This window comes from Miscanthus floridulus, chromosome 2, assembly GCF_019320115.1.
Source record: "Miscanthus floridulus cultivar M001 chromosome 2, ASM1932011v1, whole genome shotgun sequence".
Taxonomy (NCBI): Eukaryota; Viridiplantae; Streptophyta; class Magnoliopsida; order Poales; family Poaceae; genus Miscanthus; species Miscanthus floridulus.
The window spans coordinates 146,113,132-146,240,169 of record NC_089581.1 but is presented as its reverse complement, the minus strand read 5'-3'; the positions used below and the strand labels follow the sequence as shown (position 1 = coordinate 146,240,169).

The window sequence follows — 127,038 nt, the reverse complement described above, 5'->3', positions numbered from 1 at the left end:
TTTAGCGGCGGGTAACAATCAGGGTGGTGGCATTGGGGTGAACCAATATAGCAGCTTCAAAGATTTTATGGACATCAGGCCACCAATATTCAAGGAAGCAATAGAGCCACTCGATGCTGAGGAATGGATCAATAATATGGAAGATAAATTCCGTGTGTTGAGGATGACTGAGGTATTGAAAACAGAGTATGCTGCACATTAGTTGCAAGGACCAGTAGGAATGTGGTGGAAGCACCATCGCACCACCTTCCCTCCAAATGCTCAGATTTCATGGAGAGAGTTTGCTAAGGCCTTCCGTGGAGTGATATTTCACCCGGGCTGACCGAGATGAAGTTGGGAGAGTTCTTGGCGTTGAATCAGGGCACCAAGACCGTGACGCAATATTTGCATGCCTTCAACAACTTGTGTCATTATGCTCCCGACATGGTTGACACCGATGCTAAGAGAATCACCAGTTTCAAGAGGGGACTCAATCCAAAGATGATGAAGCATGTGGGTACCAAGAACCGTGCCAGATTCAATGACTTTATCAGCGATTGTCTGAAGCAGGAAAAGGACAACAACGCCAGCACTGCAGCTAAGACTTGCAAGAGAGCCCTAGAAGGTGGTCCATCCCAAGCAAGAGCACCTGCGGGAGGTCGTCCCTCCCTATCGTCCATCTGCACCGAGCGCTAGGTTCAGGCCACCTCAGTAGAGAAGTCAGAATTTTCGTGGACCCCAGAAGCCTTACAAGATGGCAGTACAGCCCAACAAGGCAGCCGCAACTGCGGTACAAGGCAGTTCCAAGGGAGCTGTGGGATCTGCTGGGACAGTGAGGGGACCCTGCTACAATTGTGACCAACCCGGCCACTTCTCAAGGTTTGTCCTTATCCGCCCAAGAAGAAGCAGGAGACTTATAATGCTAGGGTGCATAGTACGACTGTGGATGAAATTCCTGAGGGAGAGCCCGTAACCGCTGGTAAGTTTCCTGTCAACGAAAACCCTGCAGTTGTTCTATTTGATTCTGGATCATCGCATTCTTTTATGAGTCAAGCATTTGCACAGAAACATGAACAACTATGCACTAGAATTGGGTTATGGTTACCGTATAAGTTCAGCAGGGGCTGATGTTTTGACCAACCGGATGGTTCGAGGGGCAACCCTTGAATTAGGTAGCAGGAAGTTTCGAGTGAACTTGATAGTTATGCCTAGACTAGTTTTGGATGTCATTATAGGGATGAATTGGATGAAGGATTGGGGAGCAGTCATAGATACTGGAAGTCGGGTACTTACCCTTAAGGATCCCCTGGGTGAGGGTACTTTCCAAGTACCATTGCCTTGGAGAACAGACCTTATAAGTGTTACATGTGCTACTGAAGTTATTCCTATTCATCAGATTCCGGTAGTGTGTGAGTTTCCAGATGTATTCCCGGATGAGCTACCTGGTCTTCCGCCAGATAGGGATATTGAGTTTGGAATTGAGTTAATCCCCAGAACAGCACCGATTTCAAGGAGACCCTATCGGATGCCTCCTGATGAATTAGTTGAGCTGAAGAAGCAACTAGAAGAGTTATCAAAAAGGTTTATCCGGCCAAGCAAGTCTGAATGGGGATGTCCCGCCTTGTTTGTGAAGAAGAAGAAAGAGGGCACGTTGAGAATGTGCGTAGATTACAGGCCACTTAACGCTGTAACCATCAAGAATAAGTATCCCTTGCCTCATATTGATGTTCTGTTTGACCAATTATCCAAGGCTAAGGTGTTCTCAAAAATAGATTTGAGATCCGGTTATCATCATATCAAGATTAGGCCACAAGATATACCGAAAACTGCATTTTCCACCAGATACGGGTTGTATGAGTATCTTGTCATGTCCTTTGGCTTGACAAATGCTCCTGCATACTTTATGTTTTTGATGAATATAGTTTTCATGCCAGAATTGGATAAGTTCGTGGTCATGTTCATCGATGACATTCTGGTGTACTCCGAGAATGAGAAGGATCATGAAGAGCATCTGAGAATTGTCTTGACCAGACTTAGAGATCATAAGCTGTATGCTAAGTTTAGCAAATGCGAATTCTGGTTGAAGAAAGTTCCTTTCCTTGGTCACATTCTGTCAGAAAATGGAGTTTCAGTCGATCCAAGTAAGGTGCAAGAGGTTATGGATTGGAAGGCACCGACCACCGTTCCTGAGATTAGAAGTTTCTTAGGACTAGCCGGTTACTACCATCGCTTTATACCAGACTTCTCGAAGATTGCCAAACCGATGACAAGTCTGCTACAGAAGGATCACAAGTTTGTGTGGACAGAGGAGTGTGAAGCAGCTTTCCACACTTTGCGGAAACTGTTGACCACTGCTCCTGTTCTCGCACAACCAGACATTGAGAAACCATTTGATGTGTTTTGCGACGCATCAAAAACTAGATTGGGCTGTGTTCTTATGCAAGAAAGGAGAGTCATTGCTTATGCCTCACGTCAATTGAGAAAGCACGAGGTCAACTATAAAACACATGATCTTGAACTTGCTGTAGTTGTGCATGCCCTAAAAATTTGGAGACATTATCTACTTGGTAATGTGTGCAATATTGTCATAGATCACAAGAGTCTTAAGTACATCTTTACCCAACCAGAGCTGAACATGAGACAACGCAGATGGTTGGAATTGATCAAAGATTACAACTTGAATGTGCAATATCATCCTAGAAAAGCCAATGTAGTGGCAGATGCTTTGAGCAGAAAGTCACATTACTTAAATGTGCAGCCATTACTTGAAGATGGGTTCGATCTGATGCATCCTGTTGTGTTACATAGTATTCAGATTAGTTGCTCGTTGGAGAGTAAGATAATAGAAGGCTAGAAAACTGACAAGGGAATAATCCACATCAAAGAGAAGATAAAAGAAAAGCCGTCTCAGCACTTTAGAGTGGATGAACAGGGCGTATTGTGGTTTGACGACCGTCTTGTGGTTCCCAAGGATCGAGAGCTTAGGAATAAACTCATGGATGAAGCTCACCTTTCTAAGCTATCTATCCATTCGGGAAGTAGTAAGATGTATCAAGAACTAAGACCTCATTATTGGTGGACCAAAATGAAGAAAGAAGTTACAGCATATGTTGCCAGATGTGACACGTGTTGTAGAATGAAAGCTATTCATATGAAACCTGCCGGTTTGTTGCAACCTTTGTCCATACCTAGTTGGAAGTGGGATGATATAAGTATGGATTTTATCTCGGGTTTGCCCACTACTCAAAAGGGACATGATTCGATTTGGGTGATTGTGGACCGTCTTACTAAGACCGCTCATTTCTTGCCCGTCAAAACAGAATATCGACCACCTCAATATGCTAAGAAGTATATCGCAGAAATTGTGAGGTTGCATGGTATACCAAAGACTATAGTATCTGATAGAGGGCCACAGTTCATAGCTCACTTTTGGGAACATTTACACAAAGGCTTAGGAACTAGTTTGATTCGTAGTACCGCTTATCATCCTCAGACAGATGGTCAGACTAAACGAGTAAATGCTATTTTGGAGGATATGTTAAGAGCCTATGTATTGTCTTCTAAGGGATCATGGGAGTCATGTTTACCATTAGCTGAGTTTTCTTACAATAATAGTTATCAAGAAAGCATCAAGATGGCTCCATTCGAAGCTCTGTATGGCAGAAAATGTAGAACACCACTAAATTGGGTCGAGCCTGGAGATAGAAGGTATTATGGCATTGACTTTGTAGAAGAAGCCGAGAAGAAAGTTCATATTATTCAACCAAATATGAAGGCGGCCCAATCACGTTAGAAAAGTTATGCAGACAGAAGAAGGAGACCTCTTGTGTTTGAAGTTGGTGACTATGTTTATCTGAAGGTCACGCCAATGAAGAAGAAAAGGTTTGGAGTTCGGAGAAAACTTGTCGCAAGATTCATAGGACCATACAAGATCTTGGAAAGACGAGGTCCAGTAGCTTACAAGTTAGGGTTACCTGAGACAATGAGTACCGTCTTCCCAGTTTTCCATGTATCTCATCTCAAGAAGTATTTGCGTGTTCTGGAGGAAATAATAGAACCTCGAGGCATCCAACTCAAATCAGATTTGGTGTATCGTGAGCAACCGGTCCGTGTGTTAGACACTAAAGAACGTGCTACTCAGAATAGTGTGGTGAAAACATACAAGATACAGTGGAATCATCATGATGAGGGATATGCAACTTGGAAAACGGGAGAATATCTACAAAAAGCTTATGAAGATTTTTATAACAAATGGTTCGTAACCCAAATCTCAGGACGAGATTTTTATAAGGGGGAGGGCTGTAACACCCCGGTGTTATGCTAGCATTTAGGCACTGCAAATCATGCAAATTATGCATCATCAAGCATCCTAATCATACATGCCTAATCATGTAAATAATAACTGAAACCCTGCTTCAAAACATATGAAACATGCTCGCGAAACATGAATGTTGCATACACTTGTTTAGAGTTGTGTTTGCCCAAATTATGCTTGCTAGGTTAGTAAAACATGTTTGGCTATGATTGTAAAGCATCTAGAATTATTTAGCACAATTTTTGGAGCAAAGTTTGTATTTAAATTATTGCCAAATTTTGCTTTAAAAATAATTCTCCAAAATTAGGGTTTTGAGTTAAAATTGACTTTAATTTTATAATTCAAAATCTAGCAAGAATTGGACTTTGGTCATAAAAGCAAAGTTGTAGAGGATTAAATTCTAAGCAACTTTAATTTTTGGGCCATTTTCAAAAGAAGTCATTTTCTTGCTCAAAATGATATTTGAAAACTAGTATTTGAAAATTTCTTAAAATAGAAATTGAGAAAAATGCTTTTCTCCTTTCACGGGCCGCCGCCTCGCTTCTCGGCCCACGGCCGAAGTCGGCCTGGCCTGCCACCGCGACGGCCGCTCGCCCGCCCCGCGTTCGGCCTAGCCCATCTCGCGCGCACGGCCTGCCCCAGCGCTGCGCCACGCCGTTCCCGCGCGTCGTATCCCGACCGCGCCAGAGCGCGACCGCCGCGTGGCGACCATGCACCGGCGACGCCCGCCGTGCGGCAACCACAGCCTGCCTCACCCTCCACGCGCGCGCCTTCTTCTGCCCGACAGCGCTGCGCTCTCCACTCCACTCCCTCACTCACTCAGCAGCAGCGACCACAGCGGCAGCAGCGACCGCGCGCGCCACAAGCTCCGCCACCGCACGCCGCGCCTCTCTAGCGACATACCCCCTCCCACGCCTCCATTCCTTGATTCCCGCCACCAGCAGCTCCGCCTAGCCTCCCTGACTCGCTTGCGGCCACCGTCGTCGAGGTAAGGACCGAGCTCGGCCGCCTCCTTCCTCTCCGGCGAGCGCGCTGCCGTGGCCATGTGGTTCGTCACGCCGCTGGGCCACCTCCACCATCCCAGCCGGTGCGGCTCGGCGTGGCGTGCATGCTGGCACCACTCGCGCCACCGGAAGGGCTCGCCGCCGGTGAGCACCGGCCGGCAGAGCTCCTCCCCTGCTCTCGGGTCGCTGACCCGCAGGGCCCAGCCGCAGTGGCTGGTGAGGGCTCCGGGTGATTGGCCAGTGGGGCCGGTTGACCTGCTGGGTCCTGCCTGGCAGCTCCTCTAGGTGCACAGCACCGGGTGCACCCAACAATTTCGTCAGCTGAAGTTTAAAAGGATTTCAAAAATGATTTTTCAGATTTCTACTTAAATGCTTTGGAAAATGTTTGTGTACTCATTTTGGCTCCAATTTGTTGAAACAAATTTTTCTAGGTTCCTTGTCACCAGATCTACATGATAAAAATATTGCATGTCATTTTTGAGATACTTTTCTGTAGAGCTTTAATTAATTCTTGATATTGCTGATATCTTGTAAAATGGTTAGTAAATCCTATATGTATCAGAAAAATATGATTCCAAGTTTGTTACTCTTCTTGTGTAATGTACTTCCTAGGAAAAATATGTGTCATGCATGTACTGTAGAAAAATTATGAGGTGTAGTTCAAGTGCCTTTAATGGCTGATTTTTGTTATTTTTGCTAGAGAGCAAAATTTGTATAAAACATGCATGTGAAATTTTTTGTACAGTGATTATTTGTTGTGTAGAACATAGGAAAAATATTTCATATGGTGTTTGACACTTTTCACAGTACAAAGTATTTTCATGTTCATGATCATGCCATATCTTGTTATTTTTGTGTAGGCTAATCCACTTATTCAAATGCCATAAAAATCTGATGGTAGACTACTTAGGGTAGTACTGTGCTATGGTAGTTTTCTAAGATTTTTCTAAGCAATAAAAATAGGTGTTGCTATTCAAACCTATTATTAATTAGGGTTAAATCAAGTGTTGCTTTATGTGTGATTAAGAAATTAGTGAAGCTTTGGTGTATCTTTGAAGCATTTAATAAGATGTGTTGACTTAGCATATTAGTAGTAGAAGAGAATGCAGTAGATGACATGTGCTTGTAGTATATGTTCTTGGATGAGGTTGACTACCTTGCATTCAAGCATATCCCTTGTATTCATCTCATCCGATGCACCGATTGCATAAGCACTTACGCACATTGCATCATACAGGATCGCAAACCGAGAACCCAGTCGTCATACCCGAGGAGCCTGAGGAGCAGCTCGAGGTGCAGCCGCAGGAAGTGCCCGAAGCCGACGAGGAGCATGTTGAGGAACTTCCAGAGTGCCCCGATCACCGCCCAAGCTCCTTCGAGAGAGGCAAGCCCTGGAGCATTTTCTCCCCGGTTTGCAAATTGTTAATTAACTGCTTTACTTTAATTGATGCATTACGTTCAGGAGTTGTTTGCAACCGTTGCTGCATTATACATTGTCTACCTTTGTTATACTATATCCTTGTTACCCTGGTATCTGCAGTCGAGTCAATGCTTAGCTGGCTTAGACCGGTAGAAGTCGGGTGATTTCCTGTCACCTGCGAGCTATAGGTGGTTACCTAGATCTGCTTGGATGACTATGAAGTCATGGTATAACTAAGTGTTAAATGGAGTTGAGACCGGACGGAGACTTACAGAGTTTTGAACTGTAGTGCTTTCCGTCTGTGTCGATTAAGGACCGACCGTTGTTGGGCCTCGAGTCATGTTGAACGCGTGCCTTACATTTAGCTGGCCGAATAAAGTACCTTTTGACCGTGAAGCTGGGAGATTATTCGGGCCGAGTAGATTGCCCGCAGCGCACTGTACCGGAGAAGGTGTGGTAGGACACGGGGGCGAGATGATAAGACCAAAGTGCAGTCGGTCGGCCCCCGGGTACATGTGGTTCCTGGCAAACTCAAGATTCCTGGATAGTTGACTCGGTGACCGATACCTCACTTTAGCGGGTGAGTGAGGTTTGTGTAAGGAATAAATCACCAGCTGATTAGGAATCGATTCGAATCGCCATCGCTCCTGGATAGTGAGCACTTGACTTGAGTTACTTCATCGTAGTAATGTTAATGGAACACTTGGACAGTTATAAGGAATATGACATTATGGAAGTCGATTAATGATCATGGGTTATCATTATTGCTTAATCACATGTTTGCTCTAGTATAGGTGCAAATCTAGTCGACAGGTTAATAATAATTAACTTGACAATAATGCTTTTGGAAAGGTTCTTGAAATGCTAAAAATGCTTCTTTTGCAAATGAGTCAGCTACCCTACTATAAAGCCCTTTATAATCCTTGGTGTCACTTATTTTCGGTTATGTCGGGTAAGTCTAGCTAAGTACCTTCTCGTACTCAGGGTTTTATTCACACTTGTTGCAGATGGGCAGATGTATTATGGCTACTGTATCAACTGCCTTTATCCTGCGATGGGTGATGCTTAGGACCATGGGCATGGTCATTCTGTACGTCTCGTCTAATGCTTTTGTTGGAGATGATCATCAGCTGGCACTGTATTTGAACTCCGTGTGAGTGTGTGTGGTTTTGAACAAATGGCTTCCACTACTTTTATTCGAACTCGTTTGTAATAACTATGTTTAAACTCTGATGTATCTGTGATGCGAACTTTTATGTAATATGTGATGGTGACCGCTAAACTTATTACGATCTTGGCTGGGATGTGAGTTGGTTTGAAATCCTTCGTGATTTCACGGACTACCGGGTTATACGGGCTTAAGTTTGCTAAATCGTCTGCTCTGGCGGATGATTTTCTTACTTAATTTCGTATAATTGGTCGGTTACGTTACAGCTAGCATCAGAGCATGGTTTAGCATGTTACTATTCACAAGTGTATTTAAAACAAAAAGGCATTTGAAAAACGTGATTTTCAAACTAAAAAGTGTGCCAGTGGTCATATCCTTTATGCCCAGTTAAGGACTTTAGGTGGCTTAATTAAGTACTGACTGGGGTTCCTGCATCATATTTCTCTTTCGTCGCTCATACGGCGTGCTATTGTATGAGTGCCACTTGTTTGAGTGGTAGTGTATGGATCAATTGCCTCTACGCCTCGGTAAGTGTGAGTTATGAGAGCATGATCGGATACATCGCCGATCTAGGGTGAATGCTTATATGATGCTAGAGTAATTACATGTTCTATGCATGTTTTACAAAGGTATCTCATGTATGGGTCTTCCGTCTGTTGAGGCGATGCCGTCAATAGGACGATGGTTCGGGTAGTTACTACCGTTGTATACGTATCTGGGGATTCGTGTAGAGCGTGTAGATAAAAATTTTACTGCTTTTATGCATTCAATGGGAAGTGGGCTGAAATGAATCTTCTGCAGGTACATAACAACGCTATCATATAGAACGTATTAGCTACGTATTTGAGAGATCATTTGTATGCCACCGAATTCATCGCTAGAAATTATTTATTTCATAAGTTTGTGAGAACGTACGACACGTACATACATCATATTACTTGTGCATTTCATTCATGCCATGCATTCCTCCCCTTATAAATTGATTATCTCATTTTGATAAAAGTTGTATCACCTAAAATATATTTCCATGGAGTAATAAAAGAACTTTTGCTACAGATGGCCCGCACGAAGCAGACCGCCTGTAAGTCCACCGGAGGAAGAGCACCTCGACGTCCGTTGGCCCTGAGGGAGCACCACACCACGGACACCTTCTTGAGCGAGTTTGGCATGCCGACCTTGCTTTGGAGAGTGCTCCATGATGTGGGGTACCCAGAGGGTCAAGAGTCGGTGTACTCTTGGAATGAGAGCCAGTTAGCAGAGGATGGACTTGCAGTAGTGGAGATCTCGGTGATGCTCCAGATTGGGATGGTTGGCACTTGGAGTTTGAGGGTCGCACTCCTGCTGAGGGTGTAGAGGGAGCAGCTTTCTGTGTCATCAGGGATATCATGAGCAGATTTCCCAGTGAGCTTGCAGCAGCTCTAGCTGGCACTTTTCCTAGGGATGATCCTCGTGATGCTATTTGGGTTCAGCCTCAGGGAAGTGCCTTGGTCAGAGGTCTAGCTGAGGGACAGGCTAGCGACAACCATGCTATGAGTGCTATGTTCGCCGCCATCAGAGCGTATGAGGGTCTTGAGAGTACCTACTAGACTTTGACTGGCTTACGTAGTCATGATAAGCTTAAGGGGAGAAAGCAGAAGAAGAGACAGGCACGTGCTATAGCTAGTTTGCAGGAGCAGTTGGCTGATATGAATTTACAATGGAACCAGGTGGTTGAGAGAGGTGATAGAGCTATGCAGCGGGTGCATATGTTGACTCAAGCCAACAACAATGCAGACCGCATGATTGGACAGTTGGTTCAGGAGAGGAATGAAGCCTGGGACGAGAGGGACCTTCTGCTACAGAGGGTCGATGAGCTAGAGGAGTACAACATCAACCTACATGAGGAGTTTCACGCGCTCTACAATGGGGTTGGCCCATATGCTCCTCCAGACGCCGCTGGCATGGACATCGACGACGACAATAAGGACGAGCCTGTAGTTTCACCTGGGGGCGATGGTGATGTCTCCGATCCCAACGATGGCCCCGAAGAGTAGGCTAGTTGCCTTGTGCTAGTATCTAGGTCCTATCGCGATGACCTTTCTTTTGTTGGCATGTAACCTAATGTATTTTGCTTCGAACTTATGAGACTTTGTGATTGGAACTTGGCTATTAATGCGATATCTGAACGCATAAAAGTCCAGTGTATGTATGCTGGCAATTTGGTTGTATGGGCGCGATGTTTGTTGTTGAAGTAATTTGATTAGTGATGTTGTTTTAATTGGGATGTGATTGTTGTGCCTCTGTTTTATTGTATGAATGTATTCTCTCCAGTAAATTCAGTATGGCATAATTTTTCCTTCACTCACAATTATTACAGCTTCACTCAATCATTACTTGTTGCTGAAATATGCAAATGACAAACACTCGTCGTACCACGTATGAGGCCGCTGAGACCGGTGCTAACGGTGCGGGGACCGGTGGTGGTGGTGGAAACCACGGCAACAACAATGAGCCTTCCCATGAGCCGCATTTGCCACCTCCTCCCCCGTTTACCCCAGAGATGTTCCTCGCACAGTTGCTCGGGAGTCAGCGCAACATGGAACAATCCCAGAAGAACATGGAGGATTTTCTGCGTACCATCGCCAACAACATTCAGCGCGGTAACAATCAGGGTGGTGGCATTGGGGTGAACCAATATAGCAGCTTCAAAGATTTTATGGACACCAGGCCACCAATATTCAAGGAAGCAACAGAGCCACTCGATGCTGAGGAATGGATCAATACTATGGAAGATAAATTCCGTGTGTTGAGGATGACTGAGGTATTGAAAACAGAGTATGCTGCACATTAGTTGCAAGGACCAGCAGGAATGTGGTGGAAGCACCATCGCACCACCTTCCCTCCAAATGCTCAGATTTCATAGAGAGAGTTTGCTAAGGCCTTCCGTGGAGTGATATTCCACCCGGGCTGACCGAGATGAAGTTGGGAGAGTTCTTGGCGTTGAATCAGGGCACCAAGACCGTGACGCAATATTTGCATGCATTATACATTGTCTACCTTTGTTATACTATATCCTTGTTACCCTGGTATCTGCAGTCGAGTCAATGCTTAGCTGGCTTAGACCGGTAGAAGTCGGGTGATTTCCTGTCACCTGCGAGCTATAGGTGGTTACCTAGATCTGCTTGGATGACTATGAAGTCATGGTATAACTAAGTGTTAAATGGAGTTGAGACTGGACGGAGACTTACAGAGTTTTGAACTGTAGTGCTTTCCGTCTGTGTCGATTAAGGACCGACCGTTGTTGGGCCTCGAGTCATGTTGAACGCGTGCCTTACATTTAGCTGGCCGAATAAAGTACCTTTCGACCGCGAAGCTGGGAGATTATTCGGGCCGAGTAGATTGCCCGCAGCGCACTGTACCGGAGAAGGTGTGGTAGGACACGGGGGCGAGATGATAAGACCAAAGTGCAGTCGGTCGACCCCCGGGTACATGTGGTTCCTGGCAAACTCAAGATTCCTGGATAGTTGACTCGGTGACCGATACCTCACTTTAGCGGGTGAGTGAGGTTTGTGTAAGGAATAAATCACCAGCTGGTTAGGAATCGATTCGAATCGCCATCGCTCCTGGATAGTGAGCACTTGACTTGAGTTACTTCATCGTAGTAATGTTAATGGAACACTTGGACAGTTATAAGGAATATGACATTATGGAAGTCGATTACTGATCATGGGTTATCATTATTGCTTAATCACATGTTTGCTCTAGTATAGGTGCAAATCTAGTCGACAGGTTAATAATAATTAACTTGACAATAATGCTTTTGGAAAGGTTCTTGAAATGCTAAAAATGCTTCTTTTGCAAATGAGTCAGCTACCCTACTATAAAGCCCTTCATAATCCTTGGTGTCACTTATTTTCGGTTATGTCGGGTAAGTCTAGCTAAGTACCTTCTCGTACTCAGGGTTTTATTCCCACTTATTGCAGATGGGCAGATGTATTATGGCTACTGTATCAACTGCCTTTATCCTGCGATGGGTGATGCTTAGGACCATGGGCATGGTCATTCCGTACGTCTCGTCTAATGCTTTTGTTGGAGATGATCATCAGCTGGCACTGTATTTGAACTCTGTGTGAGTGTGTGTGGTTTTGAACAAATAGCTTCCGCTACTTTTATTCGAACTCGTTTGTAATAACTATGTTTAAACTCTGATGTATCTGTGATGCGAACTTTTATGTAATATGTGATGGTGACCGCTAAACTTATTACGATCTTGGCTGGAATGTGGGTTGGTTTGAAATCCTTCGTGATTTCATGGACTACCAGGTTATACGGGCTTAAGTTTGCTAAATCATCTGCTCTGGCGGATGATTTTCTTACTTAATTTCGTATAATTGGTCGGTTCTGTTACAGCCTTCATCAGCATATGCCAATGGATCATATCACGAAAGGCTTTAGCACCTGTTTCTTGTAGAGTTTTGGCAGCCTTCTCGTAAACTAAGGCCTTGTTTAGTTTCTTCCTCTAAAGTTTACTCTCTATCCCTTTAAATAGTTTGAACACATGTATGGAGTATTAAATATAAACTAAAAAAAAGTAATTGCACAGTTTGCGACTAATTTGCGAAACGAATCTTTTAAGTCTAATTAGTTCATGATTTGACAATGTGGTGCTAAGTAACACATGTGCTAATGACGGACTAATTATGATTAATAAATTCGTCTCGCGAATTACTGACGGATTCTGTAATTTATTTTTTTTATTAGTATCTAGACACCTCATGTGACACCCTATGTGATACCTTCGAAACTTTATACCCTGCATTTAAACAATGCCTAAGGATATTGATCGGCGACCACGAGCAAACCGACAGAATTGTATATGTGTGGGCATGACCCTTCAAGAATCCCCAACGGTTCACATCAATAAAAAAAATTAGTTCCATCGATGTTTGCGAAAAGGGCAAGGTGCTCCTTTAGGCGAATCAGTCAGGAAGCTACGTACCGAAGAGCCCAACCATGGCGTTGCTGGCAAGAGGGAGTAGGCTAGACTGACAAATACTCAAAAAAGGATTTTTTTTTTTTGGAAGAAACGATACTCAAAAAAGGATTGGAGATGGAACACCTTGCTGTTTTGAAAATGTGTGCGTGTGTGTGTGTGTATATATATAAAGAAGAGCGAACACGAGCAGAGTATACTCGTAAATAATAGTAATACGATGTCCCAATCATCACTGTCCTTAGTCAATACCGTTCGGCTGGCAAAGTTTCTAGTTGACTTCGTATATATAATTTTTATTTTGTAAGGCAATCAAGTACGGTCGTACGGAGTATGTAAGATGAGGAACACGTGTCTTCAACTATAATGTTCATGATTAAAATGAAAACTATAACGATCATAATGTAAGAAAAATTATGAAAAAGCAAGTTAAAGATTTTAGGGGAAAGATGCTAAAAAAATATACAAATATAGGATCTATATATACGGTGGCGTCTGTGAGGTTGATGTCAGTCTTCTACGAAAGCATGTACTCCCTTCGTCGGTTCGTCTTGTAAAAAAATCATTTTTACTTCTATAGAAGTCAAACATGTTTAACATTAATCAAATATTAGTGTTTTCCTAAACGCTAAACGATAAACAGTCGGTCACCTACCGTTTAGCCATTATTCGGGCAAAACGTCTCATTAAACGGGGGTAAACGACCAATTAAACGGGGGTAAACGGGTGATTAAACGGAAACGACGCACCACCGTGTAGCGTTTACACGATGTTTAAACGGGCTAAACGACCGTTTAAGCGAACAGCAAATATGTATTAGAAAAAGCACAAAAGGAGAATTTAAATAAATAATGAGTATGACCTGCAGATAGATCGTTGCTTGCGCCAGTGCTGCTAGCTACCATCGAGGAAGCCGACTGTCGAGGTAGCATTGGATCTGCTGAAGTCAAAATGCCACGAAGGAGAAGAGGGGAAGTGGCACATCACTAGCAAATGAGAAGAGAAGAGGGAGCAACGGTGGCCAAGGAAGAGACTGGAGGTGGCGGCATGATCCTAGTGGAGGAGGAGACCAGCAACATGGGGGAGATGAGGAGCTGTGCGAACCAAGAATATAGACTAACGAAGGGAATTGAGCTAATAACGAGCTAGCGAGGATGCCGGTGAAATTCGAAGGGAGAGGGGGCGGATGATGGGCGGGACGGCCGGCGACGAGGTCGCCGTGGTTTGGTGCGATGGAGGAGGTGGTGGCGGCGGTTAGGGTTTCGATTTTTTATAAGAAATCCATGGCCGGTGGGCTTAGAAGGAGAGTCTAGAGACAACAGCTAGCCAGCGTTGGTGGCGGGTTGTGGTCAGCGAGCAAGGCGGCGGAGCGCCACTGAGCGGATGGCAACGGGGGCAGAGTCGATGGTGGAGTGAGAAGCCATCGGCAAACTGTTGAATTGGGATAAGGGAAGGGCGGGATGGCCGGACGGGGGTGAGCTGCGGGTGAAGAGGTCGCCGGTGAGATCGCCAGCAGCCTGGACGGTGGTAGTGGTGCCAGAGGGAGGAGGAAGATGGGTACAGAAAGAGATAGAGGAGGAAGATGAGAGATTAGAATGAGAAACCGTAAAATGTTTTTGTTTGGCCTGGTAAGAAAATGTTTGGCATTTCTGGTTGTGGGAACTAGAAAATGGTACGGGAAAGTGACACGAAAAATGGACTACTACCACCGCCTGCCCAACACCGAGAAGAGAAAAGAGTTCTAGAACTCGACATCATGGGGTGGAAGGGGCCAGAAGAGACCACCAGAGACGAGCGGGAAAGCGACCAGGCTGGTCCACCACGCGAGTGCGTCGGGCTAGGGCTGCGGCGTGTCCTTCGGGCACCAAACCTTGGGGGGTGGGGGTGGGGGGGGACTGGTCCGTCCTGGAGCTTATATTAATTCGGAACAAGCTATTATTATTGTTGTTGATGTTGTTGTTACATCCCTCAAGTATTAGCGTGCGTTCCACGCTCAACCATTCGAACGTATGTCCAAAAAAAGGAAGTTGCATATTATGCGTGATGGTGTGGTTACGACTTGTTGACAACCAAAAATGTTCATTTTGTGAAGTTGTCAAAATGTGAAACGGACTTCACCATTGCGTTCCTCTCATCGATACGGTCAAGAAACATATATGGAATGTCTAATTCGGAGTCCGGATGAAGAACTTATGCCCTCGGAATGATGCCTCGTTGTCGGGAGTTCCGACCCAAGTCGGGACTTCCGACTGTCAGAAGTTCCAACGTGTGGGGACTTCCGGGAAGCCTGAAGAAATCTGCTCGTGTGTCTGGGGTTATCCCTACGTCGGGAGTTCTGACAAAAGTCAGAAGTTTTGACTGTCGGGAGTTCCGACCCAAGTCGGGACTTCCGTCCCAAGTCGGGACTTCCGACATACCTGACAGAAAATCCTATTCGGATCTGGCCTTTTGGATTCCAATCCGAACTGTTCCAAACTCATGGGAAACTTGAAAAATAAAGCTTGGAGAGGTTTCCTACTAGGATAAGACCACCCCCTATATATATAAGAGGATCATGGCCGATTGAGTTCCCATCTATCCAATCGTCATACAAACCAATCTATCAACTCCTTTTGCCCTAATTCCCCTCTCAACCCCTCTTGCTGTTCGTTGAGTTTCTCAGCGAGATTCAGCGGCATCCTAGGCGGCCTTGCTGGTCCTAGGAGATCCTCCACATGCTCCTCCCTGATGGGTCTTCCTGGGAGAAGTTCAGGAGCTTTTCCGGCCAAGAACAAGCTCTACATCGGTCTCACCGATTGTTAGATTGGTTTGATCGATTATGTCGCATTCTTGCTGCGTTGCAGGTTGTATGGATCCTCTTTGGGTGTCCAAGGCCCTGCTGGTGTGTTGGTTTGGGGTCATCCTCAATGTCAACATACTTTTTGGTGACTCCGCTGGGGACAGCGAAGCGAATCAAGAATCAATCTACTAGCAACATGGGAGGCAACGATGGTGCTGCCACCGACAAGGGTGACAAGACTAGCCCCTTCAATGTGGCTAACATGATCTTTCCTCAATCCATGGACGAGCTTCTGGATGAGTTGCGCCAGAAACTTCAGGCCAAGCTCGATGCTGATGTCAAGGCTTTCTTGGAGAGCTGCACCAAGAATCGGCACGACAAGGTCATTCAGTTCCGTGAACCCTCCTACGGCGATGCTACCGCTTCCGAATCTTCAGGCGCCAAGGAGAAGGGCAACGGAAAAGCTAAGTATGACGAGGAGGTAAATACTGATGCTTATCCTACTCATGCCAATTTTGCTTAGATGTTGATAGATGAAAGAAAATTGCATAGTAATAACCTTCAGCATCTTTCTAATCTACTTCAAGCACGTATGGATAAGTTAGAGGGCAAGACAACCGATTGTGATCAATCGGGTGCCATGCAGCAACCTTAGTTCGGTATGCCTTTGAATTTTTATGAAAATCAAACCTCTCATGCTTCCGCTAGCCAATTTCAATCGGCCCCTTCGGCATCTTAAACCAATAAGGCCAGTCAATCTGGTGCTAGCACATCTACATGTACAGGTGTTGGTGCACAAAGTTCGGGTCAAGCTCTTCGAACCGATTATGGAGCATAAACAAAGAGAGCTTCAGCGGGGCATAATGTTTTACTAAACCCACCGAAGTCACCTAGCCAAATTCCTATATTTAATGTTACTCCTAATGCTCCTACTACCGATTTTGATGATGCTTTGAATCGGTTTAAGGATGAATTGGCTAAATCTCTTGAGAGTAGTTTAGGAGTGCAACTTAAATCTAGTAGGAATACTTATCAAAAGTCGTACCCTTCTACTTATGATTTCATGAAAGCACCTGATGGGTGGAGGGTACCTGACTTTCAGAAATTTAGTGGTGATGATAGTAAATCAACCATGGAGCATATTAGCATGTTTCTTGCACAATTGGGTGAGGCTAGTGCTTATGATTTTATGAAAGTTCATAATTTTCCTTTATCTCTTACTGGCACAGCTTTTGCATGGTTTACTTCATTACCATCTTGTTCTATTGGTTCATGGGCTAAATTAGAAGAGAAATTTCATAATCACTTTTATAGCGGTGCTCATGAAACAAGATTGTCTCATCTTGCATCGGTTCGTCAAGGGCGTGATGAGTCCATCCATGATTTTTTCAAACGATTTAGAGAGATTAAGAACCGATGTTTCCATTTAAATATTTCTGAAAGAGATTTAACTGATTTATGCTTTGCTGGTTTACGTTCTAGTATTAGAGAAAAGCTTGACCATTATGAGTTTCACAATGTTAATCAACTTATGCAAAAGGCCGTTTCAATTGAATCGCGCTTTAAAGAGTCTCGTGATGCTTATAAATCTCATCGTCAGAATGTGCATTTTGTTGGTGATTGTTCCGATGATTCTGATGATGATAATAAAGAATGTTTAGCTGCTGAAATTAAATGGCCAGCAGAGAATAAATTGGTTACTTGTCCTTCTCTCAAGCCGATTCATAAAAATCGGAATGAGGAAATGAAATTTACTTTTGATTTCTCTAAATGTGACCGAATCTTTGATGAATTGTTGAAATTCGGTTATATTAGAATCAATTATACATTGCCTTCAGTTGATGAGTTAAAGAGAAGGGCTTATTGCAAATATCATAATTCTTTTTCTCATGCCACTAATGATTGCAATGTTTTTCGTCGGCAGGATCCAATCGGCCCTTAATGAGGGACGATTGAGTCTTACTGAAATGCAAGTTGATAAGACCCCTTTTCCTGATGCACATGGTTGAAGCAGGGGCGCCCGTTGTTTTGATTCGTCCAGAGCAAGCCGATAAAGCCCAAGGCAAGAACGTGATTATCGGCGAACCACATGTAGCATCGAATGTCGAAACAAATTCGGGGCGCAAAGTGGTGCTTGAGAAGGATGATGAAGGCAAGAACAAGTTAAAGATCACCACCGGATCAACGCAATATTTGAAAAGGCAGCGGTGGTATGAAACAACGACGGCACAACAGAGGCCAGCTAGGCCAACTCCACCAGTTGGCCAAGCCAGCTCCAGCACACAGCAGGGCCAATCGGCTCAACCGACTCAAGGAGTCGACGTAGCTGACTCTTCCACCACCTCAGCCAAGTCAGCTGAGCCGACTGTGCCAGTCGGCTTAGCCAACTCTCCTGGTTCCAATAGCTCTGGCACCTCTGGTGTTGGTGTTTTGCGTACATTTGTTCCACAGCGACTAGAGATTAGCACCTAGAAGATGAATGAGAAGAAGAACCAAGGAGAGTTTGTGAAGAAGCAATGCACCTTTGACAGGCTCATGGCCAAGTATAAGCAACAAAACAGCCGATTCCCAGAATCGGCCGTTTAAAAAAAGAGAGTCTACTCCGCCTAAGCGGGAAGGTGACAAGATCAAGCAATTAGGCGGTGGTGCAACCAACAGCTTCCGTCTCAGAGAGTTGTTCCTCGTGTTTCTCGCTGGGGTCCCCTGATTCCGCCTCCGGTTACACCGCAATGGGGTCCTTATGGAGTTTGGGTGCCGTATCCTCCGGCAGCACCCGTGCATAGCCAACAAAGGTGGAGAGATCCTGCTGGTTCAATTCCAAGACCCTCCGTCTTTAGCCGATTGAACAATTGTCAATCGAGCTCTAGCGGTACAAGTCAAGATCGTGTGATTACCTCTAGGACTTTGACTCCACAAGAGTCGGGAAAGGCACCAATGCAGCAAGTTTATGTGCCTAAGAAGGTTGAGATTCCCGTCGTTCCCCCACCAAGAGCTAGGCCTCAATCGGTTATCACAATCGGCTCCATGGAAGCTCCCGTCACTAATCATGATGGGCCGATTGTAATCGAAGAAATTCTGGTATCTAAGCAAGACGAAGATCCTAAAGATGTTTTTGGAATTAAAGAGAAGAAACACGTCGAAAGGAGATTCCAAGTACCGGCAACCCGTATGGTGTCCTTGTGGGTTGAATAAAACTCAACGGCGCAAATTGCAGCGTGCCCGACATAAGCAACAGAAGAGGGAGAAGCTTGCCAAGATGGAGAATGAAATCCTCAACCCCGTACAGGTCGAAATCCCTCCGGAAGTTCGAAACGCCACTACTGCTACCGGCCAGTAGGCTAAGTTGACTCTAGAGTCAGCTAAGCGAACTCCTATGTTGAGCCAATCAGCTAAGCCGACTCCTGAGTCAGCTGAGCCGACTTTGCCTGCCCTTACTGCTTCAGAAGGTCCAGAGTCAACTATGTTGGCTTCCGAGTCAGCTGAGCTGACTCCTGCTATCCTGGGTGCCTCTGAGGTATCCTTTGATGATTTCACTACTACTGTTGCTGCTCTGGTTGGCATGGAGGTTCCTGAGGTTCCTGATGAGGAGATGGTTGACTATGAGCCTACTCCAGAGAGAGTGGAGGTCAATGTAGTTGTTTTATCTGCTAATTACTACATCGTGGCAGATGACTCCACGGTAGCAGAATTTAATTTTGCAATGGAAAGCGTTGTATTTCAGAAACCAGATGACTCCATCAACCATCTCAAGCCTCTACATGTGAAGGGTTATATCAATGGCACACCGGTCCATAGCATGTTAGTGGACAGTGGGGCGATAGTGAACTTGATGCCGTATCCGCTTTACAAGAAGCTCGGTGGCACTGATGAGGAGCTGATCAAGACCAACATGACGATCAGCGATGTTGGAGGAGGTGCTCCCATTCCGGCCAGAGGAGTTGCTAACATGGAGCTCACCATTGGAAGCAAGACTTTGGCCACGACGTTCTTCATCGTCGACTGTGCAAGGTAGCTATAACTTGATACTTGGGCATGATTGGATCCATGCCAATCATTGCGTGCCATCTAGCTTGCACCAATTTCTCATCCAATGGATGGGAGATGCTTGTTGAGGTCAGTGCATTCAGATTCATCGGCTGATGTTGCTGCAGCTGATGCTCCTACACTCGGGGGGCATGATGCTATTGCTTGCTTATCTGGTAGAGATCTTTCTAGTTTTGAATTTATTAGTGTTACCAGGCAAGGTTTTGTTCCTGTGTCCTTGAAGCCGATTGATAATCGGCTCAATATCATCATGTAATCATTATTGTAATGGATGCTAACGTTGAATGGTTAAAACAATCGTGTTGAACAGTATCGGGCTAATAAGACCGATGCATGTGAGGCTATTGATGATTTTGATGAGCTCGATAAGTTGGGCCAAGGTTTTACGTCAGCCGACCCTTTGGAACAAGTTGATATTGGGGATGGCTCTGTGCCCCAGCCGATGTTTATTAATCAAAATTTGGAAGCCGATTACAAAGTTGAGTTAATCGCGCTTCTCAAGGAATATGTTGATTGTTTTGCATAGGGATTATACAGAGATGCCTGGATTGAGCCGAGAGCTTGTTGAGCATCGGCTCCCTATTAAGAAAGGATTCATGCCTTTCAAGCAAAAACCCCGTCGATTTAATTCTACAATTTATGATAGGATTAAAGAAGAGATTAATCGGCTGTTGCAAGCGGGGTTTATACAGCCATGTAGGTATGCGGAGTGAGGTCTCTAATATTGTGCCTGTTGAGAAGAAGGATTCTGGGAAGATCAGAGTATGTATTGATTTTAGAGATCTGAATAGAGCTACTCCGAAAGATGAGTATCCTATGCCTATAGCCGATATGCTTATCAATGATGCTTTAGGACACCGGGTTATTAGCTTTCTTGATGGTAATGCCGGTTATAATCAGATTTTCATGGCCGAGGAAGATATGTCTAAGACGGCCTTCATATGTCCTAGGGTTTGTTGGTCTTTTTGAGTGGGTTGTGATGACATTTGGGCTAAAGAATGCAGGTGCTACTTATCAAAGAGCTATGAATTTGATTTTCCATGATTTAATTGGGGTGATTATGGAGGTGTACATTGATGATATTGCGATCAAATCGGCCACCCATAAATCTCATTTAGGCCGATTTGTGTCTTGCTTTTGAGAGGATGCGCCGTTATGGATTGAAGATGAACCCACTCAAATGTGCTTTTGGGGTATCGGCTGGAAAGTTTTTAGGCTTCATAATTCATGATAAGGGCATAGAGGTTGATCCCAAGAGGATAGAGAAGATCAAGAAAGTTAAGGCACCTACGTGCAAGAAGGACTTGACAAAAGTTCTTGGGAAAAGTGAACTACTTGAGAAGATTTATTGCTAACTTGTCCAGGGAAAATTATTCCTTTCACCCCTATATTGAAGCTGAAGGATGAATCTGAATTCACTTGGGAGGCAAAACAACAAGAGGCATTTGAAAAGATAAAGGAATATTTGTCAACACCACCGATTCTTCGTGCACCTAGGAGAGGAGTTCCTTTCAAGTTATATATTGCTGCCGAAGAGAAGGTAATCGGGGCTGTTTTGACTCAAGAAGACGAAGGTAAAGAATATGTGATTGCTTATCTTGGTCGTCGTCTTTTTTATCCCGAGACAAGGTATGCCCATATAGAAAAATTATGCTTATCACTGTACTATGCTTGCGCTAAGATGAGACATTATCTTTTGTCTAGTACATGTGTTGTTGCTTGCCAGGCCGATGTGATAAAGCACATGTTGTATCGGCTAATTCTTCAGTGGAAGGATAGGCAAATGGGCATACGCACTAATAGAATATGACTTGACTTTTGAACCATTGAAAACATTAAGAGGTCAAGTTCTTGCTGATTTTATTGTTGAGCATGGTATTGATTTAGATGATGAAGTCAATTACCTTACTTTTACTCCATGGAAATTATACTTTGATGGATCGGTTTGTAAAGATGGCCAAGGTGTTGATATTATTCTTATTTCTCCTAATGGTGCTGAAATTGGGATGTCAAGCCGATTAGATTTCTCTTGTACCAACAATCAAACCGAATATGAAGCTCTATTATTCAGGTTGATCATGTTGCGGTCTATGGAAGTAAAACATGTTGAAGCTTATGGTGATTCTTTGCTGGTAGTACAGCAAGTTGCTGGTGAATTTCAATGTTTAGAAGGATCACTAAGAGCTTGTCTTGATGCTTGCCTTGATGTTATTGATTATTTTGCCGAATTTCAAATTCAGCATATTCCGAGGCATGAAAATCAAAAGGCCAACATGTTAGCTCAGCAAGTATCTGGCTATGATGTCAGTGGACATAATTTTCATATTCAAGAACAGTCGATGCATGAAGATTTCAATTTTTCCTATGTAGGTATAGACCAGTCGGCTCAGCCAACTGACCAAGTTGGCTCAGCCGACTACTCTTCTGCTGTGGCCAAGTCGGCTAAGCTGACTACCCTAGTTGGCCAAGCCGACACCTCTAAATCGGCTAAGCCTACCGGCCCAGTTGGTTCAGCCGACTCCCCTGTGATCAACCCGGATCAATTCGCTTGAGAAGCTATCAAATCGGCCCGATATAACTTCTAGTGATGTTGGGGCTGATTTAGAAGATTAGTAGGACTCCCTTGTTGAGATATCTACATGATCCAAGTGCCAAAATTGATAAAAGTATTCGGCGGAGCGCTTTCAAATATGTATTGCATAATGATGAGCTCTATCGAAGAACCGCTGAAGATTTGCTGCTTAAGTGCTTGGGATCAGATCAGGCAAGAGTGGCTATGGGAGAAGTCCATGAAGGCATCTGTGGTACGCATCAATCGGCCCTGAAGATGAAGTGGTTATTGCAGTAGAGCCGGTTTCTATTAGGCCTACTATGATGGCCGATTGTTTTCGCTACTATAAAGGTTGCGAAGAGTGCCAGAAGTTTGGAAATATTCAGCTTGTGCCTGCTACTGTGCTTCATCCTATCATCAAACCATGGCCCTTTCGTGGTTGGGGGTTAGACTTCATTGGCCAAATATATCCCTCATCTTCGAAGGGACACCGATTTGTGTTAATTGGTACAGATTACTTTACTAAGTGGACCGAGAGAGTTCCTTTGAAGAATATGACACACAAGGAAGTAATTAAGTTCATTACTAAGCATATTATTCATAGATTCGGCATCCCTCAAACATTAACTACAGATCAAGGGACGTCGTTTGTGTCTAAAGAGGTGAGGGAATTTGCCAAATTATATAAGATCAAGTTACTCAATTCATCTCCATACTATGCTCAAGCCAATGGCCAAGCTGAGTCTAGTAAAAAAAACTTGACCTACGAGGGGTAAGACGGCCCCCGGGCATTGCCTGGTAGAGAAGATCTCTCACGCAGATCAAGAAAACCCCCGAACCTCTGCCCCTGCACCGTTACACGGGACCGTTCACCATGTGAGTTGGTTCGGAACCATCGTGCTTTGAGTGAGTCGGACGAGGGGTTTTTTTACCTAGGCCACGTAAATCCACTCCCACTGGGAGTCGAACCCGGGTCACTAGGGTGCCATCCGGCCGCTCTAGCCATTCGGCCAAGAGTCCGTTGGCTAGCTGAGTCTAGTAATAAGACCTTGATCAAGCTCATCAGAAAGAAAATTGAGGAGAATCCAAGGAGATGGCATTAAGTTTTGTCTGGGGCTCTATGGGCACATCGCATTTCAAGGCATGGTGCTCCAAAGGTTACTCCTTTTGAGTTAGTATATGGCCAAAAGGCCGTGTTGCCTATCGAAGTGAATTTGGATGCATACAGGCTTGCTAAACAAAATGATTTATCAGCTGTTGTGTATCATGATTAGATGATGGATAATATCGATGAGGTGACTGATGTGAGATTAAAAGCTCTCAAGGAAATAGAGAAAGATAAAGCTTGAGTTGCTAAAGCATACAACAAGAAAGTCAGGAGCAAATCCTTCCAAGTGGGAGAATTGGTGTGGAAAATCATACTACCAATTAGATCGAAGAGCAATCAGTTTGACAAGTGGTCACCGAATTGGGAAGGTCCTTACAAAGTGGTCAAAGTTATATTCGGAAATTCATATGTGCTAGAGACATTGCAAGGTGAACGTCTCACAAGAGCAATCAACAGGAGGTACTTGAAAAGGTACTTTCCAAGTGTTTGGCAAGAAGCCTAAGTGCTCACTAAATAATGGCCGATACATGTATCGCCCTTAGAAAAAATGGCTGATGTATACATCGCCCTTAGCCGCTGAGCAGCCGATGAGATAAGAATCGTCGCTGTTTGGTTTTAATTTATTTGATTAAGTGTTTTCAGGTTTATGCATCATTCACCTGAAAACAGGGGGGCATATGTTGACAACCAAAAATGTTCATTTTGTGAATTTGTCAAAATGTGAAACAGACTTCACCATTGCGTTCCTCTCATCGAGACGGTCAAGAAACATATATGGAATGTCTAATTCGGAGTCCGGATGAAGAAGTTATGCCCTCGGAAAAATGCCTCGTTGTTGGGAGTTCCGACCCAAGTCGGGACTTCCGACTGTCGGAAGTTCCAACGTGTGTCGGAACTTCCGGGAAGCCTGAAGAAATCTGATCGGGTGTCTAGGGTTATCCCTACGTCGGGAGTTCCGACAAAAGTCAGAAGTTCTGACTGTCGGGAGTTCCGATCCAAGTCGGGACTTCCGACATACCTGACAGAAAATCATGTTCGGATCTGGCCTTTTGGATTCCGATCCGAACTGTTCCAAATTTGTGGGAAACTTGGAAAATAAAGTTTGGAGAGGTTTTCTACTGGGATAAGACCACCCCCCCTCTATATATATGAGAGGAACATGGCCGATTGAGTTCCCATCTATCAATCGTCATACAAACCAATCTATCAACTCCGTTTGCCCTAATTCCCCTCTCTCAACCCCTCTTGTTGTTCGTTGAGTTTCCCGACGAGATTCAGCGGCATCCTAGGAGATCCTCCACGTGCTCCTCCCTGACGGGTCTTCTCGGAAGAAGTTCAGGAGCTTTTCCGGCCAAAAACAAGCTCTACATCGGTCTCATCCGATCTTTAGATTGGTTTGATCGATTACGCTACGTTCTTACTGCATTGCAAGGTGTGTGTAACCTTTGTTAGACATCAAGACCCTGCTGGATGTGTTGGTTTGGGGTCATCCTCAACGTCAACACGACTTCAACTTCACCTCTGGGTTAAATCAGTTTTGCATCGGTGCGTGAGTGAGACCACAGTCAGTCAGTCCCGTAGCACTGCACTGGCAACATCGTCCACTCTGTAGACCAAGAATTGACAAGGGTATAAGTATTTCGCACGTGGTGTTAACTGCTAATGGTGCAACCATGACAATGACTGAAAGGTAGTAGTAAACACTAGGGAGCCCACGCGCACAAGCAACTGTCAATCGTCGGTGGCACCGTCTTACCTCGCGGATAAACCTTTTACTGACGACTCGGCCAATGCAATCGTGCTTTTGTGCGTCTGGCGTCATCTGTTGATGAGCCACTCAAAAATCTACTACTTCTAGTAGCAACAAAGCTGTGCGCATGAGATTTGACAGAGCTTCTTGTCGCGATCACCAGATAAAACTACATTATCCCTTCGTATGCAAAAGATGGAGTAGTATCTCACAAGGAGTCAGGTTGGCACGTCATAGTTTCTGGACCCTGGAGAAGTGCCCAAAACCATTTTGCCAGTCCATGTTACTCCCTACGTTTTAAAATAAATTAACTTTTGACGATCTAGACAAGCGTTTATACATAGCCAGAAATTAATTTATTTTAAGCCGAAGAGAGCAGTACACCATACACCGTTCGAGAAGGATTACAGTTGGTTGAAACCACCGAAGGAGAATCCCAGATTTTCTCGAGCACTGTACAGTAGAGACTCTATCATTTTGCAGCAAATGGTTCCGAGATCCGAGTTCATCGACCCTATAAAGCTTCTGCAGTTCTGCCTGAAATAGAAGCAAACGATTCGACACAACATCCCCTTGCTGTAGCCACTCGTTTACAAACTGCATATACCCAGACAAAAACGAGTGAGTTGGAATCAAAGGATCGAAATGGTCAGGAGGCTTTACCTAACTGACGCTGCTTAGATTTGCAGCCACTACATTTGGGTCAAGTGGCACGGTCAGTTGGGGACCGCGACCGAGTGAAGCTGCAGATTTGGGAGCACGCATGAGAAGGAACACCGAATGGGCCACACATGCGGATGCGCTGTATACATGAAACGGTTGCATGCTAGTTTTGTTATCGAAAAAAGGGTCCAAATAATTAATTCATCCAAAGTAAAATTAAGAAGAAGGAAAAAAAGAGGTGATAGCAAGCTGGAGGTGTGAAGGTAAGACTGACTTGTTCAACTTTGACATTTCTTCCATCGCGGAGAACTTTGGGAAAACTGAAATATCGACTATGCCTATCCACTTACTATTACTGGACATGCTATGTAAGTACTGTACCATGTACATACCAGTATATATGCTTATTATTATTACTGGACATACTGTGTAGTACTGTACTAGGCTCCTACTAGTAGCATTTGAAGAAGCTGTTTATCCACAAGCTAGGTTCAGATATTCCCAGTTGCGTTGCGGCGTTCTTGTCCATGACCAAGTGACCGTGCTAGTTGACAGGGACAGAAATCTCGGCAGATATTTTTAGGATATCCATCTTCATCTACTCCTTCTACAGTATATAGCAGAACCTTCCCTGCATAGCTCCAGAACATAGCAAGGTCTTCCAGCGTTGTCTTTCTGACAGTCTGATTCAAATTCAACTCAAGGGGATTACTACTTCTACACTTCCACTCTGTTAGAGTAAATAGGAATAGTACCAAATTGTCTACTCGTGTTGGGTGTTGGTCCTATGTACTCTACATAATCAACCCATGAGGGCCAATGTAATATATCATCCAGTTCTATTATCCTTCTTATATCATTAGGTTTAGATCCTAACTCTGGCCGCCGCCACTTCCGCACCGCGCCCCCGGGGAGAGGTCGATCTCCGCCGGGGGCGGCGCCCCCATTTAGGCGCCCGATCCTATTGATCCAGCTGCCATCGTCGTCGTCGCATAGCAGATCAGGATCTCCCCTATGTCATCGCCGGGCTTGTCGTTGGCTGTCGCCGTCAACACCTTCCTGATCTTTGTCTCATGGAGGCAGACGGATCTCGCCCCGTCCCGTGCCACCGTGGTGGAGGCCAGGCCTGGCCACATGCCTCGACCCTGGCCAGATGCTGTGCTAGTAGCATAATCAAGTTGCTAATGAACCGCAGCCAACACCTGTCAAAATCATATCCCCTCTCGCCCTCTCGCTCCCCGCTGATATTTTTCAGGGGGGGAAAACGGCACACCGGTGAGCGAGGCGTCGACGCATCGCGCACGGGTCTGCTTCAGCCCATTTCATTAAAAGCTGGACGCAAATAATGCGCGGAATTATATACGGCTTGTTCGTTTGGCTGGGCTGGTTCGTTGCTGATTCGTGAAAAAGTATCGCTGGCTGGTTTGTGTGAGAAAAAAATACTATTCTGGCCGGAAGTTTTACGATCGTTTACGATCCGGTCGAACAGGCTGATAGCCGAGAGGGCGCTACCTAGCTTAGCTAGCTGCACGTCTATGGGAAGTTTGCTGTTTGCCGTCGGTGTCCCGTCGTGCAAGTTGACTCTGATTTCCTTGCATTTGTTGCCTGGTTGCTGGTTGGCTAGCTGAGCACTAACTATTGCTAGTGATGGCACTGCTGCGGCCGCGCCTAGTTGACTGCGGCAGATGTTTATGTCCGAAATGTCAACGGGTTTATTAGTGCTAGTAGTACTCCTATATACCTAAATAAAAATACGAAGGGCGCGTTTGGTTTGTTTCTCCGCACGGCTTGGCTCGCTCATGAGATACAGGTCCGCAGGAGCCAGGCTATGGTGATGCAGTGGCCGTTCGTTTGGATGTCTGGATCAGCGGAGCCTGGCCACATGCAACATGAGTTTGGTTGCTAGAATCGCACGCAAGGACCGATGTTTTTTTCTGCTCTGCTAGCGCTCCCCACGACTCATGCGAGCCAAACCGCCGGGAAACGGATTTCGTTTTCGTTTCTCGGGAGCCAGGCCGGGGGACGATGATTGCATGCCATGGGACAGGCCCAAACCGAGAAACAACCAACCAAACATAGCTTACCCCCATCTCACGGGCCAGGCTGAGGGAAATACAAGCAACCAAACATACCATTAGCTGTCGAAGCTTCTCAGAGGAAGACATTTTTGTTCTGCGTTAATCTGAACCGAACATCTGTCGAGTCCGAACAACGCCCTTGTGTTCTTCAGGGTGGGTCCTCTCTGGGAATCATTTCTTACTGCGATGGCATCAACTATTCCTCCTAGCACTCGCTTTTCACCGCGGACCACAGTACCGCACTGGCGTGCCCCGTGGTGGTGGTTGCGGCTGGGACCGGTTGCGACGACCGAGACAGCCGCACAAGCTCAGTGGCAGGGGAGCACGATGAGCACGTGCGGCGGCTCCGCGGGAGTGGAGTGCTGAGTGGAGGCCACGGCAGGCGGCGGGTGGTCGCGGTAGTCCCGGCCCGCGGCTCGCGCCCCTTCGCGCCTTCGCTCCCCGATACGTGTTCGGCCGGGATCGGTGCCCGTCGCTGCACGGCCGGCACAGTCGCCAGTCGGTGTCCCCCGCATCAGCGATTCAGCGTGGGCAAGGCTGGCACGGTCGCACGGGTGGGCCGCGGATCTTTAGTATCTGAAATACTTAATTAAGCTTGGCATTAGCGGGCTAAGAAATCCATTTGAGTACATTGCTCGCATGCTGCATACTAGAGTACCATGCTTTTGTCAGAGCAACATATACTAGAACACCACGTGTCCAAAGAGAACTTGAAGATCACAGGTGCACGGAAGGCTAGTCACTTGGATCACAAAACCTGCGTGGACGACCTGCGATTATTAGTCTGCATTAATCAGTCAACAATAATCTGTCTCCAGCAATGCAGATGCAGGTCTGTAGTAACAAGAAGAAAAAACAGGCGACGCGGTGGCGTTGACCCTCACGGGTAATGACCGGAGTCACCCGAGCAGACACGGAACAAAAGGTGCAACCGTGCAAGGCGCAACTGCAAGGTCTGTTGTTCATTACTATTACTAGCACCGCCACTCCATCGCTTGCAATTCGGAATCCAATGAGCTTGCTGTTACTCAGTGGCACGTAGCATGACCTTTTTCGGGCATCCGGTCGTACCCTTACAAGAAGTTGTCCGATCGACACTGAAGCAGCACCAGAATTCTGATTGGCAGAAACAGGCTGTGTGAGAAGACTGTGCGACACTGCTGTCTAATCGCATTTAACGCACAGGTTATCCATCCAGAACAATTGGTTATTGTACGACCATTACTCTTTGTTCTATTAAAAGTGTCGTTTTTACGTTTAGACTTATTAGTTCACCCTTCGTCTTATTCAAAAATTTTGTATAAATATTTTTTTTATTTTGTTATGACTTATTTTATTATTAGTGATACTTTAATAATGATTTATTCATTTTGTTATCTGTATAAAAATTTTAAATAAGACGAACGGTCAAATAAAGAGTTAAAAAATAAAAAACCATACTTTCAATGAAACAGAAGAGTACGTACCAAGGCTTTGGAACAAGGCAGAGACATCACAAAATCAGCTCGAATATATGTATGTACTCCTACTACTACTAGTAGGATTTTAAGAAAAAACCTGAGTTTCGAAAGTGACCTAATTACGGCAATCAGTGAGAATAGTAGTAGTACAACCTACTACTTGAATTCAGCGACCATTGACCCGTTTATACTTGGTACTGTAAAAAGGAGAGGGGTGATTCGTGCTCTGCTTTCGGTTGTCACCTGCTGGTACGCGTTAACCGCGCCTTGGCTGCTTGGGGGTGGCCCGTGGCCGCAAAAGCTATGCCAGGAGCCCCTCAGAAAAAGAAAAAAAGCTAGGCCAGGAGTAGCGTCCAGCGCGTGTGATAGGTCATAGGTGGGCGTGCGTGTAAAGCCACACGGGGACAAGGTGCGTGGGGCCCGCGGGGCATCACACGTGGCCCCAGCCCATAAGGCACCACGTGGTCGTGCTGCAGGGGATCGCTGCGGCGGCGGTCGCGGCGGCGACGGATTTCATGGCCGTCAAACTTAACCCGATTTCGTGAAAAGGGACCTGCCTGTGCCTGGTTTTGATGACTCTTGCCAGACCGTTTTGCCCCCAGTCGCCCAGTGCTAAACGCTGGCTGCTGGACGCAAACGATCCTTCTACAGTTCTACTTCCAGGGACAGTGATGACGGGTCGATATTTTGCTTTACTTTTTTTTAAAGGTACACAAAATATAGCGTCACTTTGGAGTATGTGGGATGGCAATGGGAGCTTTCTTTTATGGTCTCTTACGGAAAATATCACTAGGAACAAATCTACAAGGATTGATCCTCGTTCACACCAATTTTGCATTTCCATTTGGGGGTGGGGGGCAACAATCATCCTTTTCTCTCATCTCCCCAACTCGCTTTCATGTCCAAGCTGAGGGCCCCTTCGGAATGGAGGTGAAACAAAGAAAAAATATAGAATTCAGATTCTTTTATTGTAGTAGCCTTTGGGGTGGGGGGGGGGGGGGGGGGGGCAACAATCATCCTTTTCTCTCATCTCCCCAACTTGCTTTCATGTCCAAGCTGAGGGCCCCTTCGGAATGGAGGTGAAACAAAGAAAAAATATAGAATTCAGATTCTTTTATTGTAGTAGCCTTTGATTTATAGGAATTTCAAAGGAAACTTTCCTTTCCCTTCATTTTCATAGGAAAACTATAGGAAAAAACAATCCACTTAGACCCCATGACAAAATCCCTATGCACAAGGAATAGATTCATGGGACTAGCTTGTGTCTAACCATGAGAGTGGAATAGAATAAATTAGGTTGATTAAGAAAGTAATTACTTTTTACTCCTACAAATCCTTTTAAGATTCCTGTGTTTCTCCTTTGCCTATCCAAACACCTAGGTATGAAAAATTGCTATGTTTTTTATTCCTCTGTTTTGCACTTGCATTCCTATTCTATTCCTATATATTTTTTCTTTTCGTGTGTGTTTATCGTTCCTGTATTCCAAAGGAGGCCTTAGTTTGTTGAAGGGCTATAGATATACTAAATTCTTAGGTGTAAATGGTTAGCAACTTAAAGAAAGTGCACATGGAACCCAAATACACCCTACTAAGACATTGATGCATTATGCTAGACAAAACTAAAATATAAAACACACTGATTTATATGTTTAAGATGAATGAGATATACTTCATAGAAAACCTAGCCCCTCTTACTCTCTTTCTTTTCCTTCCTTTTTTTTACCTGTTTGGCGCATTTCTATGTATTCTTCTCACTATCACATTGATGACGTTCATTTTTGAAAAGTTTGAAATCCGTTTGTGTGTGTGTGTTTTTTTGTATTCTCTTTGTTGATTTGAAGAAATGCTAAGAAAAGTGTATTTCCTTGAATCAATTTAAATGATACAAATATAAGATGGTTAAAGTTAAGGTATACATATTGAAGAACTATACTTAATTCTCCAATGCTAACGGTAGACTGCTAAAATGCATAGAAAAGGATCTATCCACCTCTTTCTTACCCTATCCTGTCGCCTATTCATGTGTTCCTGTATATTCTCCTCCATTATCAAATCGAAGTGACCTCCTCTATTTACACAAATAAATAGATCTTTTATTATAGTTTTTCAGCAATAGCTTGAACTTCTGTTGACTAGCATGTTGGGTTTAACACTGCTGCTACGCATTCCTGAGCTTGTTAATATATACCTATGCAATGGACCTGCGGCGCTTAGAATAATCCTTATATTCAGGTTGATACAATACAGGTACAGAAGCGATGGAGTCATCTCAAACAAATGTTGGCGAGCTAAGCTCTCAACGAAAAAAAACAACGTAGAGAGAGGTATGTTGCATTGTCTCCTAATAAGAAGGAGGAATCCCGGGCCAAAAACGTGAGTATCAACGTAGTCGTCTAACTCATCTAAAGGACGAGGCTGGTGCATCAAAATTAGAGCAAGCTCGGGCCAAAAATCGTGAGTACCAACGTAGACAATTCTTTTTTTGTGTTTTATGATTCAAATCCCACATGTGATTCATTTGTAATGCTCTGCTCTTTCCTATGATTCTTCACCTGATAAATTTCTAAACGCTAAGTAGTTAAACATTATTTGATTTATCACTTTCGGGATGCCAATTTCGCTCCCCTTTTTATCCCAGGTTAACAATGCTATCGAAATGTTTGAGAGAATGGCGCATCATGGTGCCTGCGGTTGCAAGAAGAACACAAGAGACAGTGCCGACATCATGGTCGCTCTGCCAAAAAGAAATATTCAAGGTGCACGCTTAATGTTCACTATCTTCAAGGTGATTCCCTTTTCTGACTAGAAAAAATTGTTTATTCTTTGATTTCATTAGGTTTCAGGGCTGAAAAGGACCAGGAGTCCCCACTAAGCACAGTTTTAAGAATGGAATTTTGGCAAGAATTTTAATTTTCTATAGGGATAACAAAATATTGCCTTCGATTTGCTCTTAACAATTGTAAATGTGTAGCCAAATGACATTTTGGTTGGCTTATGTTTATATGAATAATTCTTATTTGAAATTGTATTTCTTCATATTACAGGACTATTGTTTACAAAGGGCCAACTTAAACCATGCCAACTTAAGGGTTACTACTATGCAGACCTAGGTCATGAAAACTTTGAGTTATATGGCTCCGGTAAATACAAAACTTTGACACTCTTACACAAAAATTGTCATGATCATGGTTGGCGGATGGGAACCAATAATAGCAAGATTGTAGTCAGAAGATACGCTCCCATGCAGGCATCAAACTTCGTCAAACAAACTACAAGTTTTCATAGCCATCGACTTCTTTGTCCATCAACAATCAAAGGAAATCACTATATGGCATTGCCAAGCAGATGATGAGAGTGAGTCTAGAGGTAAGGTCATTCATCGAGGAAACATATGATGGAATTCACTATGATGATGAAGAGTTTGTAAAAAATGACACTACTGTCCTTGTGATTTTATAAAAATTTTCATAGACACATGTGGAATATACATGTACACTAACAACTTCCACTCAAACAAATATACACTAACGGCAGGGACAGTAGAACTGGCGCTCCACCGGCACTTCAACATAGTTCCAAATGATAAAAAAATGTTGGTTTCAAATAAACATGGAAATACTATGATAAGATGATAACGGTAAGCAAGCCAAAAAATGGCAAATAAAAACGACTGATGTTTTCTAGGCACGTGCATTTTAACTAGTTATTTCTAAATCTGCATCTAAATTTATTTATACCTAAGGTACACACCTCTACTATACTACCGTAAAGAAATAACCAAAGGTAAAACTATTTGCCCTACGAACGAATGATGGCTCGATGATAGACGAGCGCGCGGCAGAGAAGCCACATCGAGCCGAAGAACGCGGGGGAGGGATCCCATCTGCGAGGGTAAAGAGGTAACTTGGTACCCACCGGTAGCATCCATTCTCCTTCGTTTTAGCGCTTTTGTCCTAGCTCTACGCGCGGCCCTGATCCTCCTCGGACCCCGCCAGCCACACCGGGAGAGGAGGCCACCGACCGGTGACCGGGCCCCGCATGTCACAGGCAGACGCCACCGGGTGGCGGTTAAAGCGCGCCATCACGCGGGTGATTACTGATTACGGAGCAGCAAGATCTTTTTTTTTATACCGCCGCGCAGCATCGCAGACTCGCAGTGGCGGCTCGTGAGTGGAGGCAGGGGATCATTAGCTTAAGAGGGGAGATTATAAAAGCCGGGCTGTCTCTGTAGACTGTAGAGGCCGAGCAGCAGAGCACCACCAGCACCAGGCACCAGCACGCCCGCTTGCCTGTGATTACTTTGCGCCAGAGGGGAGAGAGGCCGTCCCCCGTTCTTATCCCCACCTCGTGCCTCCCCTCCTCCCCAGTTCCCCCTTCCCCTTTCTTCTCCTCCCTCCCTCCCTCTTGCCCGCTTCTCTCCGTCTCGTCTCCCAGGTCATGGCAAAGCTGGGACACGGGGGAAAATAGCAAGTGGGATATAAACAGGAAGAGCTAGGTGAGTTCCTCCTACCTACCTGGACCTCCTATCCTTCTCAGTTCTTGTGTGGCTGCTCCTTCTCTTCTTCGTTGATGTCTGCTTGTGCTGTTGGAGGGTGGTCGGCTGATTATCTGGTGGATATGTAGAGCGATAAATTTTCGGGAGATTTTTTCTCTCTCTAGATTTTTAGGATCCTGTAGCTTCTTGCAGTGGCCAATTCCCGTTTGAGTTCTTTTCTGATCCTTCCTTCCGCTGCTGATGTGTTTGTCCTTCTGCGTAATAGCTGCGGCTAAATCCATGGCAGAGTTCCAAGGTTGATGCCATGGATGATGTTGCAGCTCCCATCCAAAAACCTGAGTTTCTTATGTCTCTTTTTCTGTTATTTTTCTTTTAAGCTTCGCTTGGATCTCAATACTTCGCTTAGTCAAAGGCCGAGCTCGTTCTAGGAAGTGTATAGCAGCCGGGTATGATGGAAACATTTTGTTCCTTTATAATCAGGAAAAGTTTTTTTTTCCCTGCATCATCTTTGGAGGTGGAAAATTTGATCAGTTCTCTTTAGGTTCGATATGTGCCTAGTCCATTTCGTCCCTTGTTTTTCTTTTTCATAGATGACCTTGATTCCCTTTGTGAAGCACATGGGTACATATTCTTGTTACCAACTGTCCATTTGTGCTTGGCTGGGTAAAAACAAATAGATCCATAAAAAAATATTTACTGGAAAGCCTTCCTTCCCTGCCTTTTGACCTTTTTTTTAGTCTTCCCCCCTCGTGATTCAATCAGAGGTTACGTTCATACGTTTGCACATGCTTTCGTAAAAAGGGGAAAAAAGATGCAACTTTACGTGCTTGTTCCAGTGAACCGGCATATGAGAAGTAGTTATTTGGTGGAAGTATTTACGGTCATGCGTTTTCGTGCTTGAATTCCTTCTTCCACAAGTATGTTCTGATGCATATTACTCTTCCATGCCGTGTAATCTGTTCCTTTATGTCGAAACAATAAGGATTGTGCTATATTTAGTCCCTGTTAGTCTTAGAAGTATCAATTTCAGAAGAAGGATTATGGGGGAAGTGTCCATGTGTAGTTTGATCAGATCAAGGCCCTGTTCTGTTTCACCAAACACATGCTAGGCTGCTAACTTTGGCCTTCCCGGTTGTTGCTTCAATAGGCAAGCTTGCCCTTTTGCTGCCACATGATTGTCTCCTATAGCTGTGTAGATCTATGATGCCAAGGCAAAAGGCCCTTGCAAATCGTGTAATCACCAAATTAAGATGCCACAATAAGCTTCACTCGGCCATCTTAATTACTTTTTTTTACTACTAACACGCAATCGTGTTGCACATGTTTACCTTTACCCTACACTTATTGTCTTTGCACTTAATTACTGACAGTAAAACACAGCAGCTGACGTGTTCATCCTCCTTTTTGCTTCCGCGCAGGTGAATACTACAAGTAGCAGTACAAGGAAGAGAGTCAATCTGCCCGTGACTGCGAGTGAATTTGTTGGGTGTGGTGTTTGTTGAGGTCACGATGATGGGAGGCGGGCTGATGATGGATCAGAGCGTGGTGTTCCCTGGCGTCCACAACTTCGTGGATCTCCTGCAGCAGAACGGCGACAAGAACCTGGGCTTTGGGTCGCTGATGCCGCAGACGTCCTCTGGCGACCAGTGCGTGATGGGGGAGGGTGATCTTGTGGACCCGCCGCCGGAGAGCTTCCCGGACGCCGGGGAGGACGACAGTGACGATGACGTTGAGGACATCGAGGAGCTGGAGCGCCGCATGTGGCGCGACCGCATGAAGCTGAAGCGGCTCAGGGAGCTGGAGCAGAGCCGTGGCAAGGATTCGATGGCTAGCGGCGGGGACCTGGCTGACGGCTCGTCCAAGCCAAGGCAGTCACAGGAGCAGGCCCGGCGCAAGAAGATGTCGCGCGCGCAGGACGGCATCCTCAAGTACATGCTCAAGATGATGGAGGTGTGCCGTGCGCAGGGGTTTGTGTATGGGATCATTCCAGAGAAGGGCAAGCCGGTGAGCGGCGCCTCTGACAACCTCCGTGCGTGGTGGAAGGAGAAGGTCCGCTTCGACCGCAACGGCCCGGCCGCCATCGCCAAGTATCAGGCCGACAACGCCGTCCCTGGCGCCGAGAACGAGCTCACCTCGGGCGCTGCCAGCCCTCATTCCTTGCAGGAGCTGCAGGACACTACGCTGGGCTCACTGCTCTCAGCACTCATGCAGCACTGCGACCCCCCACAGCGGCGCTACCCGCTGGAGAAGGGCTTTCCTCCACCGTGGTGGCCTACCGGCGACGAGGAGTGGTGGCCGGAACTCGGCATCCCCAAGGACCAGGGCCCACCCCCCTACAAGAAGCCTCATGACCTTAAGAAGGCCTGGAAGGTGAGCGTGCTCACCGCTGTCATCAAGCACATGTCACCAGACATAGAGAAGATCCGTCGCCTCGTTCGCCAGTCCAAGTGCCTCCAGGACAAGATGACTGCCAAGGAGATCTCAACCTGGCTGGCAGTAGTCAAGCAGGAAGAGGAGCTGTACCTGAAGCTGCACCCCGGCGCACGCCCACCGGCATCTACTGGTGGGATCGCCAGTGCCATATCCTTCAACACCAGCTCAAGCGAGTATGATGTGAACATCATTGATGAGTGCAAGGGGGATGAGGCCGGCAGCCAGAAGACGGCAGTCACTGACCCAACCACGTTCAACCTTGGTGCGGCTATCCTAAGTGACAAGTTCCTCGTGCCAACGCCGATGAAGGAGGAGACTGCCGACGTCGAGTTCATCCAGAAGAGGAACGCCCCCACCGCTGCTGAGCCAGAGCTAATGCTAAACAACCGAGTGTACACCTGCAACAACGTCCAGTGCCCGCACAATGACTACAGCTATGGATTCCTTGACCGGAATACCCGCAACAGCCACCAGTACACCTGTAAGTACAACGATCCAATCCCTCAGAGCACTGAGAACAAGCCGCCGCCAGCACCGCCACAGTCACAAACCTTCCAGCCGGCCTTCAACCAACCCAATCAGGCACTGAACAATCTGGATTTCAGCCTGCCCATGGATGGCCAGAGGTCCATTGCCGAGCTGATGAACATGTACGACAACAACTTCATGACGAACAAGAACATAAGCAGTGACAGCGTCTCCATCATGGAGAGGCCTAATGCGATGCCCCAGAGGATCCAGATGGATGAGGGTTTCTTTGGACAGGGCAACGGAGTCTTTGACGATGTCAATAGCATGATGCAGCAACAACAGCAGGCACCAGTGCAGCAGCAACAGCAGCAGTTCTTCATCCGTGATGACACGCCATTCGTGAGCCAGATGGGCGACATCACCAGCACGTCGGAGTTCAGGTTCGGTTCTGGTTTCAACATGTCTAGCACCGTTGATTACCCAGGCGCGGTGCAGAAGAAGGACGGGACCAATTGGTTCTACTGAAGAATAAACTTGTGGGGCTGAAAAACCTCGTTATAAGCTTTGGATTTCTCCATGGTGCTCCATGGTTCTCCTAAGTTGTCAAGTCTATAGGTCTTTGTCATATAGGTTTTGCAGTAGCTGCAAGACGGCTGGAACTTGGAACTGGTTTACACTTGTATGTCCGTCCAGCCATAAACCTATTATGGAAACTTAATGTTATTCCTAGTTTTAATTTGTTAGTTTCAATGCTGTTCATATATATGGCTGTTAAAATGCTTGTGCTTGTTTCTGTATGTGATGTTGTACTACCTGTTATTTGGTGTCTGAATGAAGTGTTTTCTTGAGTAATTCTGCTCGAGATCTCTGCTCTTTGTTGCTGAGGTGCATCCTCACTGCTTCTCTTCACAAAAAAACAAGCTGACCTGACCGACTCACTCAATTTGTTAAAGGTTTTGGGCATTCACATGTTTGATCGATGCAATTTCTACGGCTTTTTTTCCTCTGTCGGTGTCAAATTGTGAGAAAAATTCCAACCTAACGTGTTTGAAATTTCCCTAGCCCCGCATCTGTTGGAGTTGTTCCAAATTCACTCCAGGATATAGGCCAGGCTTCTGACGGAGCGAAGCGGAGGGCCCGTCGCTGGAGGCTTGGGCCGGAGCGTATATACACCCTTGCTAGGGTTTCGTGGAGACTGGATTCTCTTGTAAGCCGCCATAGGCGTGTAACCCAAAACTCTTGAGATAGTGAGATTGTTGCTGGCTGGTGCCCGTGGTTTTTCCCCTTCACATCGAAGGGGTTTTCCACGTTAAATCGTGTGTCTCCTCTGTGGCTTGATTCTTTACCTCATATTGCTATACGTCGTTCATAACAGCATCTGTCGCGCCTTGAAATTCTGTCAAGACGGTAAACATTGAAAGGCACTTCTGTCATATTAGGCGGAAATTCCGCCTGAATTCCACTGAGCTTGATATTGATATACACCCAATCACACCGATCCGTTAGATCCTTTTCCTCGTTCCATTGGACCAAACGAAGAACTTCCACCGTAAAATACATCCACCATCTTCTGTTGCTTCAGTTACCGTTTTGTCAAAGAGAGATTAGCAGCACTAGTGTCTTTCACATCAAGATGCTTAGAAAGGCATGCCAAAGCCTGGTCAACACGAAGTGGCAGCCCTAAAGGAAAGTTAGACCGTCCAAACCGTTGCAAGTATTTTGATGCTCAAGAAACTGGATGGTCCTTTCTTTGATCGCAAGAGCCCTCCTCCCTTTATTCCTTGCTTGGTGTGGTAGCACCCGTCATCATCCATGAGACCACCATGACCCATCTTATCCTTGCGCTTGTGATGCTGGCGTGTCCTGCTGTGAGCCCTCCTCACATGCTCGCTGCTGGAGCTGGATGCTGTGGGACGGGAGCTCCCGTACTTGCTGGATCATGGAGATGGAGGGGATGGGGATGGGCCGGGGATCAGGATGGGGACGGCTCGCTCGCTGGAGAGCAATTGCGGGTTCTTGTTTCCGTGGCGGCGGATCCAAGCGTTTGGGCCCGCTGCAAGATTTCTGCAGATATACACTACTGTATTCAGAGAAGTCGTTTCGACTCCAGCTGAATTTCCTGATCATTTCGCCCAGAGCCCCAGAGCTCTGACCATGGTCCATTTCTGAAGAGGCATGCAGATTCTTGGGATGGTCTGCGGTGAAAGAAACTAATCCAGGGGCAGGGGGGAAAGAGTGAAGAGTTGAGTCTGATCTAAGCTAAGGTGATTACGGGTAATGAGGCCACCAAATCTGGGCCCTGTCGGCTCCAAAGCCTTCTTGAGATCTACCTAATCCGTCCCTAAAGAAAACGCTTAGATTTCTATTAAGCTAAAATGTGCAGCATAATTTAATTTAATTGTTAAACGAGACAGGTGGCTGATGTGACTTGGGATGGTCAAATTGCCGCTTTGATATTCGCTAGCCACCCAAGCGGCCAATTATACTGCTTTTGTTAACCTAAAACAATGGTTATAGTGCTCCAACTCTACATCCTACTTCTTCTTTTATGTGTTTTATTATTACTTTTTGGCCCATTGCTGAGCTTATCAATGATGGTGATAGGTCATAGGTGGGGATCAAGCAGAGGAATAAACCAGCACTGCTCTTAACTAACCAATATTCTGAGGCAAAATTAGCTGCTTTAAAACACATGCTTAGGCGCCTGATTCTTTATTGTAGTACGACTTCTTTTTTTCCAACTTCATGGACCAGGCAAACGAAAGAGCAGGTCTCCATGCCGTAGCTTAGATTAAAATAGATGAGGCCCCAATGATTTGTTTGGACTCAACGCTCAACTGGAACTAACAAACTGGCCAAATGAGTGGGCTCAAAAGAAGTAGAGAATCGGTTCATCAAAAACGTGCGTGTGGGATGCCATATCGGTCCATGGACTGCCTGCCGGAGAACGGTCTCCGCTGCCTAACAAAGCGCACGAGGCACGATCAACTGAACCCAGCCATGCTCTCCCGGTCGATCTCGACGTGCTTGATGATGGCACGGCGGGCCTGCCTGCCACGCTGGACGGGGGAGCTCGGCTCGCTGGTGAGTGGTGACTGGTGAATTGAAAGCGAGCCCGTCGTCACTGGCCACACCGTTGTTTTCCCGGCTAGGTGCGGCGTACGATGGCGAGGTCACAGCATCTGGGGGCTGGGGCTGTTGAGCCGGGCCGGGCGTACAGTGCCGACCACGGGGACAGCGAGAGGATGGGACGTGGCCATCAGATGGTGATAGTAGAATTTTGTCGTCGCGGGGGATGTTTGGTTCGAATTCGTGCTGAATTCTGCGGATTTTGGTACGAATGCGAAACCCGGTTTAGTACAGGAAAGCAGTGTTTCCATGGGGACCAAGAAGTGGGATGATGGCGTGGCTGGGTTGGCCGGATGGTTGCCTACCAGGCTGGCTGCCTGAAAGCAACAGATGGGCGCGATGGTAGGAGGTGGGAGAGGGGCTGGCAGCGGCGCGGCTGCTGCGTCCGCCGTGCGACGAGTGACCGACGCGACTTTCATCGTCCGCACCGCTGCGTCCAGCCTGGTTCGATTCGACGGCGCCGGTCTTGGCCTGTTTCTGGTAAAAAGGACCTGGAGATAGATCGACGGAGATTGCCTCATGGGTGGTTGGTGTACACGCGGATGTGTCACGCCACGCGACATGGGCCTTCTCATCAGTCATCAGATGGCCGACCACAAGTCGCCAGTTCCTGAATGGGGGATCCGCGAGGCAGGGAGGACCGGAGGAGTCGGCCTCGATCTGACCCAACCCAATGCACACACGCTTTGGCAACTTGCGAGACGCACTTTGCCTTGGGCTTGGGAGACTATAGCCGCGTAGCGTGCGTGCGAGCGCCGCCGGGCGATCCGAGATTTCAGTGGGGACGGCTGATCCCGCTCTCGCCGAGGACCCGGCGGATAGCGAGGCCGACGCCGACGCCGACGCGGGCGTGCTGTTCACGGCTCTGACGGATCCATCAACCTGGCCTTCCTGGCAGGGCATATTCCGCGCGCGATGCGCGAGCTAACGTCAGGATCCCCCTCCTGGCCCTGGCCTGGCGTCACGAGCTCGGGGTTCGGCAGATGGCCACCAAGTCGCCGATCCTACTCTACTGCGTACAAGCCTTGCTTCGACGGCAGCTCGCGCTGTGGGTTCCTCCTGTTGTGATACAAACCTATTCCCAATCCACTTGGACCACGAATTTTGCCCAGTGGCTCCGCACGGCAGTGCATTTCCAGCTCAGCTTTCGCTTCGCTCTCGCTTTCAGTTTCAGTGGATCTTTTTTATCCTTGTTCGTTTCTGCGAGGCATTGGATCCGTCCTCTGCCTGCAAGTGGCTGGCAGCGGCTCCTGTAGTCCCGTAGCCGCTACTAGTACATGGTTTCTCGTCCACCAGGTAGTACTAGTAGGAGAACTCGCTCAGTGGCGCAGCGCAGGGAAGGGACAAAGGCGTCGCCGTGCAAAATTGACAGTTTCCTGCGCCACATCTGCGACTTGCAGCTCCACGACATGTGCTCATAACTGATGGCTCATGTGCCTCTTCTCACAGACTCACAGGTCACAAGGAAACCAACAAACACGGGCGTAAATGGAGCCTGCGCCGAACCTGCGTGCGTTATCGTTGTTTGTCCGTTTTTTCTGTCTGAATTCTAAAACCGGGCAAAACACCTCCTCAACTTTTAAAACTGTTCATCTTATCTCGTTGGCTATGTTATAAGTAGTTTTAAAGGAGGTTTTATCTTTATCTTTTTTATTTATTCCGGGTTCAATCTTTAAAAAAATCATAGTAAATCATAGAAAAATCATAAAATGGAAAATTCAATTTTTTTGGACTCCACGTAAGTAGATCTATACAATGAACATATAATATGGTATGCTTTAGTACAAAGTTTTTGCTGTAGCTTTAGATCTATTATTTTCTGTAATTAAATCGAATAATTCATAGTTGTAGTTTCTATGGTCCAATTGTGGTGAATTTTTTATGGTGAGCTAATTATTGTTTGCTTAAACTGTAGTAAAAATTTCATACTCATTAGATCATATATAATTTAGTTATAGATTTTATTTAGGTTTATGCTTGTTAAATATAAATAAATCTATAACTAAGCTATACATGATCCAATGAGTATGAAATTTTTACTGCAATTCAATCATATAATAATTAGCCCACCATAAAATTTTCATCACAATTGGACCATAGAAACTGCAGCTATGAATTATTCCAATTAATTACAGAAAAGCATAGATCTAAAGCTACATAAAAAAACTTTGTATTAAAGCATATCATATTATATGTGCACTGCGTAGATCTACTCATGTAGAGCTCAACAAAATTAGATTTTCTATTTTATGATTTTTCTATGATTTACTATGATTTTTTAAAGATTCAGCCGAAATAAATAAAAAAGAAAAAGACAAAACCGTCTTCAAAACTTCTTATAACAGAGCCAGAGAGGTAAGCTGAATGGTTTTAAAAGTTGATGGAGGTGTTTTGGCCGATTTTATAGTTCAGGGAGGAAAAATGGAATTTCGTGAAAATTAAGGAACGTGGACTTTGTCCTGGTTGTTTTCCGTGCGAGTTGCTGTCGACCCCGCGGCCCGCCTCACGGTGTTGGGCTCTTTGGCCCAAGTGCGCTAGAGCGTAACCGGACAGCATTCGGCCTGCACTCTACTTGCTCGACCTTTGAGGTCGCCTGCATTCGTTGTTTGAAAAAAAGGGGCCATCTGTGTTTCTCTCTTGTGCTTTTCTGTTCATCAGGATTCGTAGGTGTTCTCGATATCTTTGTGAGGCTGGTTTGTACGGAAATGCTTGTGGCAAAAAACGGATGCGCAGAGATTGCAAAGGACAAACATCAGGCTGTAGGAATTGTTTACATAGGCTATCGTGCCTGTAATGTTTTAGCAAGATGAGAACAAGACTACCGTGTAGGGGTTCATTCTGCAATAGGGAGAGTATCTTTTCAAGTTACAATTAAGCTGCTCCGCCCAAAGGGAAGCTTCCGTTTTTCTTTACGAGTTCAAAAAGAAGTTGCACTGCCTTGGCCTGATTGCTTGGAGATCCTTGCATTTCGTTCGAGCCAGATATCCCACGTGAATTTGTCAAAAAAAAAAAAATACCCCACGTGAATAGACTGAATAAGGAGTTCCGGACTTCCCCAGGAATCAGATCACGGAGGTTGGAATGGATGGATCCACGAATAGTAGTGAAGAACATAGTCATGTATAGAATTCAAACAACTCACCGATTTGAATTGTTGTTCAGGGTTTGACATATTCAGACCCCCATCCCAAAGTAAACCTAGACTGCAAAGTGCAAACAGCAGTACTCATCATACAAGCGCCCATTGAGCGTGCATATAAATCTAGCAAAACTTCAACGCATTGTCAGGCACATCATATATCATATACTTAATGACCAAATCATGCAAGTAAGGCTCCACATATTTGATCAAAGGAATAAATCTCAATTGGGAGTACAAATGTTATTCCAATAGCCAATCAAATGTTCAGATATACCCAAGGTAATAAATAGCGTATAACGGGTTGGTAGCGGATTGATGTCGAGGTAGCGGATTGCGGATAACGGGCGATACTGCGGATGATAAGTTCTAATAGCGGCACTTGATAATCTCACATAATTTTAAATACATATATCATAAATAATGAGTATAAATAGACATTTAATTGCACTCAAAGAACCGATGTCTCACATATTTAAATTAATAAAACAAGCATGGTGTTCCACGTATTAAATCATCACATTAAGAGTTTGCAAAGAAACATATTATTTGCTTCCACGCTACTGCGGTCTGCTACGTGCAATTGCGGCCCGCAATATCGCATGCTATTCAAAATTGCGGCCGCAAAGTTCCAGGCTGCAAAGTTCAGAGCGCTACCTCGTAGCGGTAGTGTCGTGGACCTAATACCGGGGTACCCAATGAGGTGAAATTAATAACCATCGAACGTTGATGCTTCCGGTCAGACAAGAACACTACTACACTTCTTGCCCGAACGACGGAAGATTGGTTCCGCTTCGTCCGACCCCCAAGGGCTAAGACCCCGCCTCGCCCGACGGCTGAGGGCTAGCTCTGCCTTGCCCGACGTCCGAGGGCAGGCTCCGTCTCGCTCGACGTTCAAGGGCTATCTCCGCCTCGCCCGACGGCTGAGGGCTGTCTCTGCCTCGCCCGACGTCTGAGGGCAGGCTCCGCCTCGCTCGACGTCTGAGGGCTGTCTCTGCCTCGCCCAACGTCTGAGGGCAGGCTCCGCCTCGCTCGACGTCTGAGGGCTGGCTCCGTCTCGCCCAACGACTGCACCCTGCTCCTTCATAAAGACGAGCACAGGGTACGACACGACATTCGAGTCAACCACAGTACCAAGGGCCATGCCCTGCATGCCTGTAGGAAGGTACTGTCAGGATACGACGGGACGGGCGCTTTAGGCCCTTTCCGACCTGACAGAGCCTGAACAGTGTTGTAGGCACCGACTTTTGTCCCACAGTATTGTAGGCGCCGCCATCAGCCCTCGGACGCGGATACTAACACAAGCATATGACAACCACTACGATCCAAGATAGAACTCACATCATCTACAGTGACGGACGTATGGTCACTTCCCCGTCTATTCCCCGAAGGGTCACGGCTCGGCTCTCTGGCACGCCGTACCGTCCGCCGGTGTAGGATGGGACTCACCCACTTGTTGAAAGAGGCCAGGGCACGGCCCTATAAGGATTAGCGAACACGCCATTCCTAACACGGTCTGCCATGTTAGCAGGGCAGGCACAGGGGAAAAGGAAGATCTGGCTCCCTCGAAGGACCTTCTCTACATTTGGTTTTTTCCTCTTTCTCCCATCTGTAACCCCTGCTCTCCCCTTGGTCTATAAAAGGAAGGACAGGGCACCCCACTAAGGGGATCGATTGTTTTGATACGCAAGACGACGAATCAATTCCACACACAACACACAGCCAAGCAGCAACCGAGCTCTTGGCGTCCTTTCGACCTTTCCATCAAAGACTTGGGACTTGTCCCTCTCTCGACCGTTTGTACCCCCTACTGTGAACCTTTTTTGGTACTAATAACACGAGCAGCAGCAAACTAGATGTAGAGACATTCTGTCCGAATCTGTATAAACCTTGTGCCCTTTAGTACACCATCCGAGCCTAACGCGTAACAATTATAAATTTACTAGTTGGTCTTTGTTTCAAACACCGACAGTTGGCGCATCAGGCAGGGGCCTTTGCGCGTTCCAAATCAGGCCTCAAATGGCTAGCCACACAATCAGCTAGGTTCCGGGCGAACACGTGCGTTTCGGTGACCTGAACTTCATCGTTATGGTGGGAGGAGAGTTGGCGTTGGCCCACGTTGCCATCCAATCTCTCCCCTCCATCGACTTCAACTACGGGAGGCTTGAGCGCCAGCCCGGCATCTCCCTTGGACCTCAGCCATCCAGGGAGGACCCATGCCACCTCACGCTCTCTCCGGAACACTTCGCATGGAGCGTCCCGACGGCGCTTTCATTCGGTCTCCGCAATGCCACGTGACCGTTAGCCACCTTGTGGCACAGCGCACGATCCCGTCCCTCGTGAACAACGAGTTCGTGGGGATGATCGAAAGCATCACAGAATCCCTCCATGGCCTCCTCATGGAGGAGCCGGGGTCGGACTCTGGCTCTGACTTGAGCAGGGGGAGCCATCACCCCTCCCGAGAATATTTCATGGCGGATACCCCCGAGGGACATGTCGAAAGCGTCTCCGTGGAGGAGGCTACCCCGGCAAGCAACATCGATGGCAAAACTAAAGGGGATACAGCGGCCCCACCTCACGTAGGGGTGGAGCAGCTGAGAGCCCGAAAGCGGGAGATCAACGAAGCCGGACAACAGCTTGTTTGAGAATACGCGTAGGTCGATCGGGAGATCGAACGCTGTGGAGACGGTGGGCGCGCACACGCCGTGGCCCGTGATGTGAATCGAAGGATCATCACCGACGATGAAACCCTTCCTCGCTTCGCTCGGGCAAGCCAGAACATCACCGCCGCAATGGCCTTGCTCTATGGCCATCCAGAGGCCGCAACGCCCGAGGATCGTCGGGCCCATCGTGAAAATTCGCACGTTGCTTGAGCGTGCGGCGACGTAGTAGGCGGAGAGCTCGTTGTCTCGGTGATGTGAGCTTCACACCAGCCAGCGCACGCCCTCGGTACGTCCCACCAGGGACGCATCAGTCCACCAGGCTACACAAGGCGGCGGAAAGCGCACTGTGGCCTAGATACATCAGCATCTCGGCCATAACCGCGACGCATGCAGCACCATCGATGCCCGCAGACGCACCTACAGCGACCCAAGAGAAGGAGGCCGCCGTGGCTGTCATCCTCGTTGCGGCGGATGCTACGACAGCGGCGAGGACCGGAGCCCGAGCCTCAGCCTGCCAGGCCCTCAGGCCTTCGGCCGGCACATCCTCAATGTTGCTTTCCTGCTAAGGTATCGACCACCTACCAATATCCCTAAGTACTCTGGGGAGACAAACCCTAGGCTTTGGCTCGAAGACTATCGACTTGCCTGTCAAGCCAGTGGTGCGGATAATGACGACTTCATTATCCGCAACCTCCCACTGTTCTTGGCCGATTCGGCATGAGCGTGGTTGGAGCACCTACCGTCCAATGCAATCCAGAGTTGGGCGGATTTAAAGGAGATCTTTGTGGGAAACTTCCAGGGCACATACAAGCGCCCTGGGAACCCATGAGACCTCAAGAACTGCTGTCAGAAGGTCAGTGAGACCCTTTGTGGGTACATCCGACGCTTCTCCCGATAGTGCAATGAGCTCCCTAACGTCGCCGACGCCGACGTGATAGGAGCCTTCCTATCTGGGACGACCTGCGAGTCTTTGGTTCATAAGCTGGGACGCAAGGGCCCACGAACCACTAAAGAACTCCTGGACATCGCCACCAGCCATGCCTCAGGAGAAGAGGCGGTCGGAGCGATCTTCGATCGCCTCGAGGGTAAGGCAAGGCGGGACGAGGGTGCCGGCGAAGGCACCTCCAATCATTTCGCCAAAAGGAAGAATAAGAAGCAACGACACGAGGACTCGCTTGTGGTCGCTGCTGACCGCAAGGGTGGTCGGAAGCCCACGGAGGGCACTCCAAACCACTTCAAAAAATTACTCGAAGGGCCATGCTCGAACCACGCCTTTCCTGTCAAGCATCTGCTTAAGGACTGCAGCCTCATGCGGCGGTTCTTGTCCGGAGGCTCCAACAAAGGGGAGCAGGGGAAGGACCCTTCCCCCACTGCGGACGATGCTGAGGAGAAGGACGACAGTTTTCCAACGCCAGACAGCTGCCTTATGATCTTTGGAGGATCAGCAGCCTATGGCTCCAAACGCTATCAGAAGGTCGCACGCTGCGAAGTCTACATGGCCCAACAGGCCATACCTCCCTTCCTCCAGTGGTCGGAGTCTGCCATAACCTTCGATCGGACCGACCATCCGGATACCATCCCGCACCTAGGGAGGTATCCACTTGTGGTCGACCCAATTGCCGGCCCAAAGTGACTCACCAAAGTACTGATGGACGGAGGCAGTGGCCTCAACATCATGTATGCCAAGACGCTCGATGAGATGGGCATCGACCAAACGAACCTCCACCCAACCCGAGCGCCTTTCCACGGCATCGTGCTTAGGAAATATGCCATGCCACTGGGGTAGATTGACCTGCCTGTCACCTTCGGGGATCAGTTCAATTATAGGACTGAGACCCTCACCTTTGAGGTGGTTGGGTTCCCTAGAACCTTCCACGCCATCCTAGGACGTCTATGCTACACGAATGAAAGGTCCTTGTTTGGTTTTGGTAATTGAGTGACAACCTAGGTGGACTAATTGTGTTTATGTGAGATATATGGGTGATTAGTCCACAGGTACATGTGTGTGAGCAATATATGCCATAAAGGTGAAAATGGCTAGGAGATGTTGCAAAGCTCACACATGTGATGATGAAGGAGCTTATTGCACATGAGACATGACATTGAGTCATGTGATCAAGGTGGAGAAGATCAAGACAAGACTTGGCTTGATGGACCGGTTGCAAGCATGAAGGGCAAGTCGAAGGCTTTGGAGTGATGGACCGCGTGGCGGTGAAGCTTGAGCAAGACTTGGCGCCGATGGACGATGGCAACGGTGAAGAGCAAGTAAAGTCAAGATCGATGAACCAATATGATCACGTGATGATATGAAGTGGATCATATCATTGTTGATCGTGTTGGTGCATGTGTTGCATCGATATTGGAGGAGATGGAATGGAATACGCAAGGCAAAGGTATAACCTAGGGCATTTCATTTCACCGGTCATAGGTGTGTAGAGAAGTATATGACCGGGTTTAGGATAGATGGCCGTACTATCAAGAGGGGCAAACTTGTTTGCATATCAGTCATCTAGTGCCACTCGAGTGATCTAACTTTGCATCGTCGCTAGGATCGAGTGGCGTGGCAAGTTGAGTGGCTAACATCCTTTGGGAAATGATTGTGAAAAGCTAACACACATACACATGGTGGTGTACACTTGGTGATGTTGGCACATTTACAAAGGAGGTGGTGTTTGCAGGGGTGAGATGGGTTTGGGTCCCTCTCTCGGCGCTTTCGGGAAAATAGAATGCCTATTTTCTATTGCACCGGATGCAAACTCTTGGTGGTTGGCACATTGGAGCAAGGGTGAAGAAGTTAGAAGTGAAAACGAGTTGGTCGCGAAGACGCTGGCGTCGGTCAACTGACCGGACGCTGGGTCTGAAAGCATCGGACGCTGGTTGCATGCGTCCGGTCGAGCTGGTCGATCGGCACAGTACCGAGGGTATTGCACCGGACGCTGGTCTGCGTCCGGTCAAGGTGGACCGGACGCGTCCGGTCGAAGAAATGCGCCTCGGGGAGCTTACTAGAAACGACCGGACACTGGGGCTTCAGCGTCCGGTCAGTTTTACCGCTGCGTCCGGTCAGGTCAAGTGACCGTTGGAATCAGGACACGTGGTCGTCTACGGGCGACCGGACGCTGAGGTCCAGCGTCCGGTCAACACGACCGGAGCGTCCGGTCGGCCCGATTTTTGCCCAGTGAAGGGGTAACGGCTAGTTTAGCCCTTGGGGCTATAAATAGAAGTGGCCTTCGGCCATGGCTATTGCTGAGCACCTAAGGGGACTTAGTGTCCATGCTTGTGAGTGCTTGGGAGCCCTCCATCACACATATACTTGATAGTGATCATTCGATTGTGTGAGTGAGTGATTCTAGTGCGATTGCATCGTGGGGTTGCATCGAGTGGCACTAGGTGATCGAGTTGCAAGCCGGTGGTGCTTGTTACTCTTGGAGGTTGCCACCTCCTAGATGGCTTGGTGGTGGTCTCCGTCGAAGCCCGCAAGAAGCTTGTGCGACGCTCCGGAGAAGTGCTTGTGAGGGGCATTGTGCTCGCCCCGCGGGAGCCGCGAAGAGCAACTCTAGTAAAAGCGTGTCATTGAGCTACCCTCACTCAAGGGGTAGGTTCTTGCGGCGCCCGACGTGCGGGCTTAGCGGGTGATGCTAATTAGCCGCCGAACCACCAAGTGAGCGGTCGACACAACAGGGACTAGCGTGTTGGCAAACACGTGAACCTCGGGAGAAAAATCATCGTGTCAAACTTTACACAAGCTTGCAATTACTTTTATACATATTAAGCTTGTGTAGTTGCTCTTGTAATTAGATAGCTTGTGTAGCTTGCTAATTACCTTCTTGCTTGTGTAGCATAGAAGTAGCTCCCTTGTGTGGCTAATTTGGTTTTAGTAACCTTGTTAGTCACATTGCTTAGTTTGTGTAGCTAAGTATTTGCGCTCTCTAATTAGGCATTGGTTGCCTTGTTATTGGGCATTGCTAGTGAGCTTAGTTAGCTTTGTGCTTTTGCTTACTAGCATGTGTAGGAGCTCCCTTGTTGCTTAAAGTACTAGTGGCATAGGTTTGTGTGACCTTGCTCCTAGAATTGTTTAGGAGAGCTCTAGCTAGCCCGGCACCTTAGTTGCATAATTAGTATCTTTGCTAGGTGCTAGTGAACATATATAGTGGGGTGTAGTCTTGGCTAGACCGATTGTTTTAATTCCACACTTGTTTCGGTTAGCCAACGTGATTAAGATTTAAAAAGGACTATTCACCCCCCCTCTAGTCGCCATCTCGACCCTTTCAACGAAGTTCATGGCCATCCCCAACTATACATACCTTAAGCTGAAGATGTCGGGCCCCCATGGGGTCATCACTGTCGGCACCTCCTAGTAGGCCTATGAGTGCGAGGTCGAGTGCTGCGACCATGCCACAGCAATCGTCACCTCCGGGGAACTTGCGGCCCTCAAGGAGGGGGTCTCCAAAGAAGCGCCCGACGTGAAGAAATCAACTGGGTCGTTCGAATCGGCAGAGGACTTCAAGGAAGTCCTCAGAGATCCCAGCAGCTCCGAGGGTAAAACGGTACGCATTGGTACCACACTTTCCTCTAGATAGGAAAGCGTGCTCGTCGACTTCCTTCGCGGCAACAAAGACATCTTTGCGTGGAAACCCTTGGACATGCCAGGCATTCTAAGGGAGGTCGCCGAGCATACCTTGAAGATCCATCCAGGCTCCAAGCCGGTGAAGCAACGCCTGCGTCGCTTCGACGAGGAGAAGCGTAGGGCCATCGATGAAGAGATAGCAAAACTATCAGCGGTCGGATTCATCAGGGAAGTATACCACCTAGAGTGGTTAGCTAATGTCATTCTTGTACGAAAGAAGAGCGAGAAATGGAGGATGTGTGTTGACTATATGGGTCTCAACAAAGCATGCCCAAAGGATCCATTCCCTTTGCCATGCATAGACCAAATAGTCGACTCTACCTCAGGGTGCGAAACCCTCTTCTTCCTTGATGCGTACTCCAGCTACCATCAAATCACGATGAAGGAGTTTTACTAGTTCGTGACGTCTTTCATCACCCCCTTCGGATCGTTCTACTATGTTTCAATGCAGTTTGGACTAAAGAATGCTGGGGCTACGTACCAGCGCTGTATGCTCAGATGCTTCGAGGACCTCATCGGGTGGACCGTTGAGGCCTATGTTGACGACACCGTAGTTAAGTCTAAATGGGCTGACCACCTCATTGCCAATCTTGAGCAAACCTTTGTCAAACTCTGGGCGAATGGCATCAAACTCAATCCTGAGAAGTGTGTTTTTTGGTCCCGAGGGGCATGCTGCTCGGCTTCATCGTCTCCGAGCGTGGCATCGAAGCCAACCCGGAGAAGATTTCAGCCATCACAAGGATGGGCCCGATTCAAAACATGAAGGGGATTCAACGAATCACAGGGTGCCTCACCACCCTCAGCCGATTCATCTCATGCCTCGGCAAACGAGGTCTCCCCCTTTATCGACTCTTGAAGAAAGCCGACCGCTTCGAGTGCACATCCGAGGCCCAGGAGGCACCTGACATGGTCAAACTACTTCTGACAAGGCCCCCGATCCTAGTTCCTCCAAGCGACGGAGAATTCCTCCTGCTATACATAGCGGCCACCACACAAGTGGTCAGCGCCACCCTGGTAGTAGAGCGGGAGGAAGAGGGGCACACCCTCAAGGTGTAGTGCCCTATGTACTTCATCATCGAGGTACTATCCGACTCCAAGACCCGCTACTCCCAAATCCAGAAGCTCCTATACACCATCCTCATCACCAAGAGGAAGCTATGCCACTACTTCGAGTCACACCCCGTGACGGTCGTGACGTCATTCCCCCTCGGCGAGGTCGTCTAGAGCCAGGATGCCATGGGAAGAACCGCAAAGTGGGCACTCGAGTTGATGGATCAAGGCATCACATATGCCTCCCGAACAACAATCAAGTCCTAGGTGTTGGCTGACTTCATCGTGGAATGGACCGAGGTCCAAACACCACCGCCGCTCGTCGATCAAGAGTACTGGACGATGTACTTTGACGGATTGCTAATGAAGAAGGGTGCTGGCATGGGGCTAGTCTTCGGTTCACCCCTCGGGGTCCTCATGAGGTACATGGTTCAGCTCCATTTCTCCTCATCAAATAATGTGGTTGAGTATGAAGCGCTCATCAATGGCCTATGAATCGCCATCGAGTTGGGCATCCAACGCCTCGACATCCAAGGCGACTCCTAGCTGGTCATCAACCAAGTCATGAAGGAGTCGAGCTGCCACGATGCCAAGATGGCTGCTTACTGCCAAGAGGTCCGACGGCTAGAGGACAAATTCGATGGCCTCGAACTCAATCACATCCCAAGGCGCCTCAACGAGGTGGCTGACACACTTGCAACAAGCGACGTCCGGTTGAGAGCCAGTGCCAACAGGCGTCTTCGCCAGCGACCAACACAAACCCTCAGTACACTACGAAGGGTCAAAGTAGGCCGACAATGGCCCATCTGATCCAGCCTCGGGGGCTAACCGACCGATGGCTTTGTCCAGCCCTGAGGTCATGGAGCTTGAAGAGGATCCAGCGACAGAACCTGACCCTCTAGATGACTAGAGAACACTCTACCTCGACTACCTCCTCCGTGACATGCTGCTGATGGACAAGACGGAAGCTCGACGGCTCACACATCGCGCCAAGTCCTTCATTCTTGTAGAAGGCAAACTCTACAAACAGAGCCACACCGAGATCCTGTAGCTCAGTATCCCCGTCGAACAGGGGAACCTTTTGCTGAGCGATATCCATGGTGGGGTCTATGGTCACCACGCCACACCTAGAACCTTGGTTGGAAATGCATTCTAACAGGGCTTCTACTGGTCCACTGCAGTAGCCGACACCGAGCAGATCGTACGCACCTGCGAAGGGTGCCAGTACTACGCTCGGCAAAATCACCTCCTGGCCCAGGCACTCTAGATGATCCCCATCACGTGGCCCTTTGCGACCTGGGGACTCGATCTAGTTGGGCCTCTCAAGAAGGCGCCCGAGGGCTACACCCACTTGCTTGTCACCATAGACAAGTTCACAAAATGGATTGAAGCTGGGCCGATCTCCGTGATCAAATCCGAGCAAGTCGTGTTGTTCTTCCTTGACATCATCCATCACTTTGGAGTACCAAACTCCATCATCATGGACAATGGCACACAGTTCACAGACAAGAAATTCCTTCGATTCTGTGATGAACAACACATCCGGGTCGATTGGGCCACCGTCGCGCACCCTAGAACAAACGGGTAGGTCGAGCGCGCAAACGACATGCTCCTACAGGGCCTCAAGCCTAGGATCTTCAACCGGTTGAACAAGTTCGGTGCACGCTGGGTCGCCGAGCTCCCTACGGTGCTCTAGAGCCTGAGAACAACTCCTAGTCAGGCCACCGGCTATACGCCTTTCTTCATGGTCTACGGTTCGGAGGCCATCCTCCCAACTGACCTCGACTATGGAGCACCAAGAATTAGAGCATATGACGAAAAGGGAGCCGAGGCATCCCATGAAGACGCCATGGACCAGCTAGACGAAGCCCACGACATCGTCCTCCTCCGTTCGACCAAGTACCAGCAGACGCTGTGAGGGTACCACAGCCGACGGGTGCAGGACCGAGCCTTCAATGTTGGGGACCTAGTTCTCCGCCTCGTGCAGAGCAACAAGGGCCGTCACAAGCTCTCCCTGCCCTAGGAAGGGCCATATGTCATTGCGGAAGTACTCTGGCCAGGCGCCTACAAGTTGAAAACCATCGATGGCAAGGTCTTCACCAACGCCTGGAACATTGAGCAGCTACGTCATTTTTACCCTTAAATAAATGCATACTTTTTCTTATCAGTTTTTGTCTTCAAGAATCCCCGATCTTTAGTGACATCCAACCCCTACAAATTGCGAGGGGTAGGACCTCACTCGGGGGCTGATATAAGTACGTTTATCTTGCAAACACTCTATGTGTTATCTTTGCAAACATTCTCTGAGTCTTCCCTCTTTTCTCATGGCAAGTCCTAAGGGCTAGGATTTCGGGAACAAAATCTAAGTATAACTGGTAGGACTACGGGAAACCCATGCCCCAGTGGCTACGGCCTCCTTGCTCACCAGCGTGATCAGAATTGGCTCGCCCGCACTCCTAGTTTTTTGCGACCTTAACTATGGGAAGGGTCGGAAGGCACCAAACCTCTTTTACAAAAAGAGGGAGAAGAGCTAAAAAGTTGTTTGCCGTAACAAAAGTTGAAAACTTGTTCATTTTTTGCACAAATTCATCGCTTACAAAGTGATTTCATCATGAAAAGGACTAATGTATTCATAAATACAAAAGACTATTCACTCGGGGGCTCCCCCATAACTTATTCGATTACAATTTTTGACTAGTTCTACTATGAGCACTACTATGGTCGCCGCGCCACGCTCTCCATCAGCGACATCCTACCGCTCCATGGGATCCTCGAGGGCGTCGTCATCTGCAATGTCAAGCACCACATCGGCAACTGTGGTGCCCTCGCTGGGGCGTCCAGGGACTACGCCATCGTGGTCAGCCGCAACCCTAACAACGGCACCTCCGCCGGGGCATCCAGGGACTATGCCATCGTGATTAGCCACAACCCTGACAACGACGTCTAGACGAGGGGCGCTTCCCGCCGAAGAAAGGCCGCCATGGCTGATGGATGTCTCTGACATCTCATCAAGCTTCATGAATGGGCCGATCTGAGTGGCCGCAAGGGTGAAGCCCCCCACCGACGCAGTCCTAGGCAGCTTCCCCACCGACAAGACTCGCTCAAAGAAGATTCGCCAGAAGAGCTTCTCGTACGGCTCCATCCCGATGAAGGCCTCACGAACGACGGCAAAACCGATTACGCTCAGCACCCTCTAGTGCGCCTCCTTCGGCAAAAGCAACCCCTTCTCAGTGAAGGCGGCTGGCACCATCTCATCTACGTTGGATGACCTCTAGCTCGACATCGCGCTCTAGATTCACGAACGGATCAGTGAGTTTTTCTCTTCCTGCCATTACCCTCTCTCACTTAGGAGCCGCTGCGATGCACGAACGCATTCGGTGGGAAGGAAGAAGGAGAGGAGGTTGTAGCTCAGGAATATGCGAAGGAATGGGGACGAGAACCCCCTTCCTCCCCCTATTTTTAAGAGGAGATACAGCAGCAGAGGAAAGGCGAAAGGTTGGGTCGAAAAACCCTCTCTCTTCCCCTATTCAATGTAGATGGGAAATCGATGCTGACAGAAATTCGAGGGGACGCGCCTAGACCGACGGGACGCATTCTGGTCGACAAGACATCGCCTGGTCAAACAAGACGTTGCCTAGGTATGGCCCACCACTACCGCACGCTGGGCACAAGAATCAGGGTGCATCCGCATGCAGGCAACTCTCCGCTTCCCTAGGCAGGACCATGGAACGACCTGACAATGGAACCCCCATCTAGGGGGGCCAACGGGCCTCCTGGGTCAATCAGACGGCCCAGGTAAAACAATGAACAAACGACCACTGAAAGATAAGCACCTCTGTTTACTTACTTTGCGTGTTAATTTCATTACCGAGCTTCCGACCCCAGCAACGGCAGGGGCACGGACATCGCCCGGGGGTTGCCGAGAGTGTCTACTTGTTTAGACATCCTCATCGTGTGACCCCTCCTTATGTTTAAAAACCAAAGACATGGGGTGCAGGTGTAAAACTTTGAGTAAAACTGGATGAACTGCTAGACCCTACGCCCCAGTGGCTACGGTGTTTTTGTTCACCAGCATAATCGAATTCACAGTTCCCCATACCCCAAACTTTTGCATCTGCCTTCTCGAGAAGGGTTCGGAGGGGTCCACCTGTAGAATCTCCTTTAAGGAGAAGCTGCCAGGTCGCTTAAAGTCAATCGAATGACTCGAATCACCACCAAGAGACAGAAACAAAAAATTGCGATGCTCGTGCAGGTCACGCCGGCCCCATCGTGAACATCAGACTTGAACCCCACACGAGCATGTCTGGTAAGAGCCTCTCATCGCTCATACCGCCAAGGTAACACTACCGACCCCCGCTCTCGTTTCAATTAAATCGTACATTAAACCCATACATCCAAACGTTGCATATGCGATCGTCGCATCTCAACGCTTCGTGTCGCGCCACGAAGTGGCACCCGCCTCATTCGATATGAGCGGCAACTGACCGAGGTTCGAAGGCCAGCCCGCAAAGGGCTCGAGGCCGCCTCGCATCAAACAGAGCCAAGGGAGAAAAACTGAGAGGAGCCCAGCGGCCTTGCCCGACCCCATTCAGAAGTGGACACGAACATATCGACCTTTCTCATTCGATTATAACCTCGAGCCAAACCCATAAAATCTCCATCGAGGAGGGGCCAACGGGCCACTTGAGCCTATTGAATGGCTCAGGCATCTACCGGGAGGCGGGTTAAGAAGTAGTGGAATGCCACGTGGGGGCTTTGACGACCCCGTCAGCAAATGATGGACTCGGATTCCACATGAACATACCCGTTAGTGAGCTCATTGAGCGCGACACTCGAGCCGTCGAGGCAAGTGTCGTCAACTCAGCCCCTCTGGTTGTGGAAACCGAGGACGGGGTGACGCGTGAAACACGGCCGACCCCTATCAGACCCTAAAGGGCTCAGGGGCTCGAGCCACTCGATCTGAGATTAAGAGACTGAGGTTCGAAGGCTAACCCGCGAAGGGTCCCAAGGCCACCTCACGTCAAACAAGAGCTAGGGGAGAAAACATAGATGAGCCTCAGTGGCCTTTGCCCAACCCACATTAAGGCGGATAGGGTCATCTCAACCTTCTAGTTCAATCTAGCCTTCAACCGAGCCCATAGAATCCCCATTGAGGGGGAATCTATTGGAAGGCAGGTCAAGGACCAACGGAATGTCACCTGAGGGCTTCACCGACCCTATCGCAAAGCAACAGGATTGGATTCTGTTCGAACATCCCCGTTAGCGAGCTCATCAGGCATGTCCCTCGAGCCATCGAGGCAAGTGACATTGCCTCAACCCCCTAGTTGCGGAAACCACGGACGGAGTGATAGTCACAAAACAAGCCGACCCTTGACCGAACCCCACCATGCGCGGGGGCTTGGGGAAGGCCGGGCCAGCAATAGACCAAACGCACAGTCACGGAACGATCGCCAAAATCCTAAGTAAGGGGTATGTGCGAATACAAGAGTAAGTTCGATACCCTCGCTCCGGTCTACAGTAACATCCGGCCCCAGCGACCGCAAGGGGTCGGATCTCACTTGAGGGCTGATAAAGGTACGAATACCTCCTTTTTTTGAAACAGTCATTGCATCAAACCTTTTCCTCGCGTCGAGACTAGCGGCAAGGTTTGTGGGAATAGATAAATGAGCACGCCTGGTAAGACTACAAAAAGCCCATGCCCCGATGGCTACGATAACTTTGCTCACCAGCACAATCGAAATTTCCCCTTATACACCTCGGGCCCTATAGTCTTAAAGAACGAAAAGATCAGATCACATAAACATTTTTTCTCGAATGCAAAAGGGAAGAAAGTAAGCTCAAACGAATGAAACAAAATTGCAAAACAAAATTACGAATCTGTTTTCGGACACAAAAGTACCAACACTTGTCCACATATTACAGATAAATGTTTATCAAACTTATTCAACTAACTACTTCCTCAGAGGGAGAACTATGTCTTTCAGCCTGTTCGCTAGGTTCCGCGCAATGGGAGTCACCGCCTTCTCAATCTCATCCAGCTCGGAGTTTTCGTAGCCAGGCACGAAGTCGAGTCTCATTACCTCCAAGTTAACTTCCTAATCATAATGAGAGGGGGCAACAACAAAGGCTTGGGTGATCCTAGCGTGAAAGGTGTTCTCCTCAAGATGGCCCACCCGCGTCGTGATATCCACGGCATGGGCCACAAGTGAGCTGGTTTCCTCCGACCGCGTGACCCCCAGGTCATCGAATACCATCCGGACGGCGGCGTGCAGAAGATCATGCTCGTCACTCTCGGCCTGAAGAGTCCCCTGCACCTCGGCAAGCTCCATGCCTAGCCCGGTAGAGATGCTCTCGGCCTCCAGCCTTTGGGTCACCGTGGCTCGAAGATCCACCCGAAGGGAGTTGAACACCTAATGCGCCTCGTCACGCTCTCGAACGGCCTGGTCGCGCTCCTCGCGGACCATGCCACGCTCCGAGCAGAGTCTTTCTATGGTCTGGCGTAGCTCATCTCGCTCCCTACACAGTCGGGCAATCACCTCGACATCCCGATTCGACCTCTGCTGCAGGACCACGGACCTTTCCTCGGCTCCTAGCTTGAGGTTTCGCTCCCTCTCTAGCTCTTCTAGGAGCTCGACGACCCGCTGGCTGGCCTCGACATCCTTCTGGAGCAGCTCGTCCCACTCCTTTCGGACCCTAGCGGCCGCCTCCTCGTCCTACTGCACCCTCGCCGACAGATCCTGGAACATCCCATGGACCTCCTCTATGTCCCGATGCACCTCGGCTTCCCGCTATTGGGCGGCAGCAAGCTGGGCGCTCACATCTCTGCACAGCCGAGCCTCCTCAATGAGGCGGTCCCATTCCACCTTCTGCTCATGGAGGAACCAGGACTTCTCCTGGCTATGAGCAATGAGGGACTGAAAAGAAGACCAGTGTCAAAAATAGAAAAATACATGAAGAAAGAGGAAAGCGAGAAGATCAACCGGATACCCGGCCATTGGGAGCGATGACATCACGCCGGATGCCCCTACCCTAGTTCAGGACATCCATCATCACTAAGATCCCTTCGTCAAGACTCCCCCGCTCTATGCTCTCGGTAGCATCGTCGAGCGAGAAAAGAGTCGAAGTTGAATCTCGGGGATCCATCCACTGGAGCGGCAGCTCGCCCCGCGCGGGCGAGCGGCTACCCCCCAACATCAGGGCCGAGGGTGACCTCCCACTGGTCCTCTCCACCACTGCCATGGCGCCCGAGGATCCTCCGGCCGTGTCCCCTTCCGTCCGGCCCGCCTCGGGCTCCATCGCCTGGGCCGCCGGAGGCGCAGATTGCGTCGCCCCCTCGGACACCACCGTGGCTGTGTCTGGCTGCTCCTGGCTTGGCACGGTCATGGCCACCTCTGCTTGCGATGCCGAGGCCCCGACTTGCGGCGCCGTGCCCACTACAAAGGGCGCCACAAGCACGGGCGGCAGCTCTGTCCGTTCTAATGTAGGCGGCGGAGTCACCTCCACCGTCGTCTGCTCGGCGACCCCCGAGGGCACTTCTTCAGCCCTAGCGCCTGCTTGACCCACTGAGGGCACGGGCTCCACCACGAGCGGTGCCTGACCGATCAATAAGGCCGCAACATCGGCTCCGCTCCTGCCTGAAACAGGAGTGACGTCAGGCGACGACACCTGTTCCGCCTGAAGAGCAACACTCTTCTTGGGCGCCAGCACCAAAGAACGGCCCCGTCACAAGACTATGCAAGAGTTAAAAGGCATAAGGTCACACTGCAAAACAGAAAAATAGGAAAAAACAGAGGAATCGACGATTTATGCTGGCGCTGTTGGGCGGTAGGAATGTTTTGAGTACAAACCCCTAGATTCCTACTCCCACTCATCTGGGCAAGACCGTTTTGAGCCTACCCCCTACTTCCGGGTAGAGGGGCTCGTCTCCCTTGCCTCCGAGGGCACGGTGGCGGGGCCATCCTACTCTGTTGGCTCCTCGGGCGCGGCGGTAGATCCGCCCGCCCCTATCAGCTCGTGGGGCACGGCGATAGATCCGCCTCCCCCATCCACCAGTCCTCCGCCGACACCCTAGGTGTGGCGGCTGATCCGCCCGCTCCCACCGGTCCTGAGGATGGGACGATGGTTTGGCCCGTCTCCGCCGGCCTCACAGACTCACCCCCCCCGCATGGAACGGGAAGGGTCCCTGCGTGGACAAGCAGGTGCCTGTCAGTGAATCCTCGCCCTCCAGGATATCCCAGTCCACATCGGCAACTACCTCGTCAAACTCCTCCTCCTCCTCGTCGTCACTGCTTGTCTCCTCTCCTCGCTCCCATGCTTGCTGCTTTCGTAGCATCTTCTTCCTCTTGAGCTCTCTTGTCTTCCTATCCCACTCGGCCGTGGTGCGATTCACTGTCACCAGGATTCGGTCCTTCGGCAGCGGAGCCAGGCTATCCTCGAGGTCGAGTCTCTTTGGCTGGTCCCGCTATCCTGAGGTCGGCATCAAGGGGTTAGGAATTCATGAAAAAAGGAGGCACGGGGAAAGAGAAACGAAATCGATGAACCCCGATTCTAGATGCATTGGGGGATGCCCCAGCACCGGATACACAAAATCAAGGACAACACCGGCGTTGTCCTTCGAAGGCTCCATTGCCTCCTTGATGCGTTGTGCCACTTCGGTGGGGGGCGAGCGCTTAATCGACAAGCGTCGTCCCTTCGAGCGACACCCCTGGCGCCATCAGGTATAGGGGAAGCGCGTGGCTCATCAGTGGCGCCACCCTCCGCATATGGTAGGCGCCGATGATCCCTGATCCCTTCATGCCTCTCTCCTTCAGAATTTGGAGGGCGACGAGATTGTCCTTGATCCTCTTCTTGTCTTTGTTCGGGACACCCCACTTCCATGACCCTGGGACCTCTTCGATGATGCGCCCGGAGAACGCCGGCAAGGGGGCGACAACATCGTCCTTGGCGTAAAACCATTGCGAATGCCACCCCTTGTTGGAGGTCGACAGACGCATCAATGGGTATTCGTTCACCCGGTTGTTGCGGAGATGAATGCTGGCACATCCCACCGGCACGCTCAGCTCTTGCTTCCCAACCTGCTTCTTCGACAGGTTGACGGCGAAGAGATACCGCCATAGGTCGAAGCGGGGACTAATCCCTAGGAACCCCTCACACAAGGCAACGAACGCCGTGATGTGCTGGACCCCATTGGGAGTAAGGTGCTGCAACTCCACCTGGTAGTAATCCAACAGCTCCCGAAGGAACTTGTGAGTAGGTATGGTGAATCCCCGCTCGTGGAAGTGAGCAAAGGACACGACATACCCTTCGAGCGGCGACGGTTTGTCCTCATTGCTGGGCAGCCGCCACTCCTCGACGATGGTCAGCGGGCGAAGGAGGCCACGGCGAATGAGGCCCTCTAGGCGCTGACGGGTGATGTTGGATCTACACCATGGCTCCATTGAAATGATTGAGAGGGGGGTGGATGCGAGTTTAACGGCGGCTGCGATGCGGATGCGAGCTTGACGGTGGCTGCGATGCGAGTGTGGGAGGCTCAGGCGATTGGCGGCGGAGGTTGTCGATGCAAAGGCGAGGAGGCAAAGTACGGAACCCTAGGGGCGAACCCCTCAGTTTTATAGGGGCGATGGATGCGAGAAGAGCAACCGCCCGCCTAGGTCTCCGAGCCTGCCACGATACACCGCCGCGTCACGTTGCGGGATATGCGGCTGCGGTCCCTATCCTTTCCCACCAAAATCGCGTTGGACGTTTCGCCTTCCCTAGGCAGACCAGGACTCTTTTCTCACAGAGGGGATACGGGTCAAAAAGCTTTTCTCTAGCCGCCTGGGCCCAGGAGTTCAAGGGTCAGCCCAACAGTCTCGATGGCCGTCCCAACGAGGGATGGGCCCACGAGCGGCCGAAACTCAGGCACACAAGCCTCAAGGAAACCTCGATGCGCAATCAAGTCCCAACCGGGCTAACCCTGGATGATTCCCCACGAATGGGATACCAAGGTTTCCTTTAAACTATCCAGTTGACAAAAACCAAATCTCACAGCCATACCCACGAAGGGTCTGAAATTACCCCCGGGCGATTCTATCCGAATCACCCGGGGGCTCGGGGGCTACACCAGACGGGTGCGCTCGCACGTACCCTCTGGCGAATCGAAATACCCCCTGGGCGATTCTGCCTGAATCACCCGGGGGCTACACCCATCGTGTGCGCTCGTGCGCACCCTCTGGCAAATCAAAATACCCCCCGTGAGATTTTATCCGAATCACCCGAGGGCTCGGGGGCTACTGTCGGGGACCTAATACCGGGGTACCCAATGAGGTAGAATTAATAACCATCGAACGTTGATGCTTCCGGTCAGACAAGAACGCTACTACACTTTTTGCCTAAACGACGGAAGATTGGTTCCGCCTCGCCCGGCGACTGAGGGCTAGCTCCACCTCGCTCGACGTCCGAGGGCAGGCCCCTCCTCGCCCGACGTCCGAGGGCAGGCTCCATCTCGCCCGACGTCCGAGGGTTGTCTCCGCCTCGCCTGACGGCTCAGGGTTGTCTCCGCCTCGCCCGACGTCTGAGGACAGGCTCCGCCTCGCCCAACGTCTAAGGGCTGGCTCCGCCTCGCCCGACGACTACACCCTGCTCCTTCATAAAGCCGAGCACAGGGTACGACAGGATATTCGAGTCAACTACAGTACCAAGGGCCATGTCCTGCATGCCTGCAGGAAGGTACTGTCAGGATACGACGGGACAGACGCTTTAGGCCCTTTCCTACCTGATAGAGCCCGAACAGTGTTGTAGGCGACGACTTTTGTCCCACAGTGTTGTAGGCGCCGCCATCAGCCCTCGGACGCGGATACTAAAACAAGCATACGACAACCACTACGATCCAAGATAGAACTCACATCATCTACAGTGACGGATGTATGGTCACTTCACCGTCTACTCCCCGAAGGATCACGGCTCGGCTCTCTGGCATGCCGCACCGTCTGTCGGTGTAGGATGGGACGCACCCACTTGCTGAAAGAGGCCAGGGCACGGCCCTATAAGGATCAGCGAACACTCCATCCCTGACACGGTCTGCCATGTTAGCAGGGCAGGCACAGGGAAAAAGGAAGACCCGGCTCCCTCGAAGGACCTTCTCTATATTTGTTTTTTTCCTCTTTCTCTCATCTGTAACTCCTGCTCCCCCCTTGGTCTATAAAAGGGAGGGCAGGGCACCCCACTAAGGGGACCGATCGTTTTGATACACAAGACGACGAATCAATTCCACACACAACACACAGCCAAGCAGCAACCGAGCTCTTGGCGTCCTTTCGACCTTTCCATCAGAGACTTGGGACATGTCCCTCTCTCGACCGTTTGTATCCCCTACTATGAACCTTTTTTGGTACTAATAACACGAGCAGCAGCAAACTGGACATAAGACATTATGTCCGAACCAGTATAAACCTTGTGTCCTTTAGTACACCATCCGAATCTAACGCGCAACAATTATAAATTTACTAGTTGGTGTTTGTTCGAAACACCGACAGGTAGCGGCAATGGGACGCTACCGCTATTGCGGCCGCAATTGTGGCCCCTACCACCGCTATTTATTAGCTTGGATATACCTCACACATCAACAGATCAGAAGGCGCAACAGTTGATGTTAAATCAGGAACCTAGCTCAGCTGGTAAAAGAACTGACACCACGATTCAGACAGACACATAGGAGAAAATTGCCATAAATATCTAACTTTATAACTCCACTGCATCAATAACTAAATTGAATCCTTACATCAGGAATTTGCTGCACCCTCTCAGCGCCTTCTTCCAGGCACCATCTCTCTAGTGCATCGCATCCACTTACAGCCGTGAGATGTTTCTTGGCAATATGTCCACTGCACTTATTCTCAGATTTGGAGCACCATCGGTTTCCAGACAATGAAGGGATTCTAGGTTGCACAGGCCTCTGGGAAGAACTGCAAGATCAGCACATTGACGTATCCTTAAAGTCCTGAGAGACTGCATCATCTGCACGGAAAATTGAGTGAGCCTGGGGCAAGAAATTATCTCCAGGGATTCCAGAGCCGAGAGGTTCTCGAAGCAAGAAGGAAATCGTCTTCCAGGGTAATTTTCGATGCGCAGATGCTTAAGGCTGGTATGTGGACAGAGTGCCTCAATGACCGTCTCACTGTTCTCTAAGCCCTGCTGCTGCTCGTCCTTCCAGGTATCCTCACTCCATTTCAGCATCAATTCGCGCAAGTACTCCTTCCCGCGCAAATTGGCCTCCATGACACCATCACTGGTGGCAGCTTCCAAATTAAGAATACAAAGCTCTCCGCGGATCTTCAAATTCTTCAACTCATTAATGTTGCACTTGCCTCCATCCCTGGAGACCACAACAAATCTGGAAAGAGTTTGAAGTGACTGTAACCGGTCAATGCCACTTGGCATTGATCTAAAAGCAGTAACTCTATCCCAATCAATATGTAAACTAAGGTGCCGCAAGTTAACTAATCGGCTCATGCCTGCAGGCAAATCCATGAGCCAATAGCAGTCCCTGAGGTCAAGTGTCTGCAAATTGAATAGGTTGCAGACTGTTTCTGGAAGAGTCTTTATCAGAGTATTCCGAAGATTGAGGTATCTGAGGTGTATACAAAATCCAACAGAATCTGGCAGGAGGTCCAGCTCAGTGTAACTCAGGTCTAGTGCACGCAGACAGGTTAGCTTCGAGAAAAGTGCCGATGGTACCTGATTCAAGGGTAGTTTCGTTGTGGGGCATAATTTCAAGAGCCTTGAATTTTCAAGTGATAAATCATGTCAAATGCAAGAGGCTAATCTTTTGGGCACAATATAGTTGTATAACGAATCCACTCAGGATGCTCAGCTACCGGTGAACTGCCAGGGCTAAGAGTCAGAGATTCATGTTTAGAAACAAGTTGTGCTAGCTCAAGCATCAAACTTGGCACTCTAAACTTTTGATTAGGGAAATTGTGGGAAGTTTCAAAGAATGACCTCCATAGGAGCTCGTCAAAGCATCTTCCAGCTTCCATCTAGACCCTTTTCCTTCCATTACTCTTAACAAGACCGTCAGCTATCCAGAGTCTAACCAGCTCATCCTTCTCAAACTCAACACCAGGAGGAAGTATTGAACAGAAGGCAAAACAATGTTTGAGATGATATGACAAGTGCTGATAACTTATCTGCAAACTTGGTAATATATTGTTTGTGTTTTTGTCATCTTCAAGAATCTGCATTTCACCTAGTATGCTTTCCCATCGTTCTGTCTCCATGAGTGTCGGACAATAGCACCCCAAGAGATTTAGCAGCCAACGGGGAGCCTTGACAGTTGGCGGCAATCCTCCGCCCAATGGATTCCAGATCATGCTGATCTCTGCTGCTCCACCCCAAGAACGCATAGAGTTTGAGGATTTGCCAGCATTCTTCATCTTCCAAGCGCTCTAAATGGATGTTTAGAATGGTGGAACTCATCCTAGACACCCTTTCGTGTTGAGTAGTGATCAGAACCTTGCTTCCGCCCGCTCCACCAGTCAATGAGGGCCTCAGAAATTCCCAGAACTTAAAGCCCTCTGCCCAAAGGTTATCAATCACCAGCAAGAAGTGCTTTTTATGTAGGTGGGCGTGCAGCCGTTGCTGCAATATGTCCAAGCTTAGAAGTTCACATTTTTGACTGGTCACAGCTTCAATGATCATTTTGGTGGCCTTCCTCACATCACACCTATCTGGTAACCAAACCCAGATCTTGTCAGTGAAGAAATTTTGTACCTCAGGATCTTTGTAAACCGACTGTGCCAGTGCTGTCTTTCCAACGCCTGCCGTTCCCCAGATGGAAATCACCTCCATTTCTGCACTGTCAGAAACCAGAGCACGGACAATCTTCTCCATCTCTTCGTTGCGGCCAATGGGCCTCTCGTCGCGATGCGCGGCAGATTCAAGGAACCGTGGGCGCTGCATCGGTTGAGCCTCCGTCCTCCTCCCGTCCCCAGCTTGCAACCTGAACCTTTTCCTGCCCCTGTTGATCTCGTCGAGGCGTTCGTTGATCTTGGCGATCTTGTCATCCAGCTCCCACCGCTGCCGCGGGCCGAGCTCGACGCTGGGCCAGAGCAGCTTCCGCTTCCGCTTCCGCGACTGCTCGGCGGCCGCTAGCCTGGACACGGCCGTGATGGTGCCCAGGCGGTCGAGCAGGGCGTCGACGTCGAAGGCTGCGGCCCTGAGCTCCCGGAGCCAGAGCCTGACGGAGTCGTGGTCGACGAAGCGGCGCTGCTCGGCGTCCTCGAGCACGGCGCGGATGCGTTCCTTGGTGCGCCGCAGCTTGTCGGCCAACTCCTCGACGTTCCGTGTCTTCTTTGAGGCCCGCTAACACCGACGAACTCATGACCCGTGATGCCTACGAAGAGCCCCGCCAGCCTATGTGTCGCACGAGTCCACACGCCCCTAGATCGCTCTGCAGCCCGTCGCATCCGCCCCACACCCACGACGCGCATGCTGCATGCCCAGTGCCCCCATCGCCACAGCACCCCGGTCCGCCAGCCCCAACACCTCCGCCCGCTAGGTCTCAGCGAACCACGCACCCCTGTTCGTCCTGGCTCGCCCCTCCCCGGCCGAACAACATAGAAAGCTGGAATAAAACACGTGCTACAACACGAAAACAACTACTGCAACATTAGGATGAAGCAGCTGAAACACCATGAAACATATATATTGCAACAAACAAGGAGCAACAGCTGCAACATTGGGATGAAGCAGTTAAAACACCATGAGCATACTATTGCAACAACAACGAACAATAGCTGAAACATTAGGCTGAGGTAGCTGAAACACCATGAACATATTATTGCAACAACACCGAACTAACTGCTGCAATAATAGGTTGAAGGAGCTAAAATATTTGAAACATATTATTACAACACTGGTATGAAGCATATGAAAACAAAGCTCGAAATAAAAACACTTGCAACAATATGGAACAACTACTGCAACATGTGATTGAAGCAACTGAAACATACTACAACATCTCAAGCAGTATTATTGCAACATCGCAAAAACATCTGTTGCAACAACCCAAAAAACATTCCATTGCAACATTCAAAATTATCTGTTGCAACATAAAAAAAACCATTGCAACATAGTGAGATCTGACCCCGAGAGCTCGGCAGAACCCTAGCCACCGTCACATCCCTTAGATCTAAAAGAGGAAGAGGAAGACGAGGAGGAGGAGGAGAGCTCAGATCCGGAGGAGGAGGGCTCAGATCCAGAGAAGGACCCACCTACCTCGCCGGAAGCCGCCGCCGTTGCCCTCTTCTCCGGTGGCATGAAGGTCACGGAGGGAGGGAGGGGTGGCTCGCCGGAAACCACCGCCATCGCCCTCCTCTCCGGTGACATGGAGGTCGCGGAGGGAAGGAGAGAGGGGGGAGGGAGAGAGAGGCAGCTCGCTGGAAGCCGCCATCGTCGCCCTCCTCTCCGGTGGCATGGGGGGCGCGGAGGGAGGGAGGGCGCGACGGGCGGGGAGCGCACGGCTCGGCGCCGCGAGCGGCTCGGGAGGGAGCGGCGGCGAGCGTCTCCGTATGGAGCGGGCTGAGCGATGTGGGACAGGTGGATGAGAATAAGATGAGGGGAGCGAGTGGAGGAGCACGAGTCACGTCCGGAGTTGAAGAAGCGCGTCGGACGTCAGACATGTAGCATTACCATTACCTGAACTAACTGGTCCCATAGTCGGTGAACGGTGACTTGGTACTTGGCAGCACTGCAGCACGTATGGCACACTGCACACCTCATCCAAAAATTGTGTCCGAATTCGCGCCGGAACGCATGAATAACCGTTGACCCGTGATAGGAAATCAGAAGACCTAGAGAGGCAAGCTCTGTTTGTGCGCTTGAACGGACCTACACAGCCCTCGCCCATCGCCCATCAGATCAGGTATACACAAGAAGCCTATTCCTATTCCGAAACATACACCTGATTGGGTGATTCGGGATCGGAAACAGTTTCCGAGTCGAACCAGGAACCATCAATTTTCCCGCCACGCCTAGTATATACATGATACCATCGATCTCGTCCGCTTCCTCGATCCATCATCCGCCCACTCGATCCGTTCAAGCAACATGGATCGTCGTCTTCCCGGCGGCGTGCCGGCGGTACGTCTCGCCAGGCGCTTGCAGCTCGCCACCTTCTTCGCCACAGACTCGACGACACCGTCGTCCAACCGCGGGGGTCGACAACAAGCAGGTTCACGACGACGGCAGCCCCCCGCACTGGCGGTGGACGTGAGGATCGTCATCCGGAGGCACTTCCCCGTCGTCGGCCCAGGCGGCACCCGCATCGCTGTGAAAGTGGCTGAGGACATCGCCCTCCGAAGGCGGCCATCGCGCAAACTGCGCGGGCCCGAGAGAGTGGAGAGAGCTCTGGCCGAGGAGGTGCTCCCGCTGGTCGCGCACCCGTTCGACCGCGGCGCCGTGGTCGCGTCCCGGAAGGAGATATGCGCGCACGTGGCCGCGGCCTGCGCCGACCCGCGCATCGCCCGGGGCGGCGCCCATGTCCTTGTTCTGATCGATACCTTCGCGTGCCCCATGGTGTTCCTCCGCCTTCCGCTGCCTCCCAAGCCGATGAAGACTGTTGTTGCCTGTGCGCCGAACAACTTCGTCGTCACGAGTGTCAAACCTTGCATGGAAGAACTAGAGAGCGTTGTACCTGTACCGGAAAAGAAGCCCGTCGGCGTCATCGGAGATCGGAAGCCAAAGCCGGTGGTGGAGGAGAGGTACAAAGGCTGGGTACCGTGGTAGGATGGGCGGCTTTTACCTTCTAGGGTACCTCTCGAAACTGGATTTGCATTTGCTAGACGGCTCACTCGTCTGTCCTAACATGCCAGCATGCCCATAGGCAGATGCAGGCACGCAGTTGAAGGGCACTGCCGCTTGTGAGTTGTGACCGCGTGCCTTCGCCCAGGAAATTTTCCCCTTTTTGAGGGACATGCATTATTGTGAATTAGTAAGAAGTTTTTGAATTATAAACAACGCTCGCAAGGTTTATGAATAGTGAACGGTCTGAAATAATTTCGACTAGCTAATTGTATTTATGGAAATTCAGTTTCGTGAATTGCTGCTGGCATCTCGTTGTCAACTTCTTGTCCTGTTTGATACTATATGCGGTCTCCTTATGCTTGTTTTTCCCTCGAAGCCCAAACACACAAGGGAACTGCACAATACATTAACAAGGGATATTATTATGCTCGCACCACGTGAAACTATAGAAAATGATCACTAACCACCAAAATTAAGGGTTTGCTTGGACCAGCGAGGGCTAATATCAATTATGCTGTCTGAGAACGATGTCGGCTTTTGTTGATCAGAGAGAGTACTATGGACATGTCATCCTAAAACCCACTCGCTTATCCCCATGTTGCCTACAATCCATAGCTAGTTACATAGTGCATATCCAACAATGACAAAGCTAAAGAAAATTGAAGAGATGCACTTGCGTTATAGGTGCATACACTTGTGTTATGAAAAATACATATGTGGTGGAATCTTAGTCAAATAGCTTTGCCCCTACTAAGTGTATTGATCTCTAGTGACAATGAAAGCTAGTGTGGTACTTCCTATGTTTCTAGACACGTTGTAATTCTAAAATAGTAGGGTAAGTCATGTAATTTGGAATTTAACCAAATTTGTATAATAATAATAATTATTATTATCATACTAAATATGTATCATAGTTTGTTGTGTTGATATTATTTTCTATAAATTTAGTTAAATTTAAGATAGTTCGACTTTGACCCAATTTAGAACTGCATCCTCTTTTTGAGACAAAGACTTAACTAGAGCCCAGCAAAGTACTACTATATATACCCCATCCATTTTGATACATCTGATATTTAGAGCAAGCTACTTAGTTCAAAAAGAATTAATTACCATCCTAAATGTCATGTATTTAGAAACAGAGGTGATAGTGATACCGAGTTGTCAGCAGCATATTGACCTATGTAAAAGAAACAAAAGCAGATGGAGATGTCAATGGGCTATATATCTCTTTTTTTTCCGCATGAAAAGCAAACCTGTGCATGTTGAACCCTCGTCGAAAGAAATGCGGGTGGGCAAAAACTACAGAAAGACAATAAGAATTATTCAAACTGCTCCATCACCTTGCCCATTACTACTATCATATCAATAATAAATACTCCCTCCTATAGTATCAAGTCAGATTTTAAGTTTGATCACATTTATATAAAACATGTCATACCAAATAAGTGCTATTAGATTCGTCTGAGATACATTTCATCATGTTTTATGTTATGAATATAGACACTCGGTTTTATAATTTTTTTTAAAAAATGAACATAGATAGAGATAGAATTGCATCTTTCCTCAGATGAATGTAGAGTAGATTGTTTAAATACTAGAGTTCTACCTTGATAGCTGGTTGGGGGCGTCATGGCTCACCAGATTAGTGCGATAGCCAACGGACACGACGACCACCACCTCTCGTACAACCATGGTAGCCTGGCGCGGAGGGGAAAGGGAAAGAGGATTGAGGTTCTCTCCCCTTTCTTTGAGGTATTGATTGAGAATTTTTCACATGAAAAAATTAGGGAAAAATAATTAAAAAGACGATCAGTTGGAGCTATGATTTTGTAACTCAACCCTATTTATGCAAGGATAGAAAACAATCTCTTTTCTTAATCTGGATGAGTTGCTCTAAGCTTGTATAATATACTCCTTCTAGCCCTAAATAAATAGATTCATAGACTTATCTTAATTCAAACTTTTTAAAATTTAACCAAATTTCTAGAAAAAAACGTTAAGATTTACATTAGATTTACCATAGAATATACTACATCTGTCCAAAAAAAAATGCAACTACGTGTTGCGTGCCAGTTAAAGTGGTTCATGTTTGACCAAGTTTCTAGTGAATAGTATTCACATTTATAACTCCAAATAAATTTATTATAAAAATAGATTTCGTAACTAATGTAATGATATTTATTTTGTATAATAAATATTAATATTTTTTTAATCTATGATTGATCAAACTTAAGACACTAAAACATGACACTGTGCTAGAATTACATTCTTTTTGGGACGGGGGTATTTTCATAAAGTGCTCATTTTATGTTATAGATATTGCTATTGTTTTCTATAAAGTTAGTCAAACTTAACTGGAACGGATTCTAGAATTGATTTATCTGAAAACGGAGGGAGCATAATTAGGCTCTTGGAACATCTTGGTAGAAACATAGTTTTGCTCTAGGACATCGCAACACGAGCAAAGCTACACTAGAGTACAAATATATTCCTTACAATGTTAAAACGGTGATTTTATCTAAATTTTCACTATATATATAGTCTCGTGTGGCGTACGTATATACACCGGTACAAACCTGGAAACCCCGTAACCCCGATGCTGTGACCACCCTCTCGCCCCCATGTAACCCACGGTCGACGGTCTATCACTCACACTCACACACTACCAAACCAGAAACCGCAAGAGCGTGAGATCAAAAAAAAAACGCAAGAGCAGCCGTGGGGTAGCGTGCAGCGCTTGCGTGGATTTGGAGATCCCCGCCCGTGCCTTTGTGCCGCCTCCCACCGCGCCGCACCCGCACCCGCACCCGCCCCAGTACCCAACCAACCGTTGCCACCAGCTCCAGATCCGACCGCCTCGATCGGGACTCGAGCGTCACCACAGCGATCAACCGGCCGCCGCGGGTGACCAACCCACCCGCGTTTACCCCCGCCAGATCCCCAGATCCCCCTCCAAGCCAGCCATGGCCGCGCCCCGCTCCGGCCTCCGCACGCACTGCCACTGCTAGCGCCATGGCCACCGCCGCCTCCTCCTGCCGGAGCCCGCTCGCCTGGCTCTTCGCGCTCGCCGCCGCGCTCTTCTTCTTCTCCTGGTACCTCCTCCTCGACTCCGCCGCGGGCCCAGCCGCCGCCCGCCGCCCCAACCAGTGGCTCCGCGCCGGCGGCGGCGGCCGGCGCCCCGGCGGCCCCGGTAGGAAATGCGACCCCGCGGAGGCGCTGCTGCGAGTGTTCATGTACGACCTGCCCCCCGAGTTCCACTTCGGCCTGCTCGACTGGAAGCCCCCCGGCTTCGGCGGCGGCGTGTGGCCCGACGTCAGGGACGGCGTGCCGGACTACCCGGGGGGCCTCAACCTGCAGCACAGCATCGAGTACTGGCTGACCCTCGACCTCCTGGCCTCCGAGCAGGGCGCGCCCACGCCCTGCGCGGCAGCGCGGGTGCGCCACGCCGCGGACGCCGACGTCGTCTTCGTGCCCTTCTTTGCCTCGCTCAGCTTCAACCGCCACTCCCGGGTCGTGCCGCCCGCGCGGGATAGCGAGGACCGCGCGCTGCAGCGGAGGCTCCTCGAGTTCCTCGCCGCGCGGCCCGAGTGGCGGAGGACCGGCGGGCGGGACCACGTCGTGCTCGCGCACCACCCCAACGGGATGCTCGACGCGCGCTACAGGTTCTGGCCCTGCGTCTTCGTGCTCTGCGACTTCGGGAGGTACCCGCCCAGCGTCGCCAACCTCGACAAGGACGTCATCGCGCCCTACCGGCACCTCGTCGCCAACTTCGCTAATGACACCGCCGGATACGACGACCGGCCGACGCTGCTCTACTTCCAAGGCGCCATCTACAGGAAGGACGTGAGTATCTTGCTACTTACTCATCTCGTCTAATTTGAATCTTAGTTGGATTAGTCACATCTAATTTAATAATAATAGCATAATGTCAGCATACATCTTTTGCTTAAAAAAACTTTGTTTTCCATGCGTCTTCCCTAAAAAGGATTGAGAATGTTTGCCATGTCCATGTGCCACGTGCACTCCTTTTCATTCCGTAGCCTAGTAATGGTTAACATGTCCCTTTCCCTCCGTGTGCCACTTACCTGAATTTGCACTAGTTCTGGCCACTAAAGATGCATCGATGTATGCTTCTTTGCGAATTGGAGATTTTTATCCTGTCTATCAGTAATCAGTCCAGCTCACACATAGGCAATCACTTCTCCCAGTCCTATATGACCACGATCAGCATACTTCGCTGTCTTTTGCAGCAAGTAGTTGTACAATCTGACAAGTGATCTATGTATCTGTAAACAAGTTCAGTATACTTTAGTAGTTATACAATTGACAGTCAAACATGGATTAGCTATGAGGACGTGGGTTATATTGATTGGTCTAAGAGATTAGGCTCTCTGAGTAGATGAACTACGGAAAATGTATGCAGTTCACATATATGCTTGCTATTCTACTCACACTTTCACTGCACAATGTTGTAGGGTGGTTCCATCCGGCAGGAACTGTATTACCTTCTGAAAGACGAGAAAGATGTGCATTTCTCTTTTGGAAGTGTAGCTGGTAACGGGATCGAGCAATCAACACAAGGGATGCGGTCATCCAAGTTCTGCCTCAACATTGCAGGTGACACTCCATCCTCCAACCGCCTCTTCGACTCCATAGTCAGTCACTGTGTTCCCGTCATCATCAGCGATGAGATTGAGCTCCCGTTTGAGGATGTCCTCGACTACTCAAAGTTCAGTGTCATAGTTCGTGGCGCAGACGCAGTCAAGAAGGGGTTTCTAATGAGCCTGATCAGAGGGATCAGCCGAGAAGAGTGGACACGCATGTGGAACAAGCTAAAGGAAGTAGAAAAGCACTTTGAGTACCAATACCCATCTCAGACTGATGATGCCGTGCAGATGATATGGAAGGCTATTGCTCGGAAGGTGCCCTCTATCCGTCTGAAGATTAACAGACTACGAAGATTTTCTCGGTTTGATACTAACAAGACAGAGGAGACTCTGCCCCAGTCTTCTTGGCTACCGAATGAGGCTCCTTGATTTTGGACTACCAAGCTCAGGCTTTCACCATGTCTTCAATCCTGTTGAAACAAGAGTTGATACTGAAGACCAAACCTTAACCCCATGACTGGGGGCAGATGTTACAGCTGCAGGCATTAACGGAGAGTAAAGTTGAAACACTTTAGCATAACAGAATTTCATATCCAATGACACATCATTTTTCTTCAATTCTTTTCTTTTACTTACTATTCATCTAAAATGTCCTCGGCTGCAGACTAAGGACAATGAATTTGTACGAGAAGCTGTATATTCTAGGCGGCAATATAATTACTGATCAGTTACAGTTGCTGAGCACTTTCGGTTAACGTCCACTGAAGTCTAAAGTCAAATAGGGAAGGTTCTGCAGATGGAGAAAAGGGAGATATAACGCTGTGTGTGGTAGGTTATTAGCTGGAGGATTGAGATCGGTGTGCGGCATTCAGTTAGTCATATGCCACTGAAAGGATGGAAAGACTGAACGGGCGCACCAGATAGGGAAAGCTAGATAATACTGCGTTCGGAGGGTAAGGTTGGCCACTGTAGCATGGCTGATTTTGGATGAATGAATAGTATTTTGTGAGAGAGAATAAGCTGGAACAAGCAGGAAACAGACCAGCCGAACGCGTTGAATAGCCTCTTCACTTGTTTTACGGTTTCACATACTGGTTGTATGTTCACTTGTTTCCTGCACTTGTTTTATGGTTTCACATACTGGTTATATGTTCAATTGTTCATCAAGTTCTCCATTACTACTTACGCTCACAGGCTACCTTTAACGGTATGAAGTCCCTGCCAATTTTTTAATCTGGCCAAAGAAATGGCTTTCAATTTTTCAATCTGGCCGAAGAAGGAATGGCTATCAGAAAGTGTCAAGTGGAGGAAGTGCAGAAATCGCGCATCCGTCTTATCCTCGATGGAGTACAGTGGCTATAGAAAGAAATGAAGAGTTCGATTGCTTTGCTTTAGATGGAGTACAGTGGCTATAGAAAGAAAGGGAGAGTTCTATTGCTTTGCTTGGAGACGGTTGTTCTTCTTGGTCGACGTATAGCTAGATATAGCTGAACATATAGAACAAGAATTTTGCACCGTGCCAAATTTTATGTCGAGTTAAATACACGGGCGGCTCTTGAACTTGTGACTATCAACTTGTGACTCTGTGCCATATAGGTTCACAACCTCTCAAAATCAAAATTTATCTCCCTGAACTTGTTTAGTTGTTCACCGGAGGTCCATGCTCTTTCGGAGGACGCTGATTAAGATAAAATTTTACAAAAACCACCCTGAAGTCATCTACAACTTCCCTCCCGTGCCCAACAAGCTCCGGCCGTGCTGCTGCTGCAATTGTTCCAGGGTTGTCCCCGACGCACGCGGCCGTCAGCAGCACCACGGCCGCCACCTCGTGGGCGTCGTATCGGCATCCCAGCCTCCGGTCCATGAGCTCGCCGACCACGTCGCGCGGCGACGACGGTGTTCCATCCACGGTGGTCGGGGCGCAGTCCCCTGCATCACCACCAGCAACTTCCCCACCGCCTCCAGCGCGGAAGCCACGGCCTCCCGCATCCTCCGATCCCGCCGCCCGCGCAACAGGACAGCCACAGCGCCACCACGGCAGTCTCCCGCCCTGCCGGCCCCATCCGGGTCATCCGCCCCATCACGGCGGCTGCCACCTCGGCGGCGTCGGCCACGATGGCCGCCTTGCCGTCGCCACAGCCTGTAGCCTTTGCCAGCAGCCGCAGCGCGGGCTTCGCGGCGGCCGTGGGCGTGACCGCCATGGCCAGCGCCATCGACGCGTGCGTCGGGCGGCTGCGGACCTGCACTGCGGCGCGGGCATGCAACGGATGGCTACCAGCAACGCGGCGTCCCCGAGGATCCGCACGAGGTCTGGGAATAGCTCCGGCCTATCGGTGATGTTGGTCTTAGTGTCCGCGTCCGCCACGGGCGACGTCAGGATCGCCTCAAGGACGTACCGCGTCGCCGTTCGCGTCCGCGCCGAGTAGCCTCATCTCGACGCGGCCAAGATCCTCGGCGACAAGGGCAAGGATAAGGGCCTCCCTGGCCTCTTCTGTGATCCCTTCCGGGGACCAGGCATGGTGCACGCGGAGGCCGGCTCGCGTCCAGCAACACGTTGGATGCCTTCACGTCGCCATGCAGCCGCTTGTGTAGCCGTGTAGGTTCCCGTTCGGCGCGAACTCCAGCACCGCCTTCGTCGCAGAACGCGAGGAGGCGGACGATGTGGGGTTGGCGCCTTGGCGGACGTGGAGGAGCGCGTCGAGCTCCCGGCGGAACGCGTGGTTGAGGCGCTTGCTGATGCGGTGAACCTTGACGGTGGCGAGGGCGCCGGCGAGGCGGGCGAGGTACAAGGTGCTGAAGCTGCCCTCGTCGACGACGGTCGACGTGAAGCCTCCCGTCATGGCCTCCACCTACGCCCATGATAGCTGCCTCGCACTCGCTGCCGTACGTCGTCGTGGCGGCAGCGACACCGGTGTCGGTGCCGACCGCGCTCTTGGTGTCGGGTGGCTGACCTATCTCCCGAAAAGGCCGGCTCGGGCAATGCATCAGACGGCGATGGGATACGGATCTCCTCCTTAGGAAGGACTGCTGTAGGTAGAAAATGATTACAGAGGGTGTTTTTTGTAAAATTTTATCCTAGTCAAAGCGTTTTTTTCAAAGAGGTATGGACCTCCGATCAACGACTTAACAAGTTCTGGGGGCAAATTTCGATTTTGAGAGTTCATGGACCTAAATGGCATAGAGCTATAAGTTAGCGCCAGCATATTTAACTCTTTTATATCACTATTATCAGCAAATGGAAGTGTGGCCAAGCTGAATTTGTATCTTGGTCAGCCCTCAGACCCCAGAACTGTAGCTCTGTTAGCACTGATCTAATTGAGATTGCCTGATGTTTAGGTAAACACGTCGTCCTTGGCGAGAAACGCAATGTTAATCAGGTGTTTTTCCACCAAATGTTCAAGGACTGTCAATGGATGGAATTTTTTGTTCAAATTTGTGATCCTGTTCGAAGAGAAAGCGAGATGCGAAAAACCTGCAAAACTAAAAAATCAAACAGGACTACAATACTCCTATCGCCTCCTGGAGCAGCGCCCTGCATTTTGCAGCATTTTGTAGCTATTTGTTTTTTCCGAAAAGGAATGGCAGAATTGTTTGCAGGAAGCACAGCACCCAAGGTGGAACAAAGTTTTCCTTGCAATCAAGCAATGCTCAACATTACAGTGACAGGAACACTTTATGATTGTGATGAGTTACCATGTTTTGTCCTAGCATTTAAAATGCTGACAAAAATTGAAGTTAGAATCCAAAACGGAAGTTTGTCTAATCAAAATGCACATCTCTCAGGGTGGATTCACAGTTTATTGTACGTAAGGACCAAAAGAGGCTCTATCTGGGGAAATGTACAGACGGTGCAGTTCAGACACGGACACCATATTCAGATATTTTGTTGATCCTTTCCTGCAAGGCACATCTCTGGTTCTTCAAATCGGAGGCCATGGAAGCCACCTAATGGATAAAAAGAAACAGTATTTCAATCAGCACTTTTTAATAAGGTTTTATTTAATCAGCACTTGACGCAAGGGCAAAGATATTCTATGTACAAATCATGTACTCGCCTCTGCTCGCAGCTCGAGAGATTGCCTGGTTGGAATAGTTCTTAGTCTATCCATCAGACCTACAGTCACAAAAATAATACATATGTCGTTATGAGATGTAAAGTGAGCGATTTTAGTGTTTAGTCTATTTTGTGTAGGTGACGTTTCAAATTAAGTTGCAAATAACTAAAAGCAATGAACCAAATATCCAGAAGAAATATAATTAATACCTGCAGCAGTAGATTCTGCTTTGTAAATGGAACCTATAAGAGATTGGATCTGCTTCCCAGTAGATCTGGAGAGAGGCACAGGCAATAATTTTACAGTATGTTATTGACAAACCATTATTAAATGAAACAGCAACAGACATGGAAAAACAGACTTTTCCGACTGAGACTAAATGTAAAATACCTCAAATCAGTCCGTCCACGCTGCAGATCACTTTCACCAATAGCTACTTTGTCAAGAGTGTATTTCGATTCTTTCTTCAAGTTCTGAATAGATGTTTTGTACTCCATCATACTTTGCTCAGCATCATTCAGTAAATCCTGGCAAGATTTTGGTACAAAAGTCAGATGCACTCATACATGATCGCACAGTTATGATCTCATTGGACTGACAGAAGTTCCATTTATGTCATGTAAATCATTCTAATAAATTTTACATGAGTGAAGAAAAGTTTCAACATGAACATAACCGCATTTATAAGATTTATACCTTCTCAGTCTTGAAACGGCCAAAGGTATTGCGGTATAAAAATCTTCGAGGACCTGATGGTACAATTCATAACTAAATCAGTATCAGAAATTGAGATGCAACAGAACAAGTATGCAAACCATTGCGAAACTAATGTCACCTTTGTGTAATTACTAAAGGAACCATTCACAGGGAACGCTATAAATATTAGGCATACAGCGTTACAAAAGTTAATTCTTGATACGGCAACGGCTTTACAAAAAGTTAATTCTTGATAAGTGCACTGTTTATTAGTTAACTGTCTGGCTGGTACTCTCATCATGGCGTACTTGGGGGGCATACACACTAATTACGTTTAAGACAATATCACTAATGACAAGTTTAACTAAGATGATCCTATCCCCTTGCCTTCACACCTCCACCACACCATCCTTGAGACTCTTATTAATCAAAACTCCTACTCCATTTTTATTTGAAGTTGTCCCTATGTACCAGAGCTTGAAGCCGGTATTGTCCACCTCCTTCGCCTTCTGCCCCTTCCATTTAGTCTCTTGGACGCATAAGATATTTACGCGTCCTACTAAAAACACAAAATAAAAATAATTGTAGCATTTCCCTCATGACATGTTTAAGAAAATACAATTCATAAACCATAGCTTCTCCTCATCATTTCCCACAGGTACAACAAACAAACATCAGTAAGGTTCAAAAAAACAGGAGTATACCTCTGAACAGAATGAATCCTGCAACAGTGGCACATCCAATTGCCTCCGCCTGATGCTCTCTCACAAGAACCAGAGCATCCGCAATAGTTCCTTGTATATGGAAATAAGACCATATAGAAATTTCAGGACCATACTAGGAGACAAATGCATCCTGGATACATATAAAAAATTTCACCTTTTGTGCCCTCGACAACTGCATCCTCATAAGCTTTGTATTGTGACCACAGCCCTGGTGTGAAACTCTACAAGGCAACAGGAAGAATGTGACAACAAAAGAACAAAAATGATGGATCTTAGGGGGAAATGCAAACTTCTTCTTGGCTAATCCAACATGTAATACGAATATTTGTGGGACCTTTCTCACAGTACAGATAAATGAGACATCAATGGATAGGTTCTATAATTTTCTCACTGCAAATGAAATAGGATTCACTTAGTTAAAGAAAAGTATAGAATGCGAAAAACATAACTGTAGTTCCAACGCGTATGAAATAAGCTCGTAAGTAATGCTAAAGACAGATCGGCTCAACCGAAATAAAGGATACCAAATACTACATCTGAGATGAAGGATGGCCTACAAACACGAATCCAATAGGAAATTTTCCTATGGGGGTCTAATCAGGAGAGGAACGAGACCTGGAGCTTGCGGAGAGGCCATGGGGAGGTGGAGGCAGATTCCTCGCCTTGCGCCGGCGTGCGGCCGGGATCCGGGGACGCCATCGCCTCCGCCGCTGCTCGTTCTCCGGCGACAGAGATGGGTTTAGAGGCGTTTGCTCGCGGACCTCTGTTTCCTTCTTCGCATCGTGGCCCGTCCTGCCTTCTTTTTTTTTTCTGAGATGAGAGGATTCTTGGGCTCTTGGCCCATATTGAGATGGGTCAAAGAGATGGCCCTATTGGTAGGCTGGTAGTGGCAGCCCACGGACTAACCTATGCCTTTGGTCATTATTGTGCACAGTGGACTCAATACCAACCAGTCTGTTGCTTAATTTAGGAATTCCATTAATTTATTTGTACTAGAAAAATAATGTTCTGTAGAATATACCAGCTGAAATCAGTTGCGAACTGAATTATTTTAAGTAGAAAAAAAAATCTTAACTTAGGGCAATGTATTGAACTTTTGACAGTGGGCTGAATACCAACCAGTCTGTTGCTTATAATTGAGGAATTCCATTAATTTATTTGTACTAGAAAAAAAATGTTCTGTAGAATATACCAGCGGAAATCAGTTGCAAACTCAATTATTCTCAGTAGAAAAAAAATCTTAACTTGTTATGAACTTTTGACACGGTGGACTGAATACCAACCAGTCTGTTGCTTAATTTAGGAATTCCATTAATTTATTTGTACTAGAAAAATAGTGTTCTGTAGAATATACCAGCGGAAATCAGTTGCGAACTCAAATATGTTCAGTAGAAAAAATCTTAGCTTACGGCAAATGTTATGAACTTTTGAAGGATGTAAATAGATCATCTAATGCATACATCAACAAACTCTTTCTAAGTTTCCATGTTGCCAACAAGAATTGTTGTGCCGCAAAAAAAAAAGGTATAAGAAATGTTGTTACCAGAACAATGCTCTCCGTGAGCGTACTGTGTGGCAACTGGCAACCATGATCATTTCTATCCGAACCCTTCTCTACATAAAGAAGGAAAAGCACCAAGCAGAGAAAAAGATATAACAAATATATAGCGATATAAAAATCGACTCGTATGTTTGAAATAAATAAATAAAAATCGACTCCCTCGTATTTCTTTTAAGGAAAAGAGTTGACCAAACAGCTACACTCGTAGTCTTTTTTTTTTTCTAGCATCATCTTGGTTCATGGTGGCATTCGTCCATGTCAGACTGATTAAAAAGAGCGGAGCTAGTGCTCAAAGATTTTTTTTTTTTGGGCAAATAACGTGGTGGGACTAACGATGGAAGAATGAGGTTGACATGTGTTGTATCGCATACAAATATAACTTTCGAGAGTAAATAAAAAACTCCCTCTGGTCTAAATTATGTCACTTTAACTTTATACTTAGTTCCCTCTAAAAAAATTATACTTAGTTAAAAAATAATTCAATGTATAGAAGATGTACCAACATCTATAATGTCAAAATAGTTATATTTTAAATTCTCCATAAAGTGTATTGACAACACATTTATTTGATTTTTATATTTGTTATTAATATATTTCTCTAAAATGTTGTTCAAAAATCAGATAAATTTGATTTTAGAATAAAGCTAAAGTGACCTATAACATGGGAACATCCACAGTGCTATTATAATGTATCTTATTATGATGGGAAATATCTATTTAGGTGCCTTTACACTTCATATGTGCTCATATTTTAGACTAATTATTATTCTTTCAAAGGTTGACGAGGTGTGGATGTCGACAATAAGACATCAATGATAATGTCCCCAATATCAAGATGTGCCAGGGCAATCTTTTAGAGGTGTTCATAGATGTAAAGTTTGTGTGTATATTCACAAAGATGTAAGGTTCTTATGTATATGTGAGTGTCAAAATCTATAATATGTTTCCGGGGGGGGGGGGGGGGACTATTACGTACAAATACTTTGAAATTTGTCGTGGAAACTTGTTGCTGGATTTGCTGTAAAGTGTGATTTGATACGAACAATTCTCCGTAATAATTTTCTCAAAAAGCCTCAAGTAATCAAGCAGAGTGCAGAGATGGTTAGATAGCTGTCATTCTGTCATGGCACTCTATCGTTGATCCAGTCAAAACTGATCATGGGTTTGTTCGGCTCGCTGAAACTTGACTGAAATTGGCTGAAAAACACTGTTCTGGCTGAAATGTTGTGAGAGAAAAACATTGTTCTGGCTAAAAAAAAAAGTCGAAAAGCCGAATATGAAGTAAGCTGAACGGAGCCATAGCTAACGTCTCGGATTCGTCAAAGAATTTTTTTACCATGTTGTCAAAAAAAAAAGAGAGTTCTTCGGTTTACCACAAAACACAATCCTCACATTGGCACTATCCCTAGGCCTTGTTTAAATCCCATCAAAGTTCCAAGTTTTTTCACTCTCTCTCCATCACATCAATTTTTAGCCGTTTGCATGGAGTATTAAATGTAGGTAAAAAAATAATTAATTACACAGTTTAGTTGGAAATCACGAGATGAATCTTTTGAGCCTAGTTGGTCCACGGTTGGACAATATTTGCCAAATAAAATGAAAGTGGTACTATTTATCAGGTTGAAAAAAGTTTCAATCTAAGGCCCTAGTCTCGTTCTTCGGTTTGGCCGTATTGCATTGTACGACTTGGATCCTTGTGACAGCAATCGAGAACCCATACAAAAAATTCAGTCTTCAGACTTCAGAGTCTCCGCAGATGGAGCCTTCCGCTGGCGTTGCGCAACCAACAAAGCTCATGTCGTAATCACCGAGCAATCGGCTGATGATACGAAACAAGAAGTCGCTAATTATCCCAAGGCGCCCATCGGTTTTAAAATATCCGAGTTGCGTGCGTCGCCATCCTCTCTTGCTCGGTCGCCTCGCCCGGTCTTGGTGTGGATAAATCGTCTTCCTTGCTGTTCTGGATTCTTCTTCTCGCTTGTTTTCCCTCTTGTTGCTTGCTCTCGTTCTCTTTCCCAGATCGAGGAAGACGAATCGGATTTGGTGATCGTGTAGAGCGTACAGGTGGTTGTTCTTGGAGAAGCACAGGCTGCGTCTCTCTTGGCTGGTAATGTTCTCTCCATTCATTGACTTGTACTTCTCATTTCAAAATTGATCATGTTGTAGTGTTCTGCGACATGGTTCGGTGTCCGTGTGCTTTCTGTTAGAACTTAGAAATTGCCAAGAATCATTGGTTCATTACTTTCTGATAAAAAAGTAATGGAAGAATCCCCATCTGGTCCGAATCATCTGTTCAGAATATAGGTCTGATCGAATTCTCGTCTTGGGTGTAGTTCTTGTCTTCTTGAGCAAGGAGGCGAAGGAAAGACATGGAAGAGGAATCCGGCGCAGCTTCAAGGTACTACTGCCACATGTGCTCGCTGATCATACGGCCCGAACTGGGCATGGAGGAGGTGAAGTGCCCCCACTGCCACACCGGCTTCGTGGAGGAGATGGCGGGCGACCAGCGAGGCAGCGGCGACGAGAACATCCGAGGCCGTGATGCCGACGAGGCGAGCGTTAACGCCTCGGACGCGGCGCTGGAGCGCGAGGTTTCGCTCTGGGCGCCTGTCCTCATGGATTTCATCGCCGCCTCGTCCGGCCGCCACGGCCTCGACGGCGGCGGAGGGGACCTCGCTGCTCTGGCGCGAAGGCAGTACCGCAACATCGCCCTCCTGCAGCTGCTCAACGCGCTCCAGGAAGGCGACGCCGACGGCGGGCGCGAGCGGGTCGTGCTCATGAGCCCCGCGGACGCGCGCGCCATGCTCATGGGACAAGAGCGAAGGGACGGGGACCGCGGCGCCACCGCCGCCGCCCTGGGCCCCGGCGGTCTGACGCTCGGGGACCTGTTCCTCGGCCCGGGGCTGGACCTGCTGCTGGAGTACCTGGCCGAGACCGACCCGAGCCGGCAGGGCACGCCGCTGGCCAGGAAGGAGGCCGTGGCCGCGCTGCCGATGGTCCGGGTGCGCGAGGCCTTCACCTGCCCCGTGTGCCTGGACGAGGTCGCGGGCGGCGGCGAGGCGCGCGAGATGCCGTGCGAGCACCGGTTCCATGACCAGTGCATCCTGCCGTGGCTGGAGATGCACAGCTCCTGCCCTGTGTGCAGGCACCAGCTGCCCACGGAGGAGCCGGCGGCGGAGGCAATTGGCAGCGGCAGAGGCGCTGGTGTTGAGTCCGGTGGCAACGCGCGCGTCGGCGACGGGGGAAGCGGCGGCGGGAGGAGGCATTGGTTCTCGTGGCCCTTTGGCGGGCTGTTCTCGCAAAGATCCAACGGCAACTCGTCGTCGTCGTCGTGATGCTAATGAACACTTGAACATAATGATAATATATGATGATAATATATGCGGCGGTGTAGCCATGTAGGAACTTGTCTTGTACTTGACGATTGGAGTTCTTTTTTTTGGCCACTGTAAAGCTGCATTTGTGTTCTTTGGCTGTAGTTTTGCTTCAGTTCAGGTGTATGGATATTGGAGATTGCATCTTCCGACTGATGCTCCTATGATTTCTGCTGGAAATTCCATTCTCTCAAATCTGCTGCTGGAAATTTCATTCTCTCAACTCTGCTTTGATTGCAAACTACAGTAACTCTGCAAGCTTTGATATGCAAACTACAGTAACTCTGCAAGTAGGTGAGATGATGATCATGCCAGGCTGCGTGCAAGTACTTCTCCTAGTTTGATCAAATATATGAAAAAAATATTAATACTTATGTGTAATAAGTATTATTAGATTAGTCATAGAATGTATTTTTATAGTACTTCTATGTGAAGATGCAAGTGTTGATGCTATTTTCTATAAACATAGTTAAATCTGAGATTCATTATAACTACCTGAAAAACGAAATTTACATTGAAGTATGTGCTCATAGTCTTGCTATGGTCCACACGGTTTGTGTTGGTAGGCGTTTGCCACCGTGTTTGCACGCGTTTCCCACCGTGTTGCTGAGGCTCTCATAACTAATTCAGCAGCTCGGATTAAAAGACTGAATATTCAGTTTATGAACTACCGTGCGTAGCATAACTGAATCACCAAATAACATGAAAATACGATATCAATAGGTCACAAAACACATTGTAGCATAGATATAATTGTATATAATGTATTATTTAAGATCCCAAACATATAAAAATGCTCAAAAGCATTGCGAAGTTCCCTACAGCAAAAGGCTTTTTTCATTCCTAAAAAGCCAAATTTTACCTCCGAAGCTCACTCTAAGACATGCAAATGAGCCAACAAAATGAAACTAGCAAGGGTCCATTCATAGCCTAACAAAATTTGCCCCAGTGAAGGCCCACCCACGTCACCAACACTAATTGACTGTCAAGATCTTGATGACAGATGATGCACCAATACGATGCAAGGCGACGACTGAATCCCCTAACTTGCAGATCTTGAGCTTCTTCGCATGATCTATGGCAAAGCTAATGGCTTCCTCAGTCGACTCAGTATCAGATGCCTTCGCTGTAGCGGCGCTCAGCATCGGGATCAGGCCCCTCACAATCATGCTGTGCCTGGCAGGGCGCTCATCCCTGCAAGTCCAGTTAAAATTATCATCCGTCTTCATTTCTGGGACCACAGCAGTTATCACTGGAATTGCTGGCCTGTACTTTGCCACGAGCCTTGCGGTTGTGCCTCCCCTTGTGAGGACCAAGATGAGTGATGCATTAGAGATGTTGGCGGTTCGAACTGCTGATGACGCCAAGCTCTCCAGTGGACTCATAGGGATTGGGGCAGCACTACTGATTAACTTGAAAACTGCTCCATAATCTGTATGTGACTCTGCTTGTAGGCAAATCCTTGACATTGTTTGCACCGCTAGCTCTGGATATGCCCCAGCTGCAGTCTCACCGCTAAGCATCACACAGTCAGTGCCATCCAGGACAGCATTGGCAACATCAGTTGCTTCTGCTCTTGTAGGGCGGGGAGATTTAATCATTGACTCCAGCATCTGGGTTGCAGTAACAACAGGCTTTCCTTGCACATTACATTTGAAGATCATCACCTTCTGAGCATAGAATATCTTCTCGATGGGTATCTCCATTCCCAAATCCCCTCTGGCAACCATGAAAGCATCTGAGTTTGAAAGTATCTCATCAAAATTGGCAACACCTTCTTGATTCTCAACCTGCAAAGAGTTTGATGGCATAAAGTAAGCAAATGGCAGCATTAAAAAAACACAAATTCATACAGACATATAGACACAGGAGATGGGCATACCTTGGACATAAGTAGTATTGACTTGGCATGCTCACCGAGCACACCTCTGACCATCTGAAGATCTGATCCTTTGCGTACGAAGGATAGCGCAATCATGTCAATGTTGTTTGGGACACCCCACTGAAGGATATCCACTTTGTCCTTTTCTGTTAAGGTTGGGAGATCCACGATCACCCCAGGAAGATTGACATTCTTTCTCTCCCCCAGGAGAGCTGAGTTCTCACAACGGCAACGAACCAGGCCTTTCACAGGATCACAGGAAAGCACAGTGAATGTGATGGTGCCATCAGCGCATAGTATTGTGCTCCCAGGCTTCAGGTCTACAGCAATCTTGTTGTAGCTCATGGAAATCATATTCTCATCACCCTTAATGGAATAATCAGTGGTGATGGTTATTTCGTGCCCCCGTGTCAGCTTTACAGGCTTGCCATCTTTCAAGAAACCTGTGCGGATCTCTGGTCCCTGTACAAAAATAGTAAATTACAAGGTTTCAGCAAACTAAATAAGTTGATGCATTCTTCTTTTCATGCATTAAGTTCCATAAGATATTCAAACAGTTTGACAAGAAGATGCATGAAAAATATTCTTAGCATTAAATAAATTTGTGGCAAACAGTATGCAGAGTTAGTCAAATCCATCACAAGCAAAATAGATAATTGATGAACCTCTAATAATCATCAAAAGTAATTGCATCTTCATGTTACCAGGTATCTACCACGCTTAACCAAGAACCATAACTCCATGCTGAGATTTGTGCAACAACACTACAATCTTGTCTATCATCAAAATGATCAACAGTAAGAAGTAATCAGAAAATACATATTTCATCAGTATAGCATGGACCAAATCACAATACAATACATCTAATGCAGCATAAAAGTTCATTTTCAAGGCTCTTCCTGACGAGCAGCAAGGCCATCTATCTCCTGAACAAAAATAGTGTCTTATTTAACAATGAATTCCTGAAATAGTCATAATATATACATCGCATAAAAAGAACCAATGCATCTATCCCTATTGGTAAACAATGGTTTGTTAATTAGTACTACAGCATTGATTTTAAGTATTGCTTATCCCCTTTCCACACTCCACTGCTACCTATTCTATCTAATAGTCTAATAAGAAAATAAAAACAACAACAATAATAGGGCCCATGAGAATGTCATCCTTATGGCACCATAGAACAATACATTCCTGAAATGATCATATATCATATCATATGATAAGAAACAATGTGTCAATCCCTCCAGATATAAAAAAGATTCATTATTTACTACAACAGCATTGATTCTAAGTACTATTTATCCTCTTCCTGTGCTACACTGCTGTCTTTCTAAGAGAATAATAAAAAATTAAAAACAATAATATTAATAAGGCAAATGAGAATATGTCATTCATGAATAAGTGAATGGAGCACTAATTACAGGTTTTGGGTTTTGAATATATACGGTCCAGCCCAACATTCACGTTCTGATGATTTCATCAGAGAGGTTAAGGACTTCTGTACTAATGAAAACCAGGGTCATGGTGATCCTAGGCTGATGGGCCTCTTTAACAACTTTATACGTGATCTCCAGTTGAGAGAAATTCATGTCAGTGGGGTGAAATTCACTTGGTCTAACAAACAACAGAACCCTACCTTAGTTAAGCTAGACAGGATCTTAGCCACTACATGTTGGGACATACATTTTTCTTCAGCTTTTGCTTGGTCGAAAGACAGGGTTGGCTCTGATCACTCACCGTTGGTTCTTGACACTGGTGATCGTAGGGATAACAAGACCAAATATTTCTATTTTCAAGAGAAAAATGGCTCTTATCAGAAGACTTTAAAAAGAGAGTTACTGATAAGTGGTCTGATATAAAATCCTCGTTTGCCACTAATAGCTATTCGCTGGATGTATGGCATGGGTGCCTTCAATCTATAAGGAAAAAATTTGAGGGGATGGGATTTAAAGAATATGGGCGAACAGAAAAGGATTAAGCTGGGTCTGTCTAAGAGGGTTGAGGAAATTGACTTAATAGCAGGAAAGAGACTCCTAACTACGGAGGAATGGGACGAAAGGATAGGTCTAGAAGACAAACTAGATGAAATGAGTAGGTTGGAGGATCTCCAATGGAAGCAGAAGGCTGGGAAGAATTGGGTGTTGCAAGGGGATGCAAATACCCAATTTTTCCATCAATTTGTTAATGGTAGCAGAAGGAAAAAGGCTATTGCTTATCTTGATTCGGAGGGAGGAGAGATAAGGGGTCAGAAAGATATTACTGCCCACATTGTGGACTATTACAAACAGTTATTTGGCCATAATGATTCCTGTCTCATGGAGTTAGGAGATAATTTTTGGCCTCAGGAGTTGACTCTAGAAGAGGCAGACAAGGTCAGTCTGATTTGCCCCTTCACCATGGAGGAGATCAAGGGGGTTATTATGGAGATGAAGGAAAATTCTGCTCCTGGCCCGAATGGGTTCAGTGTTAGCTTCTTTAAGAATAGTTGGGAGGTGATTAAATGGGATGTGTTGAAGATGTTTCAGGACTTTTGGGAGAATAAGCTGGATATCAAGAGACTGAATTACGGGGTAATCACACTAGTGCCAAAGTTAAAAGACGCCAATACTATTAAACAATTTAGACCCATCTGTCTTTTGAATGTAGATTACAAATGGTTCACTAAAGTACTGACAAATAGGTTGGTTCCTGTGGCTAAAAAGATAATTGGGAAAAATCAAACAGGGTTCATTAAGGGGAGAAACATTCTTGAGGGGGTTGTCGTTCTTCATGAGGTCGTCCATGAATTACATAAATCCAAGGCAAGGAACCTAGTTTTAAAAATTGAATTTGAAAAAGCATATGACAGAGTAAGGTGGGACTTCCTGGAGAAGGTAATGAAAGGAAAAGGGTTTCCTATAAAATGGATTGAATGGGTGATGAGTACTGTTAGAGAAGGTAGGGTGCGCATTAACGTCAATGGCGCAAGGAGTGCTTATTTTAGAACATATAGGGGGCTGAGGCAAGGAGATCCTCTCTCTCCCTTACTTTTTAACATTGTTGCTGATGCTCTTGGGGTCATGTTACAATCTGCAATTAGTAAGGGTCAGCTCTCTGGTGTGTTAACAGACCTGATCCCTGGGGGGGTATCTCACATACAGTATGCCGATGACACGGTCATCATGATTGAGGCGTCTGAACAGTCTATTAGGAATCTGAAACTTATTCTATATTGCTTTGAGTGGCTTATGGGGCTAAAAATTAATTATCATAAAAGCAAAGTTTTTGTCTTTGGTGTGTCTCAGTTAGAAAAGGAGAATATGGCTAATATGCTGAATTGTGTGCTAGGTGATTTCCCAATGAAATATCTAGGAGTGCCTATCAGTTATAAACATTTGAACATGAATGCTTTTAGTCCCATAACTCAGAAAATGCTTAAAAGGTTGGATCCTTGGAAGGGTAAATTGCTTACATCTGGGGGGAGGCAAATCCTAACAAATACTTGTTTGAGTTCTATCCCTCTTTACTGCATGGGTTTCTACCTTCTCAAGGATGGGGTTCATAAAAATATGGATACCATTAGGGCCAAATTTCTCTGGCAAGGTGCTGAGGAGAAATTCAGATACCATATGGCCAAGTTTGAGATGGTTTGTAGGCCTAAAGACCAAGGGGGTCTGGGCATTATAAATACCAAAATAATGAATGAGAGTCTCTTGGTTAAATGGATTTGGAAAATATAACAACAGCTGGATGAACTGTGGTTCAAGATTCTGAAGGCTAAGTATTTGGGGGAAAATAATTTCTTTGATTCAAAGGCTACAGGAGGTTCACAATTCTGGAGAGGATTACACAGTGTCAAACATCTTTTCAAGTGGGGAGCTATCTTCAAGGTGGGAGATGGCAGATTGTGTAGGTTTTGGGAGGATTGTTGGATACAGGGAGCTCCCTTGAAAATTATCTACAATGGTCTGTACAGATTGATTAGGGACCCTTACTGTCATGTAGCTGATTGTTGGGATGACGGTTCCTGGGGACTAGATTTTAAAAGATGCTTATCAATGCAGCAATACGATAGCTGGTTAGGTATGCTAAATATGCTCAATGACTGTTCATTGACTGACAACAGAGCTGATAGAGTCATATGGGCTTTAGAAAAGAAGAATCTGTTTACAACTAAATCGTTGTATCGTTTCCTGACTGATAGGGGAGTCAAGAGCAGGGTTGCGGGCTTTATTTGGAAAAGCAAGGTTCCCCTAAAAATTAAGTTTTTTCTTTGGCAATTACTTAATGATAAGCTACAAGTTGCTGTCAATTTGGCTAAAAAAGGGTGGAAGGGCAGTATGATCTGCTGTCTTTGTGAATGCACTGAAACGGCTGATCACATTTTCTTTAAGTGCTATTTGGCCAAACTGGTCTGGGAAATGTTCAAGGAAGTTTTTCAGTTAGAATCATATCCTAGATCCTGGTAAGAGTTTTGTAACACTTGACTAGATTGATCATTTTCATATTTTCAGGATTTGCTTGGGCTCTGTGGACGTCCAGAAACAAGATGGCTATTAACAAGACGTTTCCTCAGGCTCCGACTGATATTATATACATTGCGTTGTCGTTGCTGCAGAAGTGGAGCGCCAAGCTTAAGGAGAAAGATCAGGATCAGATCGTCAAGATGAAGGCCTCCGTGACAAGCTGGCTCAAAGCTTTCAAGCCTAGTTCAGTTCATCCTTCTGATGTAGTGGAAATCTAGTCTTGTAGTAGGCGCTGGTTACATTGCTTTCTAAAAAGTAGAGGTTTCACCTCCTTTTAAAAAAAAATAAGTGAATGGAACCATCTAGCCCATTGTATTGTATATCTGAAAAGCCAGCTTTCAAGCACAACTAATCATTTATGTTGAAAGCAGTAGTCTGTGGGTGAATGAACTGATAATATATCATATATAAAAAAATGATGTGGATGTTTTTCAAACAAAGAGTAATGATATGTCAATGCCCGTCATATCATAAATCAACCACTCAAGACTTCACAAAGAAATTAGCTTCACATGGCTAATTAATTTGACAGCAACCCAAAAAAAGAGAGAGTAGATCATACAAGAGAACCCACAGATGTCAAAAAGGGACTCGGGAGGGCCAATAGCCCATTAGGTACCTCAGAGCTATCAACTAGTACAATAAAAAAAAGTTTAATGACATCCAAATTCTGTAGGCCTTCCCAACCATCATACCATGACTACATTAATAAGCGCATGGACAATGCAAGTTGCACGCAACAAAACCATGTCTGGGTCAGCCACACAAATTGCAATTGGCCACGCCACAAATGTCAACCACATACACACATCTAACCAACCCACTAACCAATACCACCGTGATTTACATAAACAAATCGGATGCAAATAATCAGCAAGAAATACTAATGCTGATTATAAATGTCATTGAAACAATATGTACCTGGAAAAATGTCAGGTGCCAAACTAAAAATTGATGGTTAATAAAAAACGGCACGGCAGAAGAAGACGCAATCTTACCCTTGCCTCAACCAGTACGGACAAGGCACATGTCAAAAAATAAAGAACAAACAACACATGACATCCGACAGAAGCTAACTTCCAAAATAGTACTTTATTAGGGGGTCGATCATTACCACCAAGCGACAATTTTGACGCTCAACCGAACTCTGAAGTTCTAATAAAATCGTTCACGCGTGCAACTCTAAACATAATCGCAAATCAACATAGGGAAACAAAACAACGTACAAGATCGGATCAACAGCCTACAACGGAAACCTAAATCGGCCAAAAATATTTTTTTTTTTAAAAAAATAGGTTGACGAGATAAACGACGGCGCGGGAAGGCGGGGGAGCACATGAAGCGAGTTGAAGGCAGGGTGGACCTTAGTGTCGAGCATGACGGCGCAGATGAGGCCGATGAGGTCCATGGCCTTTCGCAGATTGTCCAGGGTCTCCTGGTGGTATTCGTGGGAGCCGTGCGAGAAGTTGAAGCGTGCGACGCACATGCCGGCGCGCAGCAGACACGTGCACATCTCGACGGAGCGCGAGGCCGGACCTAGGGTGCAGACGATCTTGGTCTTGGGCCGGCGCCGCCATATCTCCTCCGGCCCCGTCACGACGCATTCCATGTCCACGTCCGCCAATGCCGCCCGGAGGGACATTGCCGCCTAGGGTTGGGGGCGTTGGGCGATTGATCAGGCGGCGCGGAGCGGCGAGGAGAGGGAGGGGGTCAGTAGAGGCAAGGCGGATGGGTCGAAGAGGAAACGAGTAATATTATATTATATATGAAGGGCGATGGAAGTGGGCCACGTCGTGGGCCCTTCGGAAATTGTCAGGTTAAGGTGGTGTTTGGTTGCCCCTCCTAAATTTTATTCGCTGTCCTATTGAATATTTGACACATGTATAGAGTATTAAATATAGACTAATTATAAAACTAATTACATAGTTTGCGACTAATTTACGAGATGAATCTTTTAAATCTAATTAGTCTATGATTTGACAATGTTTGCTACAGTAAACATGAGCTAACGATAGATTAATTAGGCTTAAAAAATTTATCTCGTAGAGTACTAACGAATTACATAATTTATTTTTTTATTAGTATTTAAATACTCCATACAACATACTTATAATATATCTTCTAAATTTTAGTCACACGATCAAACACCTTGTAATTGTGGTATAAAATGCTCTCGCTCGGGCTCGCATACCATACGAGTATTCTATCGTTTTTCTTGTCTTGAAGAAAGCGTTTGGTTTTCTTCCCTTTCTTGAGCACGAAGATAATTAATTATGAGTACGTACGTAATCCCTAAGATTTTTTAGGGTGGACTACTTAATCCTCAAATATTAAACCAGATTTTTTACCCCTAATTTTTTAAAACCGATCAAATAACCTTCAAACGGTTTTGATGGTTTTATTTTTTTATTTTTTATTTATTTTCGTTGAATCTTTGAAAAATTATAGTAAATCACAGAAAAATCATAAAATAGAAAATCCAATTTTGTTGGACTCCATATGAGTAGATCTATACAGTGAATATATAATATGGTATGTTTTAGTATAAAGTTTTTTCTATAGCTTTAGATCTATGTTTTTTGTAATTAATTAGAATAATTCATAGCTGTAGTTTTTATGGTCCAATTGTGGTGAAAATTTTATGATGTGCTAATTATTGTATGCTTGAACTGTAGTAAAATTTTCATACTCATTGGATCATGTATGACTTAGTTATAGATTTATTTAGGTTTATGTTTGTTAAATCTATGCTTTATCTATAACTAAGCTATACATGATCCAATGAGTATGAATTTTTTACTACAGTTCAAGCATACAATAATTAGTCCACCATAAAAATTTCACCACAATTGGACTATTGAAGCTGCAGTTATGATTTATTCCAATTAATTACAGAAAAGCATGGATCTAAAGCAACAGCAAAAACTTTGTACTAAAACATACCATATTATATATTTACTATGTAGATCTACTCATGTGGAGTCCAACAAAATTGGATATTCTATTATATGATTTTTTGTGATTTGCTATGATTTTTCAAAGATTCTGCGAAAATAAATAAAAAAGAAAAAGACAAAATCACCGTCACTGTAGCAAAACCACCGTCCAAAACCGTTTGGGAAGGTTATTTGACCGGTTTTGGAAAGCTCAGGGGGTAGAAAATCCGGTTTTATAGTTTGTGAGTGAAGTAGTCCATCATGAATAATTGAGGGTTATGTAGACTTTTTTCAATTCATGGACAGTACAACTACGTCGATTTTCTAATTCAACATTCGCGTCTTTTTAGCCAATTCTCTATACTCCAGGTTACAGAGAATCGGGCTATTTGGGACTCTTTGAGGTTCAAATTTTGGTTCATCCCTGCCAAAATGAACCAAATTAAATCATGATGCCAATTGGGTTATTACGTTGTTACCACAAAACCTAGCAACCTTCTAAAATATCAAGTTTCATAAAAATGAGAAGCAAACATAAACATTGATCATGTAGGATGCTTTGTTTAGGCTAGTCTTATAGTAGTTTCATTCTCAATGAATAGGTGCTACATAAGCAAGTTGGATGACATGACACTAACTAAAGTTATGGAGAGAGAAATCAGTGTTATCTAGATAAAACTAAATACATGTGTTGATTTTTCTCTCCTTGAGGCACCTCTGAGAACTCACTCTCTAAATCATCATTTGGAGATCTATTTATTTAAATAAAGATTATTCTTTATATTTTTTTACTCTTCAACAACTTTTATGTCTCTTGTGCTCACTCCCGAGAACAAATTTCGCTCTCCATCTTTGGCAAATGAACATAATCCGAAATAAATGATGACAATATTTAAAGATTTAATTAAAGAAAGTGTTGGAGAATTTTTTTTTTTACTAAAATCTCCATTTCTATCAATAAGAAGGGTATAAAGAGACTCCTAAAGTTGCCCTTAGACCAAACGTTAAAGTTGCCATGAGAGTCATGGAGTGGCCACGTGGAAGACAATTTTATCCATGTGACCTAATGTGATGGTGATGATAACACTTGACATAGTAGAGTACAAGTGTACAACCATATAAGAATTGCTGGAGGTTGAGGAAGGTTCAACACATCTAGGCCTCAATGTCGGAGAGTATACTAGATGATTGAAACCCGAGTCAACTATATAAGAATTGTTGGAGGTTGAGAAAGGTTCAACACATCTAGGCCTCAATGTCGGAGAGTGTACTAGATGATTGAGACCCGACTGGCATATCATTCGGTGACACTATGTATGTTTCAATTTCAGACTTGACCCTACTGATTGGTCATCGTATGGTCTGGTGCGACTTTATGACACGTGATGGATCATTTAGCGAGGACCAACTTAACTATGTGTCAAGTGGCCTATACACTCATGTGCACCATATGATCTGGTGGTAACTTCTAGCGTGTGTTGGATGGGTGTATATGGGTTAGCCTAGCCCATGGGATGCAAGAAAATGCTGTTTGGATGTCTGTACACAGACTTGAGACAGGACCAGCTGATGCAAGATTCTCCCATCGGCTTGGCTCTGTAGAAACGAAATTGAACTGTTTCTGGCGAGCTTGGCTGGCGTGGTGCAAGTTGGGGGCTTGTGGTACATCTGTTGTCTCTAAACCGGGCGAAAAAGTCAGCTCATCCAACCATTCAAAGGACCAACGCAGCCTATGTAGAATAGACCAACCAACCAAACTAGTCATGCATGTACGTACAGATGCTGGCCACTATGGGATGGTCCTCGTTCCCATCCGGGCTCTCGCTAGACACTCAACCAATCACCCTAGTTGTGTCACCTAACGGATCAGGCCTGACATTTTTTAGGGGAACGGCCAACTACCACGGTTCACTCGGGTGTGATTGGTTGCTTTGGTGAGGGTGAGCTGGAACGGAGAGTCGGTCTAGAATAGTGAGATGCATGTTCAAATTGTGCACTCAGTTGTATTTGGTTGTCTTCGTTGTTGGTCCAGTATGAGATGATATCTTGTTTGGTTGCATGCATAGACATGAGTTTTGAGTGTATGACACATGGGTCTCTGCGCCATGCCTGAATCAAGCCATCCTGCATGGAGAGGGAAGTGGAAATTGAAAAGACGAAGTCGTGCGGGATGGAGGAGGGCAGATGAATGAAAGGATACAGGCGAAAGGTACGAAGAGAACAACCAAACACACCACATAAATAAGGTCATACAACTAAACGGTACGGAGACAGCACAGTTCGGCCTACCAATCAGCCCCGGATCCGTCAGCCAGTGAGGCGAGCAGCGATTGGGAATCGTTTCCCAAAAAATGAGGTCGTTTATACCCCTTTTTGTTACCATTGACATTTTTTATTTTTTTATTTTGTTCAATTTCTGTCAGCATTGCATCGGTGTCAATACTAAACAGTTAAGTTAAAATTAATGAGTTTTCGATTGACCTGAAATGGTTTCTACACTCTATAAAAATATACACAAGCTACACGTTTTCACTTCTTTTTTTAGCAACAGTTACACGTTTTCGCCTGGCGATCCTGCTGCCTCCGTGCAACGGTGTGGATCGCCGGCCGGCGCCGCACGTGAAGCCCGATGGCAGTCTGTTTTCGATAGTTCAGCACTTCAGCAGCTTCAGCTGGGCCACAGAGAGCTGCCATGCTGCTGGGCCAGGCTCCGGCTTTGCTAGTGATAGATCCGCCATGTTCATTTGATCAATTTTCATCAAAGCTGCTAAGCCCAGAATAACCTGTCTCCAACTAGGCAGCTAATCTATGGAACGCCCATATTTGCTCTGCCAACTCTACACGACCAGAAGCAAACATATTTCTTCTCTGACGAGGTGAGAAATAAAAACATCCACAAGGGTACTAGTAATAGATACATGAACCATTAGTTTTTTATGCGAGCATAAGTATCATTAGTTCATTTCACCAAACTATAGAAACAGCTTGTCTAGCGGTCTTACTCTATATACTTTCCAATTCGCATCGTTTGAAGTGTTCCCGTATTCTGCAACCGAGAGGAATGGATGAGTTCATACAGTAAACAAAGAACGACCGCTGAGCAAAACACTCTTAGAGCAACCAATAACATACCTAGGCCACGGTTCACACGTGCTCATCCTGTTGGCGGCTGGCACGATCACGATCCAGCGGAGCACAACCAAGTCACGGAACACAAGGACCAAGCAGGCGAGGTCGACACAGGCGATATATTCCTTCTCATCTTTGCCTCCAAAAAAGCGCAGGATTCCCCTTCAGCAGCTTTGTGAACATCGTTTTTCCTTGTTCCCTTCCCGCGGGATCGCGTCCTCGCCGGCCTGCCTGCGAAAACGATAGTTGTCAAGAGCGCTTACAGAGAAAGCAGGAGCATACGATTCCGAGCACTTAACAAGCAACAACTGAATGTAATCCCCGCGCAAACATAGATGTGCATGCAGGGGTACGACGGCCCGGCCCGAAGCATGACATTTTAGCCCGGAACGAGCACGGCCCGGCCTGATGAACCACAGGCCCGGGCCCGCATGGCCCGAGGTATAGGCCGTGCCTGGGCCGCTCCCCAGACACGGCACGGCCCGTAAAATAGGCTCGGCCCGGTACTAGGCCCGTTATCACCTAAATAGGCCACATCTATACTGCAGCCCAATACACCCCTAACCCTACGTTATCTTATTATTTCCTTCCCAGCCGCCGCCACAGGGTTACTCTCCGCAAGACCGTATCGAGTGCCTCCCGCAACGCGCTTCGTCCCCACCCTCGCCCTCCCCTGCTCCCTCCGCCGTATGCCTGGACGCCTGCTGCTGCTCCCGTCCAAAGCAACTCCCTCCGTCGAGGCACCCCGGGGCGATCGCAGGGCGGCCAGGGAAGCCGCCACTACGAGGGCAGCTACTTCAACCTTCTCCCGCAAGCTCGCTTGCTACTGTCGCGACGCCACCTCCCTTCTCCCCCAAGCTCGCCCGCGGCTACAAGGGTGGCGGCCTCGACCTTCTCCCCAAGATCGCCTGCTACTGCGCGCGGCGCCACCTCCCTTCCCATGGCAAGCGGGCCTCGGGCTGGCCCGATAGGCTGCACAGGTCGTGCTTTCCGGGCCAGCCCGGCATAGAAAGTGGCCCGTAATGCTGTGCTTGGGCTGTCGGCCAGGCACGAAGCCCAGCAAGACACGGCCCGGAGGGCACACCGTGCCTAGCACGGGCCCATGCCGTGCCGGGCCGGCCCATTGCACATATATACGAGATAAAGTTCTCTGTTCCCCTCCCCTTGCTCGCTTTTCGTCGGATTCAATGCGAAAGATAAAGCTACGGCCAGAAAGAGCTTATTCCATGTTCTAATGCGCAGTGGTCTCAGGTTATGCTCCTGATGATCGGCCATAATTGAACACAACTATCCAGCCAATGCTCATGGAATCATGCATAGGGTGATTTTGGTTTGGAACGACAGAAATGCACCAGCATGCCTCACCAGAAAGCTCAGCTCAGGCTTGGCTCGCTTGGCAGCTCGAGCTGGCTCGCGAGCTAACTTCTTTTTTTCTTTTTGTTGAGGTTATTCATCCAGTAAGAGACAGAGACGAGTACTGACTTAGGAAAAGTAAAATAAATAAAAAGACAGATGATTTCATGCTAGTTTGGGAAAACCAAGAAAAAAACAAAAGGTATTGCTTACTGTTGTGCGTTGGCTTACAGGGATTAAGCAAAGCTACGATTGCAAGGCCCCAGCGTGCAGCGGGCGCCCGGCAACTTACGCGTGTGCCGCTTGCCCGCTTGCGGCTACGCCTTACATATAAGCAGAGCAAGCAGGGGCTCATAAGCTATCGGGCCATGTACTCGCCAATCGCCATACTCTGTTATCTTCAAAAGTTAGTTTTATGCAACATTTTTTGCCCAGTCAAATAAACCCCTCGTCATCGAAACAAAACGATTACATGATCAGCACTAGTTCCAGCACCTGCTGGCTACAATTTCTCAACACATAGCTCTAGAACAGTGATAATTAATGGTTTTTCTTCAGCATTAAGAGTTAAGACATCTAAACAACCTGCATTCCATTAGGCAATGAAACTTACCATTGAACGATTTCTTGTCAGTAATTTTTTGGACGGAAAAATCCATTTATCAACGTGACAATTACTGTCACAGGTTTCAACAAAAACTAGCCTTAACGATTGGGATACCTTCCCCACAGCAAGAACGCAACAATCCGTTTACGCCTCGTCGCATGCCCCCAAGTCATCAATAGAACGGAACCATCTTCCACTTCTGGTTGTGGCCGCCGTTCCATGGGAAGACAAGGATTGGCGTGCCGTCATGCGCGCCTCCGGCCTCAGGAACGGCGTTCGCCGCGTCGAGGACGAAACCGACGTCGGTCACGGAGCGGAGGCCGTGGAAGCCCTCGCCAAGGTCCTCGCTCTGGGTCCAGAGCAGCGCCACGTCCACGGAGTCCGGTCTGTGGCCGACAAGGCCAACCTGCGTCTGCGGCGAAAAAAAAAATGAGAACCCTGCGTCACGTAACACGGCAAGGTTGACGATCACTCGTCTCCTCGCGCGATGGAAGGAGAAAACCACGGACGGACGTACCAGCTCGCTGCCGCTGCCGCTGCCGCTGCAGCGCCTTGCCGGTGGCCCAGTTCACGAGCGCGAACGCGAGGTGTCCCTCGTAGTCCGTCACGCGGCCGGTGTTCCGAAAGCTCTGGACCCAGCACTGCAAAGGCAAGGGAAACACCGTGGCGTGTGAGGAAGGCCGCGCTCACGGTCGCTACAGAAACCGAACGAACAAAGCTTGAGGCACGAGCGGAGGAGCGGCGAACGACCTGTCGCTGGTCCTTGTCGTCCGCGCGGGCGAGGACGGCGGTGCCGTCACGAACAGTGAGGCTCAGGTCCTGCCCGCTCTGGCACAGGATTCGCAGTGGCCGCGCGTGCTCCATGTCCATGGCTGTGGCAGACGCGAGCCGATAGCAATGTCAGTGACTTAGTGGAGTGGAGTATTATGATTTGTACGTCGACGAACGATACAGTACAAGGAAACAAGGGTTTGTATGGTGATTTTATATACAAAAAGGAAAAAGGAAACATTGGTAGTACATAGGATTCTACCGTTGTTCGCTTCGTCTTCTGGAAAATGGCTTGCGATAGTTCATGTTCCCAGGCAGAGCATCGGGAACGTAACGTCCCGTCGTTCGTCTTCTGGGAATAAATGCTCCTACTTCTACTTGGATTTTGGAAATATGGCCCGGAATAAATTCATCTCCCTAATCAGAGGGGTTTGGAAGTTGGAACGACCCTGCTGCAAGGAGTAAACACTGACCCTGCTGCCAAGCGTGAACACCAAGAAGGGTCAACAAAGGCACCGGCCCATCGGGGTCGAGGCCCAATTAAGTCGCTCATTGCTCCATCCTGGTCGAACTGTGGTAAGGAAAATTTCATTTGGCCTCTTAAACTCCGAATTCTCTGTTCCAATCAGAAAAAACATTTCTTTTCCTCTTCTAACTTTTGATGGAAACCGTCTGATTGTTCCCTCTAGAAAGTTTTGACAGCGGTTTTGATTGATGTGACCTCATATTGAAACTCAGTAATCGGACACAGACGCGTGAGCTCCGAGGATTTCGTATCGGATGTGGACACCTAGATCCGGTCTTCGTATTGGGACTAGATACAACGTAGATCGAGATGTGAGCTCCAAGTGAGGATGATTCCTATCAGACACGGACGCATGAGCAAGGATCGAGAATTTTTTCTTGATTTCTTCATCCGCTTGTGACATAAAAAAATTATATATCATTTTTATGAAAATTTTAATGACTTATTATCATTCATCCAAGAATTAGATGAGAGGTAGTATAATAGATACTGAAAAAAATATTGTAACATTTTAAATTAGCTTACATCACAGTGAGCATGGAATTGTACTTTACACGACTTACTCAAACAATGTATAAAACATTATGCATTGGGTATTAGTAAGGAATAATATTGGATTTGCATAAAGACATTTATACATAAAAGAAAAGTTCTCCAATCAAGCTACAAGCCAGCATAGCATAACTTCATGAACATTAACATAAAGGTGGCACTAGGAGGCCATTTGGATGCTAGCCTTTATTTGCCGCAGCATAAGTGTAGCGGCCACAGTTTGTGGCCTCCAAATTCACCGCCACAAACCGTGACGAGATTCCTGAAGGTTTTTACTTCTTAGCTGTGGCCACCTCATCTTACTCACCAACAAACAAAATTATTGTGGCGCCATATTTGTGGCGTGGCACATGGAGGCGGGGAACCAAACAACCTCTAGATCTTCCACGAGCCCTTTATCACACAAATACTCTGAAGCTAGGAGTCAAAAACGTGCTCGTAACTAAGTAGTTCGTCGCACAAATGTCCCTGCAAGAGGTACAAGTATACTCACAAGAGAACGAAGGTCACCGACCATACGATCAATACGACTGTCAATAAATAAAGGGTAACTCATCGCCTCAATCTTTCACATACCCTGCCAATTCGTTTGATGAATGACTAAGATGTGCTGTAGCACTAGCTTTCTAGCTACTCCGCACCTCAAATCACATTGATTCCACGAAGTGACCCGGTCACGATACAGTACTAGACTTATTGATCCCATACTTGGTAAGTAGCCGATAAAAACGATGAAAGTTACTATGACAGATGCAACAGATCATGACCAGCTAATGAAAGGTCCTAATAGCTAGAGAGGGGTGAATAATCTATAAAAAAATTCTACAACAACACTTAATAAGGTGGTTAGACAATTATTAAGCGAAACGAGTGTTGCGCTAACCTACTAAAAATACAAGCCACCTACCACAATTCTAGTTACTATAGTCTCTAATTCACACAAGGGGCTAAGTCACTACCACTAAGTTAGTGAGCTTTCAAAGACTAACTAAAGAGCCTCACTAGCCACTACACAAGCAAGAAAGCTAGCTCTCAAGACTAACTACACTAAAGAGCTTAGCTACACTAGAGAATATAAATACAAGTGAGGGTAGTGAAGATATACCGACATGGCAAGCGATGATCAATCAATCAATCACAAGAAAACCAATGAAATCCTCAGGACAAGATGACACAATGATTTATCTCCAAGGTTCACTTGCTTGCTGGCAAGCTACGTCCTCGTTGTAGCGATTCACCCACTTGGAGGTTCACGCGCCAATAGGCATCACACGCCTAACCTGCAATCGGGTGCCGCACAACCAACACAAGATGAGGATCCACAAGCTACGAGCAATCCACTCGAGTACATTTTGGCTCTTCGCCGGGAAAAGGTCAAGAACCCCTCACAATCACCACGATCGAGCCGGAGACAAGCACCTTCCTCCGCTCGATAATCCTCGCTGCACCAAGCCATCTAGGTGATGGCAACAACCAAGAGAAACAAACAAAATCCACAACGAAACACAATCACGAAGTGCCTCTAGATGCAATCACTCAAGCAATGCACTTGGATTCACTCATAATCTCACAAAATTGATGAATCAATGATGGAGATATGTGAGAGGGCTTTGGTTAAGCTCACAAGGTTGCTATGTGTGGCAGAACCACCCGAAATAACACACCTTCGGAGGCGTTTGTCTTCCACTAGACACTAAGCACCCCGAAAGCAAGTTACATCGGACGGTTCCGTCGAGCACACCCCAAGGGAGAACTCAAACAATCCACGCTTTTCCTCTAGGATCCAATAATAAGAACGAGTTTATAATACTTAGTGCATTTCATACATCAAAAGTTCTCAGAAATACATTATTACAATACCAAGTTCAGAGTGCAGAATTTAAACAACGGAATTGAAATAAACTTCTAATGATAAGATACAAGGATCCGTCTATACCCACCAGAAGAATCCTACACTCAACAGCTACTCCTCAAGCTGCACCTACAATAGGAGTAAATAAATCATGAGTACACAATGTACTCGCAAGACTTACCCAACTAGTGGAAATAATTTTTCGACTCCAAAGGATATGATAAGCTTTATGGTTTGCTAGGTTTTCTTTTTGCAAAAAGCAACACTAGTAGTGAATCCTTATGTATGTGTTTTATTAGCAGTCATGATTAGTTCATTAGCTAATCATTCTATGTAAGCACCTGTTCTACTTTCAAGCAAGAGTTGAGCAATTAGATCTATTTCACCACTTTTCATCTTCCAGTTATTACTACGGTGCTAGATCGTAGACAAGTCGTACCGTATTACACGGCGATTCATGAACCAATGTAGCCCAGCTGAGTACCCCGAAACACACGCCCCGCTTATACCCTAGTGAAAGCTCTAGTTTGATTTTGGTGAATTGATGGAACCCTAAGTGCTAACCTAGTTTATCAAAGTGATTATGAGATAGATGGCACATTCCAAGTGGTGAAGCAAATGAAGATCATGACATGATGATGGTGATGCCATGGTGATGATCTAAGTGCTTGGACTTGAAAAGAAGAAAGAGAAAAACAAAAGGCTCAAGGCAAAAGTATAAGTGGTAGAAGCCATTTTGTTTCGGTGATCAAGACACTTAGCAAGTGTGATAACATTTAGGTTCGATAGCCGTACTATTAAGAGGGGTGTAACTTATATCGAAATACGGTTATAAAGTGCCACTAGATGCTCTAACTCATTACAAATGCATTTATGATCTAGAAGAGTGCTAACACCCTTAAATTTTTTTGTGAAAATATGCTAACACACATGCACAAAGGTGATACACATTGTGTTTAGCACTTGGGAGCAAGGGTTCGAAACTTCACCGGCGGAGTGAGTGCGGACAGTCCGACGGTGCCATCGGCGCCCTGTATAGAAAAGATAGGGTTTCATAGGGTGCACCGGACTCTGACCCTGCGTCTTATCAGTAACAGCCGTGAGTGCGCGGTCTCAGTCTTATGACCGGACGCTGGCACGAAGAGTGACCGGACGCTCAGGGCCTACGTCCGGTCAGTGCTGACGTACACTGACGTGGTAGCGTGAGGAACCGCAGTGATGCGTGGAAGTTGGAGAATGACCGAACTCAGGTGCTGTGTCCGGTCGTACAGGAGCGGACACGTCCGGTCGTAAAACAGGGGTTCGGGTAGCTCTCTGGAAACAACCGGACTCTGGCTGATCTATGTCCGGTCGCGAGTGGACCCTTATTGGAAGTGACCGGACGCTGGGGTCTTGTGTCCGGTCCCACACTGTAGAGCGTCCGGTCACAACTTAAGTGCACTGATGACCGTTGAGATCGGGCGATCAGCATTTGAAGCAGGGGCCACGTGGCGTGCATCGCGCGACTAGATGCCGGGGTCCTGCGTCCGGTCGATCTGACCGACGCGTTCGGTCGCCCTGTTTTTCAGTGAACAGAGAGCCAACGGCTCCATTCGTGTGGACTCTCTATTTAAGCCCCATGGCCGGCTCAAGCTCACTCTTGATCATTTGCATTGACATAGCAACCTTGTGGCTATTCTCTTGTTACTCTTGGTGGTTGCCGCCACCTAGACGGCTTGAGCAGCGAGAATCGTTGAGCGGAGGTTGGTGATTGTCTCCAGCTCCGATCATGGTGATTGTCTCCAGCTCCGATCGTGGTGATTGTGAGGGATTCTTGACCTTTCCTCGGCGGAGAGCCAAAAGGTACTCTAGTAAATTGCTCGTGGCTTGTGTGATCCTCATCTTGTGTTGGTTGTGCGGCACCCTATTGAGGGTTTGGCGTGTGATGCCAATTAACGCGTGAACCTCCAAGTGAGTGAATCGCCACAACGAGGACTAGCTTGCCAGCAAGCAAGTGAACCTCGGTAAAAAAAAGGGCAGAATATATTCCTTCTCATCTTTGCCTCCAAAAAAGCGCAGGATTCCCCTTCAGCAGCTTTGTCAACATCGTTTTTCCTTATCCCCTTCCCAGGGGATCGTGTGCTCGCCGGCCTGCTTGCGAAAACGATAATTGTCAAGAGTGCTTACAGAGAAAGCAGGAGCATACGATTCCGAGCACTTAACAAGCAACAACTGAATGTAATCCCCGCGCAAAGATAAAGTTCTCCGTTCTCCTCCCCTTGCTCGCTTTCGTTGGATTCAATGTGAAAGATAAAGCTACGGCCAGAAAGAGCTTATTCCATGTTCTAATGCGCAGTGTTCTCAGCTTATGCTCCTGATGATCGGCCATAATTGAACACAATTCCCCAGCCAATGCTCGTGGAATCATGCATAGGGTGATTTTGGTTTGGAACGACATAAATGCACCAGCATGTCTCACTTGAACAGGAATGGGGGTACAGATCAGATCATATCATATCAGGAGGACGGTTTTCTTATCCTAATGGATGGAACAAGGGCCTATTAGTACTTCAGAGAAGACTGGTTGAACCATGAAATGGCAACAAGCAAACCTTGCAAAATAGCAAGCTATAAAGAAGATGCTGCTGCCTTGGACCACTCGTACTAGTTGCTATTCCAAGAATTCCTGTCAAGCTTTTATTTTTGAAAAGGCCTGAGAGGATCTTAATGCAATTCGTATATCTGATTTACCATGTTAATGATTTGATTTCTGAGGTACAACTTACGAGGTGGCACATCTTGCATTTGTAACTCACAATGACCAGAACAAATGGAATCATGGGAAAAATATAACTAGACTATTCCCTTATGGAAAAGCTGGACTACAGAACAAACCAACTGGAAGGAACTCTACAGCACAAAATTGTAGCACCTCACAATTTACAGAAAAACACTCCAGATAGGACAAAGGTAAGCGCCGCCTATTCCATATGACTGGACTTCATGGCAGTTAGAGGTATCAAACATTGAACCTGAGCCAGTTTTGCTCAAGTATGGAGGGGCGAATAAACAAGACTAACCATGTCGGTTCAGATAAGCATGTTTTCAAAGCAAAAGCAACATAGAGCAGTGAAGTAAAGGAACTAACCGTCATTTTTAAGCCCAGACTTTCTGCGCTTTATGTAGAACAGATAGTAGCCAAACTCAGAGGACTCCATATAGTTGCACAGCCCATCAGATTCGTCTATCCACTTTCCGTTTCCCTGATAGCCGAACAAGTACAAAACTTACATGAGGAGACAAAAGAGAACCATATGCTTATTCCAATATTCCATGCTTTGCTTTTGTGCAGTCCCAAGGAAGGCATCACTAAGGGAATGAGTTCCTTTTCACTTTATTTATATTAAAAACTTTTATTGAATTCTTCTTCTCGATGCATCTGGTCAAAAAGAAATTTAAACTTTGCTCTCGTATGAATGAGAAAAATTATTCTCCTATCATCTATGTTGGTCCACTGGATCTCCGGCACGGGTGAGTCGACCACTCACCAGCATTGCCAACCACAACTATCGTTGTCCGACCACACACTTTGGCTAGAGGTAGAAGAAGGGAGGGAGAATAGAGCACACTCACACACAGCACAAGCACCAGCGTTGGCCGGAACTCTGCAGAGGAGATGGCAAAACTGAACTCGCTCTCTTTACTAAGTTGCAGTGACAAACTATATATACAACTCTACCCATCCAATCCTAGTACAGCTGCCATGCTGTTATAGTGACCAGATGTGACAGCAGGGCTGACTTTGGCGCCTGCCCCTGCTGTGGCTACAGTGCGGCAGGTGAGCCGTTCGGCGCCTGCCCCCGCAGCGGCTATAGACTATAGTACCACAGCAGGGAGCCTTTTCGGCGCCGCCTTCCCCTGCCGTGCTTTCATACTAGGGAGCGGTAGATTACTTAACAATCTATATGCCATGCTTGTAATACCTGAAGGCATACATTTGCTATAGAATCCATGGTTGCTGAACATACAGAATCCTAAATCTTAATCAATGCCGACTGTGCACAGATGTTGCCCTTTGGTTTTATGATATAAGTATGGTGGAGAGTGGAATTAGAGCTGAACATATAAGATATAGTAGCCCTACAAGCGCAATGGCATTATTACAAACTACATCTCAATTTTTTTTCCTGAGAACAAGGTTCCCACTTTTATCTGCAAGAAGAATAAACTTAACAAATATGTATGCCTGCAACCCCCTTACACCCCTTTGTGCCAGCTAAAGCAATATCAACTATATTTGTTAGTGTTGGAATAAGAATCCAAATGTGTTTGCAGAATTGACAAATAAAAAGATTGGTGCGCATAGGGTCCACAGGTACCTTAAGGAATAAGGATAATATCTCTATACCTCTTTTCAGTTGCCACCAAGATTGGGCCAGGCTTGAGTGTTTGTTCTAACGATTCGAAATTCTCTCCTCACTTGCCTTCCTTATAAAACCAGACTCTGCATAACATCCTGGCATGAGTAGTCATAGTTTGTTAGAGCATTCCCCCAAGGAATATAACGCCATTGTGTGACGAACAACCCTTAGTTCACCAAAAACAAAGGGCCGATAAACTGCAAGAGACAGTTCCTATCAGGATTGTGGAGTCTGGAACCAGATATCAGTACATAACAGAATTAAAGAGGTATGAGATGTATCATGTGCATGTTATTTGGTTTGCTCAAACAAAGGAGAAAAAAGAGAGGAGGTCTCCTCATATGTCCTAACCTTTAAGCCTGCAATGTCTTCATGCCAGATGTATCATCACCATCAACAGCTTCAGAGCCACAGCCATTTCCTGTCTTCTAGGCAGGCATTCCCTCCAGAAAGGCACATGCTTCTGCAAGGAGGGAGCATTCCAGCAGAGCCAGGGCTTGTGCTTTCCACTGATGCTAAACCTAGGTTAAAATGGACACCTGAACTACATGAGCGTTTTGTGGAGGCGGTAAATCAACTAGGTGGGCCTGATAGTAAGTACATGTTTAAACCCTATATCTACCATACAAGCTAGCATAAGGAAGATTACCATCTAAATTCTATAATTTGCAGAAGCTACACCAAAGACAATCATGAGACTCATGGGTGTCCCTGGACTAACACTATACCACCTTAAGAGACATCTTCAGGTAGACATTGAATTTCTAGTATTGTGTTTTCCTTTGTATGCCTTGTGGCAAGAAACTAAATTGATTTGTCTTTTACTAGAAATACAGGCTAAGCAAAAACATTCACGCCCAAGCTAACGGCGGAAATGCAAAAAATGGTAATTATAGCATTCTCATTACCTAGCAGTTATCAGCCTCCAATTAAGTTTAATACTGAAAGTCCTTTCTGCTCTTCAGTGGTTGGCTGCGCCATGGCAATAGAGAAACCACCTGAAGGAAATGGATCACCAGCTAGCCACTTAAACCTTGGAACCCAGACAAACAAGTAAGAGATGAATAAATGTTTGATTCAACATGTTTGCATAAGATAACATGGATTTGCATTTTATCAGATCTGTGCACATAGGTGAAGCCCTTCAGATGCAAATTGAAGTACAGCGCCGACTGCATGAGCAACTTGAGGTACAGAAGCAGAAGAAAATAAATCATATTAATAATTACCAACTAAATTACCATTTAAACACTCCTTACGAATACATAAATGTTTACATTTTCTAACTGATGCATCCCTAGGAGAGCTATAGTGTAGAAAACTGGAGTAGATTGTGTGGCCAAATATATAGCAAAATGTATCCCAACCCAGGCTTTAAGTAGATCTAGGACACTCATCGAATGAAGGTTTATTTTGCCATGAAAGTACCTGATGTACAGACATCCAAATAAAGAAAAATTAAGTAGCTTGACATTATTTGGTAAACTTTAGGGACATGGTCAGATCATGTATAATGTTACATGTCAATAAATGACATCTCAATCACCATTCCTTTAAGAAAAAACATCACTTATAATTGCTTCAATCACCCCAATTTTTTTAGCCAAGCACTAGTTCCTATATTACTGATAGAGTAAAAAATCCAAGAGAAAAAAATGTATGTAATGCATGCATATCTTTAACTTTAGAGCATCCACATAGTTTGTCCTTCACACAATCAACATCTATAGCTCATTTATCAACAAAAGTATATGCTGGACACCAGAGCATGACTTCTAAGAGGCTCACAATGCAAGAGGGTCTAGTCATGGTTGTCTAGGAATATATTCTTGTCATAATTTGACTGAACACAGTTTAAAAAAGAACGTGTAAAAACTAATGATGCTAAAAAAAGTTCAAACAAACTGACCAATTGTAAATCAAGAATTTATTCTTTTCATGTCGCAACCTCTTTACTGTCAGTGCTCAAGTACTGATAACGTGATACCTTACACATAAACGATGCCTTTCAACAGGTACAAAGACATTTGCAACTCCGCATTGAAGCACAAGGGAAGTACCTACAATCTGTGCTAGAAAAGGCACAGGAGACACTTTCAAAACAGAATGCAGGGTCAGTCGGTGTAGAAACCGCGAAGATGCAACTGTCAGAATTAGTCTCAAAGGTATCGACAGAATGCCTCCAGCATGCATTTACAGGCTTTGAGGAGATTGAAGGTTCCCAAATTCTACAAGGGCACACCATCCAACTTGGCGATGGGTCAGTTGACAGCTGCATAACTGCTTGTGATGGCTCACAGAAAGATCAAGATATCCTATCAATCAACCTTTCTGCTCACAGAGGAAAGGAGATAGGATGCATGGCCTTCGATATACAAGCAAAAGAAAGAGGGAGAGAGGATTTGTTCCTTGACAAGCTAAGCATGACGCCTCCAAGCCACCTAGACAGGTGTGAGAGAGACAGTTTTAGTACAACACGCAAGGCAGCAAAATTGGATCTGAATATCAATGACACCACTGACGGGCCCCAGAACTGCAAGAAAATTGACTTGAATGGGTTCAACTGGACCTAGGAAGAGTTAGCAAAAGACCTTGCAAATTAAATCTGACTTGATTTATCAAGAGTGACAAGCTTATAAGCTTGAGATTGGCTCCTTCTGCCAAGATAGCAGCAAAAAGAGAGGAAGTGAAACCGAATGAGTTCTTTCAAAGATCAGCAGCATTGACATATCCTCCATGGCAGGACCTAGGTGACCTTCGGAACAGCGGTGCTGTCGGCCCATCACAGTTCAGTGAAATAAGTGATGGAATTAACAATAAGTAGGCCATGTAGATCGGTAGAGTGTATTTGAGAGAACCCAGTGTTCTCCGGCTATACCTTATTGTGATTCTGTACCAGCATATAAATACAACGACTTTTGTCACAAAACCATGTTACTGATTGCTGCTGGGACTGACAGTGCCCAGGAACCGATTTCTCTTTATCAATTGCCCCCCTGTTTTGCCATCAGCTAAGCGTGCGTCTTGCCTACATTCTGCTGCCAAATGATGAACCTACAACAAACAGCAACTGGTGCGCAAAACAAAAGGGGCGGATGCACCGTTGAAAACACCTGCTTCGTGTTCCTTTTGGGATTATACTATACATAGTGGTTTCATACGGCCACGAAGCGGGAATGGAACAGATTTACTCCCAATGCGCAAATCCAATAAGATATCAGGACTGCTCTTCGATGACAAGGCAGATAAATCTAGCAGCCGCTGAGCTGCGAAGGTAAATAAATCAATCGTACCTCCAAACTGATCTGGGTGGTGGCGCCTGTTGGAGGACTGCGGAAGGGGATCTTCCCCTGCTAAACAAACGCCGCCGCCTCTTCCCTCCCAAAAGGCTAAAAAAAAAACTCAGCCGATTCTCAGAAGGGGGAGGGGGAATTAGAGAATCTATCTATACTTCCACTTCGGTTTTGCTCCAATCAATTTGTCAGTTTGATTTGAAGGTCGTCATTCGCCAACGTGCAATGGAAGCCGCCGGAGGCTCGGAGAACGACCGTTTTTTCTGGGTGACTTTGCCGAGGACTAAAGCCCATGTGCAGTCGGCCCTTTTAGCTTGCTTCGCGGCCCATCGTTTTATTTGTTCTTCTGCGCCGAACATCTCCCACAGTCCAATGCAAGCCCATCGTCATTCATCGAGCCAGCGCTGCAATCTCGCTGCAGCTGAGGATGTTCGATGCGATTGCGATGCAGCAACCGGCCGTAAGATTTGCTCTACAGTTATGCTGACCAGATGGTTATTTTGTCAAAATGCGAACCGAGTGCTATACAGGCTGACCTGCTGGTCCGTCAAAGACCCTGCAATTGCCATGATCGCAACTCATTGAATCAATGACGACATTGATCCTCATTCCTCACGCGGTGCCTTCTGCTACAAACCACTTATTAGGCCACTATATTACGATACATTGCTCCTATAGCCTATAGGCTAGTAGCTACATGCAGCCTATGGCCCTCTTTGAGCTAGGCCTTGTTTAGATGCCATCCAAATTCTAGGTTTTTTCATTCTCTCTTCATCCCATCAATTTTTAGTCGCTTGCATGGAGTATTAAATGTAGTTAAAAAAGTAACTAATTACACAGTTTAGTTGAAAATCACGAGATGAATCTTTTGAGCCTAGTTGGTCCACGATTAGATAATATTTACCAAATAAGACGAAAGTAGTACTATTTATCGGATTAAAAAAAAATTTGCAAAGTGAACGAGGCCCTAGATGTACCATACGCAAAGCCAATCGCTACTGAAGGATTCGGCTGCCTAATTCTGCACTCTTGGCACAGATGATCTGACGCTTCTCAATTTATTCAAATCCTACTTTACGTAGAGTAATCCTCCAAGCTTGACTTGGGTTTGCCTCGCGATTACCCCGTAGGTCAAGTGCTCTTATCCTAAGTTCCCTTGTCCCACCCATTCTATATGTATCAACACCTCTTTTTATCCGATGCATGCATGCTGAAGTCGTAAAGCTAACTTTATGATTCATCTATCACTATATGCAAGTACTGAAGTAGTATTAGTTTGCAGATAGACGAGAGATGGACGAGGCAAAAATGCTAGCGGTGACTTGCGTGTGTTTGGTTGCGCCGCTGAATGTGTATCTTAAGCATCACTTGGAGGTCTCTAGCGCAGCCTCCATGTTGATTTTCATAAAACGTGTTATGAAAAATATAAATCAACACACGCTAGAAAAACAAATATTAGAGTTTGAACTTAACAGAAGAATAAAATATAACAACTAATAAGATTAAAATGTAAAGTCAAAATATAGATTCATGGTGTCATAGAAAAGGATGAATCAAAAGTTGATATAACTTATTAAGCTTAAGTTTCAACTATAAATACATATTGAAGATCCACATAGCTGCAAAGGATGACAACAAATATCTTAATATTACTAAGTGGAGTCTCTCAACAAAGTTTCCACATTAATTTTCACAAGATGTGTTAGAAAAAAAATACTTTATATTTCCATAAGAATCAGAAACACCTGGTCATCATGTTACCCATCTATAACCATCATAGATAAAAGTACCATTAGATCTATTCAGTTTCCAAAAAGAAGTTACCATTTCTACTATTACAAAAAACAAAAATAATCCCTAAATGCACATCCAAACTATCAACCTTTTCTATTATAAAACATAATCCAAAGGAAAACCTAAATTTGCTTTTAAATTACTCATCTATGCTATTTTCAAAGATAACATAAAGTAATTCCTTTAATTTGAATCTAAATTACCCATACGTGCCTTATAAAGCATAATTACCCACTTTTTCACCGTTATATTCATAGTAATCTTAAACGCTATGTGTCACTATGTATACCATGTATACATATATAAGTTAGTGAAAGCTCTAGTTTGGTTTTGGTGAATTGATGAAACCCTAAGTGCTAACCTAGTTTATCAAGTGATCATAAGATAGGTGGCACATCCCAAGTTGTGAAGCAAATGAAGATCATGACATGATGATGGTGATGCCATGGTGATGATCAAGTGCTTGGACTTGAAAAGAAGAAAGAGAAAAACAAAAGGCTTAAGGTAAAGGTATAAATGGTAAGAGCCATTTTGTTTTGGTGATCGAGACACTTAGAGAGTGTGATCACATTTAGGTTCGATAGCCGTACTATTAAGAGGGGTGAAACTCGTATCGGAGTGCGGTTATCAAAGTGCCACTAGATTCTCTAACTCATTGCATATACATTTAGGATCTAGTGGAGTGCTAACACCCTTGAAAATGTTTGTGAAAATATGCTAACACATATGCACAAGGTGATACACTTGGTGGTTGACACATTTGAGCAAGGGTTACAAACTTCACCGGCGGAGTGTCCGCCCGTAGAATGCGGACAGTCGGACGGTGCCACCGGCACCCTAGACAGAAAAGATGGAGGTCACTGTAAGTGATCGGACGCTGGTCTCTGAAGGACCAGCGTGTCCGGTCAGTAGCAGCAGAAAAAGCGCAGCGTCGGTCATCGACCGAACGCTGGCGCTAAAATGACCGAACGCTGGCTGGCTGCATCCGGACACACTGACATGGTCACGCACAGAGGAGTCACCGAGTGACCGGACGCTGGGTGTGTCCGATCGAGCATGACCGGACACGTCCAGTCATGAAAAGTCGTCTCTGGATGCTTACTGGAAACGACCGGACGCTGTGGTTTAGCGTCCGGTCACTTTGAGCTGCTGCGTCCGGTCATCACTTGACCGTTGAGATCGGACGATCAACATTTGAAGAGAGGGGACACGTGGCACGCATCACGTGACCGGACGCTGAGGTCCAGTGTCCGGTCAATATGACCGGAGCGTCCGGTCAATATGACCAGAGAGTCCGGTCACCCCGTGTTGTGCCCAGTGAAGGGGTACAATGGCTCTTTTTCGTGTGGGCTTCTATTTAAGCCCCATAGCCGGCTCAAGCTCACCCTCTTGGCGATTTGCATTGACATAGCAACCTTGTGAGCTTAGCCAAAGCCCTCCCACTCATCTCCATCATTGATTTATCATCTTTGTGAGATTGGGAGAGAATCCAAGTGCATTGCTTGAGTGTTTGCATCTAGAGGCACTTGGTGTTCGTGTTTCGCTGTGGGATTAGCTTGTTACTCTTGGTGGTTGCCGCCACCTAGACGGCTTGGAGCAGCGAGGATCGTCGAGCGAAGAGTGGTGATTGTCTTCGGCTCCGATCATGGTGATTGTGAGGGGTTCTTGACCTTTCCCCAATGGAGAGCCAAAAGGTACTCTAGTGGATTGCTCATGGTTTGTGTGATCCTCATCTTGTATTGGTTGTGCGGCACCCTATTGAGGGTTTGGCGTGTGATGCCAATTAGCGCGTGAACCTCTAAGTGAGTGAATCGCCACAACGAGGAGTAGCTTGCCGGTAAGCAAGTGAACCTCGGTAAAAAATCATTATGTTCATTATTTGATTCCTAGGTGATTGGTCTTCATTGGTATTCATTCTTGTGATTGATTGGCTCCTTCCTTGATACGGCGGTATAAACAAATTGCTCACTCTCTTTACTTTACCACAAACTAGTTGTCAAGCTCTTTAGTGTAGCTAGTTGTGAGAGCTTGTTAATTTGGTTAGTGTGGCTCTTTAGTTAGCATTTGAGAGCACATTAGCTTAGTGTAGTGTCATAGCTATTGTGTGGATAGAAACTATATAAACTAGAATTGTGGTAGGTGGCTTGTATTTTTAGTAGGCTAGCGCAACACTTGCTTCGCCTCATAATTGTCTAACCGGATTGTTAAGTGTTGTTGTAGAATTTTTAATAGGCTATTCGCCCCCCTAGCTATTAGGACCTTTCAAGTGGTATCAGAGACGAGGTCACCGTGATTTGAGACTTAACAACCTTCGGTGTAAAAATGGCTCAAATCAATAACACCAAGAAGCCACCCCAATTTGATGACACAAATTATCCATATTGGAAATCAAAGATGCCACACATATCAAGTCAATCAATAGAAGAGTGTGGAAGGTGGTAGAAACTAAAATTGAGATTGAGGATCTAGAGAATCCCACCGCGGCCGAAGAAGTGCTTCTCCAAAACAATGATATTGCTCTAAGTGTCATTCATGATGCAATTGATGAGAGAACATTTGAGCAAATCAAGAATATTGAGATGGCTCATGAGGCTTGGAAGAAGTTGGAAGAATCATTTGAGGGCACTCAAGCCATGAAGGGTGCAAAGGCATATATTCTCAAAGAAAAGTTTGCAAGCTTCAAGATGAAGGAGGATGAGAGTGTGCCAAAGATGTTCCATAGGCTTCAAGCGCTTGTCAATGATCTCAAAGCACTTGGAGAAGAGGTGAAGGACAAGGACTTCTCCCACAAGTTCTTGAGATGTTTACCTTCAAGATTTGACACATTGGTCACTATTCTAGTGAGGAGCGGTTTGGACACCATGACACCAAACCAAGTGTTGAGAGATATAATGACCGATGATATATATAGAGATGATGATGAGAAGGAAAAAAAGAAGGAGAAGAAATATGAGAAGAAGAGTGTGGCATTCAAGGCCACATCATCCAAGGGCAAGGCAAAGCAAGAAACATCAAGTGAAGATGATGACTCATGGGATGATGATGATGATGAGAAGATGGCTCTCTTTGTCAAGAAATTTGGCAAGTTCATGATGAAGAAAGGGTACCATGCTAGAAGAAAGAAATATTCATCCAAAAACAAGGAAGAGTCAAGAAGGTGCTTCAAATGTGGAAGCAAAGATCATCTTGTTGCTCAACGTCCATACAATAGCGACAATGATGATGACAACAAGAAGAATAAGAAGAAGGACAAGAAGGAAAAAAAAGATAAGAAGGACAAGATGACCTTCAAGAAGAAAAAGGGTGGTTCATATGTGGTCACTTGGGATAGTGACGCTTCCTCAAGTGATGATGATGATAGTGATGATGACAAGACCACCAAGAAGAAGGCACTTACGAGCATTGCTATCAATGAGAAGCCTTCTCTCTTCGACACTCCATCATGCTTCATGGCTAAGGCCACTAAGGTACAAATTTGTGATGATGGAAGTGATGAGGAACATAACAATGAAAATGAAAATGAAAATGATAGTGATAGTGATGATGATGAACCTACTAAGGAAGAACTATTTAACATGCTAGAAGATGCTAAAGAACACTTTGACATCAAGAGAAGGGAATGCAAAAGCTTGCGTAAGGAACTAAAAGCCCTTAAGCAAGCCTTTGATGAGCTCAATGCATCTTATGAGAGGCTAGAGGAAGCCCATGAAAAGCTTGGCAAGGCTCACAAAAAGCTTGAAAAGGCTTGTTCCTCTTTGCTTGATGAGCAAAATAAAAAGAAGCATGTTAAAACTTGCAATGTTGGCTTAACTTATGATATAATTGATGAATCATTATCTATGCCTATCATTGTTGCTCCCACTAACCCTTCTTGTAGTACTTCCACTTCCACCTCATCTAGTAGTGATGGTTTCACTTGTGATACCTCACTAATGGTTGAGTATGAGAACCTCAAGAAGGAGGTCAATAAGCTCACTCACACCTTAGCTAAAGCCTATGGTGGTGAGGACCGCTTGCTTATGTGCTTAGGTAGCCAAAGAGCCTCTCTCTACAAAGAGAGATTAGGCTATACCCCCAAGAAAGATAAGACGGCCTTTGCTCCTCACAAGACTAGTTTTGTGAAGAACAATAGTCGGTTTTGCACTAGTTGCAAGTAAGTTGGTCATAAAAGAGCATGAATGCAAAAATAAGAGCAAAAATGTTAATGTATCCTCCATTAAGCTTGATTCTTTTTATATGCTTACAAAGGGTGCAAATGGTGTAAAGGCTAAGTTCATTGGTAAACCATCGATGGGCTCAAAGAAGAAAGCCATTTGGGTACCAAAGAGCTTAGTAACTAACCTTTAAGGACCCAAGCAAGTTTGGGTACCTAAAAAGAATTGATCTTCTTTTATAGGTCAATTACAAAGCCAGAGGAAGGCATTGGGTTCTTGATAGTGGGTGCACTCAACACATGACCGGTGATGCATGAATGTTCAACTCAATCAACACAAATGGCAATGATGGTTATGATAGTATCACATTTGGTGATAATGACAAAGGCAAGGTCAAAGGGTTTGGTAAGATTGCAATATCCAATGACATGAGCATATCCAATGTGTTGCTAGTAGAGAGCTTGAACTTTAATTTGCTATCCGTGGCTCAATTGTGTGATCTTGGATTCAAATACATATTTGGGGTAGATGATGTAGAGATCATAAGTGTAGATGGCTCTAATTTGTTCTTCAAAGGCTTTAGATATGAGAATCTATACTTGGTTGATTTCAATGCTAGTGAAGCTAAATTATCTATATGCTTGTTCAATAAGTCTAGCATGGGTTGGTTATGACATAGAAGGCTTGGTCATATTGGAATGAAACAATAGAATAGATTGGTTAAGCATGACTTGGTTAGAGGCTTGAAAGATGTTGTGTTTGAGAAGGATAAGCTTTGTAGCTCTTGTCAAGCTGGCAAACAAGTTGGAAACACCCATCCCAAGAAAAGCATGATGAGCACTAGTAAAACATTTGAGTTATTGCACATGGATTTGTTTGAGCCAACACAATACACAAGCATTGGTGGTATCAAATATGGCTTTGTGATAGTTGATGATTACACTAGATACACATGGGTATTCTTTCTAATGGGCAAAAGTGATGTGTTTGCAACATTCAAATTATTTGTCAAGGGCATTCACAATGAGTTTGAAACAACCATCAAGAGAGTTAGAAGTGACAATGGTAGTGAGCTCAAGAACACTAGAATTGATGAGTTGTGTGATGACTTCAGAATTAGACATCAATTCTCGGCCAAGTACACTCCACAATCAAATGGCCTTGTTGAGAGGAAGAATAGAACACTCATTGATATGGCAAGGTCTATGCTTAGTGAGTACAATGTGAGTCAATCTTTTTGGGCTGAAGCTATCAACATGGCTTGCTATTGTAGCAACCGTCTCTATTGTCACCTATTGAAAGAGAAGACACCATACAAACTCTTGAATGGTAGAAAGCCCAATATTGCATATTTTTGGGTCTTTGATTGCAAATGCTATATCTTGAAGAAAGGCACTAGATTGGGCAAGTTTGACAAGAAATGTGATGAAGGATTTCTACTTGGATACTCAACCACTAGCAAAGCATATAGAGTTTGGAATTTGGATAGTGGTACTCTTAAGGAGGTTTATGATATTGAATTTGATGAAACCAAGGGTTCACAAGTAGAGAATGAGAACTTGAAAGATGTTAGAGGCATTCAACTTTCAAATGACATAAAGAACATGGATGTTGGTGAATTGAGGCCTAGGCAAGAGAATGATGATGAAGATGATCAAGTACAAGTGCTCTCTAACTTAAATGTGTAAGATGATTCAAATCAAGCTAGCATAAGTGGCTCTCATGATAATGAACAAGATCAAGTGGCTAGTACATCATCTCAACCTAATGATAAAGCAAGTGCAAGCAATCAAGTTCCAATCCTCCAACTGACCAATGTTGTAAGGGATCATCCATTGGACACTATCATTGGTGATATTTCTAGAGGTGTGCAAACTAGATTAAGATTGGCTTTATTTTGTGAGCATTTCTCATTTGTGTCATTCATTAAACCAAAGAAGATAGATGAAGTATTAAAGGATGTTGATTGGGTGAATGCTATGCATGAGGAATTGAATAACTTCACAAGAAATCAAGTATAGGAATTAGTAGAGAGACCAAAAGGACACAATGTGATTGGAACCAAATGGGTCTTTAGAAACAAGCAAGATCAAGATGGGATAGTAGTAAGGAACAAAGCAAGATTGGTAGTACAAGACTATACACAAGTTAAAGGTCTTGACTTTAGAGAAACATATGCCCTGGTTGCTAGATTGGAAGGAATTAGAATCTTGCTAGCCTATGCTTGTGCCCACAACATCAAACTCTATTAAATGGATGTTAAGGGTGCATTTCTCAATGGTTACATCAATGACGAAGTATATGTTGAGCAACCTCCCAGTTTTGAAGATGATAAGAAGCCCGACCATGTATACAAGTTGAAGAAAGCATTGTATGGCTTAAAGCAAGCACCTAGAGCATGGTATGAGAGATTGAGGGACTTCCTACTCTCTAAAGGGTTCATGATGGGCAAGGTTGACACCACTCTTTTCATTAAGAAGATTAGAAAAGACTTGTTTGTGTTGCAAATCTATGTTGATGACATCATATTTGGATCAACCAATCAAGACTTTTGTGATGAGTTTAGAAAGATAATGGCTAATGAGTTTGAGATGTCCATGATTGGAGAGTTGAGTTACTTCCTTGGTCTTCAAATCAAGCAATTAAAGAATGGTACATTTGTGAGTCAAGGCAAGTATATCAAGGACATGATCAAAAAGTTGGCATGAGTGATAGTAAAGCCATTAGTACATCAATAGGAACAAATGGCAACTTGGATAGTGATGCAAGTGATAATATGGTGGATCAAAAATTGTATCGGTCTATGATTGGAAGCCTACTCTATGTGACTGCATCAAGGCCGGATGTCATGTTTAGTGTGTGCATGTGTGCAAGATTTCAAGCCTCACCAAGAGAAAGTCATTTGAAGGCTACAAAGAGAATATTGAGGTACTTGAAGCATACACAAAATGTTGGTTTATGGTATCCCAAAGGAGTAAAGTTTGAGCTAGTTGGTTACTCCAACTCGGATTATGCGGGATGCAAGGTTGAAAGGAAGAGCACCTCGGGCGCATGTCAATTATTGGGAAGATCACTTGTCTCATGGTCATCAAAGAAGCAAAATTGTGTTGCACTATCAACCACCAAAGCCGGATACATATCCGCCAGTAGTTGTTGTGCACAAGTACTTTGGATGAAGGCCACTTTGAGTGACTTTGGAATCAAGTTTAAGAAAGTGTCATTACTATGTGACAATAAGAGTGCAATCAAGTTGACAAACAATCTGGTTCAACATGCAAGAACAAAGCACATTGATGTCCGCCACCATTTCATAAGAGATCACCAATAAAAAGGGGACATTTACATTGAGAGTGTAGGCACCAAAGATCAACTTGTCGATATCTTCACTAAGCCATTGGATGAGAAAAGGTTTTGCAAGCTAAGGAATAAGTTGAACATATAGGATTTCTCAAATATGTGTTGATGCACCCCCCACTCATATGACGTGCCTCTCCTTCGAGCAATCTAAGGTAAAAGTTGATTGGCATGACATACATCCTTGCTAAGGACTTGTTTAGTGCATCTAGATATATTTCACATTTAATAGGCTCATTCATGAAAATCAAATAAATTTGATTATTGTATGGTACCACTATTGCTTCTATGCTTATTTTGATCTAGTGGTAACATATGACATGTTTGTGGGCTTGTAAACCTAGTGTTTAATCTAGAAAATGAGCTCTAAGTGTTTAACTCAATATGGTATAAGATAGCCCTTATTTGGAGGTGTGAAGAAGCTTGTCCTTGGGTCAAACTGAGTTAAATATCCTTGGCAAATGATCTAGATTGGACCAAATTTGGGAAAATGATCCTCACCTCATTGATTGACATTGATAATCTCAACCTATCTATAATTTAAGCCTTTATGGTCATTGATGACAAAGAGGGAAAAATAGTGTACAAAGATAGTAAAAAGATAACAAAGAGGGAGAATTTGACATAGGGGGAGAGATATGATAAAGGAAAGGGATCAATTAATGAGCACACAAGTACAGGGAGCAAGCTCATAAACTTGTATGGTGCATTTGAATGTGCATTTCATATGTTTGCTTGCATGGCACAAGTTTTAAATTTCAATATCCATGCTTGTGTGATGTATGCTAGTTGTTGGTTTAAATAATGAAATGAAAAACTAGCATGCATAGGTTATCTAGTGATGTCATTTTCAAGTGTTTCCAAGTGGTATCGAGCTAACCATTGTGCTAAGGATGGTATAATGGTGCACTCCGATTGGTATCATGCTTCAAAGGTCCATCTTTTATACCTTAGCATCATTGGGTAGACATTGCCTCCTATATTTCCTATCTAAGCATATGTGTAAGCTACAATCCAAACTCTTAGCACATATGTAGGGGGAGCAATTGCAACCACTTGGGATTCATGAAACTTGTCCATATCCTTTTACACATAGTAAATATGCTTGGACAAGCAACATGGATTCAATTGAAATTCAATTTATATCTTTGTGAAAGGGTTGTCATCAATTACCAAAAAGGAGGAGATTGAAAGCTCTAGTTTGGTTTTGGTGAATTGATGAAACCCTAAGTGCTAACCTAGTTTATCAAGTGATTATGAGATAGGTGGCACATCCCAAGTTGTGAAGCAAATGAAGATCATGACATGATGATGGTGATGCCATGGTGATGATCAAGTGCTTGGACTTGAAAAGAAGAAAGAGAAAAACAAAAGGCTCAAGGCAAAGGTATAAATGGTAGGAGCCATTTTGTTTTGGTGATCGAGACACTTAGAGAGTGTGATCACATTTAAGTTCGATAGTCGTACTATTAAGAGGGGTGAAACTTGTATTGGAATGCGGTTATCAAAGTGTCACTAGATGCTCTAACTAATTGCATATGCATTTAGGATCTAGTGGAGTGCTAACACCCTTGAAAATGTTTGTGAAAATATGCTAACACATATACACAAGGTGATACACTTGGTGGTTGACACATTTGAGCAAGGGTTAGAAACTTCACCGACGGAGTGCAGACAGTCCGACGGTGCCACCGGCGCCCTAGACAGAAAAGATGGAGGTCACTATAAATGACTGGACGCTGGTCTCTGAAGGACCAGCGCGTCCGGTCAGTAGCAGTAGAAAAAACACAGCATCGGTCATCGACCGGACGGTGGCGCTAAAACGACCAGACGCTGGTTGGCTGCGTTCGGACACACTGACATGGTCACGCACAGAGGAGTCGTCGAGTGACCGGACGTTGTGTGTGTCCGATCGAGCATGACCGAACGCGTCCGGTCATGAAAAGTCGTCTCTGGATGCTTACTGGAAACGACCAGACGCTGGGGTTCTGCATCTAGTCACTTTGAGCTACTGCGTCTAGTCGTCACTTGACCATTGAGATCGGACGATCAACATTTGAAGAGAGGGGACATGTGGCACGCATCGCGTGACCGGATGCTGAGGTCCAGCGTTCGGTCAATATGATCGGAGCGTCCGGTCACCCCGTGTTGTGCCCAGTGAAGGGGTACAATGACTCTATTTTATGGGGGCTTCTATTTAAGCTCCATAGCCGGCTCAAGCTCACCCTCTTAGCAATCTGCATTGACATAGCAACCTTGTGAGCTTAGCCAAAGCCCCCTCACTCATCTCCATCATTGATTCATCATCTTTGTGAGATTGGAAGAGAATCCAAGTGCATTGCTTGAGTGTTTGCATCTAGAGGCACTTGGTGTTCATGTTTCGCTGCGGGATTAGCTTGTTACTCTTGGTGGTTGCCACCACCTAGACGGCTTGGAGCAGCGAGGATCATCGAGCGGAGAGTGGTGATTGTCTCCAGCTCCGATCATGGTGATTATGAGGGGTTCTTGACCTTTCCCCGGTGGAGAGCCAAAAGGTACTCTAGTGGATTGCTTGTGGCTTGTGTGATCCTCATCTTGTGTTGATTGTGCGGCACCCTATTGAGGGTTTGGCGTGTGATGCCAATTAGCGCGTGAACCTCCAAGTGAGTGGATCGCCACAACGAGGAGTAGCTTGCTGGCAAGCAAGTGAACCTCGATAAAAAAATATTGTGTTCATCATTTGATTATGAGGTGATTGGTCTTCATTGGTATCCATTCTTGTGATTGATTGGCTCCTTCCTCGACACGACGGTATAAACAAATTGCTCACTCTCTTTACTTTACCGCAAACTAGTTGTCAAGCTCTTTAGTGTAGCTTGTTGTGAGAGCTTGTTAGTTTGGTTAGTGTGGCTCTTTAGTTAGCCTTTGAGAGCACATTAACTTAGTGTAGTGTCATAGCTATCGTGTGGATAGAAACTATATAAACTAGAATTGTGGTAGGTGGCTTGCATTTTTAGTGGGCTAGCTCAACACTTGCTTCGCCTCATAATTGTCTAACCGGATTATTAAGTGTTGTTGTAGAATTTTTAATAGGCTATTCACCCCCCTCTAGCCATTAGGACCTTTCAGTTAGCGATCATTCTTTTTCATAAGCTAAAATGTTGTATTTATTAGTTTTTATATTTTTTATCATCATAATGTTCCCTTAACTAATGAACTGACAATTCATTTTAAATTATATTAAAACTCTATGATAGCAAATTTTATAAGTTATTACTTTAGATAATTTTTGGAACATTATGGCATATAAATGATGGTAGTTAATCACTCTTTTTTGAACAATACTACTAAACTTATAATTCTTTAATAGAGAAAGTTCAGCATCTTCAGTGAAATGGTGGTGTAGGACTTATAATTCTTTAATAGAGAAAGTTCAACATCCCGCTCGTCGGAGACACGGGGTCAGAGTCGGAAGTAGTGTTTTGGGCCAGGCCTTCTGATCGGAGAGGCCGTCCGGAGGCGGCTGGAGTCGAAGCGAACGCTCCGGTCGGAGAGGTGGGCTGAAGTAGCCGACGAGCGGGCGTTGTTCCTCTTCGGCCAGACCTTCCGGTCGGTGACTGGGCCGCCCTTCTAGCCTGTCGTTTTAGACTCTTGGGCCGAACCTTGGCGTGGAAGCCGGTCCCCGAGGGACCCTGGGTTTTATGAACCCGATCAGATGTGTTAGAAAAAAATACTTTATATTTCCATAAGAATCAGAAACACCTGGTCATCATGTTACCCATCTATAACCATCATAGATAAAAGTACCATTAGATCTATTCAGTTTCCAAAAAGAAGTTACTATTTCTACTATTACGAAAAACAAAAATAATCCCTAAATGTACATCCAAACTATCAACCTTTTCTATTATAAAACATAATCCAAAGGAAAACCTAAATTTGCTTTTAAATTACTCGTCTATGCTATTTTCAAAGATAACATAAAGTAATTCCTTTAATTTGAATCTAAATTACCCATATGTGCCTTATAAAGCATAATTACCCACTTTTTCACCGTTATATTCATAGTAATCTTAAACGCTATGTGTCACTATGTATACCATGTATACATATATAAGTTAGCGATCATTCTTTTTCATAAGCTAAAATGTTGTATTTATTAGTTTTTATATTTTTTATCATCACAATGTTCCCTTAACTAATGAACTGACAATTCATTTTAAATTATATTAAAACTCTATGATAGCAAATTTTATAAGTTATTACTTTAGATAATTTCTGGAACATTATGGCATATAAATGATGGTAGTTAATCACTCTTATTTGAACAATACTACTAAACTTATAATTCTTTAAAAGAGAAAGTTCAACATCTCGAGTGCAATGGTGGTGTAGGATAAAATGACCATTTATATCGTTGTAGTAAACAAGGGTAGATTCTAGAACCAATATTCCATGTTTTTAGTAAGAGATAAAATGATCGACCACTAGACTTTGAACTTAACACATACATATTTTTTTAAAAAATATAATAATACGATACAAATGTTGAAAGCCAAAATATCTATTATTCATGATGCCACAAAAACAACCATAAGGGTTGATATAACTTCAACTAAGGTCAACTATATACATATTTAGAACCCACATGCATGGTTGCAATGGAAAGAGAAAATAAAAAACACATATAGAGTAGTTAGTAAAATCTATCACATATAGTTTATAGAATATCTAAACGGGCATTGTTGACTTTTTTCATTTTGTTCGACTATTCATCTTTGTTATAAATATTTGTGCAAATAGACAAACAAACATGCCAAGTTCATTTTTTTTGACATATCAAGTGTTGCCTTTTTCACTTTGCTTAACTAAATAATTAATTGGATATTGTTGGTCAAATTAGTTTTTTAATGATATCATAAACAAACAAGTCAAATTTAAAGTTGACTAAATAATTAAATGAATATTGTTGGTCAACGTTTGAGAAAAAGCTTACGATGTCATAAACAAACATGCCAAGTTTAAAGTTGTTTTTGCAAATAAAGTGTTGCCCTATTGAGTTTACTTAACTAAATAATTAAATGAATATTGTTGGTGTTTAGAAAAAAGATAATGTTGTCATATACTTCCAACTGATTATAAAAATGGATCATTTGGGACTGCTCCGCTCTATATTTTTTAGCCAAACAATTTCAGCTCTACGCACCCTGTTTGAGAAAAAAAAGATGAAATTATGAGAGCACCTAAAAAAGTGCTCTCGTGAGTATCGCCGCTGGATGCGCAAATTACGCGTTGGCCAGATCGCCAATCGCTGTTCCCCCCACGTTGATTCGGCAGGGTCGAAGAGCTTGCTACAGCTGGCGATCGAGCTTGTGCATGAACACTTCGGCCAAGAAGAACGCACTAGCCTTCAGTTCAACGCAGCAGAGTGAATGTATAGTCTTAAATAATTTGACTCGATGAGCAGTGGCAGCGCAGATTCCTTTGCCTCGAGCGACGCCAAACTCGGTTTGGCGAGAAGAAGGGGGAAGGAATTAACGCGCCGATGGCTCGAGGGGGACGTGCCAGAACACGACACCCGACCGACATCTTACCCGCGTTGTCACGGACAACTCGATCATCACCTGGCTACACTCGCCCAGATCAGAGACGTACTTCCAAATACTTTAGCCTGAAGCCCTGCACCCAACAAGGGTACATCCGATCGATCGATCGAGGTGCATATGCATGCAGGATCGCAGATAAACTGCTACAGGATCCAAGGCTCTATAGCCTCCAAACCGTGTGCTTATGCAGGGCGTCCCAGAAAACCGTGTAAGAATGGGTGCTTTTTGGGAGGAAAAAATGACGAGGGATCGACGCGCTTTTCTTCCGGATAGGCTACATGGGGCGGTGGAGGGGCAGGTGCCGCCTGCCGGCGTCGGAGCCGGCCGGCTTCAGCCGCGCTTGACACGTCCGTTCGGGTACAGCTAGCTCAGGAACCTCTGCACGAGCGAGAGCGGCCGCCCCCCTCATTGTTGATCATGCTTTATTTGCGGCAAGCAAATGTTCAGTTCAATGCATCCTTTGCTGTTATGGCGTTATATATATGTGCATGCTGCCTGGCCCCATCTGCCGCGTCCTCGTTTCCCTGACGGAGAGCGAGGACGTGAGTCGACGTCGCGATACGGAGCACTCCGTTTGTTGAACGGCGGCGGTCTCCACTGGTACCTAGAGGTTCCGCTAGATCACCTGTTCACGAGGGTCGATTGCCTCGGACAGGCCGCGCAGAAGCATTGCCGCGGCGGCGATGTTCTGACCGGCTCGAGCGAACTGCGGGGGATCGGTCCCCCTGTCCATGGTGTTGTGCCAGACCTGACGGATGCGCCCCCAGACGCCGCTCGCCGGTCTATGCGCGCGGGGCGCAGTGTGGTGCGCCGGGCGTGCCGGCGCAGTTGGTGGCTGATGCAGCCACTGTTGTCGTAGTGCCTCGCCGTGCTCCCATGTGAGCTCGGGGGTCTCCGTACGAGAGCGCGGTGAGGTGCGAGTCTGTGATGATTCTGCTTCCGTTGGCGGGTGTCCCAGAGCGTCCGCCATGGCGCACTCCCGGGACGGACGGTGGCTAGGCGCCATGTCGCCGATGCTAGAGCCGTCACTCTCGCCATTGTCATCCATGAGGTCGAGAAAACAGGTGGGAGCATAGCTCGCCATTCCCACGAATTCGGATGCGAGAGGGGGCGGCGCTGGCATCCTTCGAAGCCCCCGGTCGTATGTGTCCGTGGAAGACGCGAGGCCGTAGGGGTACCGGTCGTACGGCGGTTGCGTCGGGGACAACGGGGTTCCTCCGTGTAATTGGCGGAAGATAGAGAATAGTAAGTAAATAACACAGTGTACATTACTCACAGCGGGGTTTGAGCAGAGAGTTTGCTTGGAAAGAAGCGCAGATGCCGTGTCGTTGAAGCCATGCGTCCCAGAGTTGATGGAGGGCGCTCCTCCGACGGGTGCCGGGACGTGAGCCTCCTCGCAAATACCGTTTGATGCCTAGAGGCATGTGAGGAGTCTCGTTATGTTCACCCGGTATAGTAAATCCTGGCGCCCGTACCGCTATCGATGTCTAGAGGCACGTGGGGGCCTTACCGTATGGGAGTTTTAGCGGCCCCTACAATACTGTAGAGGGAGATATCGGCGCCTACAATACTATTTGTGTCAGTGTGGCTGCAGAGTACTGTTCCGTGCAGGGTATGGTCCCTGGTATAGTGGTTTTGACTTGTGAGCCTTGCCTTGCTTTTCTCCACACGTCTTCTGGTCCCCATCGAGCGGGCGTCTCCGGTCGGATGGCTCCAGTCGGCTCTGAGTGTGCCGGTCGGAGAAGAACGGTGAGCAGGGTTCCTGCGAACCCGGGTCGAAGACGCGGGGTCGGAGTCGGAAGTAGTGTTTTAGGCCAGGCCTTCTGATCGGAGAGGCTGTCCAGAGGCGGCTGGAGTCGAAGCGAACGCTCCGGTCGGAGAGGTGGGCCAAAGTAGCCGACGAGCGAGCGTTGTTCCTCTTAGGCCAGACCTTCCGTTCGGTGACTGGGCTACCCTTCTGGCCTGTCGTTTTAGACTCTTGGGCCAACCCTTGGCGTGGAAGCCGGTCCCCAAGGGACCCTGGGTTTTATGAACCTAACAGGAGCCCCCGAGCCCCCGGGTGATTCGGGTATAATCGTCCGGGGGATTTTTGTCTTGCCGGCGAGTGCGCGCGAGCGCACCCACGAGTGTAGCCCCGAGCCCCGGGCGATTCGGGTAGAACCGTCTGGGGGGTTTCCTGTGTTGTCAGTGGGGGAGTTTTTTCGGTTGAGATGGAGTTTTGTCGACCAAGGCGTCGTTGTGCAGCCGAGGCGGTTTTTTAGTCATTTTGAGAGATTGGGAGAGAGGGAGCTCGTGGATCCTAGCGTCGGTGCGCGCCGTGGATCGAGCGAGAGAGTCAGTCAAGGGTTTTGGATGAGACAGAGCTTCACTGATCCTAGCGTCGATGCGTGCCGTGGGATCGGGTGAGGCAGTTAGTTTTGGACGAGACATAGCTCATTGATCCTGACGTCGATGCGCGCCGTGGGATCAGGTGAGGCAGTTAGTTTTGGACGAGACAGGGCTCACTGATCCTGGTGTCGATGCACGCCGTGGGATCGGGTGAGGCAGTTAGTTTTGGATAAGACAGGGCTCACTGATCCTAGCGTCGATGCGCGCCGTGGGATCAGGTGAGGCAGTTAGTTTTGGACGAGATAGGGCTCACTGATCCTGGCGTCGATGCACGCCGTGGGATCGAGCGAGGGAGTCAGTCAAGGGATTTGGATGAGACAGAGCTCACTGATCCTGGCGTCGATGCGGGCCATGGGATCGAGCGAGGGAGTCAGTCTTGGATGAGACAGAGCTCACTGATCCTGGCATCGATGCGCATCGTGGGATCGAGTGAGGGAGTCAGTCTTGGATGAGACAGAGCTCACTGATCCTGGCGTCGATGCGCGCCGTGGGATCGGGTGAGTCAGAGTCGTGGGGCGAGATCGAGGTCACAGACCTGGGGTTTTAGAGCACAGTCGGAAGCGTAGCCGGATGGGGCAAGATCGGGGTCGCAAACCTAGGTTTTTGGAGCGCAGTTGGAAGCATAGCCGGATAGGGCGAGATCGGGGTCGCAAACCTAGGTTTTTTGGAGCGTAGTCGGAAGTGTAGCCGAATGGGGCAAGATCGGGGTCGCAAACCTAGGTTTTTTGGAGCACAGTCGGAAGCATAGCCAGATGGGGCGAGATTGGGGTCGCAAACCCAGGTTTTTTGGAGCATAGTCGGAAGGGGCAAGTTCGGGGTCGCAGTCCCAGGCTTTTTGTCTTGAGCCCCCGAGCCCTGT

General features: G+C 46.5%; 7 protein-coding genes and 3 pseudogenes across 10 annotated transcripts; 4 read left to right on the top strand and 6 right to left on the bottom strand.

The window, feature by feature from the left end:
• Positions 1-33,605: 33,605 nt before the first annotated feature.
• Positions 33,606-37,487, top strand: LOC136532196 (protein ETHYLENE-INSENSITIVE 3-like 1a). Its single transcript, XM_066524796.1, has 2 exons — positions 33,606-33,786; positions 35,205-37,487. The coding sequence occupies exon 2, from the start codon at positions 35,296-35,298 to the stop codon at positions 37,213-37,215; it is 1,920 nt and encodes a 639-aa protein (XP_066380893.1). The 5' UTR covers positions 33,606-33,786; positions 35,205-35,295; the 3' UTR covers positions 37,216-37,487.
• Positions 37,488-63,000: 25,513 nt separating this feature from the next.
• LOC136537225 (putative disease resistance RPP13-like protein 1) lies at positions 63,001-66,640 on the bottom strand (annotated as a pseudogene).
• Positions 66,641-70,886: 4,246 nt separating this feature from the next.
• LOC136539993 (probable arabinosyltransferase ARAD1) lies at positions 70,887-73,420 on the top strand. Its single transcript, XM_066531982.1, has 2 exons — positions 70,887-71,920; positions 72,553-73,420. Exons 1-2 carry the CDS (start codon positions 71,090-71,092, stop codon positions 73,111-73,113), a joined length of 1,392 nt encoding a protein of 463 aa, XP_066388079.1. The 5' UTR covers positions 70,887-71,089; the 3' UTR covers positions 73,114-73,420.
• Positions 73,421-74,379: 959 nt separating this feature from the next.
• On the bottom strand, positions 74,380-75,248 carry LOC136537224 (uncharacterized; annotated as a pseudogene).
• A 1,051-nt stretch (positions 75,249-76,299) lies between these two features.
• On the bottom strand, positions 76,300-78,939 carry LOC136539992 (RGS1-HXK1-interacting protein 1-like). Its single transcript, XM_066531981.1, has 8 exons — positions 78,776-78,939; positions 78,315-78,381; positions 78,140-78,229; positions 77,436-77,488; positions 77,130-77,266; positions 76,949-77,013; positions 76,740-76,798; positions 76,300-76,629 (listed from the first exon to the last, which is right to left on the bottom strand). Exons 1-8 carry the CDS (start codon positions 78,857-78,859, stop codon positions 76,540-76,542), a joined length of 645 nt encoding a protein of 214 aa, XP_066388078.1. The 5' UTR covers positions 78,860-78,939; the 3' UTR covers positions 76,300-76,539.
• A 2,515-nt stretch (positions 78,940-81,454) lies between these two features.
• On the top strand, positions 81,455-83,262 carry LOC136539991 (E3 ubiquitin-protein ligase SIRP1-like). The gene is made up of 2 exons (XM_066531980.1): positions 81,455-81,828; positions 82,055-83,262. Exon 2 carries the CDS (start codon positions 82,091-82,093, stop codon positions 83,054-83,056), a length of 966 nt encoding a protein of 321 aa, XP_066388077.1. The 5' UTR covers positions 81,455-81,828; positions 82,055-82,090; the 3' UTR covers positions 83,057-83,262.
• A 553-nt stretch (positions 83,263-83,815) lies between these two features.
• On the bottom strand, positions 83,816-91,193 carry LOC136539990 (pyruvate kinase, cytosolic isozyme-like). Its single transcript, XM_066531979.1, has 3 exons — positions 90,849-91,193; positions 84,978-85,439; positions 83,816-84,885 (listed from the first exon to the last, which is right to left on the bottom strand). The coding sequence occupies exons 1-3, from the start codon at positions 91,125-91,127 to the stop codon at positions 84,070-84,072; spliced, it is 1,557 nt and encodes a 518-aa protein (XP_066388076.1). The 5' UTR covers positions 91,128-91,193; the 3' UTR covers positions 83,816-84,069.
• A 6,489-nt stretch (positions 91,194-97,682) lies between these two features.
• On the bottom strand, positions 97,683-98,380 carry LOC136537223 (ricin B-like lectin R40G2). Its single transcript, XM_066529269.1, has 3 exons — positions 98,261-98,380; positions 98,028-98,151; positions 97,683-97,948 (listed from the first exon to the last, which is right to left on the bottom strand). The coding sequence occupies exons 1-3, from the start codon at positions 98,378-98,380 to the stop codon at positions 97,683-97,685; spliced, it is 510 nt and encodes a 169-aa protein (XP_066385366.1).
• Positions 98,381-104,477: 6,097 nt separating this feature from the next.
• On the bottom strand, positions 104,478-105,713 carry LOC136537222 (uncharacterized; annotated as a pseudogene).
• Positions 105,714-105,722: 9 nt separating this feature from the next.
• Positions 105,723-108,595, top strand: LOC136539989 (myb-related protein 2-like). 4 transcript variants are annotated; one of them, XM_066531977.1, is made up of 7 exons: positions 105,724-105,879; positions 105,991-106,192; positions 106,284-106,360; positions 106,440-106,497; positions 106,577-106,664; positions 106,732-106,801; positions 107,627-108,569. In XM_066531977.1, the coding sequence occupies exons 2-7, from the start codon at positions 105,991-105,993 to the stop codon at positions 108,182-108,184; spliced, it is 1,053 nt and encodes a 350-aa protein (XP_066388074.1). In that variant the 5' UTR covers positions 105,724-105,879; the 3' UTR covers positions 108,185-108,569. The 4 variants fall into 4 exon arrangements, with proteins under 4 accessions (XP_066388075.1, XP_066388074.1, XP_066388073.1 ...); XM_066531976.1 differs by having other exon boundaries at positions 105,725-105,879; positions 105,991-106,204; positions 107,627-108,563; XM_066531975.1 differs by lacking the exon at positions 105,724-105,879 and having other exon boundaries at positions 105,976-106,204.
• Positions 108,596-127,038: the final 18,443 nt, after the last annotated feature.

Excerpts from the sequence above, each read along its gene's own strand:
- LOC136537223 (XM_066529269.1), bottom strand. The coding sequence starts at position 98,380 with ATGGACATGGAGCACGCGCGGCCACTGCGAATCCTGTGCCAGAGCGGG. Across the intron at positions 98,152-98,260 it reads ACGACAAGGACCAGCGACAG|TGCTGGGTCCAGAGCTTTCG; the intron begins GTCGTTCGCCGC and ends TTGCCTTTGCAG. Across the intron at positions 97,949-98,027 it reads GCGGCAGCGGCAGCGAGCTG|GGTTCTCATTTTTTTTTTCG; the intron begins GTACGTCCGTCC and ends TACGTGACGCAG.
- LOC136539990 (XM_066531979.1), bottom strand. The coding sequence starts at position 91,127 with ATGTCCCTCCGGGCGGCATTGGCGGACGTGGACATGGAATGCGTCGTG. Across the intron at positions 85,440-90,848 it reads CCGTCATGCTCGACACTAAG|GGACCAGAGATCCGCACAGG; the intron begins GTCCACCCTGCC and ends ATTTTTGTACAG. Across the intron at positions 84,886-84,977 it reads CAATACTACTTATGTCCAAG|GTTGAGAATCAAGAAGGTGT; the intron begins GTATGCCCATCT and ends AACTCTTTGCAG.
- LOC136539989 (XM_066531975.1), top strand. The coding sequence starts at position 105,976 with ATGTCTTCATGCCAGATGTATCATCACCATCAACAGCTTCAGAGCCAC. Across the intron at positions 106,361-106,439 it reads ACCTTAAGAGACATCTTCAG|AAATACAGGCTAAGCAAAAA; the intron begins GTAGACATTGAA and ends GTCTTTTACTAG. Across the intron at positions 106,665-106,731 it reads CTTGGAACCCAGACAAACAA|ATCTGTGCACATAGGTGAAG; the intron begins GTAAGAGATGAA and ends GCATTTTATCAG.
- LOC136539992 (XM_066531981.1), bottom strand. The coding sequence starts at position 78,859 with ATGGCGTCCCCGGATCCCGGCCGCACGCCGGCGCAAGGCGAGGAATCT. Across the intron at positions 77,014-77,129 it reads CGTGGACGGACTGATTTGAG|ATCTACTGGGAAGCAGATCC; the intron begins GTATTTTACATT and ends GCCTCTCTCCAG. Across the intron at positions 76,799-76,948 it reads AGCAGAATCTACTGCTGCAG|GTCTGATGGATAGACTAAGA; the intron begins GTATTAATTATA and ends TTGTGACTGTAG.
- LOC136532196 (XM_066524796.1), top strand. The coding sequence starts at position 35,296 with ATGATGGGAGGCGGGCTGATGATGGATCAGAGCGTGGTGTTCCCTGGC.
- LOC136539993 (XM_066531982.1), top strand. The coding sequence starts at position 71,090 with ATGGCCACCGCCGCCTCCTCCTGCCGGAGCCCGCTCGCCTGGCTCTTC. Across the intron at positions 71,921-72,552 it reads GCGCCATCTACAGGAAGGAC|GGTGGTTCCATCCGGCAGGA; the intron begins GTGAGTATCTTG and ends ACAATGTTGTAG.
- LOC136539991 (XM_066531980.1), top strand. The coding sequence starts at position 82,091 with ATGGAAGAGGAATCCGGCGCAGCTTCAAGGTACTACTGCCACATGTGC.